Source organism: Sciurus vulgaris (assembly GCF_902686455.1).
Source record: "Sciurus vulgaris genome assembly, chromosome: 8".
NCBI lineage: Eukaryota > Metazoa > Chordata > Mammalia > Rodentia > Sciuridae > Sciurus > Sciurus vulgaris.
In genome coordinates this window covers 81,999,166-82,143,344 of record NC_136468.1, presented here as the reverse complement: position 1 = coordinate 82,143,344, position 144,179 = coordinate 81,999,166, and the positions used below count along the sequence as shown (strand labels likewise).

Below are 144,179 nucleotides of genomic sequence, written 5' to 3'. Positions count from 1 at the left end.
GGACGGTAGAACTAGTCCTCACCCATTGCTGCAAATTATTTTTAAATTTTTAAAAAATTTTTACAGACTGCATTTTGATTTGTTGTACACAAATGGGGTACATCTTTTTGTTTCTATGGTTGTGCATGATGTCAATTCACACCATTCATGTAATCATACATGTACATAGGGTAATGATATAGAGTTTTTAATATGTTTGGTCATGTTCAACCAAGAGGATTACCTTATATTTACTGTTGTTTTCATGAAAGAACAGCAAGAACATACTTTAAAAACTCTTCATTCTGTTATGATTAACATATAAAAAGTTATATATATTTTGTGTATACAACTGTATGAGTTTGGGGATAAGTGTACAATCATGAGACCATTACCACCATGAAGGCCATAAACATATCTATTACCTCCCAAAGTTTTCTCCTGCCTCCTTTATTATTATTATACAAACATGTTATATAAAATCTACCCTTTTAGCAAATTTTAAGTGTACTATATGCAGTATTGTTAGTTATAGGCACTGTGCTGTGTAGTATATCTCCAGAATTATTTATCTTGCATAACTGTAACCTTATACCCTTTGAACATCATCTTCCCATCTTCCCCTTCCCCAAAGCTCTCAACAAGGAGATTCTATTGCCGACTTCTATGAATTTAACTATTTTAGATTCCACATGTGAGATCATGCCTTGTCTTTCTGTGTCCGGCTTATTTCACTTAGGGCAAGAAGAAATTTTGGACATCATCCCTTAGCAGATTGAAGTGCTTTTTTCTGTTTCAAATAAAAAGGAATAATTATCACTGAAGAAATTTTGCTCAGATTTATCTTTGTGCAGGGGCACTGCTAGGGGGTTTTCCAAATAGCTGAGAAACCACTGTAAACATTTAAATCAAAAAAACTATAGGTATGTAAACTCAGCATTGAAGAGGAGATTGATAATAATGTCAATAAGAATCACAGTAGACAAATAAACGCTGACATTTCTCCTGAAGACTTGTTGGGAAACTGATAGCTCTTTCTTGCTTCCAGAGTTTTCCCTCATTCTCACATCTTATTCTGAGAGAATAGTTAAGGGTAGGGACATTAGGGAGAGCTCCCATATTGTTCATATCAGAAAGATACTAATTATCTTTCTACAATGAAGGGGGCTACAGAATCCACTCTTCTCCCATAACATGGAAAATTAAACTGCTTTAATGTTTGTATTAGAAAGTGTATTTGAGATTTCATCTTAATAACATGGAGGCATCTGCAAATATAAGGTACTTGATAAATATCTGTCTGCTCTAGGAAACTTGAAAAAAATCTGTATTGTCTTGTTTACTTATAATTAATGGAAAGATATCTGGGACAATGATTGCTTAGGGTAATCTGGAGAGGAGTCCACAATCCTATCAGATGCTTGGCAACAACAGCCTTATTAGTAACCTGAAAAAAGTTTATAATAACATAACCTACTTTCATGTATAATGTAGACATTAATGTACTGCTAAAAATTAATGTATTAATCTAATGGTTAAAAAGATTAGTTATTTCTAATTAAATTATGTGTATTCACTCTGAAGCAAGTGTAAAGATGAAACTATATTAAAAAAACAAAATGTGCTTCCACATAGAAAAACACTGTGGATATGATTAAAACAAATACCAGTGTATTATACTTATGACTAAAATGTCATGACAGACATTGACATAAATAATGTGCTTTTCTTGAAAATGTTTTTCTTTTATTTTTAGTAAAGTACTGATATGAACAAAATAGTATCAATTTATGTGGTATTTGCATTTATGGAAAAAAGCATATAATAAAAATTTAAAACTGCCTTATATTTATATGTGAAGTGGATTAGATTCTAAGTTCAGAAAATAACATAAAATTTGAATTAACCTAAATGAGAATAAACATTGATACAAATCACAATGCTTAGTCATTACACATGACTGTCCCATGCATTCCAGGAAAGCTAACATCCCTACCTCCTGCCCACTAAATGCTACTAAATCTCCCAATCTTGGAGACATACAAGAATCACAGCAGCAATAATCCTCTGCCTTCCCCACTTTCTGGTGAGAACCAAAGTTCAGAAGGTTCAGTGCAATGACTTGGAAGTTTCCCTATGTGGTTCTTTTGAACTAGGGAAAATTTTTTCTGCTGATGCTATCATGGGTAGACAACAAAGGTCCTTCCTGAATGGTTAAATCATGACCCATGCTCTACATTGGACACTTCCAAAACTCTTGTTCATTCTCAATGTGTTAAACTTGGGAAGGATTTTAGAGCTTAACTAATGGAAACTGCTTAATAAAAGATGAAGAAACAGATCTGTTACAGTGTAGAAAACAGTTATGAGTACCTATAATGTAGCTTTAGAGCATTAGTTTCTCAGAAAATCTCGGTGATTAAGATATTATTTCTGCTTTGGAAATGAGAAAACTGAGGCATAGCTTATAGGCAGAAGCTCCCAGGTTGGTCTATATCCATACTCTATGCTTTCTCTGTGTCATCTTCCTTGGGCAAAATTTCAAAACTGGTTGGTTACCTCTGAAGGATTTTTCTGAAGCCTGTATATCTATAGGTATCAAGAACTATGATGCTGCATATTGTCTCCTCTATAGTGTCCTCTTCACCTAAGTCTCTGACTGTTTTTGTATTTTAGGTATTGAACAATGGCTCAACATATGCCAAATTCAGACAGTTGACTGTTTTTCTATATAAAGTTTTAATGAAACATATTACTGATGACTACATTCATGGAACAGGACAGAGCTGAGGAGTTACTATAGGTGTCACATGGCTCCAAAGTCTAAAATATTTATTATTTGTTCATTTACAGAAAATGTCCCCTGACTCTGCTCTGTTATAAGAAATTCTTCTCTTCTGTTGTCAGCATACACTTTGTCTCTGAGAGCACATTAATAACTTAATTACTTTGTTATTCTTTTTAGAATTACATCTGTATTTCTTTTAAAAAGCCTTCTAAGAATAGCTAATTAATCCAAGAAAGAATTCTATAGATGGAAATTTATTAGAAAAGGAGTGGAAGCAATAGTAAGTCTGGGAAAGATGGACCTATGTTTTCTCACCACATAACTGTGTACAGCTCCCATCTCTGGGTACCATTAGCCTTCCAAACTCCTCATCCTCAAAATTAGAATTCAAAGGGTATCTGAAGATTTTCCAGGATCATTTACAGTTCATTTTAAATAAATAACTTATGCAGCAATGTCAGATGGACACTAACAAGAAGTATGTTTTCCTGGTAGTGCAGATATCTGTCCAGCTTGAAAACTGAGGCATTTTGACAAATATACATGGGAAAGTACAAAAGTCATCATCTGAATGCTGATTCAGATAATATATTTTTAACCTAGTTCTCAGGAAAATATTTCCCGTGTGTGTGTGTGTGTGTGTGTGTGTGTATGTGTGTGTGTGTGTGTGTGTCCAGTGGTATATATGTTAGAAAAATACTTTTCAGAACATAAAAGCCTTAATTCAATTGATAGATAGGTTTGCTAGTTATCAATGTATTAACTCTCAGCTCTGCTCCATCCACTTTTCCTGCTCTGTGATAACAAAGATAGACCTTGCGAAGCATTGTCAGTGGAGGGACACTGGGGTATAGGGCTTTTCCTTCCCGGTTTGGTTATGCTCTTAGTGCTGGTCTAGTACAGAATGCATGACATCTACAGCAAGTGGCACTTCCCCAGTACAATCCTCACGTTGTTCAGTTTCCAACAAGTCCAGTGGTTTTCCTGAGGATAGCTAATAAGTTCCAAGGTGTACCATTCTTTCTTCTCAGTGAATCAACCAGTAACCCCCTTTCTCCCCCTGCCTCTTCCAGGTGGCTTCCCCATGAGTTCGGCTGCTGCCTTAGCAGGCTTTCCAGAAATCAACAGCAACCTAAGCAGGCAGCTTTCATTAAATTTCAGCAGTATCCCAGCAGGCAGCTCTCAGTTGCCTGAAAACTAGGTTCTGTCTCTGGCCCTGAACAACTCTGAAAATTTCCACCATTCAGTGGACTTCAGCTCTCTCCAGTGAGGTCTGAATTCCATCTTTGGGGAGGATTCTCTTCCTCCAGGTTGTTCCTTCCTTGAAAACTCCCCTCAGCAGTTCTTCAGTTATCATTTAGAGTTTTTTCCTTTCAGCCACTTTTACTTAATTTCCTATGATTCCAGTTCCCAGTTGATATTTCTTTATATTAAACTTTTCTTGTTCAAATTATTATGTGATTGGAACATAAGTAAAACATCTGAGAGATAAGAACAGACCAGAGTTGTTCTTAAAACATTTCATCTGGTAAGCAAATTAAATTTTCACAAGTATAAAGAGCTCGGGGATTGAATAAGACTTAAAATGAAATTACTGAATTACTTTCTACTTTTGAATATGTTCCCTTTGGTGTGAGACTACCTCTGGGAATTGCTGTTAGCAATAACAATGGAGCAGAGAAAATTCCGAATTCATAGTTCTCTCAACCTCCTAGAAAAAACAAGAGCAGGAAAGGAAAACTTCCTAGTTTGGGTCTTCTATTTTGAATATCTTGAGTTCTGTTTATATCTTAGTTCTTTTACATATTAACCAGATTTATCCATATCATTTCATGAGAATATTGTGACTCCTTCCTTCCTCTCCTGATCTAACTCCATGTAGAAAAGCAGATGGTTCTGCAGCTGGGAAAGAATGCTTCCCACAGCTCCATCTCCAGTCCAACCCCAAAGACGCAATGTCAGTCCAAGGGACAGTTGTTAAGACTGAGATTTTCTTGACTTCCCAGAAAATTTCTTGACTTCTTCTTTTTTAAGCTGTCTTCTTCTAGATTCTTCACTTCATTCACTGTAGACCCTCTCTGAAAACACTTCAGAGACTCTATCTCTGTAGCACCTCTTCTAGATTAGCAGATAATCGATCCTCCTTGAAGCCTCAGCTTAAGGTTTCCTTGAATGTTGTCAGCATACAAGGTATCAAAATGTGGATTCCTGAATTCCAGTCGCAAATGAGTGATGGGATCCAGAAACCTGCATTTCTGACCATTTTTCTTCCATCAGGTCAATTTATAGTGGTATTCTCGGATACATGCTTGCATTTTAATATGGGAATGTAAGTCCTAGAAGTCATTTTCCATTGATTATAGCACAGACTAGATCAGAATCTGATCCTGGACATTCACACCTTTGTTGTGAAGAATCTCAGAGTCCTTGAGGGAAAGTAAGTTCATTACCTTAAGCTGGAGGCTCAAGTCTGTAGGCTCAGAGAGTGGTGTCTCTGAGCTGCACAGGGGCCTGCAGGAAGGAAAAGGTATGTGTTGTTCATTTCCATTTCCTGGGACAGACAGTTATACCTATCAGTGAAGCAATAATGGAGGTGGTGCTGAGGGGAATCGGAAGCTATGAGGCTAATGTGCTGATTGGTTGTCTATGAGAGCTGAAGACTTCTAAAGTGGACATGGATAAGGAAATGAGCAGGAGCATTTGAGACAGGAGTCCTTGTATTCAGTCACACCTGGTTGAGATGTAGGAGTAGATGAATGTTAATGAGTCCCTAACTCCCAAAGACTCTAAAAATGTCATGATAATGGAGGAATTCTTTATCAAAAAGAAACTATTTGAAAACTTTCCTTTTATGAGTATTATATTGTGGAACCCAGGGGTTGCTGGACACAGTTGCATATTGGGTTTGTGTGTGTGTGTGTGTGTGTGTGTGTGTGTGTGTGTGTGTGTGTTAATTTTCATCTTGTATGGTTTTTGCAATGCTGGGGCTCAAACCTGTCTCATACATGCCAGGCAAGCACTCAACCATTGAACTATATCCTCAGCCCTAGATGCACATCAGAATCATCCAAAGTCCTGGTTAAAAAGTATGGATGTTTGGATTCCACTCCAAATTTACTGAATGAGAGTCTGGAGGGGTGAAGTTCTAGAACAAATATCTATCTCTCTATCTTTTAAAGTTTCATTTTGAAATGATTATAGGTTTATAGTTCACCCAATTTCTCACAGTGATAACATTTTATATAACCATAGTGCAATATCAAAATGTGAAATATCTATTTTTAAAAGTTCTCCAGATGACAATTATTTAGTTAGGGGAAAATTGAGTGACTAAGTGAGTAATTATTCAAGGAAATGATTTAACTTGGCTACTTGTAATACTGGAATATTTAGCAATCTATGATCATCTTTTATAGATTACACAGTTCACACATTGCTATGGTTAAAGAAATCATTCATGATTCATTGAAATTATTTAATTAGTCATTTCTTTCCCTTATTTTTGAGGATAACTCACAGAGACATATTGAGTTTTTCAAGTTTCTCTTAAAACATTTCTTACCAATGTTTTGTAGATAAAAAGAGTAGGACAAATAGGAAAAGTGGTACTCTTTTGACTTTCTTCATTTGTCAGCTTGCTGTTGCTGTTGACAAAATACCTGAGAAAATAAACATAAAGGAGGAAAGGTTTATCTTGGCTCATGGTTTCAGAGATTTTAGTCCATGGTCTGTGGCTCCATTGTTCCTTGGCCTGAGGCAGAGCATCATGATAGAAGGATATAGCAGAGCAAAGCTACTTACCTCATTATAGCTGGGAAATAGAGAGAAAGACAGGAGCAGGCCCAGAGATAAGATATAATCCTCAAGGACATGCCTCCAGTGTCCTACTTCCTCCACCTAGGCCCCACTTACTAACATTTCCACCATCTTCTCTTAGTACCACCAGCTGGGAATGAAGTTTTCAACATGCGAACTTTTGGGAACCATTCCAGATCCAAACCATAACACTAGTTCTGTACAGATAGTTGCTTAAACCTGTCTTTCCATTGAAATTCTCTCATTTACCTACATTTTCATTTCCTCTCTGTTACAATTTTTATTCTTAATAGTGTCACTAAATTAGAATGGCTTTTTCCTCTGTGGCAAATCATTCAGTTACTCACTTATTCAGTTATTATCAACTCAGTATGATTTTGAACATTAGTAGATATAGATGCTATTCTCTGTTCTGCAGCTTTACTGCTTTCCTGACCTTGACCAACAAACTTAACATATTTGACTTAACATTATCATAATGAGAATAAAATGAATTCTTACTTCCCCATTAAAAACAGATTTATTTTGCTGTGTAAACAAAATAAACTAAGCATTAGAGATAATGACTATGAGAATAACAGTAATGGTTAGGATTTCCCTGTAGATATCTATTTTGCTTCTTTTTCAGAAGTAGTTGTATTGTGGTTTTTGAAGGGGTTATATGTTTGTTGGCTTGTTTCTTTGGTTTCTTCCATTTTTCTTCATTCTTATGTATCATTTTCCTTTTCTTTCCTTTCCTTTCTTTTTTTTTTTAAAAAAATTACCACTAGAAGATCTTTTAAGTTTTATGCTATACAATTTTAAGATAGAGTTTAACATTCTGCTCAAATTATATAAGTACTGACTTTCTTTCCTATGTCATGTAAAACAACAACAACAACAAAAAAAAAAAACAAACAAACAAAAAAAAACAAAAAAACACATGCTTAGGCATCCCTTTCCTCTTGAATACAGATATTAGTATTCAATAGACTAACTCTCTTTACTGGAATTGAAAGTGTCCCAGGAAAGACAGAAGGTGGAAAGCCCTTATGACTCAAAACCTTCGTAGTCTAGGGAATCATGTGAGAAAGCTTTCAATCAAGAGAGCAATCCATGGTAACCACTTATGAAAAAGTTGGTTCCTCCTGTTCCTTTAAATAGATGCCCTGCTTCCTCTCTAGCACCTGTGAGTCCCAGGCACACTGAGCATGTAACTGCTTTCCTGGTCAATATTCTCAGCAGCATCGTTCCATGGAAACAGTAATGTCTAAGGAAAAAGAGCATAAGTGGTGTGAAATGTGGTTAAACAGCTAAATTCTCTGTTGACTGCATCTTCCGTGCCTTTCAGTTCTATACGTATGAGTCAGGGTTCTCTAGAAAGACAAAAGCAGCAGGATATGTCTACAGATGTAGGAGAGGGACTTTAATAGGGGCACCCGCAGCTGAGAAGTCCCATGACAGGTCTTCTGTCAACTGGAGACACATGGGGATGAAGGAATCAGGGCAAAGTACAAGTTCCAAGGCCTGGAAACCAGGGGCACTAATGGTGTCAGTCTGCAATCAAGCTGAAAGCCCCAGTACCCAGCAAGAAGCTCTTGGAGTCCAAAGAGCAGCAAGATTGGCGTCCTGAAGTCAAGGCAGGAGATGAACATGAACCCGCTCAAATAAGTTCTTTAAATTTTTAATGGGCCAAAGTTTCTCTTCTAACACCACTGGAGAAACCACAGCCAGCTGAGTCACAGCTCCTTCAGCAAGGCTCCCTCTGCCCCATTTGTGTTGGAGGCGCTTCCTCTGAGCTGTGTTCTCCCCCTGCATTGTGGCATTTTATTTAGTTTTGTGTTTCCTTGCCTGCCTCCTCTTTAATAGAGAGTTCTATTGGGACAGGAAATTTTCTGTAATTTTTGTCTTCCTGTTTTTGACACAGTGCCTGATTTAATAGTTGCACTTTCTGTTTGCAGAGGAATATAATCCAATTAATGAGAGCAAGGGGGCATGGAATAGACCAAATAATAAACAGAGAGATGGGGTGGGAGAAGGGATAGAGTTGAAAATGATCATTGACAGAAATGGCAATGCCAACCAAGAAGTAGCCAGCTCACTCATACTACAGACGTATGTTTATCTAGTTGCTTAATTTTATATTATAAGTAAAAGAGAGCTGGTAAGGTTTAATGGAATGTTTTTCCAAAACGTGTTTTGCTAATATATGCAGATAATTAACTAGACAAACAAAAAGTACTAGATGAAATGATGCTGAGTTGAAGAGTTTGTTGATGTCATTTGTTAGAGGATTTCACAGAATGTTGACACTTAAAGCACATTTTGTATGGATGATTACACAAATATACTTAACTAAGAAACTCTTTTCCCAGAGAACTTATTTCTTGGATCCCCTGGGTACCTGGGTATTTCTTTGAGAAATGCTGGTTTGGTGTACTTTACCCTGGACAGAGACCTAAGTCATATATATATATATATATATACACACACACGCATACATACATTTCTGTATGTTCTATTTGTTTCTAGTATGACATTTAACACCTACCTGAGCTTTTTTCTCCTTCCAGCCTGTAAATGAAAATATTAAAACCTGACCTCTCTCAACCTCTGAGGGGATATTATTAAGTTCAATAAAATAAAGAGCAAAACATGAAAAGCGGTATTATCTCGGCTCCCTGTTGGATCTTCAAGAATAACAGGGCACAGAGCAGCCTTTTCCCTGTGCCATCTTTTAAATCACTTTAAAACACAAAAATCAAATAGAACTTGAAAAATCTTCTCAAACTACCAAAGCATATTTAACATGAACTTTAGCAAAGCAGGAGACAGAGGAGCACAACTCCTTGTGAAAGGGAAAGAAAGGACAAAGGGAGATAAAATACCACTGTGTGTCACTTTTTTGGCTAGTTCTTTCTGCTTCTCCTTTTGCTTTCAATTTCAGTTCCTTTCAGAGGCACCTGAGGACTGAGGAGAGGGGTCACCTTAGTCAGTGTTCTCTGAAAGGGGAGCACTCTGCCCCCCAGTGCCTACACACTGTGAGGATCCTTCTCTGAAGAGGCAGATTTTCTGTTGTAAGCCTGTCTATTCACCAGTCAGTGGACTGAAGTACCAGTTGACTTGAACAGGAGTCACACACTACTGAATTTCCAGTAATGGGAACTAAATGCTGAGTTTAAAGAAAATCTTTAGAGGGCTGGAGCCAGGGTTCAGTGGTAGAGAGCTTACCTACCTTGTGTGAGGCCTTAGGTTCAATCCCTGGAACCATACCGAAAAGCAAGCAAGCCCGCGCACCAGTAGACATGAGAGTATAGTTCTTCTTGGCACTGTGTCATGAGGTAGAGAAAAGGTTTCTAATTTCTCACTCTACTCAGGAAATTTATGAACCAATTCTATGAACTCACTTCAATCAACTTGGAAGACATTTTCATGTCAGCAATGAGGCCCATCATAGCTCTGGTGGTGACTGGAGATCTTCATCTCCTGACCTTTAAAAATGAAGCTAATAATGCCCACTTTTCAGGATTATTATGAGCACTAAATGGAGTATGAAGATTAAACCCATACCTGAACACATACCAAACTCTGAAGGGCATTTAGCAGGCATTCAGTAAATGGCGTGTTCCTTTTAGATTCCATAGAGTTTATCAGAAAGCCCATTTTAGCCCTAACCCTTGGGGCAGCGATGAAATTAATTGCTCTTTAGCCATAAAAAAGTGAAATCCCAATCCTTTTAGAGTTTTCCTAATAATATACAGTAATTCTTTCCAGAACAGTGTATTTTCTTTTCCCATAAATAATTACTACTGTATAGAGGGAAAAGAGGGGTGGGAGGGGTGGGGGGAAGGGAAAAAATAACAGAATGAATCAAACAACGTTACTCTATGTAAATTTATGATTACACAAATGGTATGCCTTTACGCCATGTACAAACAGAGAAACAACATGTATCCCATTTGTTTACAATAAAAATAAAAATAAAAAAAAAGACTTTAATCTCACATACTTCTTATTCAAATACGAGTTTATTTTCATTTTAGTCTATGTATAGCAGAATAACCCTTCTATATTTGTGTTTTCATTAATATGTATTCATTATATATTAATTTTTTACTGTGAAATTGCTCAATTACCAAATTGCCTCATTACTAAGCTGTGCTCTTATAATAAACAAGGCCACATGCATTTGGTGGGACAAGAACTCTAACCTCAGCCTTCATAATCCTGCCAATCACTCACTGTGTGGAAGAATCTTAGATGGATGGGGTGTAATTCTTTGCCCTTGCCCTGATGGCTGAGTATGTCCAGAGATTGTAATTACATGGTAGGATATATGTGCTACAGAGAAGTAACTGGAAGACTAGGAGAAATTACAGAGACACTAATTTTGTGGGCAGGGATTATAGAAATACTAATTTCGAAACGACGAATTAATGTGTCTTAGTTTCACCCCCCTCAGTTTCTAGTTCTCCAAACCACTGCATCAAAAGCATGCACTGCTTCATGAAATAAGCAGAGTCCTGCTATAAGCTGGGAATCATTGGCTTTGAATTTAAAAGTAGATTCTTTTTCTTTATTGTGAAAGCAAGCACTTTTGAACATTGAAAATGCCTGCCTTAGTTGAGAAGGGGATCATTTTCTTAGAACTCCCTAAACACACATTCTACTTGAAGAGAATAAAGCAATTAAAACTGTGGTGCCATGGAAATAGGGAAAAAACATGCAGGGCAAGGAAATGTCTTGGTTGTCCTCTGTGATTGAATTCCAAAAAAAGAATGAATTTCATCTAGGTAGGTTTGAAGATACCAAGACCACAGGGCTAATGCTTTGCTTTCCCGGTTATAGCATATGAAACGGAAAGCTTCACAAAGAAGTCCCATGACTCTGACATGCCAGGCAAATGTGGGATGCTCGTGACTAGAGGCTACAACAAAGTTCATGTATATCAACAATGGTAGCAGAAAGCACTACAAAGACCAACTGAAACATTAGCCAACCAATCTCAAGGATCCTCACTGGCCACATGGCTGTCCCATTACAGAAGTGACCATGACCAAAAAGACCAAGCATGATGTGGCATATCATCTAGAGGCTTGTGTATTCCACCCCCACATGTGAGGACATTACAGCTTCATTCTGCACCCAGATGCTTTAACCTTGAGGAGAACAGGAAGTTTAAACAATGAAAGAATTAGAACATCCTAAATGTACAATTAAAAAATGTATATTCCATCTTTCATGGAAAAGGGGATTCTAGAATAGAGGAAACAAGATATTAGTTGTGAAATGGAATTGTTTTCTGACATCTGAATATATGCTTGTTAAAATTCATACCTCTCACACAAACAAGCGATCTATAAAGTTGGGCTACCTCTTTTAGGACAAGAAAAAGGAATTTCATTTCAAAATACAGAACAGCATTCTTTTTACAACTGATTTTTCTACAACTGATTTCCTTTGTTTCTTCCTTGGAATTTTAAATGTGCTCTTCGTGACGTGTTAGCTGAGACCCAGATTTTAAAAGGGGGTGTAGCATCTTCCTACAGCTTGGAGTGGAGATCAAAATGAGGTAATGCTGATGCCTTCTTAATACTTGTGGAAGCACCTTAGGAAGACCTCCACCCATGAATTCCCATGAACTCTCTCCACCCAGTTGTGAAAGGACTTGCATGCTGCTTACTAATGGAAGTATTTCCATGACTATGATGGATGGTGTTCTTTGGTGTCCTTTCTAGCCAACACACCATGGCCTTCCAGGTGAGTGGAAAGGGGAATAAGCTAAGAGTGCTTATTAGTGTTGGCCACAGGAATGGTTAAATAGGAGGAGCCTGTACTTAAGCCTAGTTAGACCTAGATAGAACAAACTTGAGTGGGCAGATAGAGCAAAGCTCAGCAAGCCCTGGTAAGACACGGAGAAACAGTCAAGCATTAGGGATATCCAGCCTTCAGTAGATTCAACTCTAGGTGAGAGTTCTAGACAGTGAACATAGACTCAAAATCAATACAAATTAAAGATGGCGGGAGGAAGTGAACTCCAATTTGCTTTTGACTCAGCTTTAGAGAGAAGTTGAGTATGGACCTAAGAAAAAGAGACCAGAAATGAGGCATAAAAAGTGAAGCATGCTGTGAACATGGCAAATGACTTCTTATCTGATCCCAATGATGCACATCTGAAGGCATGCACAGCTGCATTTCACCTGTCTCACTTCACACTCCTCATGGCTGTGTTCATTTGCCTTTCAGTTGAAGACAAACCACACCAATCTTCAGACCAACGTGATCCATCCACTGCCCAGATAAATGCAGGCAACTCTGACACTCATATACTCTGGTTGTTGACTGGTTCCTGGCCTGTGGCCCAGTCCTACTGCTGATTGATAGACTCCTACTTGTTTGCTCTCCCTGAGGTCCCTTACCAATAGATGCTTACCCCAGCTATCTTGTAGAACCAGGATTCTATTTTGTTCTTGCTCAAAATTCTGTCTGGAAAATTTAGTTTGATGCTATTTTTGATATGGGTGCTATGGTGACATGCCCCATTGCCTAATGTTTTCAAACTCACTGACTATGACATTCAAATCAGATTTTACATGAAAGAAAGAGAATAGTAACTAATTATATAAATTTGTTAATTGTTATATCATGGTAACAGATTAAAAGTAACATTTAGTTTTTGTTTTTTTTTTAAATTCTGTGACAGTAAGCTTGTAAAAAACCTGAGGACTCAAGTGGTAAACATTTAGGGTCACCAAATAAATCAGACTTGAATGGCAATCTGTTTAAACTCTTAACGTTTCAGAGTTTTAAGCCATCTCTGTTTTTCAGAAAGACACTTTTCCTAAAGTAAATGTCAATTGGCCACTCAACCCTCTTTATTAATTGTCAAAGAAAATCCCACAGGAAGTCGCAGAACTCAGTGCTTCTCCCTGTGCCAACTCTCTGGGACCACACAGAAGCAAAAACTGGATGATTTGGCAGAACTGTCAGATGGGAGGAGAAATCTGACCCTGGGATGAGGGTAGGGAAAATCAACTGGGCTGTCACTAAGTCAGAGCAGAAGAGCATTGCAGGCAGTGCTAGTGAATTGCCCACAAGCTCTAGGTAGCAAATGGGTAGAGAATTTGACCCAGTGAGGAAAGAGAAAATATTGGTCTACTTAATATTGGGATAAGACAGAAGTTGGAAGTTTAGAAGTTATTTAGAGCACAAATATTGCTCGTAGACAGACAACAACTAGTGCAGATAGAATGCTTATGACCTATTATAGGCTATTTGGGTATTCAATACTGCTACTTTCTAGGATCAAGGTTATGTAATAAATCTGCTTGCATTGTCTGAACCAAGCCCCAATTTAAAAATAAAACAAAACTTTAACAAAAGAGTACAAAGATACTTCCACAGTAATGCTTCTCTAATAGTTATGACCCACTTACTTTGAATAGATGTATCAATTTTTAAAAATTATTATGAAGAACTTTCCTGTGTTGGGTGAGATAATTCCCTTAAGTGCATAGCATTATTATTATTATGCCCCTTAGAAATAAAACTAATATTTTAAAAATCTATAACCCTCTATATGAATTAGCAAAGATAATTTTACTTAATGTTTACACTTTATATGATGTAGGCATCATGCTTATTGCTTTATGGTTATCTTCTCTTCAGAGTTAAAAAAAAAAAAAAAAAACCTGAGCAAGGAGGTATTATTTTTGTCAGGACTTAACCAAGGTTAAAATCAAGGCATAGAGAAACTAAGACAACTCGTTCATGGTTGTTCATACAAACAGGAGGTACCAGATCTGGGGTTTAGAGTCAAGTGTGACTAGTGTCAATTCTTGTAACTAAGATTCTCAGTTGCTAATTTAGTCCTCTCCAGAGAGAAACTGCTTACCTAATGCATGTTAACATCACAATGATTAATCACTACACATTAACTAAAATGACTAAAATTAAAAAAAAAAAATCGATAGTACCAAATATGATTAGAATATGAAACAACCAAAGCTGTCAGATACTGTTTGTCTAGTAGGAAAGGACACAAACTATTTGGAAAACATTTTGACAGTTCATATACAATTAGCATATACATATCCAAACCTAAAATTCAATTCCTAGGCATTTACCAAAAGAATTGAAAATGTACTTGCATATGAATGTTCATATCCTCTTTATTTTTCAGATTCAAAAACTAGAAATGATCCAAACCTTTATCAATAAACTAGTCCTAGTAAATCCACAATGAAATATTACTCAGAAATTACCAGGAATAAACTAGTGATGCTTTTAATAATGAAGCTAGGTCAAAAAGTGCACACAATTTATGATTTTGTATATGAAGTTCAAGAATAGGTAAAACTTATCTATAGTGGCATAATGCAGATGAGTGGTTGCCTAGTGCCAAAAGATTAGGAATAACTGCTGAGTGGGAGTTACAAGGGAAATTTTGGACCACATAAATGTTTCATATCTTGGTCATATGGTCATTACACGTTTATATGTTTGTCGAAATGCATTGACCAATACACTTAAAATGGGGGCATTATAAAATTTACACATGAATGAAGTTAATTTTAAAACATACTGTTTCCTGTGTTTAAGTCCCTACTATATAGGGAGTACCAGACTTTATTTATCTATTTATTTATTTATTTAGCTCTTTCATTGTATATATGTGTATGCATATGTGTATATATAAATTATACATTTATATTGGAATGTTACTTTATTTAAGAGAATATAATCTTAACTATTTATAGCTTTACTGCACAAAATTGAATTACATATATTTTATTTATATTTTATTGTTTAATGTTTTCTTATGTTTGTCTGTTTCGTCTTCTTTTTCTGACTGAATCATTTATATCACTCTTTGTAATCTGTAAAAAACTATGCCCTGTTGGGGTCCTCTCTGCCACATCCCGTGTAGAGGGATTATAGTATAAATATTGGCTTATTTTGAGGATGAGATTAGTTTTATATATGGAGTTATATGTGGCACAGAGTTTAGGACTCCCTAAACACTGATTTTAGATTCAGTTTTTATTGAAACTCTCACAACTAGAATATGAACAAAAGAGTTCCATTTACCAACTATACCTAAAGATTGATGTTTGCATGAGCTTGAATTGAAAAAATTGGAAACAGTGAAATCATATTCTGAACTTTTCTCATTTTGCCAATATTTTGACATCTGAAAGATAGCTAAATAACTGAACAGATAATCTAGAATTTATTTTATGATTTTATACCCCAAATGCTTGCTTGTATCTTTCGTTGGTTGAATTTCTATGAAAGTCTAGAAGGTAGGAAACAGAAAGCAGTGTGTCTAAGAATAGAACCACACTTATCAATTCTTCTGACAGCACAACTATTTCATTGTAATTTGATTATTAAGCAGTTGAATTAAGCAGATGTCAAAATAAACTTGAAGCTCCAGGGACTCCAACTCTATAAATATTCAAAATGCAAATTAAAATGACATCATGCATGATGGAAATAACTACTTACTCCTTCACTGAGAATGATTTTTTTGGATATTTATTAGCACAGATAGTAAAGATGTATTTAAAATCACAGATAATAATTAAATAGCAAAATAAATGAACACATAATAAGCAGATAATAAATCTTGTTTTAAAATAAGCAAGTAAACTCTAAGAAAATAAAGCATAATCATAAAGTCATATATCCCACCCCCAGAGTGAACATGGACATATTAACACATTTTCCTGTGGAAATGCAAGTAGCAGCACATCTTTCAATCCTTTGAAAGGGAAAATAATTTGTTATGTGACTTATCTATTTGTGGCTAACATGCAATTGCACAAGGTCAAAAAGTCTCAAAAGAAGGCTTGCATTTATGCAAGAACTTTTCCTGCAAGTATAATTACTCCAATTTGAGCATCAATATATGGTTGGACGCCAAGGTGTGTTGTATAAATACTGCCATTATTTATAACAAATTATATTATTTGTATAAATAACTGTGTTGCATATGAGACGTTTTAATTTACAGGGCCTTAATTTTAACATTTAATTTAGAAAAGATTTTATATAATTTTCCCCCATATCTGGAAAATTAAATTTGTTTCATACAAAATGTATGAAACAAGTGACTTTGAGCACTTGTTTCAGCTTTTTTGTTTTGTTTTGTTTTGTTTTTGTTTAAATTAGTTAAACATGACAGTAGAATGCACTTTGATATATCATATATAATGGAGTATAACCACAGGTATTTAAAATAATATAGGTTGAGTCAATCAAATGTTGTTAAAATAACAAGTGAATTCTCACTCAGTTATTTTTCATTTTTGATGCCAGGGATTGAACCCAGGGTTGCTAAACAACTAAGCCACATCCCAGCCCTTTTTTTATGTTTTATTTTGAGACAGGGTCTCATTAAGTCCTTAGGGCCTCTCTAAGTTGTTGAGGTTGGTCTTGAACCTGTGATCCTCCTGTCTGAGTCACTGGAATTACAGGCTTGCACTACCACACATATCTTATTTTCTAAATGTTACCCACATAACAGTTTTATCTCTTAATTTCTATAATTGCTATCTTAATCTCTCTACATTTTCAAAAAGTTCAATCCACAGGACAATATGTGAGATATTTCAGGGAATTCCATGTTCTAGTTTGGTCATGAATAGGTTACATAATGAAATATTTGTTAAAAAAAAAAGTTAATAAGTAATAAAGAGAAGTAAACTAATCAGAACAAAATAAGTAACAACAAAGGAACATTAGCTAGCAAGGCAATTTCATGTGAAAAACAGAATTATAAATACATGTAGAGAAAAATGTTTGTTAAGTTTCTTTAAGTTTTGCAACTACTTTCCACATGACATCCTTTTTGACTATTGGGTAATTTTTAAAGAACTATTACTTGCCTGGGATTGCATGGCTTTAATATGTAAGGTTTTTTACTAAAACTGAAAAATATTCTGACTTTGTGTTTACTATTCTTTTTATTATGTAAGATAAAGTGAAAATGACATAGACTCATAATTGCTTATGTAACCAAAGGCTTATTCATGTTTTAAAAGAGAAAATTTGAGCACTTGTCTGGAATGAGTGAGGTCCTGGGTTTCAAAGCACCACAAAATAAAAAAAAAAAAAAGAAAAAAAGAAAACAGTAAAAGAGAAAATATTATTTATGTTCCTTCAGTAATTATTTTTTTGGTTCAAAGTTACGATCTAGCTGGTAACTTACTGCTTATAATCATGAACATTCAAACTCACTATATCTGCCTGTTGTTATTTTTGTGTCTAAAATGAGATTGATCTTTGCCACTGTTAATATTTAAATAATGGATTTATGTAAGTTAATTGATACAATCAAGTATCACACAAAGGTGTGGAAGGCTTAACTGCTTGTATTTTTGTTCATTTCAATCATAAGTTTTATGAACCACACCATCTTGAGGTTTTTTTTATCTACTCAGGTTTGAAAACAACAGATTCTTAGTAGTATTTAAACAAAAAGATGATGAATTTTCTGTGAACAATTCAAACTTACTCCAATAGCTCTGACATCTGACTCCTTCCACAGGAATGCAGACCATGAACCTAGCAGACCACCACTGTGTTCTCCTATCCAGTCTCCTTGCTTCTCCTTGGGTAAACAGCACCTGACTTACCTCCAGGGAACTACCATCCTATATTTAGTCCAAGCTCTAGCAGTGGTTGCTCCACGCTTGGTCAATCAAACTCCTTTAGGTGCTATTAGGAAAGAAGGGTTCCTCTCCTACTGGACTTGGTAAGATGGCAGAAACTGAGTCTGAAGCTGTGGGCCTCCTTGTTGCTCCATGGAGAGCCCGTTAGTCAATAAAGTCAGCACAGGAAAAGAAAAGCTAAAACTGCAGTGATATATTTTTCTAGTGGTATTTGTTGACATCAACTATAGCCAAATTTATTTTCAGCCTTTGTTAAAGCAAGTCTATATAGCCCCATTTTTATTTTACTAATCTGTTTTTTTTTTGCATGCACCTTTCTAACGTGGGTTTCTGATACTTGTCACTGAAAAATTATTTATTAATACAATAGGTGGATCTGATGACTTCATTATCTCCATATTCAAAGTTAACAATCCTGAAAATTTCATGATGTTGAGCATCAAGGATACACAAAAGGCCTTAAATATATTTCTGTGTTTACACCAGTTGACTCTTTATATTCAACTATGTCCACTTTTAACCAGATCTATCAATACTTATGCCAATGTCCCAGTGACATAAAGAAAAGCAGAATAACATTCTTGTAAGTAGGTCAAGGTCTCCATTTTGTACCAAATAGTACAAAAGAAACATATTCCTCCAAACAGGTCCAAATTTATTTTTTGAAAATTTTATTGGTTTCTTTAAGGCAGCTAGTGTTAGACATTTGCTCCTCCGAAAGTGACAGGCTTATATTCAATTCAATGTCCAACCTCCTCTTTTTTTTTTTCCTTTCTGCTCTTCCTCCATAAATATTCCTGATTGTCCATTCCATGCAACACACCAGGCTAGGTGCAAGAGATTCCAGAGTGAATAGGTCTGATGTGGCTCTCTTTCTTGTAGAAACTTCAAAATTTTATCATTAAGCTATTATGCAAAGGGTAGATAGGTATACCAGAATCTTCCAAAATTCTGGATGCTTCCTTTCTCCATAAAAGACCATATTGCAATTATTTTCTTCTTGACAATGAGGTAAAAAAAATACAAAACATTGTGTGTATTATGTCAGGCTGAGAAATAGATCCTCAGGGAGCCTCTTTTTAAATAAAAATAGGGATTTCATTCATATTTTATTTCCTATCAAATTTAGCAGCAAGTGAACACCTGGCACAAAGGCTGCCCTTTGCCCAATAAATTTCTCCCTAAACGTCTGAAAAGTCCTGAACCCTGAAAGGTGGCACGGTTCACTTGGAAGTGGCGATTGATGACAGGCTTGCCTATGGTGTCCTGAAAACACAGACAGGCAAGCTTACCAAGAAAGGAGAGGCATCCCGACTACTTTTATAACTTCTCTGGGAAGAAATTTTGAACTTGATGGCAACAAATCACTAGCTCCTTTTCACGAATATGTGGATAGCCATAAACAAATTGCCTCCTACTAATATAAGGTAACTCAAAAGGCAAACAAATTAGTATAACTCTCAAGCAAAAACAAAACAAAACAAAAACAAAACACACACACACACACACACACACACACACACACACACACACACAAAACTTACTTGTGTAAGAGATTTGTAGTTGCACTGTGCTTTCTTCCACAGTAGAGATGTATGCTATTTCTCGGAAGGGTCATAGCTCCTGATATACATTGTATACTGATATACATAGATAGAAATTGTGGTTGTGAATTTCTTTAGTTTCATTGCTGGATAAATTACTCTTTATATGATAAATTAGTCTTTGTAATTTATGGATAAATTAGCCTTTATATGATAGTGTACAGGGGTTAAATTCTTTGTCAAGCATGTTATCAAGAATTTCCCTTGAATATAACAAACTCATGGAATCAATCCCAAACTCACTGAGCAGAGATTCTGCCTCTTGATTAAATTCTTGCCAGTTAACCCACATCTAATCCTGGGGAAAACAGTGTTTGACGATTGCTCTGCTTTCTTCGGGATTTCTTAGAATATTAAACATGCTAATACAATTAACCAGTATGCAATAGGGACAGGAGATTGCTTTCTTAAAATAATTTGATCACTTATTCTCTTATTCTTTTTTTTTTTTTATTCCCATGGAGTACTTTTAAAAATTATACTTCTGAACACTAGTTTTCTGCAGGACAGATACTGTGAGGTTTGTTACATCCTACAATGAGCATTTTCTTTGTGAAAGTCAATCGTGATCTCTACTTCAAACCGTAGTGTCAGGAGTATTGCTATGTTTAGTATAAAATTTAATGGAATCTGTATGAAAGTAATGACTACAAGTTCTTAAACACAGTAGATTTAAATAATTGTTTAATAAGACGAAGAATAAGGGTAGTAAGCAATATCTGTGTCTTTGGCTCTTCTTCCAACCTGCCTTTGTGATACGCATCAAGGATCCTCCAGCTGATACTTCACTATGACCATTGACACAGCCACATAAAACAAGAGTGGGACTTCAGAAGTTTTAGGTTCTGTCCCAATTTTTGGTAAGAAAAAGAAAGAAAGAATGAAAGGAAGGAAGGAAGGAAGGAAGGAAGGAAGGAAGGAAGGAAGGAAGGAAGGAAGGAAGGAAGGAAGGAAGGAAGGAAGGAAGGAAGGAAGGGAAAAATAATTTCTGCTCCATCAGGTTTTGGTAATCTGTCCAAGATTTCTCAGCTAATGAGTGGCAGATCTGGATTAAAGTGGAGATCTATCTGCCTCCCAGGCATTTGTCTTCCTCTGTGCTGAGAAGCAACTCCTCCTCCACCACACACTCACCTAAATGTGCAGTTATTAAAATCTAGTCTTGAAAGTATTGCATGGTACAGACTGACAGTCTTCATTAGGGAAAGAGTCACATGAAAAGTAAATTATTCTAAATCCTTCTACTGAAGTGTGACAAAAGTTGGCACCACATGTGGTATTTCTACTGGAGGCAGGCTTTGGCCCAGGATTTCTCACGTGGTGGAACAATAGTAATACCTAAGATCCAGCCATGTGGAATGAATATGTCACGGGTGAACTGCACAAATATGTCCTCCCTGGTCTAACAAAGCTACTCCATAAAACACATCTAAACAGAGACTGCCCCAATTATGTTAGCAGGAATGAACTTTGTTCCCAATAATGAAAGGAATTACATTTTACATCTTTTCACTTGAGTATTTTAACTGAATTTCCATTGCATGTTACAGTTTGTAGCATATTTATGCTACAGGACAATGGATCTTTCAGACTGAGCTGCAATGATGAATTATGCAAGCGTTTCTGAGTGTTTTTTCTTCTTAATTATTTTGATGTTCGACTTTCAGATTATAGTAGAATTAAACTGTTGCAGCTGAGAGGAAGAAAAGAGAATCTGATAATAGTTCTTACAGCTGTACAGAATGTTTTTATATCCTTGTCAATAGTTTTCACAGCTGTACAGAATGTATTTTATATGCTCATCAGTGAGAGTTTGTGATTCAGATATCTCAGGTTGAACACATAATCCATTCATTATAAATGTTCACCCCTTTTAATAGATTTACTGTGTGAAGATTTGATTGCTAAATTTTTCTACTTAAAGCAAGGTTTCAATCACATGGTGTTTAAAAAGTAATTGATATGACATTTTTTTAACTGGGAGATTTATCATTAAACTCCATATTCTGACTTCTCTTGAAAAATCAGGTTATCTGGATCTGTTGCTCATCTAACATGAAATCTTCAAGTGGGGTAGCTGTGTCTCACAAGTATCTCTAGTCACCACACCACGATTTTGCCCCCAAACTGTGTGCCTCTAAACTGTTAGCTTTTTTATCATTGTTAGCTTTTTGTCACTGTGCCCAAAGTATCTGACAAGAACAACTTAGAGGAGGGAAAATTTACTTTGGTTCATGGTTCCAGATGTTCAGTCTATGGTGGACCTATTCCACTATTCTGGGCAATGGTGAGACAGAACAGCATTGCAAAAGAGTGTGCCAGAGGGAAGCCACTCAGGGCATGGCATTCTGGAAGCTGAGAGAGAGGGGTGCGGAAGAGGCCACAGGAAAGATGAGCCATTCCAGGGCATGCCCCCAATGACCCACCTCCTCCAGTCACACCCCACCTGCTTATAAGTTACTACTCAGTCCACCCTACAATTAGGCTACCGCTCTCACAATCAAATCATTTCACCTCCAAACATTCCTTCATTAACACAGGAATTGGGGGGGGGGCACTGTTATGGGGTGCAACTTAAGAACAGACTGATCACCACTGAGAAGTACAAATTTGAAAGTCTTTATTAAGCCGACTGACTGACTGTCTCACACAATGCCCCCAAAAATGGCTATTGGAGAACAGCCCCACCACAGGGTTGTAGGGGTTCTTATGCCAAAAATCACATCAATCATAAGTGTCTATTGCTATGATTCAAAATTACAAACTAACATCATGAGATCATCAATAGAGGAGGAAGTGGGTAAAAACGATGCTTACCTAAGTACAAACTAAAGAATGGCTGCTAACATCCACACAATCACCGTTCACATGGTACAGGAATCAAAAGAGAGCATTTTTTTATTACATAAGAATTGTCAGTTTATATTGCTAAACATGTCATGCTAAGTAACTGATGATGGGTACAGAGGTGGGGTGTTTTCATGGAAGAAGCTAAGCAATTGTTGATGGGTACAGAGGTGGGGTGTTCCCATGGGAGAAGCTTATTTCCTACATAACATGGAGTCTTAGAGCAAAATGGAATCTGTTTATTCATTTCCCTTATAGTCTGGCCTATAACATTCTCATGGAGCCAGATCTGTCAGCCCATCACAAACACCTCATATCCAAACTATAACATTATTTCTACTTGTATAAGTAATGATAACTTTGTCAATTAAGCAAATATGTCCCAATAAAATCTATTTTTAAGATCGGCTAGCTATTGACTTTTTTTTTAATTAAATTTTATTTTTAATTTTCAAAAGTAAAAAAGTTATAACACTTCATATAAACTGCTAACAAAACAGTTATTAAGTTAATCTCATACATTAATGTTTTCCTTTTCTTGAAAATAAATATATTTATATCACATCCTTTAAAAACCACACTAAAGGATACTTGTGCTTACTTTCTCTAACAAAATTCTAATACATCAATGTTTCTCATGACAATTGAAATATTGTTGTACGTCAATTTAACCTTTTAGAAACATCACTTTTCACAATGAGAAAGTAGAAAAAATATATATAATCAAAAGGAGCAAGCCTAAATCATTTATTCTGTCAATAGATAACATATATAAGTGTGGGGATCAACATAACCACAGAGACCCATTACTTCTGTTTCTAACCTTTACCTCTGGCTCAGGAAAAAATAAATGATAATGCATAATCTACTGATGAATATGAATTCACAACCAAATTCTTCCCCATCTTATAAGGAAAGAAATTAAGTTTAATGTTTAAGAGAGAAATCAGTTTAATACAAGTTCATTATTATCACAATTTAAGAAATGTCCACAGGAATCTCTTAGAAAACAGGTTATTGTCCGTTCACCCCATTTGGGAGATTAGGCAAAATTTTCCTACATATTTTCCACATAAGGAAAAAACTGAAAACACATTTTGTCCTCACACATATTACTTTTCCTTTGCACAAAGTTCAGATTAAATGTCTTAGCTATTGACTTTTTGAAATCTTCATTAAGTGCTGGAGAGTAGTTTTTAAAACAATAGGGTGATCTCAAGATATGAGTAAGTAAACTTTTGTCAATATTTTTTTGTATATGACTTGATTTAGTGTGTTAAGAGTTTATGTGCTTTCGGAGAGCAAATACCCAAACTGCAAATGCCACCACAGGAATGAGAGCTGCCATATGCCCTGTCTTCCATTCACCATTGCAACCAATAAAGGCTGTTGTTACTGTTAAAAACAAAAAAAGAGTTTATGTAACATCTATGAAGTCCTATGGATGCAGCCATCTGCTCTCCAGGAACTTACAGACTTTCTCTGCCTCGTAACAATCAACTGTCAACAATCCAGAAATGGAACTATGGGATTGGGGTAAAGAAGGCTACAACCAGTTAAGTAGAACAGTTAGAAGAACAAAACTTTTTTTTTTTTTTAACCTATTTAGGATTGTTTTAGTTCATAAAGAAAGATCTCAGTCTTTTCATCATGATTAGAGGATACATAAATCCTTAATTATATTCTTTATTTTTGAAAAATAAGTGTCCTCTGAGTAAACACTTTATTTCTTAGGAAAGAAACATCTTTGAAAAGCAAGGTTCACTTGTTCTCTCTCTCTGAGAGCATAGTTACAGAAAGTAGGTCATTGCTTTTCTCAACAAATTAACTAAATATGTTAGCCCTTGAACTTTAAAAAAAAAAAAATCACATTTTAATGCTAGAACGGCCATGGTGTTCTTCTGGTTTAGTTGGGAAACAGCTGTTTACGTGTTCTTTGCTCTGCTTTATGGCTTTAGAATGCTGCAGTGTTTCATCTCTTCTTTCAAGACAACACACAGGGATTGGCCCGTTCCTGGCACCAACGCTCTGGCTATGGTCAACAGCATTTTAGAATCTGGATTTTCTCATTAGTTTGATCTAAGCTTCTATGGTCGTGGCAACACATGGAATGGATGCAGAATCATAAATGAAGTTATAAATAAGCTATCAGACCTGAAGTTCATTGATTCTTTATTCTCCCTCAAAAAATAAAAAAGTTTCTCAATTTACTTTAAAAAAATCTCCTTAACATTAATACCTCCATCCTATAAGTGTTACTGGTCTTATAGGTGGTGGAAAGTTTATACTTACTGCTATTTCCCTTCATTCATGCTGACTTTGTTAGAGTTTCTAACCAAGTTTACACTCACAGATGAATATTTTTGTTCCTGTGGTTGCTTATAAATGGAATCCTTGTACCTTTTCTCTAAGTATTGACCCACCTCTTCTCTCATAATCCCACCAACACACCAGCCTTAGCTGAGGACTCTGAAGAGCTGCCCGTTGCCAAATTCAGCTGGTCCCCCTCAGTCTTTGTGTTACTTGATCTTTCTGTAGTGTCTGACCTTCTCCTTGAAATATCTATTATCTTGTGTGACACTACTATCTCCTGATTTTTTGTCCTTCCCACTCTTTTTACTCAGTTTCTTTAATTGCATTCTCATCCCCCACCTTTCCTTAAATAAAATAAAACACGTCTTGTGTGCTTCCCCTCTTCCCTGAGTGATCTACAACTTTACTTCTGAAGACACTCTGAAAGTTGTATCTTCAGTCTAGAACCTTTTTCTTGCCCTACATGCTTATGCTCAATCCTCAGATTCATGTTTTTCTTTAGGTGGACTATAAGTATTTAAAATTTAACTCAAAATTTGCATCCAAGACTGATCTTACTCTTTTATACCTTATCAGGTGAAGAATACCTTGATATGTGTAAAAATCCCAAATAAAGCCTGAGACTGTAATTCTGATCTTCTTCTTAATCTTGAGTCTAGTGATTTATTCTTGAAAAGTAAGGAAGAGTTTTAAAGAACACTGAATTTAGGTTTCAGTAGTCAGTTCTTCATTTTACCTGTGGTCCTCCAGGGAATTCATCCCTCTCCAACCCCGGGCAATCTAATTAATCTTAGAATCTGATCTTGGGCTCCTCTCATCTGCAGTAAAAATCTAGGCACTGAATCCCTAAAATATCAATGCATTCTTATTATTTTCAATTTAAAAGCTTTCTCAGGCTCATTAACATATCTCAGTGTTCCCCTTCCTACCTACACCCTGTCCTCACACCTGCATTTACTCCTACTTTTAAGCACCAAGTCTTTATGTTCATGCATGCATGTTTTGCATATACCTTTATTTTATATATACACTGACTCAGGTTGTATTGGGATTATTCTCTTCCATTCAACCTTGAACTCTTTGAAGACAAGCATTCTATTTATCTGTGTATTCCCAGCCTCTAGAAAAATGCTTTAATCAAATTCAACATTTGACACCTTTTACACTGATTTTAGTGAATGCTCCTTTTTCTAGATTTGTTACTTAGAACATCCAATGTGTCTGCCGTATTGAAATCAGTATCATCTCATGAGAGATACTTTCATGATGGAAAAGCTTGATTACAATACATTTTCTGTCTAAAAGTTCTATGATGTCTTATTTTCATTAAGGCAACTGTGAAAAGACTTTGCATGTATTACTTATGCGTATGAATGAAGGGCTTTTATCCATTTTGGTGGGGTGTTTTATGTAGTTTCAGGTCATTAGACTGGGAATTAAGAAGTAACTGTTATTGTTATTTCCATAGAAGTCCTGAGGTGATTATTTCAAATAAAATAAAACTCCCTCTGACTGAAATAGCTCATGCTGTCAAACAAAAGTCATTTGTTGCTTGAAATATTCAAAATTTTATGTAATGGGCATGGAAAACACTTGGCTTTTCCTAGACCATTTTGTATTTTAGCAAAGGAAAAGGGGAAACTAATGTTTATTGAATATCAATTATGCACCAGGATGGTGCCACATGCTTTCTTTCAATATACACCAAAATAGAGGTAGTATTTTTTTTTTTTTTTTTTTTTTTTTTTGGTACTGAGGATTGAACTCAGGAACACTCAACCACTGAGTCACATCCCCGGCCCAGTTTTGTATTTTATTTAGAGATAGGATCTCACTGAGTTGCTTAGCACCTCACCATTGCTGAGACTGACTTTGAACTCTCCATCCTCCTGTCTCAGTCTCCTGAGCCGCTGGGATTACAGGCATGCACCCCTGCAAGAAAAAATGGATCTTAAGGGAAGTGAAATAATTAGTCCCTGATTCCTGACCAGAAATTGGCAGTTTGTTTTGAAACTCAAAACTCCAGTGTCCATCAAGTCTTTCTAATTCACAATGCTGCCTCTCCTGCAATTGCATGAGGCCAGTGACATGATGGATATCCACAAGAAAATGAACTAAAACTGCCCATCTTCTGCATGGTACTACTGTAGGCCAGACCTCAGTCTTATATGTCCCTGTGGCATGTCGTATGTATTTACAACTGTGATTCACCTTCCACTATGAATACCTCATTTCTAGCTCTCTCCTAAGATTGGGAAGCTTGTTAAAGACAAGTATTCATGGGGTGATTTACACAATATACAGGACTACTCCTAGCAATCACATTTGAAAAATTATTTTGGCTGGCAGTGTTATCAAACATATGCTTTTCTTTTGTACAAAATAAAATACAGAGGGAACACTCCCTTTTATGCCCTGTTTGCCCCCAAAATGATATTATCTTTTACTTTATTTTCTTTTAAATCATTATGTGTTTTGCAATTACTAAGGCTTTTATAAATCTCATATTGTTTTCTGCTGACCCAGTACAGCATTGTGTAGTTCATGTGTATTATGGGAAGAGATTATGAGACTGCTGCAAGGAAGAATAGATATATTTATGCCAGGAATTGTGAAGTTCGATATTTCTTTATTGAATCAGGAATTTAATATTATAATTTTACTTCAAAGAACTAAAATGCATTGCAATTGACATTTTGGCAGTGGAATCCTGTATAAAAACTTTAAAAAGATGAATCTACTATTGGATGCCCATTATTTCTCTACAGATCAGAATCAATGATGTTGAATTTCCAAATACTTAGGCAACAACTAAATATAATTCATTAACACTTAGTCACAAACTTGCCATAAGGGCACAATATATTATGGGAGTAAGATGGTTCAAATCTTTTCTTGGGCAAGCAAAATGTATGAAAATTGTAGCTTGTGAGTTTTTGAGTAAAAGAAACCCATTATTAAAACAAATTGCAATCTGAGTCAATAAAATGATGAATGGGAATCATTGGGTCTATATTTGCATATGCTTAATGTTATGTTTCAATATTCTTTTATAAAGGCTAAATTCATGACATTTCTAATTAGAAATTGATAACTGTTTTTAAATACTTGCACTGTAAACAACTTCATTATTTTCTACAATTTTGGTTAGATTCTGCTTTGAGTTACTACCAGTTTTATTTTGCAAAACAGAGATTCCAAGGAAGAAATTCATTTTTCGGTAAGAGGTAAGAAAATAATAAAATTATTTTGTTCTCCTTTTATCCTCTTCCCTGTTTATCACTAATAACTCCTTGGGTGTAAAAATTCATTTAAAGATATCTACTGTCTTTTGCCCCTTCTCATCTCCTTCTCATTTCCCATATTCCTCATTATAAAACAAACAATCCATGTCTGATAATAGGCAATAAGCAAGGTACTAATTTTAGTGAACTGAATCAAGACTATCAGAGAAAAGTCATTTTAAATTTGGAGGCTTAGTTCTTTCACATTTGGAGGCATAGTTCTTCAAGCTAACATTTATGTACAATCTTTTGTTGCTTATACTGAGTGTAGCAATTAATTCCTCTAGAATCTATGCTAGGCACATAAATATATGTTGCCTCAGCATTTCTACAGAATTTAAGGAATATTTATTCTTTCCAAATATTTTTTAAGAACCTACTCTGTGGTGGGGATATTGCTATAAATGAGATAGACAAATTCTTTGTCTTCATGTTTCTTGTAAGGGTGTCAAGTAATAACACCATATAATATGGTAATAGAAATGAGTGTAAGGATATAGTATATTTTGTATAGTAACTTCATGAATTTGTTGTTTGATTATATTAGTTTCTCAAGTAAAGATGAGATGAAGACATTTTCAGTGATATAACATTTTCTATTCTGTTTTCTTCTATATTGTTCTATATTCTGTTTTCTCAGGAAAGAGTAATGATGATTCACAAATAACTGAGATCATGTGATATTTTCTTTCTGTGATCTGGCTTATTTCACTTAACACAATGTCTTCTAGATGCTTCCATGTTTTGACAAATGGCAGGATATTATTCTTTTTAAAGACTAAATACTATGCAGTTGTAATTATATTACATTGTAATTATATACTATTATACATACATACAATTGTGTGTATGTGTATGTGTATATATATACACTATATATCACTATATATATATAATACACACACAAATAACATATATATGTATACTATATTTTCTTTATACAGTCATAAAATTTCTTTTTTATAAAAGAAGACCTAAAATACATAGAGTTAGTAAAACAGGGATTACCATGAGTTTCATGGGTAGGGTGGTTGGTTAGAAAGGAAATGAGGAGATATAGGTAAAAGAATATAAGAGATTTGTATAATGTAGATCAAAGAATATAAGAGCAGAAGTGTAAGAGGAACACATCTAAAGATGTACATGATAAGGGATTAGATTTAATAAAATTATATTCTTAGGGATTTTTGTTAAATAGGCAAATATTAGCATCTCTTAAATGATAGACATGTTAATCTGCTTTACTATAGAAATCATCGTACTGTCTGTATGTATCCCATTTTGTCACATGGCAAAACTTACTTTTTAAATTAAATAAAATTACTTTTTAAATAAAGAGTAATCATGGTATTTGTGGTTCCTGCATAGCTTTGAGGAACAAGCTTTTTCTTGCCTATTACCTCCTCTGCCTTTTGTTTCAAATACTTCAGGGTTTCCCTCTACAATTGAAAAGCAATTACGAAGTTGGTAATAATAATAACTATAATACCCAGCTAATATCAAGTCTTTACTCTGTCAGAGATACTTGGCTCAGTATTCTACATGAAATTAATTTAATGACATAAACCCCTTGTTAACTATCATTATGTTCAGGTTATATGTAGGAAGTCCTAAAGAGGTTAATGTCTTGATCATGGTTTTACAAATGCCTTGAAAGAGTGAGGTATAGGCCCTAGCAATTGAATCCAGGGCCTCAACTCTTAAACACAAGTCATCTATGTGAGATAAATAAATTGTACAGCAGGTTCAAAGTGAAAAGTGGAAAAAAATAAACTGCTTGTCCTGAAGCATGGACTTTCCTGGTGTGATCACTGATCATGATCAGTACAAAAGAAGTCCAGTGTGATGAAAAGACCCTGGGTTTTCTAAGTATCTGTCTGTTCTTCCTGAGGGTGATCCCCAGGAGAGCAACAGAAAAGTTGCTGAACTTAATAGCATGGACAGATACAAATAAAAACCCTAGAGAAAATTATATATTTTTTTTCTTTTAAATGGTTCTGGAGGCTAAGGTTGGGGTGTTGCATCTGGTGATGGCCTCCCTGACAGAGTCCTGAGGCAGTGCAGGGCCTCAGAGGGCAAGAGAAGGGAGTGTGCATGGGTGTGTGCAGTGGCCTCCCTTCTCTTGACACCGTTGTTCCATCATGGGGGCTCCACCTTGATGATTTTATCTAATCCTAATCACCTCCCCAAAGCCCACCATGGTTGGATTAAGCTTCCATTCTCTTAATACCTTACAATCAGGATTGAACTTCAGTTTCAGAGGGGACAAATCACGTTTGAACCATAGCTGTTGGGAAATAGAGATATTAAAGAGTTAATTACTATCTTAAAAGAGCTTTCTTTGTTCATATAATCATTTACACATATTATGACAGTAAATTCTATGTAATATGCTGATCTTTGGCTGACAAGCAAAAACAAGGGAGACTGTCTCCCAGGACTTATGCACTAAGCACTCTAAGGAGACAGTTGAGATGGAATGATGAGAGTAGACCTAATGGAGGAAGAGAGGTGAAAAAAATGGGAGGGTTACCATGCAAAGTGAGTGGAATAAGAGATGAATTTTGCTATTTAATACAGATTTTTTTTTAAAGGTAAAATTTGTGGAGTCAGGAATGAACCAGGTTTTTAGAAACTTGTTCTGATGATTTCCATTATGATTTCCTGTTTCCAAGATGGTGAGAGGAACATGAAGTGGAGCAAAGATCCATGAAGAAGTAAGGAAAGTATTGTACTCAAATTTTAGCCAGTCTTCCAGATTCTAAGGGATAAATTGTATTTTCATAGAATTAATAACTCTTCATAGAGCAAATAATATATCAAGATTAAATCTTAGCATGCACAACTTATACTTCTAAAAAAATGTTATTTTCCAACAGTATATTGAGACAGTGGGAGTGTTAGATTTTTTTCTGAAGTATTTGGAAATTTAAATTAAAAGGCTTTATTGAAAATGTTTGTGATGATAATATTCCTCTTTATGTTTCAGGAAAATAACTGCTGAGGTCAATAGCTATGGAAAAAAAATGACATAATTTTTTTGTCAGGTCAAAATTGCAGAAATAAATTCTCACTAATGAAAATTCACTTCCTTATTTTAACAAGGTACTTTTTACCAATGTCATTCTCAGGTGCTGATACTGCATTACTTGGCAAATTTATATGGCTTTTAGATCTCTGAGTTATAGAAAGAACACACTGTAAATCCCTAATCCACTTAGTTTCACTATTTATATGACTGATTAAAAATTAAATCACGAGGGAACCACTAACAATGTGACTGAAACTCTGTGGTTGGCTGCAAGGTCATCAAAAGAACCCAGCACACACACATACATACACAAACACACAAGCACACACGTACACAAATGCACTCATACACACACACACACACACACACACACACACACACACGAAAGTCATGTTCTCATTAAGACTAGAATAGCAGAGCAACTTCCAGACACTCATTCAGGTTCTATGTCACATGAAGTGAGAGCTGTATGACCACAGCTGTCACTTCAGCACTTCAGCAGCTTTGTGGGTATGGGAAGGAAGAAGGTAAGCTCAGCATTTCTGCTTCCTTCTCATGCTAGATGAGTCCTTGGTCAGAATAGTCTTCTAGTACTCTTCACAGAATGTCGTGAGGTCCTCATATGACTCCACAATGCTGCTTTGCATCTCTGTGCTAGGGAAATGGCTTGTCACAGGAAGCCAGAGAGGAGCACAGTCCAGGGATTGTTATTTTCATCTCATCTTTCTTTGCCATAGCTTCAATCTCATTCTTCCTTTGATGCTTAATTCTCTATATTCTTGCTTCTCAAGGGGAGGTCCTGAACCAGCAGAGTTTCTGTGAAGCTTGCTTATAAATGCAGATTTGCAAGGCCCACCCCTAGACCTGCTGAATCTTAGTCTACATTTAAACCAGAAGCACACCTTGCATTTTAAAGCTTAACTCTCTCTTCCATATTCAGACATGTGTGAGGTTTCTCTTATTTGTAAAGAAATCATCAGATCATATTCAGGTTTCTCAGATGTATTTATATTTTTCTTTTCTTTTTGAGACCAAACTTATACATGCTGCTTTATATATTCCAATTCACTTTTGTCCCAACATCCCCCATATCACCCAACATGCTGGCTTCATTCCGGTCACAGTGCAAATGTTAAGAGTCACTACCCCTCAGCATCCTTTCCTCTTATTCTGTCTAGAGTTGACTTTTTCTCCCTTCTCAAACCATGGGTTTACACTGTTTTATGCAAGATTCTTCACTACGCAGGATGAGCCGAAGATAAAGAATCACACAACTGCACTCACCATCCTTCACTTACTATTGGTGGCTCAAGAAACATCCTCTATCTCTGCTCTGAAATGTCACCGATCTTCTGAATCGTCACAACTTCCCTCTGTTTTCATTTCCTTTTCACTCTTTCCTTCATTTAGTGCTACTGACTTCCTTAAAATTTAGAATAAGTCATAAGCCAGAGAGCAAACCTAGTCTATTCCCTCCCCTTCACGTCTCCTTCTCATTTTTAGGCCTTTCCAAATAAGAACTGTTACCTCTTCTCCTGTCTTGTCATAGATGTTCTGGTTCAGTCAGGACAGTGCGTTCTGAAATAGTCTCATTCTTCACAAATGCAACCTATCCATAATCATGCAAATGGCCTCCTAACAGGAAACTAACTACATTCTTTCTTAATTATCAGTGGTTCCTCTCCACCTATAGAAAACAGATCATCCTTAGTGGGGCACAGTGGCCTGGTCCTGTAATCCCAGTGGCTCCAGAGGCTTAAGCAGGAGGATTGTGTGTTCAAAGCCAGCCTCAGCCTTAGCAAGGCCCTAAGCAACTTAGCAAGACCCTGTCTCTAAATAAAATATAAAAAAAAAGGACTGGAGATATGACTCAGAGGTTGAGCATCCCTGGGTTCAATTCCTGGTACCAAACAAAAGAAAACAGACCATTCTTATCAGAGTTTGGAAATCCCTTCATACCTTGTCCCTATTTGCAGGTTCAGATTTCTTTATTCATTCATCAAATATTGATTGAGTGCCTACTTTAAGTCAGGAGAATTATAGGTAGTGGGGATACTCTGGCCACAAAAGATAGGGTACTGTTTCCAAAGAACTCTTGGAAAGACACAGTAAACAAATAAACAGACAAGCCAGTAAAAGAAATTGAAAAAAAAAAAAAAAAAAAAAAAAAAAAACCACTAGTAAGTGCTATCTATTCACAGCTTGAAAATAGGGTAATGACCAAAGAAGGTATTAGAAACTAAAGTTGTGTGATCTGAGGTTTTCTACACAAGTGACATTTGAATAACTAGAAGCAGACTTAGGAAGCACAGCAGAGTGAACCTTCTGGACAGGATCACTGATGGTACCAAGGCCCTAAAGGAGAGCGGCCTCCCACTCTTTGATCCACATGGTATGCTTCCTCTCCACATTTGCAGTTCCCCAAGCACTGTTTTAAGCCTCTGTGGCTTTGTACATCCTTGGATCTCTCCTTCATTTGTGCATTTCCTTCTTCACACATCTCTCCTTCATTCTGCCCATCCAGTTTCTTCTCATTTTTCTAGTTCAATGCCCTGCCTCTTTGTTAAGTCTGGCTTCACAGCCTTCTCTGCCCAAGCAGACTGAGATCCTTCTTCCCCTGTGTATCCCCTTCCCTTGCACATACTCTCACTGTGTATAACTGTCTTGGTATTGAGATTCTCTTAAACAGTATATTTTATCACTTGTTTGACCAGAGCTTTGCATTTGCAGTAGCCCCTCCATATCATGGGGGATTGGTTTCAGGATCCCTTATGGATACAAAACTCAAGTACGCTCAATTCTCTAGCAGAGTATTGGCATATGACCTATGAATATCTTCTATGTACTTTAAATCACCTCAATGTTATTTTGTAGTACCTAATACAATGCAAATGCTATGTGAATAGTTGTTTTACAGTATTGTTTGGGGGATAACAAAAAAGAAAAAGAAAAAAGATCTGTATGTGTTCCATGCAGATGTGATGTTTTTCTGAAGATTTTCCAATCTCAGTTAAATCCACAGATGCAGACCTCTGAGATAAGGAGGGCCAACTATATTACACACTCAGTAAATACTTGCTTATGTGGGTGAAGGAAACCTAAGAATCTCTCATTTGTTAGACTCTTTCATGTCATTCTGTTCTAATGATTTTTTAAATAATTTTCAGAGACATTCTTGATTTTTTTTTCTTTTCAACAGGCTCTTTTTTCTCTTTCTTGTCCTTGTTTAGTCTTTAAGACTTTCTGGGAACTAAGATTTTCATCTTTCTACTTTAGAGATCTCTTAAATTATCAGAACTTCAACAACTATTTCTACATTAATGACTTCAAAAGGTTTATTTTCAGTTAGAAACTGGTGTTTTTCTGTAAAGTCTTTATTTATGCTCAGTTGATTTTCAGTTCCTTGTTTTATTCCTTGTGTGAGGATCTTAAACATTGTTGGGAGAGGGAAAACACAGAGATCAAAGTCAAGTGTGTTATTGTCAAGGAATCCCTGATATCTATTTATGTAGTAATTTTATAATAGTTATGAGTCAAACACCCTATGAACTTTATAAGTATTAGTCATTCAACCTTCACAAGAGTCTTACAAGGTAGATATTTTTTATTATTTCCACCTTCAGATGAGCCAAATGAGGCATAGAGAGATTGGGAATTTGCTTTCAGTTACCACTCAGTCCCAGAACATAGCATTATTTATTAAAAATAAAAACAAATAATAGCAACCAAAAAGTCTTTCTCTTAACACTTTTGCATTTCTTATATAATGGACAAGAATAAGACTCAGCTAATGGCTGGGGAGTTTTACTATGTAATTTTAGGCAGGACAGAAGTCTATGTTGGGGCTTCACGGCAGCCATCCTCTAAGGAGAAAAGGGGATAGCAAATACCTGATCACTATAGTTCCAGACAGAAACACATAAACTGAGTGTAATCCACACTCCTGAGAAAAATGGAAAGATAGTTGTGACTTCAAAAGCAAGTCACTCCATAGACACTCCAAAAATTTGAATCTGAAGAGGGAGTTTTGATCTATTGTCCTCTTTCAATGTGTGAATGAAAATGCAGCTGTACCCTGCAGGGTGAGATCAGAATGTCAGGGTATGTTTGCACAGCAGTGGGTTTGAGGGTGGTTGTGCAGGTCTGTGTTGACACAGGCCTTGCAGAAGAGGTTGCCAGAGTGATTGTGAATTTGTCAAATAAACAAAGAAGCAAACAATGCTCATCATCAACTACAGATCTGGCTTTCTTCTTTGGAAGAATTGTACATGGTTTAGGGACTCTCTTGGGATGCTCTGGAGTTAGGCATTCCAGAGTAAAATATCAATTTCTTGACTTCACTTGAAAAATTTTCCTTGACCACAACATCCAAGGACCTTCCTAACCTGAAATTTATTTTTAAACTTTAGGTAGAAGGGAGCTTTCAAAATTTTGCTAGGGAGGTGATAACGGCCAGTGTGTAAGATTCTAGGGACAAGTAGCCTACTTAGGTGGATGTAGGCAACAATCCACATTGAAAAGACAAGAGCCTCACCTATGAAAAAGGAAGATTTGAAAGTACTAGAGAGTTTTGGAGATAGAATCAAAACATTATCAAAAACTTTAGATATGCATTAAAAGAGAGGAGTGAGTGATCATGTTGAAATGTTCCCTTCCCAGAAGAATGAATTGTTTACCCAGATGGAGGTCAAAGGGAAAGACCCAATTTTGAGGAAGTAGCCGATTTTATAATGATGAAATTAAGTTTTCTAATGAACATCTAGGTACAAAGTTCAAAAAATTGAAAAGAAAAATTCAGACCTAAAGAATTTTACTTGTAGATAAAGTTGTTCACATCTACTACTAATAGATTTCAAAGTTTTTTTGAAAATCACATTTGTAAATACCAATTTATTGTGTAATTGAAGCCTCCATCCTCCCACAAAGACATTATAACATAATGGAAAACTTAATAAGCTTAAATGAGCATAACTACTTAGGTAATGAATAATGGAGAACAAACAGGTTGAGTTGTAAACTCACTGGTTCATGCTAACTTGAACTTCTGGTTACTCTATAGAACACAGGAGCCAGACACAGAGCTCAGAAAAATGACCAATTATTATGTGTTTGAGACCTTTAGGGTCCTTCATGAATAAGCAAAATTGGGACTATTAAGAGTTATTTATAAGTGTAGAAGACAGTCATATTTGGAGAATGAATGAAGTCAAACAGTGGAGAAATACATTAGGAAGAATTTGTAGAATATGCAAATTTATTAAGGAGGCAAGAAAAGCTCACGTTTATATTTCAGTCATGTGGTTCAACTTTTTCATACATAATAATAAGTAACACTTATTAAGAAATTATTATCACATGCCAGATACTGTTGTAGGAACTTTGTGTGTGTCAGTGTTCTCAATTATTGCGAAATCCTAACAGTGTAGGTGTTATTATTACCAGCTCATTTGAGATGAGGGAACTGAGGCATAAGGTCATAGGTCACATGAGTCATGAACCAGGGAATGAGAGAGGCTGTGCTGGGCAGGGCCCTGTCTCTAATTACTATACCACTTACTTCCTTCACTCTCTAAGAAAAGCAGTTATTCCTTACATTTGCACAGCAATCTATAATCTGATGCATTTATCTCATGTTGACACTCAGCAGACCTACCTGTTGAGGAGGACAACCATTTTTAGGGAAATGAGACTCAGAGAGTCCATGTCCTGTATGATTGCATTGCTTTCTCAGAGTTTCATGACCTGGGCTGCCTCAGAGGGGAAATAATATCAAGGCTACAAAAGCTTCCTTTTAAGTACAGAAAAATGAAAAATCCAAATATGATGTGAACCCTCAGGATAGTGAAGCCAGATATAATCTAGAAAGTGTAATTTTTACTTCCTACATTAGGCAGCAGCCCTAGCAGCTTCCTTAGGGTGTGTTACTTGGAAGTAAGGCCCCTAGTGCCAGAAGTCTCCATTGAATGTAAGTTCTCCTTCCAAAGTTTACCAGGAGAATAAATGCACTGTGTGGGATTGAATCAAGGGAGAAAAGTCTTCAAATTATTTTATACAATGCCCACTAAGACTTGGTGGGCAATCCCTATGCCCCTTGTTGCCTTGTAAAATCTGACCTTCAGCCTGCTCAGAAAATAAGACCATTTTCCTTTATTGATCCTAAAAGATTTTCTTGGTGGTTCTATATGAAAACAAAAGGACATGGCCATCCTTTTTCATAAAGTGGATTTAACTAACATTATATCCTTAATGTTATTTAAGGTGAGATAGTGTCAAACAATTGTGGAAGAACTCAAAAGTTCATTCATTTATTCAATATGTATTTATTTCCAGTAACAGCAGCATTCACGAGAATGGACTCTGGATCCAGATAAGATGCAAATTCTTCCTCTGATATTTACTGCCTATGAGGAGGATTAATGCCACAGTTTCCTTACCTATAAATTGTGGCTTATCATAAACAGTATCTAGATCACAGTGTTGTTATGAAGATAAGATGTCTGACACATAGGTGATATGTCAGTGCCTACTATGTGCCAGTCTCTCTTTTAAGAATTTAGAATAAAATAACAATCAAGGTGGACAAAGCTCCTGATTTTCCATGGCCTATATTCAATCACTAAAATTAGGAAGACAAATAACAAGACTTCAAGTTCAGTATGTCCTATGGTTTTCATCTAACTTGCATAATGTCTGTACATATTCTTATGTTAAATAATGTGGTACTTTACAATAGACTGAAAACTCTATAGTTTAGAATTGCCTGACTCATCTCTTATACTCATTGTAACTAATCATAACCCAACATTTATTAGGCACATATTACTTTGAATTCACTTCCAAATCCTGAAAGGTAAGAAACTGAGACACAGAGACATATAGTAACTTTTTAAATGCTGAAGGTAAAAGCCAAATCTACATTTGTCTCAGTTTGAAATTCATGTCTTTTAACTATTCTACCCTGCCTCACAACCCCAAGATATGATGGGGCAAAGATTACACACACTTCCAGTTGAGGAAAGTGAATTTCAGTTTAAGAATCTTGACTCAAGCTCTTACCACTTAGTAACTGGATGATCTGGAATATGAATTCATAGTTTTTTAAGCTATGCAACATTGCAAAATTCCACAAGCACTTAAAAATAATTGGAAATACTAATTAGACCTTTATACTGCTCAAAATTTACTGTTATTATTCATACTATTCTATGACTTATATGTACTTTAAAAAAATCATATCAACCCTGTATTGGAATTGGAGTTTGTTTTAAGAGGAATGCAGCTTCTGAAAGAAATGATGGACAAAATAGTGGCTAGGGTCTTAGAATAGCTCACAAAATATCCTGAAAATTAGGGTCATGGAAATAAAATGTTCATGGAAGTCACTAGATTCTAATGATTGTTTAGTTCTCTGGATTTACCAAAGGTGATTTTCCTTTCCAGGGAGATCTGAAAGAAAGCAATGGAGCAGTGCCCAGTTGGGAGAGGAAGATTGGAGGCTAATACAGGGAAGACTACCCTGTTACTCTCTGGGTCATTTATTAGTTAGTGGAGATCTGCATTTTCATTCTCTTTGAACAGTTCCATAACAATGTTAGCATAGATGCTTCTAACTCCTGTGTGAGATAATAGCCATATACTCTACAGTTTTAAATTATTAAAGAATAGCATGAATGATAGTATATTCACAGTAATCTGTCAATTCTCTATCCCCAACTCTCCAAAAAGAGATTATGTAGAGTGATTCTTTGGAAATCCCTTTCAAATCTAGTATTTCTCTGAAATCCCTCTGTGATGTTGGAAAAATCTGCCAGGAAAGAGACCAACAGGCAAATCAATATCAACAGCATAAATATGAAAGGAAATTTTGTGGTAATACCACAAACTATCTTTCTAAGGCTCTTCAATTGGCCAGAAATCTCTTCTATTATGTGGTTTACCTTTTGGCGATACAAACAAATGTATCCAAATGAGTCCCAGGGCTCTTTCGTATTTCATAACTTTTACTTTCATCTACTCACTAGTGAAAATGAAAGGGACTTTTCTCAGTTTTAATTTCTTCTTTGGAATCCTAAAGTATTTCCCTAAAGCGTTTTTGATCCTTAAATGCTTTCTTAAATCACTCTTTTTCCTTTTAGTAATTGGTGCCTTTTAACCTCTTACACCAAATATTTATTTTAAAGTATGCAGAATCACTCTTTCCAGACTGTTAGGACATTGATGATTCCAGAAAAGATTATACTAAGTGTCACCATTGTAAAGTGGAAAGAATTTAGGAGTCCAGAACCTCGGGTCGGGTCTAGCACACTGCATCCACTAAAACCATTCTTTAAAGTCCTATGAGTGTCGCTTGTTGTGATATCTGATACATCACTATATGTTGTATATTTCTGGGATCAGTGCAAAATGCCCCAAAGAAAGGCACCTTGATATACTGAGAACTTTGACCTGAAGCTGATTCAGAGAGCCTCAGAAGCAAGGTCTTTCTAACCTTTGACCACCGTCATTTCTCCTCTTCCAGTTCTCCTTCCAGCAGACCATAGAAACTAGAATTTCTCTCCCCCAAAGTGGGTCACAGAAACTTGGAATTCCACTTCTCACAGTACTCTATAAGACCTAGAAAGGTCATTTTCTGACCTTCCACTCTTTTTGTGTGTGAAGCATGGTCATAAGCAATTTCTTTGACCTCCCCTGGCTAAAAGTAGTCATAAGACCCTCACTCTAGAGAGGTCCTACCACATACCTGGCCTGGGAAGGAATACTACACATTTATACATGACTGTTCTTTGTTGAATCTAAACATAAAAGTAGTAAGTATACTCTTAAAGTCTTCTGATAAGATGAGAGGAAAAGGAACATATCCTTTTTATAGATTTAGATACTCTCTCTTTTATAGGTACATAAAATAGGTGCAAATGATTTTCTTATATAGCACCAAATTTCACTAACTACGTGTCTTCAAGAAGTTAATAATGCTTTAAAATGTTAAGGAAAGCTCAAAATAATTTAACCACCCACAGAAATTAATGCAAAGAGTATCTTCTAATTTTAGTTTTAAACATACTTGATATATTTTGTTTTTTCTTACATATACATGCATATATGTGTGTATATATATACACACACACACACATATATATATAATTTTCATCTCATTATAAAACCTTCGATTGTACATGGACTTTGAACATTGATTTTTTTAACCTTAAAATTTTTAAATTGTTACTTCCTATTCTTTTATTGGGAAATAGATACCTCAGTTTTAGAATGGAAATCATGCCCTTTAAGAAAAAATATATATTTGTTAAATAGTATTTTAAATTCTATCAGAGGAAATTTGTAACTTAAAAGACTTAATATAAGTCCAAATCGAGATAAATTATTTCCCTCTTACTGGAAGCATCAGTCCATAATATGACTACATAAAAATAGCAGTTTGGAATTTAGAGTGACACATTATTTCAATCTCTTGTGTGTAGGACTAGTAAATTTCATTTCCCAGAAAGTCAGTAAAATCTTTTAGCCTCTCTGTATTTAGTGTGACTTTATGACTTTGCACTCTGACTTTGGTGATTCATATTTTTTTTTCTGAACTAAGAAGGGAGAATCACTGTACCAATAATCTAGTTAATTGCTCATTTTTAGCAGTGGCCACACACATCTGGAGGTGTCTGTTCACTGCCTTGTGTCATGTAAGAAGAACATCTATAAAACATAAGTGGGAAAAGATGAGAAATTGTGCTTCTATTTTTAGTGAGGTTTTCACTTGCACTCTCATTAGCAAGCACATTTTAGCAAACACCTCATTTGTTCCTAAAAATGTCTATGAATTTCTCTAATGATAAGGAATACACACACACACACACACACACACACACACACACACACACAGTCTCTATTTTTTTGGAGCAAATTGAAGTAAATATATAAATTTTATTTCTACTAAAATCTATTATACAAAATGAATGTAGTACTTTCCTTTCAGTCATGCATTCAAACTATGTTCAGTAAATATCAGTGATACCATGTTAACAACTGGGAAAATAAAAATAAAGAAACACAAATACAGGTCCTGGCTTCATGGAGCTAACTTGAAGAACAAACTTGAATTATTCCCTAAAATTATCATGAGATTAAAAACTTTATATGAATATCTTCAGGAAGCCTTATCTATAAATGGGCAAAATCCAAAAAGGGAATATGTGAAGAGTCTCTGGTGGAAGGGAACTTGAAAAATTCCAGAATTAAATACATCTCCTCTGGAGCAGAGCAAATTGTTAAAAGTGACAGTTTATGAGAGTGGTGGTGTGGTAGGAATGGACTGAAGAGACTCTGGAGGGTCTTAGGAGCCCAATGGGGATTTCAGCTTTACCCAACAGCAAAGGAAAACTGTTCAAGAATTTTAAAGCAAAAGCATTTTGGAAAAAAACATTCCATTTTCAAGGTCAAGGATGAATTGAAAGCATCAACAACGGATAAGAGCCAGTTAATCCTTTTCAGTGTTCCGGGCAAGGGATGTGGGTCATTTGTCGGAGGTCAGTGAGAGTGCACATGAAAAGGGAACACAGGGTGAGATCTACTTAGGAGGTGAATCTGCCAGGAGTTGGTGATGGATTAGACAAGTGAGTGAGACAAACACATACAAGGATGTATCTTGAAATTTTGACTTTCAAAATGAAATGGCTCATGGTGCAACTCCCTGAGACAGGAAGCTTGGCAGAGAAACCATTTGGGGTCAAATTTATAGGTCCAGTTTTAGGTGGAGGTACTCAGGTGGAAATAAGAACTGGGCGTCTGGATTTTGGTTCAGAGGAGGGCTCTGGCATGAATTTAAAATCACCAATGTTGGGAGGTGATACAAGTGGCAAGGTTGAGGTGAGTTTGCCCAGGGAAAGAGATGAGGGGCTAAGGCAAGCTGAGTACAGGATGGAAACTGAGCCTGCAAAGACAGAGGAAAAACAGCCACAGGGAGAGGAGAGGCATCAAGAGTGTGGGGTCAGATGCCAGGGGAGAGTCCTTTCCACAGAGGGATCAGTGAATCTCACTACTGGAATTACAGTCATCCCAAGTTTTGCCAATTCTCTACTTATAGATACAAGGTAATATCTGTGTCCTAGCCCATTGTGGGAAGGTATGAGCATGTATTTGATTTTGCATGAAGGGTTGTGAGCAAAAAGGATGTGTGTTGATTCTGGGAAGAGTTTACAACGTGCCTGGGAGACGTTCACCAGGACTCACCCTCTACAGGGCAACAATGTTCAAAAGGGAGGCCACTCCTAATGTCTGAACCCTTTTGTGATAAGATGAGTCAAGTCCTCCCGCTAACCCTCAGTGGATGGGTAGAGTGAGTGAGAAAGAAACCTTTGTTGACGTGAGCCTGAGGTTTTGAGTTGTTGCTTTTTTTTTTTTTTTAAACTGTAGCATAACTTAAACGTTCTGACTGATACAAGTGTTAAAATCTGCTGACAGATTGAGAAAGATAAAGACTGAAAGAACAAGAATGACAATCCATTAGGTTTAAAAATACTGCTTTAACGAGAGCTTGAGAAAGGAACAGCCCAGATCAGAAAGGACTGAGGTCTGAGAAGAGGAGGGTACTGCAAGTAACTATGGAGAGAGATTCTGTCAAGAAGCCCATCAGTCACAGGGAATGCAGGTAAGGAGCTTGCCTGAGAGGAATGTGAAAGTTTGTTGTTTACTACAAACTGCGAGTGTGTGGAGAGGAGGAATTCTGATGGGACAAGAAGGATAATATACTAAAGGAAGCAAAAGATGATGGGTATTGACCACTTCTTGAAAAGACCAGAGGGATATGCCTGAGAACTGTTAACTGTGCTAGGCAAAATTTTACCAAATATTCCTTGCCTCTTTCCAAAAAAAAAAAAAAAAAAAAAACCCTTATTATAATAAATACATACATAAAAGTTCTGTCACATGTAATCAAAAATGATAGAAACTTTATTTTATTGAATTTGCTTGATTCTTCTTTGTTGGTGCCAATGCCATCTGCAAGCAGAGAGAAGTTCCTGCTTCTTCCCCATCAGAGTGGGACTTTCTACTCTTATAACTGGTGCTGGGCACAACTTTATGTAACCAATTTTTATTTTGGGCTCTATCGGTTAGGCTTTTTCATGTTGCAAGAAATAAAACTATGAGGGTATGTTGAAACAATAAAGGACAAAGTGAGGGCCATAGGAGGTCACCCACAACATTTGTACAATCAGGATTTACCTTTAGTTTAGGATATAACTTAGAACACATCCCCTAGAATATAGGCTCTATGAAGCTGTGGATTTGTGTCTGTTTTCTTCAGTGCAATGTTCTCAGCTCTTAGGACAGTCCCTGGCACACAGAAGGCAGTCTATAAGTATTTGTTGAATATAAGAATGACAGCTCATCTTGTCTTGCCGTTATGCATGGGTGTCTAATTTAATTCCTGACTCTGTGATTCTTCTGTTCCTGAGATTAGCCTGTCTCCCATTCTGCTTCATTCTTCGTTTGCTGCTTCTGCTACCACCAGGCACCTCCTCTATCCTGCTGCTCTCTACTCCCATGGTCTCTGGATATTAATCAAGCTTTTGACTAGCTTGTGGTTTCTGCTTTCCGTCTTGTCAAGGTGTTTATTGTGGTTTTGCAGTGCTCCTGTCTGTATCTCCAATTGAAGTACTTCATGTGTTTGCCAAAAAGAGATGACTTGATTGGTTAGTTAGTTAGTGGGTTACCTCCCAGTGTAAAAATACACTTACAGGGCATAGTGTATTATACGTAAAAATACATAGTAGGGCTTTCATGTTTGACTACCCAATAAGACCACTATCTAGCTGTGTAGCTTTCAGATTTTCCCATAGAAAGGAAATCATGGTATAAGTGGTCCAATGCTCATACACACATACGCGTGTGCGCACGGAGACATACACACACACACAAACACACACACACACACATACACACACAAATACTACCACACACAGGCACAAACATTTACATACTCATTGAAATGAATGACTCATGGAGTAACACTGAATTGTTTTTAGTGCAATGAACACTGATGTAGTCTATTCATTCCATTACATCCATTCAGTTCCATTGTTTCCATTTATTTCATTTTAAAATATGGATAAATCGATTCATGCTCCATACACTGATCAAATATGTAAATAAAATTGAAAAAAAAAACTGATCTAGTTTGAAGTTGGTCAACTTTGGTTGGGCCATCAGTTCACAGTCACTTGACTGTGGTCATTCATGGTTGGTCAGGACAGAAGAGTCATATATTAGAAGACATAAAAAATTTTGTCTGTGGCTAGGTTCTTTCATGTTAAGGAAACTGTGGGTATAAGAGGCAAGCCATGTGGTCCTGTGGTGCAGGAAAACTCCTCTTCCTCCATTTAGTATTCCTCATATTCTCCCCCATCAGTGTTTCTCATAAACTTAACCCCGCTAAAATGTCAACTGAAGAATTTTTGCAGTGGGAAACTCTTTAAGATGTCTTTCCATTTTAATATGGATTTGTTTAACTAGTTCAATTCGATTATTATTGAGAGCAAACCACTTTTGGAACTGAATCCTGAGCCCCATAATGACATAGTTTGTGATGATCCAGAGGCTGGCAGGTGATGTCTTGGAGACCCAGGCCTCCTATTCAATCATACATCTTCAAACCCCAGTCTTGTGTGAAAAAATCGAACCCTCACTCAATCTAAATGAGAAGCCTGTACAGGACCCAACTCCAACCCTATAAAGAGGTATAGAAAATTTCCTGAGAAGGAAACCTGGTGTGGTAGCCAGAATAATAGCCCCTCCAAGATGTCTTTGCCTTAATTCCTGGTATGTGTGAATATATTACCTGACATGGTAAAAGGAACTTAGTATATGTGATTAGAGGTCTGTACTTTGAGATGGGGGATGATCTGGATTATTTGAATGGTCTCAGTTTAATCATGAGTCCTTAAAAGCAGAGAGCTTTCCTGCTGTAGTCAAGTGAGAGGGATGTGATGATAGAAGGATCCGAGAGATGTGAAATGAAAGGACGCAACTGCTCTTGCTGGCTTTGAAGATGGATGAAGTCTGTACCAAGGAATGTGCAGGGACCTTAGAAGATGAGAACAGCAAAGAGAAGGATTTTCCCTCAACACCTCCAGAAGTGAATGTGGCCCTGCTGACACCATTTCTGTGACCCATTGAGACTCATTTCAGCTTCTCTACTTCCAGAACTAAAAGATATTAAATTTGTGTAATTCGATTCACTAAATCTGTAGTGATTTTTAGCACCTGAAAATGAACATAGCAAGAATGAATGTGTAAGCACTAGCACTCTAAAGTCTCCAACTTTCCAGATGGGAGTCCTTGAGGGTACTTAATGAGTGACTATGGTCCTCCTCTTCTTCTCTGTCACAGATACTAGGATTTTGTCTCTTGTAGGTAAAATTGTGTGTGTATCCATGCAATTCAATTCTTCATCTTCAAGTTAGAGGGTAGAGCTCGCTATAGTATAATACTTATTAGGAATATAAAAAATAAGAGTCAGTACTCCAAGGATAGGAAATATACTACTTCTGTCCTCCTTTAAAATTTTGTTTTGTGTCTTCTTGTGCAAAATTTTAAATGTGCAAGAAATATTTTTGTCTCCCTTTACAAATAAATAGCTATGTCTGTACCATAATTCAGTAGTTAGCCCTCCATTACAGTAACATACTGGAAATTATCATCTTACAGAAAAATGCTTATTGTGGCTCACAGGTTTGGAGGTTTTAGTCCACGATCAGTTGGTCTTGTTGCTTTTGGACCTGTGGTGAGGCAGCACATCACGGCAGGAGCTCCTTGAAGAGCAACCTGCTCAACTCGTGACTGGAAACTAAAAAAGAGGCAGGTGAAGGGGCTGGGCGCCACTATTCCCCTCAAGAACTCCCCCGCAATGACCTGAAGACCTCCCAAGAGGCCTATGTCAATTTGACCTAAAGGTTCAACCACCTCCCAAAAGCACTATGCTGGGAGACTAAATCTTTGTCATGTGGGCTTTTGGGGGACTCTTAAAATCAAAAGCATAGCTCATATTGCATAACTGTACTGACATAATTAGGAATATAAGCTACCCCTTATCTTGGTTTTTAGATTGTGAACTATATAAAACACACTTTAAGGTTGATATTCCATTCTCAGCTTACCTTGTGGTATACCAGGGATTTAGAGTAAACTTTTTGCCCCTTACATGAGTGAGGTAGTTGATATACTGCGCAAACACACACACGCGCGCGCACGCACATACGCATACACATTTGTTAATGGAATGCACAAAAATCACTGCCTAGAGGCACAAAACTTTACATCTTCCTAGGGCTTACTGACAAAAGTATGTCTCTGAAATTTTCATTGAAGCTCCAGGGAAATTGACAAAAAGACATATGAAGATCTTTTCCAAAAAATGATCATGGCATGAAAGTAGAAATTGTACCAGGAAAAATAAAGAAGGGTAGACAAACAGAAAATTCTTTATGTAAAAAAAATATGAAGCAAGTAATCCATAGGAAATTTTAGGGAAAACTGCACAGAACACTCTGTTCCTGATTAGTGACAAAGGGCAGCAAGTCTTGGGATCACATGAAAAGTTGACCCCTGTTTCCTTGAAGGATATCATGAAAGCAACAAATGGAAAAAAATAGCAATGACTTTCTAAAATGCTTCTTGGTTGAGGTTAATTTATGGATAATTTATCTTATGGTTGAGTAAAGAATCCAGAAAGATATAATGACTAGAAATATGAAGTGTGGAATATTATATCCAGAAACATATAATGAATGGAAATATGAAATTGTAAGAACAACTTCACTTACTTTCTTAATCTGGAGAAATAAGAGCAATTTGACCTAAAACTCTGGACCTAATATTTCACAAAGTGTTTTGAGTTATTCACTGAAATTAACTGGTAAATGACTCTGGTTAGTGACCATTTTTGGAAAGGTAAAGTATGATCATGACTCAAGGACAAAGTGACCCAGAAATTAAAGTCCCAGCAGACCAGTGTCTGAGAGTTCATGCATACTGAATCAGAACAGAAAAAAAAAAAAAAAAAAAAAAAAAACTCCAAGGGGAACTTTCTTCTGAGCTTGCAATGCCTTTCTCTTTCCAAGACAGGGTGGTGGGAAAAATCTGAGAATGTGGGGAAAGTGCTGTTTCCTATCACATTGGTATATCTGAACTTCAGGTACAAAACATGAGTAACATTTAACATCGGCCAATTAAAACACCAAACCAAACCAAAACAAAACAACAACAACAAAAACCAACCAACCAAACAAACCTCTTTGATTATTAAGTAACAGTAAGCAACACCCTGGGCATGTTCAGATCACTTTTCATGTGTTTGATTTCCCCCGTAGGTGTAGGAAATCACTAGTTCTGCTCCATCCTAGATACAGAGAAGGGGGAAAGTATAATTCTAAACCACTTGCAGCATTAGAAGAAAAAAAAATTACCTCTGCGTTAATAAGGAACTTGATAGTTTCCATGTGGTCAGAGAATTTTTACATGAGAAGGAAGTTTAAGTAAGACTTCCTCATTTAACTGATCCATTCATTTTAAGTCAGCAAATATGTACTATGGCCAAGTACTGTGAGTTTTATCTATTTATAAATAAATAAGATCTAGTCTTTGATCTTCTGCAGTTTAAATAGGGTGGGATGGGCAGAGGTGACATCTGTGAAAATGAGTGAGAGCTGTGTGAGATGTTTGTACCATAACTTTTAGCTTCAAACAACAGTAAATGCCTGTGGCTGACCTAAATGAAAAAGTAACACCAAACTCCAGTTCCAGAATTGCTGGGAGGGTTGGGGAATCAGGCGCACAGCTTAGGGAACCACAGCAGCAGCCAAAACAATGTCACTGAATAGGTTCATTGTTTCTGCTAAGCCTTAGAAACCACAGTTTGCATGACCAGCCAGGGTTGTGAGTCCTGGACCCTATGCTCCATGGCTGCCACAATCACACCCCAGAGGAGGGCGTTGTTTGCACAGCTGCCTCTCTTCACCAGAAGAGTGGTCTCTCTCTTGTCCCTGCTTCTTTTCCAGCCAGTTCCTAATTCTAGGTCCCAGATAGCTCTGTGTTGGATTAGTTATTTATTCTAAATGTTTTGCCTCTCCCTTATCTACAACAGCCAATTTAAATGAGACACTGGAATTTTAGCTTCTATGTTGGTGTTACCATTGGAGTGTAGAGATGGAGGGCAGTAATAGATTTTTAACTTACTATTAAGTGCATCTATCTCTTTTGGCTTAAACATTTTGATGACTTTTTTTTTTTTTTTTTTTTTGATGTTTTTTAATTCTTGGTTTGAGTTTCTCCTCCTCCTCCAGTTTCTTTTCAAGATGGTACCTGAGTGTTTGGTAGAGGAATGGACATAACATTGGGGTGTGAGAACAAAATGGAGTTCTGAAGCCCACGCAATGAAACCAAAGGCATTATTTGCTTTGAGGAGACAGGTTTAATGCTTGGACTAGAGGTCTTTTGGGAGCACTGTAGAGCATCACATTTACTGGTGGGTGAGTCTAATCATTTTTCGTGAATCCTGAAGGGATAGCATAACCGCTTTGTCCTCACCCTTAGCCTGTGCACATCCACTGGCTTTTGTGACACCTTCACACTCTCACTGAAGGTGGTGGAAATAGCTAGTTCTCAATTAGCCCTCTCAACTGGGTTAAGCATATAATGGCTCAAGTTGTGTATTCGATCACAGACACCCTGCTCCTGACACATCTACTCTTTAGTACCTACTAGCATATGTCTATTGAAACCACCTTAAAATTCCCTTCACCTCTTCTTTCTTCTTCCCACATACTGAGGTGGAAAGGTCTGACTTTCTATATGCTTTTACTATTTGTCAAGAAATAATATATGTCCATATCTTACTCTTTTCTTTTTCTTTTCTTGTTTTTTTTTTTTTGGGGGGGGTGGTGTTTACCAGAGATTGAAATCAGGGGCACTCAACCACTGAGCCACAACCCCAGCCCTATTTTCGTATTTTATTTAGAGACAGGGTCTCACCGAGTTGCTTAGCACCTCACTGTTGTTGAGGCTGGCTTTGAACTCGAGATCCTCCTGTCTCAACTTACTGAGCTCCTGGGATTACAGGCTTGCGCCACAGCGCTTGGCTCTTTTTCTTGAGTACAATTCTCATAGCTCCAAATGATCATGATTTCAGACTTCTGTGTGAGGAAGAGAGGTGAAGGAGGGAATTGGTCCTGAGCCACACGAAGAGGATGAACCATGATACAACTTTAGGTCACTTAGATTATGCTCATACAGGCAGGCTAAGGGTCGGGGAGCACACGACATGATTAGAGGAAAGCTGGGAAAGTGAGGTTTGTTTTCACCCATCAAACAACTATTGTCTTTACCAACTGGCTTTTATGTCTGAGCGTTCACAGAAACCTCACTGTGCAATCAGCGTGGTCTCACGCCCTCCATGGGGGCGTTGATGGCTGGAAGACACAGAACATGTGAGGACCAGGAGAAACTCGAAGAAACAGGCGTGTAAGGTGAACAGCTGCTAAGAATTCCCTTCCCTGGGTGAGAGAGATCAGAGACCAAGATCTATTTTAAAGAACTATAAGAACTGAACTTAGTCTGCAGATGAGGGAGATGAGATTACAGGGAAACAGAGCCCAATGCTGGAACTGAAAATCAAAATCACAGACGGAGGCAGGGCCAGGTCTCAAGAAGATAGTCATGGGACAGAGGATTCCAGAGAGGCCAGTCTCTAGGAAGCTGTTAGAAACCAAGAGCACAGCATGAAGGGGAGCTGTGGAGACCATTAGTGCTGATTCAATACAGCCCTCATTTCAGGTACCGTCAGGGCTTGAATTGCTGCATTTAACACCTCACTTTTCAGAAGGTATAGATTGTGAAAGAAGGGACAGGATTCTTTTCCTGATATTTAACGAATTCTTTAAGTGCAAAACTCTGGTATATATATATATATAGTGTTGGTATTAAGTGTTAAAATCCAACTTGGGGTTAATATTACAGATGTTTGAGGCATCCATTATAAGAAGTATCTACATGATAAGGTGGGAGTAAAAATGAAGTCTTGCCTGAAAACAGGAAGGTCAGCTTGCATGTGTACGCCTGCGCTCACATAAAACAATGAAACAAGGTGCAGAGTGTTATGAGAGGAGTAGATAACAATATTATGGAATTGATTAGGAAGGTGAGAATAATTCAGATGGAACAGACTGGGGAGGGCTTTTTGGGGGAGAGTTTTTTCATCATACTTTGAAAGGAAGGAGGGATCTGCATATTCAAAGATGAGGATTTCAAGGAGAAGAAACAGCATGGAGAACAAACCACTAGTCTGGGGGAGAGGAGAGTCTGTCTGTGGAATGAATATAAACAGCATAAGGAAAGTTTGGTTCTAATCAGGAGTTGAGGGACCTGCGACAAGGGGACTACATGGCAAATTTGGATTGTGGGATGACTCAGGGGGAAACTTTGGTGGGACTTGGGTAGCCTAGGGGACTGGGCCAGCACTCTCAGGCAGGTCACATCAGGGAGGCAGAGGCAAGTAGAAAGGAGGGGGAGAGAGTAGGGGAAAGGGAAAGGAAATGCTCCTCCGTCACCGGTCTGGCATCTGTCTACTCTAAACGCATCCTCCTATTGTTTATTTGAGCTCAGATCAAGTCAAGGGTGGCTCTTTCCATTTTCTGGACTGTGTCAAAGAGGAAATAAAAGGCTCAGAGTAAGATGCTCTATGAACAAATGAGGAAAACACATTTCTTAATTTTAGCTTTTGATTTCACTGTCTGTGGCTAATACTGCAAAGAAGTGAAATAATGATTGCATCCTTCATTTTGCTAAGCTTTAAAACAATTCTGCCCTCAATTTTCTCTTTCTTGAATTTTGAACAATTGGAAATAACGCTGGGATAGGCAAGAAGGAACACATGAACCCCAGAAATAGAAAGGAAAGTGGAAGGACATCTTCAGAAAGGCTCGTTCTTGCTCATATTTTAAAAAGCACATTTTAAAATATCAGGATGTATTTGAGAAGATGAGGGGCCAAAGGTCTTCATTATAGGTGTGGCATATCATAGTTTTAAGAGGAACTGAAATTGCCAGGCCTCACCTCAGCAGTTTCCTTCACCTGCTTCCCAGGGCAGCAAGCGCCCTGGCCTCTGAATCACCGAAAGAGAATCTGGTAGGACAGGTTTCACAGCTGCAGGAGAGACAATTTATTTGCATGATTTTTCAGTTCTTGCCAACAGTGAAAAACCCTTTTTACTCCTTGGCAAATACCAAAGCACTTTAATTTCCTTTTATGCAAATAGGACCATATATACTGCTCATTTTTAAATACAACACCAGGGTCCCCCCCCCCCCCACACACACACACTGGTTTTCCCACTTTATTCCTAGAGTGAAACTCTAGCCATTACCCTGTTCTCCTGGTTTCAGGTGAGGAGCCTGAATTGTGGGTATTGTAGTTCTTATGCCTTTCAGGGTTTCTGGTTGGGCAGCATTGGTGTCACTCTGGCAAGACTTTGAGTCCCAGGTGGCTCTGTAAGAAGGAATGCAGTCTCGCCCACATACTGAGCAGGGCACGTTTGAAGAGAGTACCTGGCTTGGATAGAGTGACTTCCATTCACTAAAACAATGCGCCTGACCTGAAGAAGCTGAGGCTTACTTTCACAGATGTAAGTTACTTTTAAAAAAACATTATTCCTTTCACTGCTGGTAGGGACTGTACAATGGCAAATTGTATAATTTCCAGATAAAAATTGAATAGACTAACTGCTTCTTTCTTCCCAAGCCCCGCTTGGGAACTTGAAAGGTAACCAATATCCTGTGGGAAATGAATTAGAGTAACACCTTGAGATATGGTTTAGAATAAAGTGGTTTATTTAATAAAGGAGCAATACACGTAACATTAAAAGTCAAATGTAAGAAAAGAAGTACTCTGACTTGCTTCAAATATGTAGATGTTTGAACTCCTCTGGAAAAAAAATTAAATATTTCAGAAGACATCCTGACATGTTGAAGACTGTGAGCTAAATAAAATTGGATTGGTCCCACTGTTATTGGATATGTAACCTGTAACAAGATGTTTCTCCTTGTAAAGCCTTGGTTTCCTCATCTGTAAAGTGTGTATAGCCTGCCTCACTGGTTTAATAGGATGAAATCAGCAGAGTGCACAGCACTGAATAGATGGCTGATAACCAATGGAAGGTAACTTAGTTTCATTCTAATTAAGTTTTGGTTATGCTTCACAAACAAATGAAAGAAACAAATACTATATGATTCCACTTATACGAGGTACTATATTAGTCAAATTTTTACAAAAACAGAAAATAGAATGGTGGTTGCCAGGTCTGGGAGAAGGAAGAAACGGTAGCTGTTTTGGGGGCATAGAGTTTCAGTTTTGCAAGGTGAAACCATGATAGATTGTCTGCACAATATAAATAAACTTACCACTGTTGAACTGTATACTTATACATGGTGAAGATGGTAATGCTATGTTATGTGTTTTTCACCACAATTATGAAAGTCAGATCAAAGAACCTGTAGTGAAACTTCTGGTACCTTCCACTTATGAAGGTTTTCCACATGGCTTAAAAAGATCTAAATCTGTATTCAGGGGATTTAATCTCAGATTGATATGAAGTCACCTATGTTCCTGTTGGATTTTCACATAGCAATAGTTACGAGGGGATGATGAGGTCCTTCAGTTATATTCTTAAAGTTGCCTCAACTTTCACGGTGATCCTTTAAGCTCTCCTTAACATAATTACATGATTATTTTTAACTTATAATGGTGATTTTTAATGACTTCTTAAGTAGTGTACAGCATATAGAATTTATGAAGTCATAATTATTATTTAAATTTTCTGGAAAGTTGGTTATAACTCATTTATAAAACTAAAGGCATCCACTGTCATGTATAACTAAGAAGAACTATTAACATTAAATTTAAAAAAAAGCTAAAGGTAAATGGATTATTTATTCCAGTTTTCACACTTTCCATGTTGCTGATTTATAAACAGGATATTTTTATCTGTCTGTGTCTTAAAGATAACAGACTATCAAGATGGAGTTCATTAAAAGTCACATTATGTTAAAATGCATTTGTTGAAATTTGAAATTATATTGATTTTAAACTTGAAGCCATATTATTGTTAAAGTTTTAGAGAATCCTTTCTTGAAAGACCACACATCTGACAAGCTGTCTAATAAGATCGGGCATTCTCTCTAGTATCTGGTGAAGGTAACAACCAGTATTTGTGTGCAGTTTTGTATGTGATATGCCATATAAATGTCAGGAACCCTGGCAACAAGAGCAGGATGGCACTGGAATGAAACCCAAGGTGAAGGGCAGCTGCAGAAACTCTTAGGACATACAGCACTTTTCCTAACAGAGCAGCTTTGTTCTTGTTGTCACATGCCATCTAAGGCTATGATTCTCTAGGAAGTGTCATTTATTTGTTTGATGAGGATTTCTAGCAATTCTAAGTGGTTTCCCTTGGGCTGGGTCTGCTTAGAAGGATGATCAGAACCAGCCCTCGAGAGGGGATCTCATCTATACTGAAGATGTGTGTTTCATAAATAGAGGGAGGAAGTGCTAATTCATCAGTCCTTTAGGAGACTCATGGAGTCATCTTCATTAATCCCACTCCACAGAAAGTGCAATGCTCCATTGCCCTAAGGATGTGGTTCAGTGGTAGAGTGCTTGCCTAACGTGCATGAGGCCCTGGGTTCGTTTCCCAACACTGAAAAAACAAAACACACAAACAGAAAAGAAACCTCCATAAATCTTTGAACTATGATCATTGGAGACCAGAAAAAGTAAACTTGAAAATGTGTACATTATCATTAAAAAGCAGGATGGAGTGGCCTCTCCAAACATGGAAGAGAAGCTGAGCTAAGATGCCCAGAGGAAGGGCAGTCACAGTGTGCTAGATTTTAAAAGGACACCGTGGGAAGTGGTGCAACTCTAGCTAGGCCTGGAAGGATGTGCACAGCTGAGATCAGCAGGAAGAAATGATGAGAATATCTCACATACAGCAGCATTTTCCAAAGTTTGCAGATATGAAATTATTGTAGGCACCATATGGACTAGAGAGTCAATAACACTGAAATGACAGGTTGGGAAAGTTATTATTGATTATATTTTTTAACATATGTTTAATTCTTCAAGTATGAATTTTGATCTTGATAAGAACTAAAAATTCTTTTATCACTTATTTAAGCCACTTTTATAACAACAGAGTGAGCAACAGATTTTAGCAGGAAAGGAGTATTCAGTTTAATAACTTTGAAAATTCTATTTTAAGTTTGCAGGTATTACCCATATATTGTAATAGCGACTGTGCTTTTCGCTTATGGTAATGATAAAAATTAACTTTTAAATTTTTAAATCTAAGCTAAACTGAGAGTAAGTTTACAGAAAAAAAATTGTAAGTAAGAAATAGTTCAGATGGTATTTGTTAATGAAAAATTCATGACAAGGTCCCTGAATGCCTGAGTTTGGGAAACACTGAAGTAGGGAGAATGTCAAGCATGAAATTAGGAAGTGAAATTGAATAGGCTATTTTTATGTATATCTGGAAAGAAGGGATACTGGGTTTTCTATGGAGGGTATTCTAGGGGATTTTGGATGATGACACTGGAAAAGGTTTGTTGTGGAAGCCTCAAAGGGATTTGGACTTTGCTTCAAGATAGCAGAGATTCAAAAATGTCCTGACCCAGAGACTGATATGTTGAGAGCATTACATGCTTCAGCAGATTCATCCAGGGAAGAGCATTCAGGTGGGTTGGAGAGCTGGGAATACAAAGGCAGGAAGAACACTTCAGAAACAGTTTTTAAAAATTCGAGCGTGAATTTGAGCAGTGCTAGGAATTAAAATGAGAGAGGAGAGGGCAGTCACACAGTAAAGAAGAACAATGACTAATGGTAAAGACACCCATGAAGCTCTTGAGGTTTTGGGAGTGTGAGAGAATGAGGCAAAAGTTGGGGAGTTAGTTCTTGTGGGGGGAAAGATACTTTGAACCTCAGGCAATTTGAAATTGAGATGAGAATGGATCTTGAATCAAAAAGGGAAACTACTTTGTTTGACTTTAAGTTGACTTAAGTGTCACCAGGGACAGACAGAGACACCAAGGAGAGAGCAAGCACACCCCTATTAATAAAGAAGCCCAGGCATGTGTTTCTGGCCTGCCCCACTCAAGGTGGTAGGGGAGGAAAGCTGGAGAATCTTCGGTAACTAGGATGGAATGGAGAAGGAAAGTCATGTTGATCTTCCTTCCCAATGCTTTATTTTCTCTTGGGGTTTCTCTCTTGATTACTGTGGCCTGTTTCCACCTTTCCCAGAGAGATGAAGCTTCTTTATAGGGATTTTCCTTGGAATGAAAAAAAAAAAAAAAAAAAAAAAAAATCTTCTTCTCTGGCCAAGAGAACAGACACCTGGTTCTATTTCCAAAAATAATAGTTTTGTACACGTTTTCTCTTTTTAATGGGAAAACACTTAATTTAAACATTTCTCTAACGCATACAATACTGAGCTGATAAAATATTAAAGATAAAAAATAAAGCATTCTCTTTAGTCCTATTTCTCTCTCGCCAACCTCAGACATCACTAATATCCTGTGTGTAGATATTATGCAGAGTACATTTTTATTCTTTTGTTTTAAAAATATTTTTATTTCCACCAAGTTGTGTATATATCCATGAACAGCATATAACATTGTTTTGTGTGTCTAAAAATTTTATATAAACAATAAAGTATACATTATTCATCTGCAGCTTGCTAGTATCTCTCCACATTATACTTCTGAGATCAGTCCGTGTTGATTCTTGTAGAACAACTTATTAATTTTCATAGCTGTATGGTATTTTGCTCTCATAAGTAGCACTATAAAATATTCTATTACATTTTACTTTGTATTAAAATGTAAAGATTACTCTAGTGAATATTTCTAGGAATAAGATTGCTGCATTTTTATGAGATATTGAGAACTTGCTTTCCAAATATTTATACCACATTATATCTCCAACAAAAATGAGAGTTCCTTTCTCCCCATTACCAACACACGTTTTTATCTCAAATATTATTGTCAAATGATCTTCCTAGATGTCATGGAAAACCAGACACTTGAGACATTTGAGAGATTCACAGTGCAATCTCTAAAATGCAGTGACTTTTAAAAATTTTTAAATCAAGTTCTTTTGTTTCTCAACTTATGGTGTTAGAGATGGACTGGCTTTTCAATGTAATAGTCATGTTTTTTTAGTATTAATTACATTAATAACAGCACCAATGACAAAGTTAATAACAACTGTTAACATCGGATACATATTATGTTCTAAGGAACTTTTAATTATATCATGTGATTTGATTAATTTTGAGGGGCAAGTAATGTTATAACTGTCTTAGAGATCAAGAAACTGATTCTCAGAAATTATCATATAAGTACTAAGTAGGTACTGTGGATTTTTTATCTAGTTGGTGTCTTCCAATTAGGACAGGTAAGAAAGAATAGATGGGGAAAATACTGGGGAGACATTTAGGTACGGGGGTCCTTAAATTTCAAAAACATAGAATCTGGTTGGCATTTAAATAACATCAGAAGAGCATCATTAATGAGAGGAGTCTAATAAGTGCAATATTGTACTGAAGAGAATTTACTTTTGCTTAGGAAGATAGGAAAATGGTTTTTAAAAATGACCAAACATTATTAAGCTTTGGAGATTTGAGAGAGGAAGTTAAAGAGGGAAAACTTGGAGGGAATGGTTTTTAGAAGATATGAAGAAGTGGCAACTACAGTATATATTTGAAAAAGTTAATTAATTTATGAAATCATTGATTCAACAAATAATTTCTGAACATCTACTCTATGAGAACTGGGATGTTATGGAATACAGCAGAGTAAGAAAGACACCATCCCTTGCCTAAATGGGATTGCTTGCAAAGATGTAATATTTGGGGAGACAGGAGCAAAAATACAAAGGAAAAAGACTGAGAAGATGGTGGCCTGTAGTTGGGAAGGATTTTCAAGTATCTGTGTAAGGGGTGTACACTTTCTTCTCTGCGGGCAGTCAGGACTCAGTAAATGTTTATTCTACAAGCAGTGTGCTTAGCACGGGGGATATAGAAATGAAGGAAATCCACAAGCATTGGAGGTGACAAATACATATAAAAATTTAATTAATATGATGTGAGAGCTAAAGCAGAGGTTTACATGTTGGAAATGTAAAGATATCTAACTTAGGCCAGGAAAGTGGAGTGAGGAAGGGAGAACCAGGTGGTTCCCAAGATGCTTTTTGGGATAAAGGATATTGCTTAAAGAAGTTTGTTTAGTCTTTCCTTTTTTTTTTTTTTTTTTTTTTTCCCTGACGTTACATAATCACTGTAGAAAATTTAAGAATTACCTTCATACTTACTGAGGATGAACATGTTAAAGTTTTGTGTGTGTATCCTGTTAGTCTTTTTATGCCTAAAATAGGTGTTCAGAACACATGATTTATCAAAAATGTTATGTGATTGTTTTAATTTGCTTACCCATGTATTGTACATTTCATGCAATTATACATTCTTCTATAACAACATCTTAGATTGCTTATTTGTATATAGTAGTATAACTTGACAATTCTTTACAGATGAAAATATGTCTTTTTCAACTTTTGCTATTGTTACTAGTGCTGTGGTGTACATCATTGTACAAAAATCTTAAGATATAGCTAATTACTTTTAAAAACAAATTTCTAGGTCTTGAACTATAGATCACAATACTCACAAAACCCCCTGATCATATTATACAAGAGAAGCAAAGTTTTAATAGAGTAACAAAAAAGGTTTAACAAAAGAGTTAAACCTTTAATCAGAAGCAGCAGCAGCAGCCACAATGGAGACTGAAAGGAAATTCCAGAGAAATAGCAAGAAATCCAATGAATCCAGAGCAAGTGAAGACAAAGGAGGACAACATTTCAAGAGGAGAGAGGTTAACAGTGCCTCATGTCACAAAGAGGCCAAATAACAAAAAAGGTATCCTCTGACTTTTACAGGGAGCCTTGTGGGAAGGGTTTTTGGTAGAGTGGCAGAAATAGGTACTGAAATTCCCTGATTGCACCTGTGTTTCAGGAAGAGGACTGGAGAGCTGGAGAGTGGGTAGAATGGCTTAGAGAAGGAAGAGACAAGAAAGCTTGGGGGGGGGGGGCGGGGCTATGAAGTGGAGAGGACAGCAGAAAGGAAATAATAAGAACTAAATCAGTGCAGGTGCCATGGTATCAGTCAGAAAAGCCTGCCAGGATTTGCTGTTTGGGGAAGAGGACAGAGTTCAATAAGGAAACGAAGATTGTGAAACCATCAACAGAAGCAGAACTCTGTTGGAGGAGGTAAGGAAGGGAAGAGACACCACGGTATAGAAGAAGATGCACGCAGATGTGGGCAGCTTTCACACACAGACCTCCTGCAGGTGAATGTTACGGTTCTGCAGCTCAGGGGAGGGATCCAGATCAGACACAAAGATCACTGGGTTTTTCCCACAAAAATTAGATTTGGAATCATAAGTAAGACTGAAACAACAAGATTTGGGGAAATGTTTCAATAAATATGTAAAATCAGAGGAGCCACTGAAGGTAATGAGGACGGGATGATCAAAGTAACAACAGGAACACTGGAGTTTAATCCAGGAAAGCAGAGGAGGAGTAGTTTTAGAAAGCCAAGATCTTGGCTGGATCAGACAAAATCCACAGGTCAAGCAGGAAAGGACCAACAAGGCCCTTTAGGATCTGGGCTTCTTCCAATTCTCACTTTGTTCTGAAAAATACATTTAGAGAATATCTACTGTAATACTGTGATTTGAGTTGTCTCCAAGTTATTTTTTCCCATTTTCATCATTTTTGGTATTGGATTAAAAGCTTAGCCTTTCTTTTTCCTTGCAAATCCAAGAAACAAACAAGCAAAACAAATAAATAAGCAAAAAACTTCTTTATTTCTATAAGATAGCTTTCAATTTTTTTTCTTTTGACTGAAACCACAAGCAATATTTAATGATTAAACTGAAATTCTCAAAAGTAACCTCTGTGACATCACAAAAATTTGACAGGTAAAACTTTGTTTCCCTTTATCATTTTCTTTGGCCATTCTTAGGATATTAATGTCAAAGAAAATATTGATTTGTATGCCAAAACATTGTTTTTAATTTGCTGAAAAATGCTCTTTGATAATCATAGAATAAATTTACTCCTAGATGATCAAACTGGATGCTGGGAGGAACCTCTCTTTTGCTAATTGAAGGATGCTTTCATAAAAAGGAAAAGTCTTTGCTAAGTGAGTCATCCTCTATTTGGATGATTATAATGAAATAGAAAAGCAGTAAAATGTTATTTATTAATATTAAGCATAAAATGTCATTAAGTATAAAAGCTAATTCCTCCATGTTTTCATGTAACTCACAAAGCTACATTATGAATGCAATTTTCACTTTATGCCTATATTTCAACTTACTTTTTTCTGTCAGTTCTTGTAAAAAGAGGGTATGTTTGTTACAGCTCAGCTATTTTTACTGAAAAATACAAATTCCCTTATTCCATCTTCTCTGTTATGTTCAGCTTTCCAAAGACTGGTGTTTATAAACAAGCTGGTTACTTACACAGGAATTGTTCTTCATTTGAACTTGGATTGAGACATGAACGTCAGGATGTTACAGCTGCAATTGGAAATAGTTTCACAATTCTTTATCTCCTTACTGACTTACAGTTGCAGCAAAAAAGCCAAACCAAATCAAAACAAACAAAAAACCAAACCAAACCAAACAAAAACCAAAGCAAGGGAATGAACACAGAATTTTGTGAAAAAGACTTTTGAAAGGCAATCCCAGTGCAAAGGGGTGGAGATGAGCCATGCTACTCTCTTATGTCCTGTACGGAGGAAGTGGCTTCATTGCACATTCCAGGAAAGGTGGGTGTGTCTTCCTGCTAGGAAACCAGATCAGGGAAGCATAGTGAACTGAGGAGTTGGATGCATTACTTTCCTCACAGGCATTGCATCCAAAAGCAGTAGAGGATCCCCTAACAAAGTGCACACAGGAACACACACACACACACACACACACACACACACACACACATCCCACATTAGCAGCAACAGCAGCAATAAACATTAGCCAGGTCCAAAAAGGAGGGTCAAAGCCAGCTTTCAATCATACAAATAGAGTAAAAATGTTCTGTTTTATTTCTACTATTCCCTCCTTATCCTCTCAAACTTTAGAGTCATCTGTAACAGCAACTATAGCAAGCTGGGTGATGGAAGAGGTGAGGTGGTAAAAGAGAAGATGCATGCCAAACCCCTTTTCTAAAGAATTCAGACCCAGATGATGTTAGGGAGGAGGGCTAGCCTCACACTAGCAGATTGGTGTGTTGATGGAAACTGCATTTTGCAACTTCAAGTAACCACAGGATTTTTTTTTTCTTGTAAATCTGAGAGTGGTCAGAAGAGATATGGGACCAACTAGGGACTTTTTTATCAGTACTATTGGAAAAAACTTCCTCCATTGAATACTTTTTTAAAAGTGGTTGGCTAAAGCAAATTCACGTTCTATTTTTATCTCATTGATTATGTTTCAGATGGTAACAGACCTATGTCCAGATGAAAGGAAAAGGGGAAATATTCTTTCTCAAACAAAGGCAATATTGCTCATCTGTGGATATCCAGAACAACAGAAACAGGACTCTAGAATCATATTCTCCCATAAGGCAATTGCTAGTCACATATGTTTTTAAAGTTTTTAATTAGTTAAAATTATCTAAAATGAATAGTCAATTTCTCTGTTGAGTTGGCCATATTTCAAGTGTTCAGTGGGTACATGTAGCTATTGATCACTTGATTAGACAGAGTATGTATAAGGCATTTCCAATTTCAGAGTTTTTGGTCAGTGGAAAAGATAAAATTCTTACTCTACTTAATAGATGCAAATGCTGAAGAGCTAAGTGGTTTAGACTCTTGATCAGATGGCTTAATTCCAGATTTCATGTTCTTCTCTCTAAATCACATAGCTTGACACTCAAGTAGTATAAAATTTACGTCACTCTACTTTCAAAATACACAGGGGAATATTCTGCCATCTAAAAACTCTTAACGGAAAGAGACTGAGCTTATCTCTGTCATTGTTATTGATGGGAAACACAATCTTGTATCCTATTTTGGACACTATCCATTTTACATTGCACAAAATGTATTATCAATGGAGAGCATTTTGGTGAATGGGAAAGGTTTTAGGTGGCAATAGTGAAGTACAAAATAATATCACTTATCTGTATTATCGCTCACTTTGGTATGGTCCTGTAGGAAACTACTCACTGACTTTGATGTGGGAAAATTATTTGGAGACCAGATCTGCTTTCTGTTTTCCTTTGCAAATGAAGATAAACAGAATTCATCATAAAAATATTGCTTCCCATTTATATTAGTGGTGTATAGAGATACTGTTTTATTGGGGAAAAGGAAATACAGAAATCAATTGCAAAAAAAAAAAAAGGAGAAAGAGGTGGAATGGAGGAAGATGAGGGGAAGGAGAAAAGAAGAAAAGAATAATTATCCTTGAATAAGGAATGAAACTCACTTCTTTATAAGAGGCCAGAGTGAGTCTAACTGGTGCCCAGGCAAAGGGGGTTTGCCCTAAGTTTTGGATCCTTAGAAGCCAAAGCTCAAAAGTGGAACCTATGGTGTTCCTCAGTGCAAAATCTCAAAGGGGTGATTCATAAACCTTTGAGACACTGGGAGTGACAGATAAGGGAGGGGGCTCTGTCCACTTCTCTATATTCTCATGCTGTTGCCATTTCTTATTTCTGATTGTGTTCTACCCTTTACTTTCCACCTTCCAAAGTATATATCATAAATTGGAAATTGTCATTCCCTTAAACTCCTCTGCATCTTCTTTCTTGTAGGCTAAAGTTCAAGTTGCTCAGCAGGTGAAATATGTGAAGCCCAGCCCTGCCCGCTTCATCTGCTTGCTTTGGCCCTACCCCACTGCTGTGTCCCAGTCTGAGTTACTTGCTGCTTCATGAATGAACCACAATCACTCTTGTTTCTACACCTTAGTATATCATATTTCTCTTATGAGAAACACTCTTCACCCTTATTCACTCTGTGAATTCCCATGTGAACCTGGCATATGAACACAGCTGGCTCAACTTCCAGAACCCATTTTATAAACAATACACAAGAACACAGGGAGGATACACTGAAATCCTGCCCTTTCATATTGTACAATTCTGGCTACTTTTTTCTTTCCTCTCTTATCATAACTACAGACTGTGCCATCTGTGCTTTGGGTCCAGCTAGCCTTAAGATCTTCCTTATATCTGATTTCCATGAAGGTCTTTATATTGTATTACCAGCTCAGATGATGGAACCACTTCTGTCCCATTATTGTTTAAAGAAAGAAGTATAATAACAGAAATTGATCCTACCAAATAATAGTCAGTCATCTTCAAAGAATTTTAAGAAGGGAGATGAACAACTACCTGGATAGGTGTAGCTGCCTTTTACTTGGAGGAAGAATGATACAAAAATATTCAGGGATGATGTGGCAGGTACACATGATCCATCAGAATGGGTGCTGGCTGGAATATGGTAGTTAGGTGCTCATGCTGAATATCCAAACTGCCTGGAAGCAGAAGATAGGCATGAAAATATTGCCTGGTCCTTGTAAACTTTCAGTACCGGTTAACACCCATGTTTCTAAGCTGGGCTAGCAAGGCATGTTTTAGGAGCCAAAATGTGCATCAGTGGAATTTTTTTTTTTTTTACTCAAACAAAAAGGAAATCAGGTACTGAGCATTGAGTGCATGGCTTTGGCTCCCCTTTTATGTGATTGCATCACTGATTTCTCAAGTCCTGGATTAAATTTGGCTGTTTCCTAAACTAGAAATTTCCCTGTGATTAACCTATGCACTCTTGCCTATTGCAATTTGACAAGGATTTCCTTTCTTTTCCAGGATTTTGAGCAGCAAATCAGTTGAGAAGATTAACATGAAAGGTGTCTCAGTAACCTCTTGTTTCCTTGGATTCATTATGTGTTTCTTCAGTATTTAATTATTTTGTAATATAACAATAATATATGTTAATGGGAGAGATGACTATTCGTAGCCATCAATTGTTGGCTAAAACAATTGTTATCAATAGTAGCTGTAATTTGTTACAATGTTTTAAGAGTATGGTGCATGTGTGTGTGTGAGTGTGTATGGTATAGCCACTTGTTTTTCTTTGTTCTCCATTTTATTCCTTGCAATGCATATACTAACATTTGATCATAAAACTCGGTTTGCAAAAGTCATTTTCATTTAGGAAAGTATGTACAACTCACTACTTTTATTGATTCATTTTTAAGTAAAAATAGGTTTCTTTCAAAACAACAGGACTTTTTTTAAACAATGGAGGAGGTAAGGATTGACAATGAAATCTATATTATTGTTTTTGAATGACAATTTCTGTACTCCTTGTTAAACTTCTGAGTTGCTCTTCATTCATTTTGGTGTTTCTCATGTTAATAAGTGACCTCCTGTCTCTGTGTGTGTCCCATTTAATTTGGGCGATTTTACCTATTCTGTGATTATAATCCTCATCAGAAGTGACTGCTTCCTGATGATTAGTGATGGTGTTTTTGGTATTGTCACAGAACGCGAGTTGGGGAGGTAGTGCTGGAGCAGAGGGTTGGCTTCAGGCCAAGAGGATGCCAAAGCTGCTATTGGGTTGAACAAAGCAAGCAGACCCTTCCCTGGTATCTCCTAAATTGAGTTGCTGCCTCCTACACTCCCCACACTACCCTGAGTCCCTTCTCTGTGTAGTTTCTTTTCTGTTTCAGGTAGCTTTGGCTGGAATGGTGGCTACTTTCTCCATGAGTTTGAACAGGAGAAGGTCAAATCTTGCCCACTATTTATCTGTGGAACACATTTTCACTTTAATAACATTTTTTTCCTTTTACCCCCAGTTTTCTTGCACGAATCTCATATAAATTTCATAATCTTTCTGCATCTCAATCTCTTATCTGCAAATGGAGTTAATAAAATTAGCTACTTTTCTTCTAAGATACTCTGGCAGATTAATACACTGGCATTCCAAAGCGCAAGTGTCTAGACTGAGAGACCCTCTGTAAATTCAAATTACTATTTTAATATCCTTCCTTTATACTGCCATCAGAATAGTAATAATCACTGAGGATCTAGTATTTACAGAGAGCTTTGCACTTTAAAAAGTATTTTATAATGTTTGTTAATTTAAACAAACCTCTTTCTGCATAGTCTTAGCACCATACCTCCATGAATAAAGGATTTGTTAAGCATTCTCAGTAGATATCTCTTTTTCATTTATTCTTCATTGTTTTGCCCATTCAAATTATTGTTATTTTAGTTCTATTGTATCTCTGATTTGAAGAATTTGTCCTATATCAAGTCTATTTGGAGTATATGGGACTTATTTTTTGATTGAATTAATTGGATAATAAGTATATTAATTCAACTTAAAAACTGATTACCCTCATAAAATATTGCATCTTTGGAAGGAGAGTGGAGAGATTTACAAGTGAGGCTGAGGTCTGGAGGGAGAACTTCAGAATGGAGGCTAGAACCAGGGACAGATTTCAGGAGCTTATCAAGACACAATTGAATAATCAAAGGGAGGAGCCTGGACAAAATGTTTACTTATCTGGGAAAGACTGAAATGTTTACACTGGCCAATTGATCCCCTTTCATCCCTCACCCACTAGGAGACCAAGATCCATTAAATTCTGTTCCTTGGCAGTACAGCTCTCTTCATTGTTTACATACTGAGCTAGCATGATATACTTGGCTCTTTATCCCTTTAAGATCTCCCATGCTGCATTTGGACATGATGCCTAATTCTGGTTCAGAAAAGCCCCTGGGACTTTACTCAGGCACAATTTTAATTAGTGCCAGGTTTTCCAAACTCCTGTGAATAAGGATCAGACATTGCTTTGATCAGTATCTCTTAGGCAATGTTTGACTTCTTTTCCTACCACTCTCTTCCATACCTCAGAGATCAGATGTCTCAGGGACCTCCAGATGCACTGGTCTTCTTGAGAAGTCTGATAATATGCAAATCTCAAGCCTTCCTGTTATTCCCTTCTCCACCGGGATTAGTCAGTGAGGTAACTGGGAAGCAGTCTGCCCCCATGACTTTGCTGTTTAAGTGTTTCATTGCTAAAGGAGGTGTTTTCTTCTTGTGATCTTTGAGACTGCTTACATTGAAATGGTTATATTAAATAAATATTCATATAATGAAATAACCAAGTTTCTAGAGGTTAAAATAAGCTTTTATATTGCAAGGAATAAAAATGAAAACAATCATCCAGTAGCTTTGCAAACATCCTCCTAAAAGCCATGATGTTAAGTCTACTATTCAATGCAAAAATTCGGTCAAAACTTTTGTATTAGATCTGAGATTGAGTGTGTAGAATCACAAATTTGAAATTCGAAGCTCCATTATGACTTCTTAAACTTTCCATGACCTATCCTGTTTGTCTGAAAGCTTTGTGCATGGTACATATATAATCGTCTGGAGATATTTATAAAATAAACCATGCTCCCACGTTAGGTCAGTACTGATTTATTGACAATAGGTACACAAGAACATGTTCAAATTTTACTCAATAGAAAAAAGCAAGTTGTCACTAAGATTTGATGATAGTTTTATCTTGGTGAAGCCTATTTAACATACAAATAATACAGGGTCATGTGATTTTCTTTAGATTCATTAGGGATCCCTAGGGAATAAGTAAGAAACAGAACCATAGGAAAACAAGCCTGCAGAGGGGAGCCTCCTGCTACAGGTAGGGCGGGAGGAGGAAAGAAGTGTTGCTGGGTGTGGTAGTATTCAGATGTACCAGATGTACATCATGGGATAGTACTAGGCTGAGAGGTGACTCCAGATCCATCCATGACAGTGATAGGGATGGAAGAAGAGAAAATATTAAGAATAGAAAGAAGATACTTTTTCCTATCCTCAAATTCTGAAAATATATTGTTATACATGATTTTATGTGAAGAGAAATGTTTATCTGAATGGGCAAGATCCTTCATTAGACTTTCACAAAAAAGTACAGACAATTGCCATATATGATCACATCTCATCTTTACCATGAGCAGAAAAACCAAGGAAGCAGTGGTAAGCCATCACTTTAAAAAGACCATTTTGATAGGAGGTTGTAAGTTTGATGCTTTATTTTTTACTTTTAAAACTGTGTTTTGATTGCAGTTGACTCAGGGTTAAAATGAGGCAACTGGTGTGTTCTATATAGAGACTGTTTCTCTCTAGGTACTGGCATGAACTTCAATGGAAATTATGTGGTAGGCAATTTTGAATTCACCTTGTAAGGGTGTGTATAAAAGGGAGCCTTTCCTTACTATTGCTTGAAGGTAGGAAAAAGATGTTTTTGTGTGAAAATGACATGATTTTGCTTAATAGCTTCCCACTGAACCTCAGCCAGATGGGGCCAGAGGTCAAGTTTAACTTCAGGCACACCAGAGTGAATCAGGTGGCTCGAGTGGGAACCTTTAATGGTACAATGGAAGGAGTGAGGTGTTACTTCAGCAAGGCTTTTCGGACCCCTGCTTTGGTGGCAGTCAGAATGCCTCTTCCTGAATTTCCCTCTAATACAAAAAAAAAAAAAAAAAAAAAAAAAAAAAAAAAAGAAAAAAAGAAAGAAAACATGGGAGGAACCAAAACTTTGTTGTATGGTTTTCTACGCTTGAGAAAGAGAAGAAAAGCTGGGTACTCGCCTCCTGACACTACTGAGCTGTACATCAGAACGTGGCTTCCTTTCATTTCTTCTCTATTGCTTAAATCTTACTTCTTTCTATCATTTAAAAAGATTTTTTTCTGAGATTCCGTGATCCAAAATCATAACAGAAACAGAGGTAAAAACCACTCGAGGTCATGTGACTTCACACAGTACCCACTATTTCAATGGGGCTCATTTTATTTGTGAACAAATGGGCTTTGGGGATTCCATGAAGAAGAACCCTCATTTTACAGATGGAGACATGGAGGGTCTCTGCCAGCAAGGAAGTCACTGCCTGTTATAGGACCACTGGTTACTGACCTAGAATTAGACTCCAGATCTGACTATCTTCTGACACTCCATAATACCCATCCCCCCGATTTGCTGTTAAATAGTAAATGCTTTCTTTACACACCTATTTGAAGAAGGGTGTTGTTGTTATTGTGTGTGTGTGTGTGTGTGTGTGTATGCTCATACCTGTTTGTGTGACAGTGATGGGTAAGAGGATGGAGATCAATGTTGGCTCTCTGATTTCTGGCCTCTCTTGGTTTTACTTTGCCACTTGTGAGACAAAAAGGGAATAGAAAGATGCCAAACTTCCCCAAGCATTTGCATTTACCTTCCTAATGACAAGTTTATTTTTCCACATTACATGTTGCAAAGTGGGAAGTAGCTCCCCACAACCAGGCCTGCTTTCCCTAGCTTGGACATTACAGTAATTTTAGTTTAGCTGCATCTTTTACAGGATATCACTTGTAAAACCTCAGAAGTGGATTTTTGAGAGCCTCTGATAACTTTTATTGTCTATAATGGGATGCAAATTAGATGAGAAATGGGAATCAAAAAAAAAACTTAAGAGCAGAGTTGCATCTTATGACCATCATCTGAACATAATCGTTTTCACTTCTCCAAATTTCCTTCCAGTTATGATATGTAATATATACATTTTATACTTATAATCAGTTCATGTAAACTTACAAGATGAACTTTTCCACTTAGACATTTTACAGACAATTTCTCGTCACTAGAGACTTTGTAACTACTTTTCAAAAAGATGACATCATGCCCTAAATTGATATCTTATAATTTATTTGATTATCCATCTATTTTAGAACAATTAGGTAAATTTCAGTTATACTTAATGCTCTGACAAAGACTTTTATAAACATAGCTCTCTATTTCTTTTTGAGTTATTTTCTTGGAGAAAAGGCTAATTACTAAGAATAGCCAAAAGAGTTTTATGATTATAAAAGTCTGTCTTCCAGGGACAGATTATATGTTGTGGAACCTAAAGTTTATTCAACTTGGATAAGGGTGGGGCTCCTTGGGAAAAAGATATAAAATTACAAACATAAACTTTTAGGGAACTTCCCACCTTGAAGGGACTCTTCAGTGAAGAGCTGTAAGCTTCATTTGTATCAGATTTACATTCTCAAAGAGGTTCCCTGGAGTACTATAATAACTTTCTACTCATCAATAAAAGAAAACTTTATCCTTGAAACTTCATGAGTACTGTTTCATGTTTTAATAATTTTAGCTAATTCAGTCAGCATAACCTGGTCAAAATTGAAAATTTGCTTTTGTGCACATTTTTTCGTTTATTAGACTTACTACAATCCATTTTCTATTACTAAGTAACAAATTGCTCCAAAACTTGTGTTTCAACACATCAGCTTTATTATGTTTTGCAATTCAATGACTGAAAGAGTTAGATAGAAATTGACTGGCTGGTTCATCTGCTCTTTATAGAGACTGTGGTTCCCATTTTGCAGGTAGACTGGTCTGGAGGGTACAAGATGGATTCACTTTTATCTTGGCACTTTGGAGGGAGTAAGGAGAAATCAGGTTCTGCTGGCACTGTTGACAAGAGTACCTTTACGTGATGTCTCCAGCATGGTAGCTAGGGACAGTTGAACATATTACAAGGCAGCTGGTTTTCAGGCATTTGAGATAGAAGTTATAAGTTTTTATAATCTAGATTTGGAAATCCTTTAACTTGCTTTTCTTTTCTTGCATTTTATTACACACTATGGCCAATCTAGTTTCAGGAGAAATCTCAATGAGGATAGCAAAGAATTTAGAAGCCATCTGTAATCTATCATAGGCTAATGATTTTTCCCTAATTGTTGATTTCTTACATAAATTATCTGCTCAATAATGTCACATGTTGGAATTTGAACAGAATAACAAATATTTAAGTAGAACATTACCATGGTTTCATAAAAATAAGGAAAGATACATGCAATATCATTTTGTATTTTGCATAAATCTACTAAATATGATTTTATTGAAATAAAAATATTTCTTCAATAGCAGGCTTAAAGTCACTAGTTTATTATATTTTACATTATTACATCCCCCTCTTGTATTTCTACCATCTTATTTATTATTGTATTTAGTAAAATGAGAAAAATAAGACACTGAATTTTCATTAGCAACTCTAAGGATAATCATGCCAAATAAATACTATAGAAAAATTGACACTGAATATAGTTGAAGTAACAGACATTTACCTGTTTATATTTGGCATCCATTTCTTTCCTTCTGTGCTCTTCTACGTATTGTGAGTTTCTGACACCCCACAGATGATTATGCAAGTTTTTATTGCCTTTTGGATTTCAGTTAGATTTGGCTAATGAGTGGTCCTGGAAAGAGACTGAGATACGAAGAAGGGAGAAAGTGCCTAGTTTCCTGTCTCCAGCTTCTGGGCCTTCCTCATGCAGCTGCATGAAGTTATGGACTTCACCATCCTCTGGTAGCTCCAATACTCATAGCACAGAACTCTTCTTTGGTTCCAGCATGATGCCACCTCAGATATCCCAACTTCTGCCTCATGACACTCCTTCCATCTCTTCCAGCACCTGTAAGCAGAGCCCCTTTGGCAGATCCAGCTCTGTTGTGCAGCACTTCCTCAGTGGCCCAACAACAGGCACATAGGACCCAACTGGCTTTCTAGACTGGTGTCAAGCACACCTTATCCTGCTCATCCCAGTACCTACTGCCTGGCACCTCCTTCTTGCTCCCAATACAATCAGGACTGCCCTTCACATTTCCAGGATCTCTTGAGTTATTCCAGAAGGGTTAGTGGGCTACAGAATTCTACCACTTCCTCCTCCCTTTAGTTTTCTTGCCCTGGAGATAGTAGCTGCTCTCTGTAGTCATTAATAGCTGGGTTAGATCACATTCTGATTTTTGCTCTTTTGGTCTTTTAACACTTTTTAAAACTAATCCCCTCTCTCTGAAATATCTCATGTGGTTTCTATTTTCCTTATTGGACTCTAGGTGATATGGTAGATACTTTGTTCCTGCCAGTCTTTTGCACGTAGGAGTAAAATGTTCATTAAGGAAGGATACTCATGTTAGTGTGACAGGTGTGATGAAAAGGCGATTATGTTAGCAAGTCATTCATCAAATATCATTGCATTATTTTCTGTGTTATTAACATTTTCTCTTGGTTATAGACTCTGTGTTCATAGTACCACATGTGTTCTGCAAAGTATGACTATATGTTCAAAGAACAGAAAGCAAATATTCTTGGCAATCATTCTGATTTTTCTTGTCAGTGTCAAATTGAATTTTGAAACTGAAGATGTCACAGGGATATCTCACAGATCATTCTGTCTTTAACCTTTCACAAGCAGACTCTCAAAGCCAAAAAAATAAAAAAACAAAACCTTGAAATGAAAATATTTCCATTTCTCTTGGTTTGACAGGAACCAACAGATTGCAGCTTTGTTGCCATTTTGAAACCTTGAACTTGTCCAGAATTTTTGTGCCTTTGAATTATCTGTGCAAACTTGGGAATGGAAAAAGACACTGCCAATTCCTTTTGAGCAAAATAATCAACAAAGAGGAATTTTTATTATATCTTGGCACTTATATTAATTTTCCAGTTCTGCAAAATATGTTTCTAGAAAAATTTTTAATTTACTAACACGATCTGCTAATAATTTTTTAAATTAATTTGTGGCTTTAAAATATTATGCATATGTTAATTAATAATTAAAATATTAGAATCAAAAATGTTTTGAGTAAAGAAAGAAGAAAGCTTCTCAAAATTAAACATTTACTTTGGCATGATTATGATTATCATTGATACTCAGCAGGTAAAAGTAATATGGCATAATATATTTGAATAAACATACAAAATGGTCCTGATTTTGTTTTTACAACCTTTGGTGAGTGGTCCTGTGGCTCTAATGGGCATATTCTTATGTCAGATTTGATAATTATCTTTTTATCTTTAGACTACAATTTATTTATAGTAATTGCATGCTCTAGGTATCCTTCTTTATTATTAAGTAAATTTGAAATTCAAGAGTCTGGCCATTATTATTAAGTAAACTTGAAACACAAGAGTTTGGCCTCAGTCAAACTTAAGGTTTATCCACTAAAGCCAGTTGGGACAGATACAGAATGCTGCTTCATGTGACTGTCTGCCTCTGTGAGTTTGGCGGTGAAATGCTTAAAATTGATATCCAAGCGAGGTCATGAGTGAACTACTCAAACCTCGAGAATGAGGTTTCAGGAAGGACATAAAGACTACAAGGAATCTAGAACAACATTAACTATATCAGACGGATGAAACTCAAGATAATCTAGAAGACAGAAAAATTTGTGCTTGTCTAGTCTCCTCACTTACAATGAGGCGCTTCAGCCCTCTAATATAGCATTGTTCCAACTGGAGCTAAAGAGTACAGTTTTGGGAGCTATGCACTCTCTATGAGAATTCATAAAGTTTTTTGTTGTTATTTTGGTGCAATGGCATCCTGCTTATCCTTGATGACCATCTTTTTGAGAATATGCAGATGTGTATGACTATGTGTGACTAATAAGTGCTATTCTAATTATATAAGAGCAACAAAATAAGGTCAAGTAATATAAAAATAATTCATGTAAATGTTAAATAATGTCAATTCATTGTGAAAGGGACAGATTGGCAGAGGCTTTACTACGAGAATAGGTGGAAAAATTGAATCATATGGCATTTGTTAAGGAATAACACTGGATTCAAAGGACTCTGAGCTGTATTGACACCCTATTTATGTTCTAGTGGCAATTTCATTCAGCAAAGTTATATCATTCATGAAATTATATTACTGTTGTTATTTTGGGAATTATTTAGTATTTGAAAAAATTAATGTTTCAATTGCATATTACAATTATAAGCATGAAATTTATGACAACTTTAAGGCAATAGTACGTTAAATATTTTAAAAAGTTGAGGCCATTATCTTATTTTCTTTCAATAAATCTATGTATACCATTAAAGATTGAGAAACACTATTTTATTAAATTGACTATTCCTTGCATAACCAAAGTTTGTGGAATAAGAGTTGTTTCCCTGTTTTATGCTGTAGTAAGAAGTTCCCCAAATATCAGTGACTTAAAATATCAAAAGTTCAGTGTTTTCTCATGCTCCATTTCCCTTGCCAGCTTTTATCTGAAGGCTGTGGTGATGGACTTTTCTTTGTTATCTCTAAGAAACCTAGAGTGATAGAATAGCATCTGTGTTAAAAAATGACTCATTACAAAGGAAAATGTTCAAGAACACTGGAAAGGTCTCTCACAGATAGTTACAGGTTCTTTTAGAAACATCATGACTCATTTCCACTCACAGTTCATTGGCTACAGCTAGCCACAGGCCTCACTGACTACAGGAGTGGCCAGCAAGCATAATCCCACAAGTGTCCAGAAAGGCTGAGGTGTATAAGGCAGCAGTGACTATCTCAAAGGTAGTAAAAATGTTTCTCTTGACCACAGAGATTGGAGTGTAGAAGGATACAAATCAAAGATTCTCGAGTACTTTCCTGGATAGCATTTTTTTTTTTTTTTTTTAATTTTAGCACGGGGGATATAACCCAGGGCCACATCCCCAGTCCTTTTTATTATTTTATTTACAGACAGGGTCTTGCTGAGTTGCTTAGGGCCCCGCTAAATTGCCGAGGCTGGCTTGGAGCCTGTGATCCTCCTGCCTCATCCTTCTGAGTCCCTGGGAGTACTGTAGTCCACCACCACATCTGGCTCCTGGATAGCTTTCTATTATGAACTAAATGCTTATGATTCCCCCAAATTTATATATTGACACCCTAATCCCAATGTGATGGGATTAGGAGTTGAGGTCTTTGGGAGTAATTAGATCGTGAATGAGGGTGGAGCCCTCATGGGTGGGATTAGTGCCCTGATAGGAGGAGGTCAGAGATAGCTGCCTCTCTTTTTACTATATGAGGACACAAGAAGAAAACTATTCGTAAGCCAGAAAAGGACCCTCACAAGGATTCTGATTTGGCTAGCACCTTGATCTTAGTTGGCCTTCAAACCTGCAGAACTGTGAGAAAAAATATTTGTTGCTTAAGCCACCCATTTATGGTATTTGTTTATAGTAACCTTAGATTATTAAGGCTGATTAAGTGTGTGTGTGTGTGTGTGTGTGTGTGTGTGTGTGTGTGTGTGTTTATGTATTCCAGCAGTCCTTCTTACTTTGGAGTAGAACTAACAAATGATGGAATTTGAATATAAATTGGCTATGATTTTGAAAACTTTCATGTTGCTTTTGACAATTTTTTTAAGAAGGCCATTTATGTTAACTATGCCATATTGGCAAAAGACTTGCGGAGTACTTAGAAAACCTGCACAGACTTCCATTGATTTGCTGTAAATGACTTTTGATTTGTTAATGTAGCCCATTTCCCTTTCAGTTTTCAAGGGGGAAGTTAAGGGATATTTTGTAATTTATTCAATATTGTTTACATTGTAGGATACTTATACTAATTTACTCTAGATACTAAAATCATGTGGAGATGACTCTGTTTTTGTGCATCTTTTGTTTTAATCATTTTTATATAATCTAGGAATCATTGTAAGTTCATTCTTCCTTTTTCAAACACAAAAATCCAAGTTTCTCATACCAACCCTTTGACATATTGTGCCCTCCCAAAGCTTCCACATAGCATTTTAATAACACTTTCAGTGGATTTAAATATAGGCTGAGCTGCCATATTTAGTATGTTTGACTCCTATTTACCTACTTTATTGTTTCACCTACTCCTTTCAATATGATGCCACACTTTTTATGATGCTCCATCCTGCCCATAGTGTAAATTCACACAGCCTATTATTTTTTTTATAAAAACAATAATTTATTTCTAACTACTTACTATAATTTAGTAAACACTTCATATTTTTGGACCAATTTTCCTGTGAAAGTCTCCTGGACCATTTAGAATGTTGTTAGTGGCAAATGTCTCCTTTTACTTTTATTGAAAAACTCAGAAAATATCCCAGTTAATAGGTCCCTTTCACTTTGTAAGGATCAAAGACGTTCAAATTACGAGAGGTTATGGGAAGGTCAGATGAGGAAGTAAGGAAGAAAAACAACCTGAGAGGCCAACAAGCTAGTCTTCCTTAAACTGGAACAATTCCACTATGGGTTGAACATTGGCTCTGCTGTTGGGTGGTAATTCCTCATTTGGCTCCTCAGAAGAGCCTCACGAGGCTTTCTTAACGAGGGTCCAAGGGCATCCCCCATTTTGTTTAGTCATTGAGAGTGGCCTCAGGAGCAAGATTCTTGGGATTTGGCTGGTACTTGTTTTCCTTCCTAGAGATTATGATGTTAGGTAAGTTCACTAATCTTTGTGAATCTGTTTCTCCAACTCCAGAACTTAGGCAATAATGTCACCTATCCCAAGCATTGCTATGAGGTTTAGAGGTGATGACAAATGCAAAGTATGGAGGACACTGCTTGGCAGAGTACGTACAGAAATTGCTAGCTATTATTAGTTACTGCAGGCTTAAGTTAACCTACTTGGACAATCTCTTTCTTACTTCTGTATATCTTATTTTTATTATCTTTGATTTCTATTATTCATTTTATTAATGATTTTTAAGTGTTAAAGGTAATTTATTTTTTTTATTGTAAACAAATGGGATATATGTTGTTTCTCTATTTGTACATGGAGTAAAGGCATACCATTTGTGTAATCGTAAATTTACATAGGGTAATGTTGTTTGATTCATTCTGTTATTTTTTCCTCCCCCCCACCCCTCTTTTCCCTCTATACAGTCCTTCCTTTCTCCATTCTTACCACCCTCCTTAACCCTAACCCTAAACCTAACCCTAACCCTAACGCTAATCCCTCCACCCCCCCATTATATGTCATCATCAGCCTATCAGCGAGCTCATTCGTCCTTTGGTTTTTTGAGATTGGCCTATCTCACTTAGCATGATATTCTCCAATTTCATCCATTTGCATGCAAATGCCATAATTTTATCATTCTTCATGGCAGAGTAATATTCCATTGTATATATATGCCACAGTTTCTTTATCCATTCATCAATTGAAGGACATCTAGGTTGGTTCTACAATCTGGCTATGGTGAATTGAGCAGCAATGAACATTGATGTGGCTGTATCTCTGTAGTATGCTGATTTTAAGTCCTTTGGGTATAGGCCAAGGAGTGGGATAGCTGGGTCAAATGGTGGTTCCATTCCAAGCATTCTGAGGAATCTCCATACTGCTTTCCAGACTGGCTGCACTAATTTACAACCCCACCAGCAATGTATGAATGTAGTTAAAGGTAATTTTTAAATTTTGTTCTCTATTTTCCTCTTCTTCCCTTTATAATAAAGCAGACCAAATTAGTTTTTATAGATTGAAATATGTGCAAAGGAATGTTTCTTTTTCCTTTTGTAGACTTTGTAAGTTCCATCACATTTTTAGCTAGAACATCTAACTTCATCCTAAGAATCTTCTTTATTCCTTTTTTGTGATTACATGTCATGTTCATTCATTTCATTCAGCTAATATCTCTTTAATTGAATTTAATTGGACTGCTTATTTTAGATACTGTTTAAAATCCAGAAGATGTACTTTGTAAAAATAATTTTTTTTTTTTTTTTTTTTTTTGTGTGGTGCTGGGGATCGAACCCGGGGCCTTGTGTTTGCAAGGCAAGCACTCTACCGACTGAGCTATCTCCCCAGCCCCTAAAATAAATTTTGTAATATGCCTATAAGATTTTTAAAGTTTAAAATGGATAATTGGCTGGAATATTGATTTACTTTAAATGAGTGATTTGTTTCTTATGAGTTCTTATAGCAAGTTGTAGTCCTCTGTACAAATATCCATTTCTTGTTAATTCGGTGTCTGTCTTCCTGCTTTTCATGAAGGCTGTTACTATCCTTCACAATCTTGGCATGAGGTCGAAGAGTAATGTGTGTTCTATATGTCAGACTTCAGGGAGAAAGACTTTATGAATTACCAAAGGGCCTCTCACCTGCTAGTTTCTAAGTTCAAGATGAGGGTTTTCGGGTCCTAAGCCTTGGTGCAGTAATGTTTCAATTACACACCCTTAATATAAAAATGATTATGATTTACCTTTGAAGATTAAGAAATAATATTAAATATTGGCTATTAAAAATATTTTCTCCAGTTTTCTTTGGAAAACATTGAAGTATTGTCTTTCATAAACAAAGTTATTTAAAAGATAATTGCTCCAGGGAAAAATGATGTTATTATTTTAAAATATTTAATCAGTGCTGCTGGAAAATATACTCTTTTTGGAAAGAAAAATCTTCTTAATTAAGACAGTGTTGCTTCAACAGTGAAAATATTTTACCATAAATCACAGACATCTTGTATGTCTCCAACATCTCTAATGTATAAGGAGCTGAATATTTTTCCTTTTCTATAGCTTATTCTTATGAACAGAAACTCAAGACAGACCATGAGCATAATTACACAGATATAGATGCAAGAAGTTTGGCAGACTGGGTTGGAAGCTTATAAGAGTTCTTTTCTGCTTGCTTCTATTTTTTTTTTTTTTTTTCCTTTTTTAGCAAAGTAGATAGCAAGGGCTTTATCCAAGAGAGAAAAAGAACAGATATTGTCAAGTTACGTGAGAGTGAAGGAGACAAGAAAATTGTTGCGGAGAGTGGAAGGGTGGTTAGGTGGAAGGACATAGGATTTGGTATATTCTTCAATGAGCAAAGTTGAGGGTCATGCCATGCTGGTCTCAGCATTAGGGAGCAATGGAGTTGAATGGAGTTTTTCGTATCAATATGATAGAACAAAAGCAGGCTTAGGAGTTGAGAACAGATTATTACAACGCTGAACAATAAAATCTAAGCTGATAAGGAGATACATCATGACATGAGAGGGTGGCAAATAGCACTAGAAGTATTGAAAGCCCTTGTCTTGAATAATTGGTGGCATTGGGATATTACAAGAGGCAGGGAGCAGAATGGGGTAGAAACGGAGGCTAAGATATAAATTGTGGACATTTCTACTCCAGGTGAATTTTAGAATGATTTTGTTGTGTTTGATTTCTCTTTCTACAAAATAAATTTTCACACACTGAGCAACAATCTACTAGTTCAATGTTGCGCAGAAAGCCTGGCACAATAAGGCTGGGTCCTCTGTTAAACGTAACATAAGGTCAAAATCAAGGTGCCAGACAGGCCAAATTCATCTTTGAGAGTTCTGGTGGAAAACGTCCTTCCAAGCTCATTCTTGTTACTGGTAAAAATTAGTTTCTGGCAAATGTAGTATGGAAGTCCTTATTCCCTTCCCAATGGCAGCCAGGGTCCACATTGGGCCCCTGGAAGTTGCTTGCATCCTTCATGAGGCCTCCCACTTCTGTGACCATGTGCAGAAATTTCCAGTATTCAAGAGCCCACCTGGCTGAGTTGAGTTCCCGCAGAAGAATTTCACTTTTGTCACATGATATAACATAATCATGGGTGAGGCATCTTATGATAGAAGATTCAGTTCACAGGAGGGATTAGACATTGTTGAAAATCAGGGGGCATCATCTTAGAACTCGGCCTACTACACGAGTCAAATTCAATTATTTCTTTCTCTTATGCTTAATTTGGAAGAATTGACATCTTCACTAAGTATGTGCTTTATATGACTCAGTTGAGTTTGCTTTCATATAAGATTTGCAACATTAGTTTGCATAGCTGTTCTATTTTATGGGTAATTTCACTCTATTAATGAGACTTTTCCCCCCTTGACATTACCTAATTGATCACTGGCCTTTAGGTATTTATCTTATATTGGCTACTTAGACTTCTCCTTTTAGTAGTCTGTTAGTTCTTCTTTTGGATTTATTAGCACTATCATCATAGTTACATGAAATATTTTTTATCTTTTTAAATGTTTATATTTTAATTTATTTTTCCTGTTCATTCCTTTAGTTATGCACTCTTTGCATTTTTGCAAAATGTAACAGTAGTGTAGAGTGCAGAGTAGAACAGTAGTATGGTAGCTCCACATATTGTGCTTTGTAGATTCAGTATTTCTAATATTTTACCATTAATTGTGATATATAAGGGAGGTTTGTGGCAGATAATTTTTATTAGGTCAAATTTGTTCATCTATTCCTTGATTATTGGCATGTTTTAGCAAAAGATTTTTCATGATGCTGTAAGATGGTCATAATTTTCATTTATTAAATTAATGTCATTATTAAATTAATACATTATCAAATATTTAAATAGGCCTTCATTCCTAAGAAACCTAATTTAGTTAACATGTATTATTGATCTAATACATTCGTATATTTCATTTGTTAATGTTTTACATAGAATGTTGAACCTCTTATTCATTGGGGCTATATTATAATTTTATGCCATCATTATTCTTTCTTTCTATGCTTAAGAAAATTCCATTATAATTTATGACATAGAATAGTTATATAAAGTTTTTATAATTAGAAACTTTGGTAGAACCTGGTATAAATCTTGATTTGCCAGATAAATGTTAAAAACATATTCTTAACATTTCTATTTATTTCCTGCTTATTTGTCCATTGAAACTTTTTACTTCTTGAGCTCATGTTTACTTGTTGAGCTTATGTTGAACACACATGGTACATAGAAAATATTTTTTAGTCTAACCTCCCAAATTTATTAAATTATAATTTGTAATTTTTCAAAATGATTTCTTATTCTTTGAACCTGTAGTTATATTTCTTCCTCTTAATTTTTAATTTTTTTATTCTATAAAAATTTCCTAAGTCTGTAATAATTATTTTGGTCTTCTGAATAAATCATCTTTTGTCATTACTGATCAATTCAATTGCCAGGTGCATATATATATGTATATGTATATATATATATACATATATATATATAGAGAGAGAGAGAGAGAGAGAGTGAGAGAGTGAGAGAGTTGTTGTTGGATTTGGGTGTTTTTAAACTTGGTAAATAAAAGCTCAATTGCTTTATTTTCAATATTTTTGTTTTCATATGCATATTGAAGATCATAAATTTTTGATACATATTTTCTATCACTATCTGGAATGAATTCGTATTTTGTTCTTTCCTAAACAAGATAAAAGTTTTACTTTTTAATCAAAAAATTAAAAAATTTAACAGACTTCTCATCAAGATGATTGATTTGAGGCTTTGGCATTTTCCTTTCTTTCCAAAATCCACTAATACCAATTTATATTAATATAGAAAATCAAAACATCTCTGGTCCCCATAGCAAAGTTGACAGCTCATGGGCAAGATTTAGAGAAATACAGTGTAATAAGGTAGTTGAAGTTTTTTAAAATTTTAACATTTTCATCTTTGTCGAGGTATAATTGTCAAAGTTTTTTTTTTATATTTAAGGTACACATCATGATGTTTCTTATATGCATACATTGCATTGTTCTAAGGGAATAGATATAAGATTTCTTATATGCAAAGAAATCAAATCATAATTTAAAATAAAATAATAGTACTCTCCAGACATTTATAAACTAAAAAATGTGCTCTGTTAATATTTTTTAAAGAAAACATTTACTGTACTTAATAATTTTCTTCCCAGTTTACAAATCACCAGATATTTGATATCTGATTTGATTTCCACACCTGCCCTGAGTGACCACCAGAACATAGAGGCCCAAGAGGTACTTACTCCAGGACTTTGGACAAGTCAGTAGTGGAGTCTGATTCTAACACTAATCTCCTGCTTTCATGTTGTCTCTTTCCTGTGATTTGCAAAGGAAAGGTTTCTATCAGCATTTCAGCTGAATCTTTGATATATTCCAAACAGTTCTAAGGGAATAGATACAAGATTTCTTCAACTTCACCAACAAACTAAATTAGCATTAGATTTTCTCACTGGGGTCAAGAAATATGTTAAAATGCTATTTCTTTGTCCAAAACAAGGGCAAGAAGGAGAAATAAAAGAAAAATCTAATTTCACGATTTAAAATAATGACAGAGTACTGGGATGAGACACTGCAATCCTATCTAAAATTTTTCTTAGGTTTTTACTGATAGAACTATTAAAAAAATCTAATAGGTGAATATAAATATACATGTATCATTTAAAAATCATATACAATGCATGAAGTTAAATGAAAATGGTGATGTTGCAATATATTTGAAAATGTATGAACTTATTTTATTTGTTAGATGCAGGTATCTTTGAAAAAAATTCAAAATAAATGTATTTTGTGTCACATTGCATGAAATTTCTTTTGGAATCTGTTCTTGCCTTCTATAATTTAAAATTGATGGTCCATTGAAAAAAATACAGGGACTATAATTGATTGAATACATGTACAGATTTTGTATACATTCACAGAAACTTATTTTGTACCAGTGGTAACAGATTTCTTTTTAGTGACTGTTGGAGTAATGGGTAATTTGAAAAATAAGACCCTCAGTGCTACATCATACATCAAAATAAAATCTCACTGAATGAAAGAGTTTTAAAAAAGAGAAGTTAAAATCATAAGGAACAAGAACTTCATAAAAGTTAGTACTCATTTGATTGCAGGGTAGATAAGGTCTTTCTAATCATAAACACATAAAAGGAGGTCAAGTCAGAAAAAATTTATAAATTGGTCAACATAAAAAAAATCAGAATATATGCCATAAAATATAATAAAGTAAGAAACTGACAAGATATTGGAAGATTGTATTGGTGATATGTGATATACAAGACACAAAATGTTATCTTTAGTGTTAGAAGTTGTCTTAATTTTTTAAGAGAAAACTGTGAAAATGGAGATAAGGCATTTTTCAAAAGTAATGAAATATATATATTTAAAGCATAATAAGATAGCAGGTTGTTTTCAATATACAAAGTACTAAGAGCTTTGAATGAATATTTATGCCACGGTTATACATGCAATGAATATGAATATGCATTCACATTCAGAAATATACAGTACAAATATTCTTATGCCACATACTTTGTATTTCCTTTTTTGATATTTTTTTGAGTAGATCAGAGGAGTGCTACTTGGAATGATATACATAAAAGATCAAGGGTATCTTTTTTTGGTAAAATTTTATTTTATTCCTGTACTTTTCTACATTACAACACCTATAAGTTATATGTATTTACATATACACAAGGCATATATATTTTAGATCATGCTTTTGCATATATTTTAAGGAATTTCCCATACAATTATATATTTTTATAACCTTGCTTTTGTTGCTGATATGACATTTACTTAACCATTCTAAAATGTCTTTCTCACACCTGAATTCCAGCAGGTAGTTTCATTGTATTTTAACCTCAACATTTTAAAATAATCACCTCATATTTTTTCTCTGAAATATGTTAAGCTCTGGGAGGTGCTGGTAGGGCGAGTCTTTTCAACATGAATTTCACATGTGAGCGGCAATCTTGCTTACCATCAAGTCCTATCTGATTCTCTTTGTCTTTCTACACAGGTTGCATGTGTGCAATATCATTTAGTTTTAATGACCCACCAATTCTACTCAGAACTTACTTTATGAGTCATGCCAAGTGTTGGGGTCCAGAGATGATTCAGGCAATCCCTGCTCTTCACGAAGTCTCACTCCAATGCTGAATGTTGTGTTCACCGTTCATCCAACTGTCAACTTACCCACTTCTTTGAAATCGTAAATAAGCTAGCTTTTTTTAAATGAACATATTAGAATCTACATATGTAAAGGAACATAGTCATCCATAGTATAGAAATATCCGTGTGATGTAACTAGTACTCAACAGAGAATAGAGTTCTCAGCCCCATTTTCAGAGCTACTTTTCCTATTGTAGCTAATAGCATTCATCTCAACTACCCTACGTAGTTCTAAAGCAGTTTTATGGCAGCATGTCTGGAATGAGTGTACTACCTTTAGAGACTCCTGGCCTATTGGGTCAAGATTATATGTGGCTAGGATATAGGATCACATTGTCTATTAGTGTCAAGGTTTGGTGAAGACCATTTGAAGTAAATAATGCCAGGCCCTTGTACATTTTTACGAGTAGCTGAACTCAGTCTCCATCCCCAATGCAATGTGGTAAGCTAGAAAATTCTACCTCAAGCACAGAAAACATTTTGCCTAAGCTACAGGCAGAACAAGGGCTTATGCTAAAGGCATGCTTTATTTTGATTCAATTTCTAGAAGTATTTCAATCTAGATCTAGACATGGACCTCAACAAAGCATAATGAGGGAAAGAGTATTTGTTCCTAAAGCTTAGAGCAGAACTGGTCTTAGCCATAATTCATAGACTGTGCCAGGAGGGGCCATGCCACAGAGAAGAGGAAATTAGTGTTTTCTTTATCAGACTGAAATCTTATGTGTAGCACAATGATCCAATAAGTGCTTGGTTAGTGGAAGATTTGCCTAACAAGGATGGATATCATGAACTGCCATATATTTTATCATGTTTAGTAATATGGTTCAGACAAAACAAAATGAGACATAATATTATTATCACCTGGAAATTATGATTTAGTGATTCTCAATCTTAATTGTGTGTGTGTGTGTGTGTGTGTGTGTGTGTGTGCGCGTGTGTGTGTATTTGTATGTGTGTGTAGTGGAATCTCTGTGAGATTTTTGTAAAACTAATGATGTTTGGATTCTACCACAGACACTTGGGATGGTTTCTGGACATCTGTATTTTCTTTTCTTTTAAGCTCCAAAATTGACTTGGTTACAGAGGAACAGTTGGGAACCAACATTTTATACCAAACTGGTTAGGACAAATGGACAAATGGTGAGGGGGTAGCAGGAACAGGGTAAAGTTCCAGGATATAGCCCAGGACGACCCTGACCTGGCACCAGGTGGTGCTGTGGCCACAATCCTGAGCCACCTTCCAGTTTCCCCAGCTGATCCCAAGGAGCCCACCAGCTATCACAGAGCTGCAGAGGGGCTCAGCACAGAGAAAAGCAACTCCCGACATTGAATATTCCACCTGCTTTAGGTGAAGGGGAGATGGATAGGAAGAACTCCTTCTTGGAAAGATTTGCAATCACTTTGGGCTTTTAAGTGATGGGTTCAGTTTTAAGTTGATTTTATGAAACGAAAAGATGCTGATGGGCAATTCTGCTGATACTGTTCAGGATGGTTCCCTTTGTATTTAATTTGCTATTTCTATTGCAATTAAACAAGTTGAAAGGAGAATAACAAAATAACAAAATGTGATTAATTTAATTATGTAATTGAATTATAATTAATTTGATCATTAAAATCAGTCATTCCTGTACAGATGTGTATGTGCTTGTGTGTGTGGGCACAGGAACACAGTGGATATGAAGAAAATATTTGTCAGAGAGTGTTTTTCTTTGGGTAAAGTAGATTGGGATTCTTTAATTCCTTACACTTAACAGTGGAGCAAGTGTTGGCTGAAAAACATTAAATTTTATTGCAAAAGGACGATAAAAATCTAATTAGAAAATAGTATACTTCTCCAGAGAGATGGAAGGGCTCTTGTCAGATTGAATAATCAATTAAGATAAAATGGCAATTAAACTTGTACAGAGCTTATTCTGTCTTTAATATTTTTTTAAGTATCTGTCAGTAACTTCTCATAACTCTGGCTTAAAGTCATCAGAATTGGCACAGATACGAAAAAAATAAAATAGACAAGAATTACATTTAAGCAGCATTTGGTATTCATTGGGGACTTATGGTATTTAATCTTTTAAAAACTTTATTGAGACCTAATTTACATACTGTCATAACAACTTTTTTAAGTAAATATTATTTTCCTCCTCTTATCAATTAGAAAAATGATGCTCAGATCAGTAAATTTATTTATAAGTGTTGCTTATAAATAACTTATATCTTTTTAATTTCAAAGACCACATTCTTTCTACTCCATTCCTGTGCCTCTGTCTTCATGAAGCCAGACTCTCTCTCTCTCTCTTTAATTTGTTCTAATTTGTTGTACATGAAAGTAGAATGCATTTATACATTTTGATAGATCATACATAAATGGAGCACAATCTCTCATTTTTCTGATTATATGTATTGTAGGATCCCATTGGTCATGCAGTCATAAATGTACATGAGGTAATAATGTCTGTTTTCTCTCTACTATCATGACTACCACCATACCACCATATCCACTCCCCTCTCTTCACTCCCTTCTACCTAATATAAAGTGACTATATTCTTCCCTACCCCACCCCCCTTACTGTGGATTAGCATCCACATATCAGAGAAAACATTTGGCTTTTGTTTTTTTGGTTTGGCTTATTTCACTTAGCATGATATTCTATAACTCCATCCATTTACCAGGAAATGCCAGAATTCATTCTTCTTTAAAACTGAGTAATATTCCATTATATGTGTATACTACATTTTCTTTATCTATTCTTCTGTTGAAGGGTATCTAGGTTGGTGCCACATTTTAGCTATGGTGTGTTGAACTGGTGTAATCATTGATGTGGCTACATCACTAGTATATTGGTTTTAAGTCCTTTGGGTATAAATCTAGGAGTGGGATAACTGGGTCAAATGTTGATTTCATTCCAAGTTTTCTTAATCTCCACACTGCTTTTCATAATGGTTGCACCATTTTGCATTCCTACCAGCAGTGTATGAGTGTATCTTTTTTCATCTCACTCCAATCAGAATGGCAATTATCAAGAATACAAGCAACAATAAATGTTGGCCAGGCTCTCTTTTTGACAGGAGTCATGGCAACGGATGGTAAAGTGTTCTGTAAGTAGTGAAGAATGGGACACAGGATCCCAAGGCAGGTCCGATTAGCAGTTATTTTACTTCTTACGGAGTAGGGGAGTGAGGCTGGGGTCTCCAGCCAGCTGAGCGAGGAGAAGCCTCTGGAGTAGGCCCAGTAGGGAAGGTTTGTTTCTAAACATTACCTCTGACTAATCCAGAGGGTAGGACCAGAGGAAGGGAAAGGGCATCACCTTGTCAGGCAGCTTTTTTACAGTATTTCCTTTGATCCTTAAGAGCATCATGAATGTGGGATTGTTATATACTAATAAGAATACTTTATTTTTTAAGAGATGATAAACAGAGTCCCATAAAGGTTTAGGAAGTTTTCCAAGTTTGTATCCTAAGATCTAAATCAGGATAATTGTCATTCCAAAGTCTTCGTACTTTATCAAAATGCATTCACATATAAGAAAAGAAAAAAGACGCTGGGCCTGGTGGCTCACACTTGTAATCCAAGTGACTTGGGAGGCTGAGGCAGGAGGTTCACAAATTCAAAGCAGCTTCAGCAGTTTAACAAGACCCTAAGCAACTTAGTGAGACCCTGTTTCAAAATAAAATATAAAAGGGCTGGGGATGTAGCTCAGTGGTTACGCGCCCCTGGGTTCAATCTTCAGTACTAAAAAGGAAAAAAAGAAAAAAATATATATGGTCAGGGACAACCAGTGAGAGCTCATGATTTCCTGTTAAGAATTCTTTGAAACAGTAGAATGAAGCACAGAAGAAAACAAATGCAGGATTAGTTTCAGTTCCTTGGAAAGCGAGGGCCTTACAGGTTCAGCTCCATTAGTCATCTGCCTTTGGTCTGCCCCTTCCCAGAATGAGGAGTTGACCTTTGTACCTTTTGTAAAATGCAACCATAAAGCTTCTCTTGCACTGACGGGTGCAGAGGAAAAGTAGTTAAAAATAACAATTATAACACAACAAATGTCATATCTGACAACTCATGTAACAAACTTGTTCAGTTATCAGGAACAGGTTTTGAAGATGATGTAACTCCCAGAATTTGCTAGGGATATTTATTGCTTAGAGTTGACCTTGAGAGTCACATCACTGGGGATGGGGATGCTGTATGGCCACAGTGGGGGTTTGATAACAAACTCATTAAATGTTCTCTATAAAGAAAGTACTAAAACTCTTGGTCTATGACCAACAAAAATTGCTGCCCATATCGTGGCACAAAAGACTGAGAGAGAATGGGCCTCTGCTAGGGCCTGCATTTTGACTACTTGTCTAAATGTTCACAAGAGAATGTGCCTCCCATCTTTAATTTGAGCTGATTGTTTGGGTCTTCGAGAGAAAGAGCTACTCTGGATTTTAGGGTTAGAATGTCCAAGTCAGTGTAGCTTGAAAAGTGAAAACAAATTCAGTTGAGAGGAACTTAGTGTTTCACTGGACCAGGTGGTCTTTCCTATGTTTTAGAAACTCATCTGAAATGTGTCCCCATACTAGGATAGGGAGGCAAATGGCTGCTTAGCTGTATCCCATGGCTCCCCATCTGTCTTGACAGAATTGCTCTTAGATGAGATGACATCAACCACATCAAGACAGAATTCCATGAACAGTATTTTTCTTTGAGCATACTGTAAAGGACACAAGGACACAGCTATGATGTTATTCACAGTAGTGGTAGGTCCTCTCCACTCCTCTTCATTCCTGGTAATACTGTGCTTCTGCTAAGTGATGTATTTGGAACATGTGGTAACTGAAAAGCTTGTAACTAATCGTGTTTTCCTAACTGTGGTCACTTTTAGAAGTTAGAGAGCCAAATTTGTGGTTCATCACTAGTAAGTGTACTGGAACTTACAGCATGTTTGTTCAATTATTTTTATTTTGATCTTCCTACCAACTTCCTGAAAATGTCACTTTAATTTTTTTCACTTACTTGTTTTGTTTTGAACTTTTTAACTGAAGAATAAAATGCACTTGTATAAGCTCATGCATTTGAGTATTGGCAAGTATTTTCAAATTCTTTTTAAATCAAGGAAGGGTGTGTGAATGTATATGCACACACATATGAATTTATTGCACACACATAATATGAACATACTGAACAGAATTCAAATAATAAAGACAAATATCTATTAATAACTATATGCTTAGGTTACTATTAAAAGATTGCTGATTTACAGTAGATATTTATCAGAACTCTATGTTACAGTTTGGATGGGAGATTCAGAGCTCATGTGTGAGATAATGCAAGAAGACTTAGAGGAGAATGATTGGGTTATAGCCTTAAACTAATCAGTGAATTGATCCCTGGGGAGAGGTGGGTGTGGCTGGAGGAAGTGGTTTATTGGGGATATGACTTTGGGGTATATTTTTGTATCTGGCAAGTAGAGACCTATCTCTGCTTCCTGATCACCATGAACTGCTTTCTTCTGCCACACTCTTCTGCCATGATGTTCAGTCTCATCTCCAGCCCTGAGATGTAGTCAGCCTTCTATGGACCAAGACATCTGAAACAATGAGCCCTCGAATAAACTTTTCCTCTTCTGCAATTGTTCTGTTCAGGTCCTTTAGTCACAGAGAGAAAAAGCTGACTACAACACTCTATTATGCTCTTTAAATTTTTTAAAAAATATTTTGATACTAGGGATATAACCTAGGAGTGATTTACCCTGACCCACCTCCCCAGCCCTTTTTATTTTTTATTCTGAGACAGGTTCTCACTACGTTGCTGAGGCTGGCCTCAAATTTATAATCGTCAGGCTTCAGCCTCTCAAGTTGCTGGAATTACAGACTTGTGCCACAAGTTTCATCTTATATTGCTCTTTTAAATATCTCTGTGTTCATGAATTGCTCTCTGAACTTTTGAAAGATGCCTTACCCGTTTTTCAATATCAATTATGGAGCTCCGCTCTGTGACTGGAAGGCAAGATGCTAAATGCATGAGGTAAGGTCAAAGCAAATAGGACTGTCATTGCCAGTGGACTTCACATCCCAAGGACCTTGGTTGTTTGTTAGAAGATGTGATTGCAGGGCAGCACAGACCTGGAGATCACTGTGGTTTACTCTCTTTGGATGCTAGGGTTATTAAATCTTTTGTCATTTTTGTTTTCAAGTCTTAAAATCTAAGACTTTTAAGTCTATGCCATACATAGCACTGGAATGTTAAAGAACCTCATTTTATACTTTATAGAGTTCTTGTAAATGGGTAAAACAATTCTCATATGCTTCTTCTTATGAATTTTAGAATCAGGCAATGACAGTTGAATCCCTAAACCTGCCAGTGATGAACTCAAACCTTAGGCAAATCAAATAACCTCTCTGCAACTTAGTTTCATCATCTGTAAAAAATTCTTTCACTTAAAATAATGCCTTTCTCCCTTCTTCATGGCCACCTGTAATTTCAACCATTCTCTGGGTGTGAAATGTTAGGGTTGTCAACCCTGTGAACCAGGATAGCTACATAATTTTCAGGACTTGGTGAACAATGAAAATATGAGACCCCTTGTCACTTCCTCTGGAAGAGACAATCTATCCCATCTACATGGAAACATGGTAGAGTTCTCTAAGATTCAGTGCCCTTAAGTTGAAATATTGGCTTTCCAGTATAGTAGCTTTATATTTTTGGGCACACAAAGTCCCTAAGTTTGTCTTTTGCTCTGTCTTTAAAAAAGTAACAATGATAAAATTGCTGCAAGTAATAAATGTGATTATGTATGCATGGTGCCAAAAGTAGGGAAGCTCTCAAAAATTAGCAGTTCTTTTTTTTTAAATTTTTTCTATTTAGTTATACATGACAGCAGAATGCATTTTGATTCATTGTACACAAATGGAGTACAACTTTTTATTTCTCTGGTTGTACATGATGTAGAGTCACACCATTCACGCAATCATACATGTATATAGGGTAATGATGTCCATCTCATTCCATCATCTTTCCCACCCCTCCCCCCTCCCCTTGCCTCATTCCCCTCTGCCTTAAAAATTAATAGTTCTTATAATTATTATTTTATTATTATTGTTTGGTATTGGGATTAAATCCAAAGGCACTTTACCGCTGAACAACATCCCCAATCCTTTTTTTTTTTTTTTTTTTGAGGCAGGATTTTGCTAAGCTGCTGATTCTATCCTTGAACTTGAGATACTCCTGCCTCAGCATCCCATGTTGCTGAGATTACAGGCATGTGCCACTGCACCTGGCTGTTTTTTTTTTTTTTAATATTTTTAAATATTTTAGATATTTCTTTTGTGTGTCTGTTCCAAGTCTTTTACACTTTTCCTTCCAGGATGAAATTTCTGGGAATGTTTATTGCTACATCAGTAAGCTAGATAATACAGAAATCCCTGACCTATTATTTCTCTGTTCTTGATTTGTGCTCACTATTGTGATGTTATGCTGCACGATGATGGTAATTTTCCTGAACTTTAGTTCTGCTGGTGATGGAAGGTTAATAAAGTATAAAGAAATGATAGACATCTTGACATGGTAATTATTAGCAAGATGATATGTTGATGAAATGTTTTGAGTTACTGGGGTTAGAGTCATCATAAAAATTATTGTGAATTATTAATTCTGCCTAATGCACCAAGCTCCCTGCTGCCCTCCCTCAATAATTGTCTAAAGTCATTTTATTATTTCTTGGGGAAAAGTGACTGCTGAAATTTGCCCTGCCAAGCTGTATGATCTTTGAAATATTTGTTCAGAATGATTAGAGGTAACACACATTCAAACTACTTAATAACTGGTGTTAGGGTATATGCATTACCAATCATACTGCATCACTAGCTCATTAGAAGGTCACCTGGGATAACCCAAAAAGACCACACACCATGGTAAGGTCCCAACAATATTATACCAGATGAATATCATTGCAGATTTAGATTCCTTTATGAACAATTCAGGCTTTCTATAACAGTTGCTTTTACATGTTAAGGGAGCATTTGGGTAGATTTGTCATTTGAGGGTGAAGGAGAAGTCTATTGATTGAACAGCAGCTCTCCTGATATTTTAGACTCTGCTGTCACCTACAAGAGTTGTAGCCAACATGGACATGATTTCATAACACATAGGTCCAGAGTTAAATGCAGCACAGATCCTAGGAAGAGTTAAATATAGTACAGTCCACAGAAATCAGAGCAGTCTGAGGTATTCAAAGACAAGTTGGAAAATATCTTGAACTTGCCAGTGGCTAGCAATAACAATTTTCACTGTATAAAGACTACTAGAAAAACTTCAAAGGAGACATTTTAAAGAAATAATTCTTTTAAAAGATATTGTTTCCCTGCTTATTCTTTCAAAATATCATATCCTTCCTCACCCTCTTCCCCCTTCAAAAATATCTTTTCGGAACTTTTGTTAAGTTGCAGATTTTGTGAATTCCCCCAGTTGCTTAAGGCATAGTTCTAATACTAAAATCAGTGATGGGCAAAATTTTGTTCATTGATTTCTTGAGGAAAAATATAATGCACCATACAATATCATAATAAATAAAAGGCACATCTAAAAGAATGTGTCCCAAATTAAATGGACAGCAGGCTGCTCTTTTCCCATTTACTTATTCCAAACAGATTGACTCATACTTCTTTAGATGATACTCCCTGTATTCACAGAAAAAAAAATCCAGATTTAGGATATGGTACAATGGGTGTGCATGCATGTGTGTGCGTGTGCGCACGCGCGTGCACATGGGTAAAGAAAGATTGGGAGATGGAGAATATGTTGGGGGACGGTGGAAACAGGGAAACTAGTTGGCCAGGGTAAAACATTTCCCACAATGGTTTTCAGAAGGTGGTTCTCAGCATGTGCTCCTGAGATCCACAGCATTGACATCAGTGGCAACTTTGTTAGAAATGCAGATTTTTAGATATGTCCCCAAACTTTTTGGATCAGAAACACCTGATAGGTCCACCTGGCATGCTTGATTAACTCCTTCAGGTGCTTCTCATATAAGTTTAGAAGAACTGCTCTAGAGGACAGTAAAGATCGGCTGAAGAAAAAGGCTGCTCCACAAGGAATGGTAGCCAATGACTACTTTGGGCCTTTGCTTCTGAGACGTAATCACTATTCAGGATCACCTCTGTGTCAGGCACCTGTCCTGGCTTTCCTGTGATTGAGGACTTCTTTTTTTATTTTTCTTTTTTTTTAATTTTGTATTTTATTTAGGACAAGGTCACACTGACTTAGTGCATGACTCTTGCTGAGGCTGACTTTGAACTCTTGATCCTGCTGCCTCAGCTTCCTGAGCTGCTGGGATTACAGGTGTGCGCCACCACACCTGGGGAGGACTTCCCACTTTTCTCCCTAGATTATGACTATTTTTTTGTATCAAGGGTTATCTGCCTCATAGGATTCCTGGGTGTAAATTGTTCATTTTTTGCTCTTTTCCTCACAAGAAATGAAAGAGTTTAGGTAGATTGTGAAATTGGTCTAAAATGTACTTTATCTTTTTGAAAATCCTTTTCTATTTAAACCCTTTTCTTCCCTTTCATCTTAATTTGATTTGCTAAATTTTGCTGAAGGACTTGAGATCAGTTTTCCTACTTAAAGTTTTGACTACCTATGGTAGTACTAAATGCTTACAATTTTGGACACTGTATCTGGTAAAAACCAGCTACAGAATTTTTAAAGAGCTGCCAGGAAACTTGAGGTCTCAATGCAATTTGCATATTGTATAATTTAATTTTTCACTCCATCTTTTGATGTAGTTTCCCATACCAGAAAAACAAAAACAAAAACATATTACTGCCCCATTTGTTTTTTTAAGCATGCCTAACCTTATGAGATAATTTTTGTTTATTTGTCCTGTTTGTAAAACGTGCTCCTCCCCTCCTTTCCTTTTCTTTGTTGTTTCTTCTTCTTTTCCTTTCCTCACCTCCCCTCTCCTCTTTTCTTTCATTTTTAAAAATATATATTATTTTACTTATATACCAGAAAATGCCTTAGGTTTTTTTTTTTTTTTTTAATCAAATAGACTTGTTTAATTTGAAAGTCAAGAATTTGAAAGGAGAATATGACAAAAAAGAAAGCTTGGGTTTAAGGAAGAACCCAGCCCAGGAAGGAGAAAAGAAGCATTCAGCATCTTGGAAATGTGAAATGAAAAGTGGGGTGGCTCTCAGAATGTGCTCTTGGAATGTACCATTGGAAACCCTGAGTCTGGCTTAAGTATATGGCCTGGGTGTGGTAGCTATAATGTAGATAAGTAATTTTTTTCTGGGTCATTAACTTGCTATTTGACCTTGTGGCTTAGTTATGCTGCATGGCTGAGACTTGTTTTTCCACCTGAAAATCAGATGCTAAATACATAGTTTTCCGTGTTGTCATAGGGCTAAAGGAAACCATACATGTATGAAGGTGGAGTCTTAGCAAACGAAAAGCCTGCACCTAGCATGTGTGCATACGTTTAATTGTGATTCATCTGTTGAATAGTACTTAGTTGTATTAAAATACAACAATTTAGGCTGGGGGTGGTGGTGAACGCCAATAATCCCAATGATTGGGGAAGCTGAAGCAGGAGGATTGCGGGTTTGAGGCCAACCTCAACAACACAGACAGGACTTAAGCAACTTAGCAAGAACTGTATCTCAAAATTTAAAAAAATAAAATGGGCTGGGGATGCGGTTCAGTGGTTAGGTATCCTGAATTATTCAATCCCCAATACAAAAAAAGAAAAAACAAAAAACAACAAAAAAAAAAAAAAAAAAGAGAGAAATACCACACTTTACTCATCAGTTCATAAGATAAAGGATGGTTTGGTTCCAGTTTCTTATTAATATAATATAATGAACATTCATGTATATATCTCTTTTTATGCACATGTACAAAATTTAACCAGACTAAGTAACTGAAATCGGAATACTCGGTACTAGATTGCAAATATCTTTCCGAGATAATACCAGATTGTTGTCCAAGTAGTTGTACCTATTAGTACTTCTCCTAGGAATATATAGGGCTTCTCTTTGCTTTATAGTTTTGTTGATAATTGTTGTTGCCAGACTTTAAAAGTTTTGCAAATTTGGTAAGTGGTAATTTTGTTTTAGGTGGTTTTATTTTGCATTTGTCTGATTATCAATTAGATAGGGTATATTTCAATTTATTTAGGGATCATTTATTTTCTTTTTTGAGAAATGCTTATCTAGATCTTTTTTTAGGAATTTCTATAGCATTGTTTTTAGTTTTATATTTTTGAGTCTTTGACATATTTTAGAATACAAATAATTTTTTTCTTTTTTAGTCATGTGCTTTGGAAATCAATTATCCTAGTTTTTGGCTTGTGTTTTTACTTTTGGTAAACAATATCTTTTGACTTACAGGATTTCTCATTTTAATTTTTCTTTTTGCAATTGCCTTTGTGTATGTGCATGTGTGTGTTTGTGTATGGCTTAAAAAATTCTCTACTTTTCAAATTTTAAGAATTTTCTTTTTCACATTTTGGAAACTAAATCAGAATTGATTTATGTGTGTGTGTGTGTGTGTGTGTGTGTGTGTGTGTGTGTGTGTGTGTGCATGAAATGAAGCTGTGATCAATGCAATTTCTTTATAGCATGAAGGATCAACTATAACACCATCATTTAATTAGTAATCCATCACCTCCAAACAACTTTGCATGGCCTCTGACAGGTAACTAGTTTTCATATGAGAGCAGGTCTACTTCTAGAGTCTTCTGTGCCCTGAGTCTACTTCTGTTCTATCTCCACATTGTCTTACAGAATATTTATATCTAATTCTGATATCTGACAGGTAGCACACATTATTTCCATCATGCTCTTTTTCTGGATTTTCTTGAATATTTGCCCTTTGCTTTTCTGTATAAAAAATTAAATAGCTTAAGCGTGCAACAATGCATCAAAACAACATGCTTTAAAATAATATGCTGTACACAACAAATATACATGATCTTGATTTGTTAATTTAAAAATCAAATTTTAAAAATAAGAAAAAAGATGTTACACATGTGCATACAAACATAAGGTGATTTTTCTGAGAATGGCATTGGATAGAGAAGGATTTGAGAATTTTCAGGCTTGTATATTTTGTCTTCTAATCATTATATTGAGAATGTCTATTTATTGAGATTTCAACTTACTATTCTTTTTTGTTGTTCTTAGGATTTCCATCAGTCATTTTTATGGGCTCAATAATGTATTTCCAGGTTTCCTTATTGGTATTAATACATAATCTGAGCATTTTTCAACAGAATGATAATACATATCTAGTCCAGCATTCTACCAGAAATAGAAGACTTATATAAAGTGTTTAAATACTGTTTTCTATTTAAATATCTATTACCATTTTGAGTATGTTTCTTCTGCCAACTTGTATATGTATACTTATAAAAAACACATGTCTATTTACTTTGTAGGTGGGAAAATGGTAATCTGTGAAATAGCCCATTTTTGGTCAGGAGGAACTGCACCAAGTAGAGCTGAAGGAAATTTGATTGACATGGAAGCACAAAAACTCTCAAAAAATTGCAATATTACAGGTACAGAAATTTATGACTATTGTAATTTTTCCATGTAAGTAAATCAGATCCATCAGCAGTAGCTACTGAAGATGTACTTCTAAAATCCACTAACAATAATTACTCAGGGTCTACCTCCTGCCACAAGAGATTAAAATAATTATAAAATTCGCTTGCTATCACAGAAATTGTTATTGTATCATTGAAACATGCAAAAAAGTACAGCTTATAGTCAGATTATAATAAGTTTTATAAAGAGGCAAAATTCATTAATAAATGATTAGTATATGCAGCAAATAGAAGGAATCTGGGATAAAAGAGATCTTTGGAAGTTGGGGTGGTCTAAGAAAACTTCCTGGGACAGAAAGCAATGGAATTGGTCCTAGAAAAAAAATAAATTTTAAGAATTAGGGGTCACCGGATTGAAGAGAAGTGTAGAAATAAAAGAGAAACTACTTTTATTTTCTAATTTTTAATATGTAACACTTTACTGTGTAACAGTTCTACAAATATTAAACCAAAAGTTCAGAAGTTTACTTGAATTCTTTTTTTTTTTTTCTACAGAAACTTGGGTGATTTGCCCATTTTGGCTTTCATTTTCTCCAAAGTAGCAACAGTTTCACAAAGTCCCCAGAATTGTTACTAATATTTTCTGAGAAATAGCCAAGTATGATTCACTCTAAACATTAAAAACAATGTCTTCAACATTGTGGGATATATAGAAATTCTTCATATGAAAATGTGAATATCTTAATGTGTTATAATTCTTAAAACACTCACTTTCCAAGTTCCCATTTCTAGTAGTCAGACTATTCCTTGCCACTGCAAGTTCACAACAAGCTCAACAAATTCCTTCAAGCACTATCCAGCAGTAGTCTATTGTTTCAATGTTCTTTCTCTTTCTCACACACACACACACACAAATTCAATGTTATTAATACAAATTTGTCAGAAAATAATCTAAGAATTTAGTGTTGAATCTTTAATACAGTGGGATTGTTTTATATAATTAGATTCACTGTGAAGGTTCTAATCATGTCTAATGTAGATAATTGAATTCAGTTTGTTCATTTTGGGAAAATGAAACATAAAATAACAAGGCATAAATAAATGAATACCAGTTTAACTCATTTTCAAGGAAATATGTTAAATGAATCACTGTCTGAAGCAATCAATATTTATTTGTTTAGTTTATGTTTATGTTCTCATTACATGAGACTTTGACCAAATTTAACATTAAGTTTGTAGTAGCTAAACTAGAGAGAAAAAAACAAAATGAAAAGTAACGTCTTGAATTTTTAAGATGAGTCTTAGTTATATCTCAAATAGCCGCCTGATTTTTGTTTTGTTTGTTTTTGTTTAAATAATAAGAATGGCAAGACTCAGGCTTACTTTGCAATTGGCCGGATGCTGTCACTCTTCATGATGACAAGGCTTTGAAAGTTACAAATCCATTCTGGAAGGAACTGTCTGCTTCTAACCCATTTTTGGATGACATAACTCAGCTAAGAAATAACCAGAAGAGAGAGAACATTTCCATCTTGAAGGAAGATCCTTTTCTTTTTTTAAGAGAAATTGAAACTGGAAATTCTTTTGATTCCTCCGGTGATGAACTTGATGTGCACCAGTTGCTCAGCAAGTCTTCCTCAAGGAAATCAGGAAGATCTAAAAGCGTTTCAGAACTTCTGGGCATTTTAGATGATACTGCACATACTCATCAGAGTATGCAAGACTGTGACCAGATCCTAGCACAAGACTTAGAATGGCTTCAGAATGATCGAGAGGCTTATAAAATGGCTTGGTTAAGTCAACGTCAACTGGCTCGCTCCTGCCTGGATTTGAATACTATGAATCAGAGTCCTGGATGGGCCCAAACGCAAGTTGCAGAGACCATCACAGTCTGTAAACTTAACCACCAAGGAGGATCGGTACAGTTACCTGAATCAGACATCACTGTCCATGTGCCCCAAGGTCATGTAGCTGTGGGAGAATTCCAAGAGGTATCTCTAAGGGCTTTTCTGGATCCTCCACAAATGCTTAATCATGATCTTTCATGCACTGTAAGCCCTCTGTTGGAAATCATGTTAAGCAACCTTAATACAATGGAAGCTATTTTGTTAGAAATGAAAATTGGGGCTGAAGTAAGAAAGGATCCTTTCAGCCAAGTGATGACAGAAATGGTGTGTTTACACAGCCTGGTCAAAGAAGGTCCCTTCAAAGTATTAAACAACTGCTATGTTTATAAAGACACCATCCAAGTCAAGCTCATGGACTTGAGTCAGGTGATGTATCTAGTGATTGCTGCACAACCTAAAGCTATTCAGTCACCACCTGCCACCATTTGGGATTACATTCACAAAACCACCTCAATTGGAATTTATGGCCCCAAATACATTCATCCCAGTTTCACTGCTATTTTCACAGTTTGTGGACATGGCTATATGCCAGGAAAGCTTACAATCCCTGATATTAAGAAGGGTGGAAAAAATGCATCTCCTGTTGTTTTTCAACTCTGGGGGAGGCATTCATTTTTGCTTGACAAGCCCCAGGATTTAAATATTTCTGTGTTTTCATGTGATCCCGATTTTGAAGTAAAGGTACAAGGGAACGGGAAGCAAATTAAACAAAAGCAGTTGGAAGCAGGTGAGGTAGTTCATCAACAAGTTTTTTTTTCTGTAGTGGACTGCAGAGAGATGCACTTGTTTGTTTTCCGTGTTCAGGTGGAGCCTCCTAATGGTAGACCAGTTGCACAGTTCTTTATCACTTCACCTGATCCAGCTCCCAACCTAAAAAGGCTCTCGAATCTGCCAGGTTATCTGCAGAAGGAGAAAGAGAGCAAGTCCACTCCTTCATTATCAGCAGTGCTTGTTAAATATCCCACATTCCAAGATAAAAAATTGAACTTTACCAACTACGCGGTAACCCTGAAGACAGTGCTCAGACAAAGCAAGATTGACTACTTTTTGGAATATTTCAAAGGGGACACAATAGCTCTTCTTGGAGAAGGTAAGGTAAAAGCCATGGGGCAGTCTAAAGTGAAGGAATGGTATGTGGGAGTCCTCAGAGGTAAGATTGGACTCGTGCACTGCAAAAATGTCAAGGTGATTTCCAAAGAACAAGTCATGTCTGGTTCTGATAGTATCTTTACAACCAGGAATCTACTTGAACAAATTGCCCTGCCCTTTAAAAAACTGACTTATATATACTCAGTTGTATTGACGTTGGTGTTAGAAAAAGTTTATGACTGGAAAGTTTTAGCTGATGTCCTGGGGTACTCTCATCTGGCATTGGAAGATTTTGATCAAATGCAAGTAGACAAAGAATCAGAAAAGGTTTCTTACGTTGTAAAGAAGTTAAAGGAAGATTGCCATGGAGACAGAAATACAAGGAAGTTTCTTTATGAACTTATTGTGGTGAGTATTGCTTAATCATAGTAACTTATTTACCACAGAAAATTTTATTAACTTATAACCAAACATATGAGATAAGAATTTTTTTTTTAGAAAGCAGCTTCAAATAAATTGAAGTCACTTTACAGCAAATATAGAACCTATTGTAAAAGATCATACAATTGGATTTTTAGATTTGAGATTCAGTAATGATTTTCTCAGAAAGTGGGGACCCAAGGATCATCTTTTAAAGGGAGATTAGAGATTCTGTTTGTGTTGGACCTAAAACTTATAAGACATTTTCTTTTCTTCCTCTCTCAAATATTTAGATGGCCCTAAAATATCAGAGCAGTTTCATAACATGAATGTAAATAAAAGCGAACTTAAACAAAACTAACTTGGGCATTGCTGGAGGTCCACTTCATCAAAAATATTGAAGGAGAGGAAAATGTTTGTATAAGTACACATGTTGGAGTGTGCTCTAAATGACATTATACATAACTAGGAAAAATGGTGCCCTTTAGGAGATGAATTAGGAGATTATGCAAGCAGGTTCATACAGAGGAGTAAAGTTTTAATCAAAGTACAAAAGGAGGAAAAAATAATTAGAGATGAAATTTAATCGGTGACATTAACAATAATTTACATATTAAAGGAATAAATATAAAAAACACCTTTTCCTCTCCAATATTTTTTTTGGTTCTACAATGATACCAAGAACAGTTAAAGTTTAAAAATGCCACTTTCCATTTGTTAAGTGGATAGTTTTATTATGGTGGCTGCCTTCTCTCTTCATCTGGGCCATTGGAGACTGATAGAAGCTATGCTACCTGGTGGAAGCTCATGTGAGTTTTGCAATACAAAATGCATTACCTCTCATAGCTCGCATTCAGTATGTATTCACAAAAATTTCAATTGAAATTGTTTTCTTTTTTCTCTTAGTAGACAAAAAAGTTATATTGACCCAATGATCTAAAAGTTTAAGCCTATTTATACCTGTGCATTTTGAGAGTATGATAATTAATAGAGTGCCTTGAATGGCTACATAGAAAATGCTGGTGGAAAGACCGATCATGAAAGTAGGTCCCAAAGGAGCCGTCAAACAAGTACTATCACTCTGCAGGATTCAGCACTTCTAAATGAAAGGCCATCAGTTAGGAAGGTGACTGAGTATGGACCAGGGGTCATTCTTATCTTTTGAAACTTTCTTTGTACAATAAACATACTTTTTGTTCTTGCACTGTATACGAATTTGAAGAACTGGCCAAACTAACAAATTAAAGTGTGGCTGTCCTTATATACCTGACACTCTGTGAAGTCCTTCAGCACCTGATTTAATCTTCATGTTTATTATTGAGTATTGGACAGTGGTGTTAACCATATCCCTTTAAAATCATTATATAGATTGAATGATTCATCTGAAGTCTTATAGTTTGTGGACATGGATTTTAAACTCAGGTTTTATGACTTCAAGTGAAAAGTTTTGTTTTGCTAAAAAAAGCCAAAAAAAAAAAAAGAAAAGAAAGGAAACAAACAAACAAACAAACAACAACAACAAAAAAAACTGGATGCTGAAGCAGTAAAGCCATCCCACATTACTAAAAGTCCTTCAGGGTCCTGCTGGCTAAGAATTGCTTCTCACTGAGGTTGTAACTCCTCAGTAGAAATGCACGGCTCATTCTAGTCTATATAAAAGCCACAGGCAGCCCTTCTAAATGTATATTTACATGGGAATCAACGCTTCTCAAACTTCAATAGTTATCTAATTTGGTTGTTCATTTGCATGTATTATATTGGTTTGTAGATAAAGATTCCAAGTGCCACTAAGTAATGAGGAACTGTTAAACACCTTTCTTTCTTTCTTTCTTTCTTTTTTTTTTTTTTTGCTTATTTGACCAGAGAAGAGAATACATAGATATAATCACATTTTCAAAAATGTATTCAAAGCAGTACAGCAACTTATAGAATTGTTTGAAACATACATGGTGAGTGAAAAAGTTCAGATGCCTAAAAAAGAAAGAAAGAGTTTTCCATTTTGCATGTAGAAGACTGTGTTTTATCTTTCATACCTTATGGTTTTTTTTTTAAGCATATTAAGCAGGTTTTATTTAAAGGTAATAATAGACTTCTATCGTTTTTATTTAACACAATTACATTAGTAAAGGGAGGTATTTGGTTATTTGTAAAATTTATAAACGTCAATAGCTGTGTTCAAAGCTGAAGGAATACCTAATTTATATGTAATAGGCATAATTCTGGGAAATTTTAGACACTGTTGGGAGGGAGAGTGCTGCAGACTGTACTCAGAGCCTCACACACATAAGTATATATGTTGAATGCTAAGTATGTGTGTTGAATTTGCTTAACAGTAAATCGAAAATTTGGGTTTTAGAAAACTTAGATGTGTGGTAAAAAAAAGGACTCCAATTTCTAGAATAAATAATATAAATTTTAATTGAAAGGAAAAAATCAAAATGATTTGCTTTTAATTATGATATACAATTGCTGTCGCAGGCTTTGTTGAAGATGGACTGCCAAGGGTTGGTAGCACATCTTCTCCAAGAGGCTGTTATTCTGACTTCAGCTGTCAAACTTGGAAAAGGCTGGAGGGAACTTGCTGAAAAGCTAGTACGACTCACAAAGCAACAAATGGAGGCATACGAAATTCCTCACCGTGGAAAAACTGGAGATGTTGCTGCCGAGGTGAGATTTTTGTATGTCTAATTCAATAGTGAAAAGTTGCAGAACATATGAAGAAAATGCAATCAAACCCAAACCACATTCATGGATTAATTGGGGACACATCCATGAAGATCCACTGAGGTCAATACCCATGTAACCAATCAAAACTATCTGAAACATGCATTTCTCACTCTTAAGAGGCATTGAGCTCCCTTAGAATACATTGCTGTTTCTCCTATTGAATTTTATATTAACATGACCTTTGGTCAAATAACTTGATCAAATTGGGTCAGTAGGAGAGCTGGTAACAACTTTAAATGTAGAAGAGGTAAATTTTGAAGGGAGGTGATAGGACCAAGAAAGGCAAAGGAGGAGGCTCTAATAGTAAGTATTCATAAGGTTTAGACATTGACTAAGTCAGTTGTCATAAAAAAGGGTATAAAATATTCTGCATCTTTCAAATGAGAATAGGCATTTCAAGATACTGACGTTTAACAAAAATACTCTCATATTAAATGATGACCTGATAGAAGCAGAAGGTATGTTCTCCACCTCCTTTTGGGGCATAGAGTTGGGTATTAATGTTTTAAGATTTTTTTTTTTTAACTGTGAAACAACTATTCTAGCAGGTTGATCAGGAGGACAAAGTAACCTTACCACAAAGAGTGAAGAGCTGGACCGCATCAGTAGGATCCCAGCAGTTGCAGAAAGTTCAGCAGTATGGTTTCTAAGTTCCCGGAGCCTGCATCTCCAGCAGGGACTCCAAATCACTTTAGCCAAGAGCAACTGAGAACTGAGGACTTATCTCCCCTCATAGACTACATTTATCGCTATAAACTGTACAGGGCGTTTCAACCTCTCAGTGAAAATACCATAGCATCAAGTGTTGTGCATGAAATGGACACAAGTGTTTACAGTAAATGAGACAAAAGACTGGAAGTCGTTACAAAGGAAAAAAACAATATTATAAAGAATGTGCCCTTTGGATTTGGACATTTTATTTCACTGATTAAAAGTTGTCTAATTGAAAGCACAACCTTTTTCTCTTAATAATATCCCATTTTTAAAGAGTTTTGTTGAGAGTTATTGGAGAGTTATTTATTCTGTCAGTCTCCTTAAGCATCTGGCTTCTTTCTAATTGTTTATAGTTTGTCTTCCCCTAAGTCTTGATGGGACAAACAGCACACTTTTCCATTATTTACTTTTGCATAACCCAAATCATCAATGACTAAGTCTGTGCTTGGGGCTGATAAATACTCAGAAGCTAAAAGGAAAGCCCCTAATTGTTCTCCTAGGCGCTAGAGTTCAATTTCTTGTGATTAATATTAACAATCTTCACTCTGCACATGTTATTTAATAGTTAGAAAAATCCATGGTGTATGGACTTAAGCCATTCCAAATAACCTATAGGAATTTATACCTGTGAGGCCACTCAGACTAAAGAGGAAATGTATGCTAATTTCTATTTCTCAAACAAAATATAGCTGTATGATTTTTTCCTCTTTGAAAAACATTGTTTCTTAAATATGATTCATTTATAATTCAAGTAGTTAATTACACAACACAGAAGTATTAGTTACTAGTAAGGGATACAGAAGGAAAGAACCAGGATTGGAACAGGAAGAAAGCCAGGTTAGTGGTTCCTGTGATATTCTGTTTCCTTTATTTCACTTCCTAGAGGGAGCATGATCCAGACTTGTCCTCCAGGTGTGTCAGTGCCTTTACCTGAGCTTTTTCACTGATTTTGTCTTCTTTTCAACTTCTCTCTCTTACCTTTGTTCTACCTTTATTGTGTTTAATGGACAATTATCTGTCATTTATCTGTACCAGGCAAGATTCTGGAATTATTTTGAAAGTTCAGTTTTCTTTTTTTTTTTTGAAAGTTCAGTTTTCTTAATATAAACATAAATTTTCAACAACAAGAAGAAAAGCCCTGTTTTTGGAGACATATGAGGATGCCATTTTTTTAAATTAACCATCTCCCAAAATTAACATTAAAAAATGTTACTCAATTTTTCTAATGGCACTATAATTCATACATAAAAACAAAGCTATAAAGCTTAGAATCTGATTATAAGCAAAATACATTTTTAAGACTATTTGAGAAAAATATACTTAATGCTATATAAAATGTAACTATTGCCAATGTTTTTCTGAAAAAGCTAATGCAAATTCACTGAAGTTTTCTTTTGAAGATATTTAGAGATTTTAATATATAGAAGAAAATAAATTAGAAAAATAGACCATTTTTTAAAAAATTGGTACAAGGTAAAGTGCTAGGGATTTGGAGGATTTATATGATAAAATTGTGTGTGTGTGTGTGTGTGTGTGTGTTTGGTACTGGGGATTGAACAAGGGGCACTTAACCACTGAGTCATATCATCAGCCCATTATTTTATCTTTTGAGACAGGGATTTTCTAAGTGGCTTAGGGCCCCACTAAGTTGTTGAGACTAGCTTTGAACTCGTGATCCTCCTATGTCAGCCTCCTTAGCCACTGGGATCACGTGTGAGTCACCATGCCTTGCTTATGCTAAAATATTAAAAGGCCTGAACTGGGTGATCTTCACTTAGCTTTTTTGGGTATAGTATCATATATGACAATAATTTCTCTTTAAAGCCCCCAGCATAACAATAAATTAAATGATCTTTCCATCTTATTCATTAAGAACTCTCATTCACTAAGGACACTAAGGCTCACTACAATTTGAAGTCACCTTAACCCATTAAGCTCCACCTCAACCAAAGACACCAAGATGCCCTCCAGAAGATGATTTATCTGATATACCATAGTGAGCTACCCTCCCTGTGGAAGTCCAGTGAAGCCAACACTCTTAATCATGATATTTTTTCCATCTTAGAAATCACTCACCTGTAGAAAGTTATAATCAGTAAGGTGTATTTTAAGTCTTTTTGCAGTCACCAAGTAATCAATGCAGGCCTAACTCTCTTTTGTATTATTTAGCAGCCTTCTTTGTTCCTTCTCATTTTCTGACTGGCAAGTGGAGTATTCATTGCACTTTTTTCTCTAAGTCTAGTTTAAAGATAAGAAAGTACTTCAAACAGTTAATTTTATTTATTTATTAAGTGAATGAAAGCTTCTATGTGGAACTCTTCCCACTTGTTAAGCATCTTTCCCTTGTATTTTTGTCCTCGGTGTTTTAATCAGCAATACACTTTATGGGTCTATCATTTCTCAGCATTGGTTTAGGAATTACAGAAAGCACCAACGAATGAAAAATAATTTTTTTTCTCTTAAAAGCTAAATTGAATGTTGACTTGGGAATTGGGATAAACTATCAATACTTGAATAACAAGTTTTTTAAAGAAATATATGTTTAGATGAGAATGATTATAGTTGCAATTTATTCAATATTACTGGGTGTCTGTTAATCATTTTGAACATTTTAATTACAACATCTCATTTATATCAACAAACTTTGTGAGGAAAACACTATTATTATTCACATTTATGCCTATACAAATTAAGTGTGAGAGCATTTGTATAATCTACCCAGAGTTACATGGTTATTGAGTGATATAGCTAAAATTCAAATCCAGTTTGTCTTATACAAAGTACTAACTAGTGTGCTAAGTTGATTATGGTGATGATGAATTACTAAGTTAAAAAAAGATTAAAGCAGTCAGGAACAATCAGGGGACCTGTACTAGTCCCAAAGGATGAGGAGCATTTGAATAATTAGAGAGGACTGGGATTTCAGGGCTTCTGGAAAACAGTTAGCTCTAGAGACCAATGAAGAGAAGATGTGAGAATTCACTTTAATAATTGTTGGGAGATGTGGGTGGTGCACATGATGGGATCAATGGAGGAGAGTACTGAATGACTTCCAGATCACAGAGATCAAGCTTCCTGGCATGAATTCCCATTCCAACATGACGGTGTGTTAGCCTAGGACCTTGGGCAAGTGAATTTTGTAGGATTTTTTTTTTTTTTTTTTAGTAAAATGAAATGGATAATATTATCTTACTTATCGAATGGCAAATGTTTTGAGTATCAAATGTTAGTAATAAAAATATTTGTGATAATCACTTTGCATATGATAATCACTAAATACATAGTATCTGTTATTTTGATAAAGAGGAAGAGGTGAATTTTACCACTATATGATATTGAGTGATTACGGAAAAGGAAATAAAATATAGAAACTTTTTACTAATACAATTGAGAAAGAATGCAGGTGAGGAAAAAGTCAGCAATAATTTCAAATGTTCTGAGAAACTGGCAGAATGTTAATGTATGGAAAAAAATGAGAAAATGTCTTGGCTGATTACCTTTTTCTTATGGCTGAACATTTAATTTTCCTTGGAAAATCTCTGTTGCAAAAGGTAATAAGAATGTCCTTGGAATAATATGCTTTTCTGGCTTATGTGCAATTCCTTGGTCTGCTTACAGGGATATTGAATTATCTGGTTCTGCATCTGGACCTGGTTTAGTTCTAGCCTTGGTACTTATGCACTTTGTTTGCTGTTCTTTTACAGTGAGAAACATAGTTATACTTTCTTAAAGAAGGGAAAAGCATTATATGGAAATTCACCTACCAGTGGTAAAATGTATAGAATAATCTCTCAAATCTTAGTTGTTCAAACTAGAGACTAGGCACAATGCTATTAGATTACCATCGTCTTACTTTGTACAATTCTATACTTGTTGCTGCTATCTCCAATTTCAAAAGTATACTTCACTTTTTGGAATGATGGAAGAAAGAAAAAAAGACTGAAATTCTTTGTTAATGCATAGTTTTTCAGTGGCCTTTAATTATATATCATGTCTCATTAACACACTGAAAAAGAATAGAAATAATAACTATATCAGGCTAAATATTTTAAGGATATTTTTAAATGGACTTAAGTATAATACCATTTGATTTTAGGTTTTCCTTATTAAGGTCTATTACTAGAGAATATTAACATAAGGAATTTCAGAAAACCAATATCTAGCTAAGTATCAGACCCATACTTTAGTTTCTTCTCTCTTTTGAAGACAATGGCAACCTAAGCTTCAATAACATTTATATAATTACTAATTGCAAGTGATATAAGACCTACCTGGATATTATAAATGATGTACTAAAGACAGAACACATGTAATAATCATTAAGCAGGCAAGGTTGCCTTAATACTTCTTCAGCTAATGGTACTTAAAATGAAATGTTGCTTCTATAATTTTATGAGGAAGGTAGGTGGATTATTAATCCTCAAATGTGGCAAATGTAATTATCCAAAGGTAGTTAAAATCAATTACATTCTTTATGCTATTCATATTTCATGAGCTAAAAAAAGACATAGAATGCTATGCTCAGATCCGAATTGCTTTTATTCATGCCGCATTTCATCATCTAGTGCATTTATTTAATGAGTTTTATTGGCTTCTGGGAATAAGCACTTTAAATATGGAAAACTTTATTTTTGTCTCTAATCCTGTTTCCTTTCTTTTGACATCCCACATGTTACATTTTCATTGCTCCCTTATCTTTAACTTTGTCCCCAAATATTGAGAAGATTAATTAAAGGAAAGACATTCCTTGGGCACAGAAGTTGAGACTTTGGAAAACTGCTCAGCTTGATAGACTACATTATTACTGATACTGCCCTTTATAGAAGGGATCACAGCACAGAGATGAGAAATGAACAACTCTTCTTTTATCAGCCTCATACTTTCTATTCAAGGGTGCATCCATAACATCATGAGATCAACATCAAAAATCTTAGAGACATAAGAATGCAACTTATGTATCTAATATTTATGTATTTATGATTGAGATGAGACTGCTGAGAGAATTTGTTTTGTGGTTAAGAATAATTCAACAAAAACTCACAAGAGCATACTTTCCTTTTGATTTGTTGGGGAATAAGTACAGAGTTTCTGCATCTTCCCTTAATCATATTAAGCAAGTGTGGAAAAACTTAAAACACTGAATAGATATAACATAAACCTGGAAGAGATCTTGGCTGTTCACAATTCATTTCCAGCTTTTATAGGACTTAAATTGGTCAATCTGGAAAGAATATCATTGATTCTACCCATTTTACTCCTTCAAACATTTCTAGAGATGATAACTTTATTTTCTTTTTAATGTATCACAAAATGTAGAATCCATTGTGACCTTCCTGAATATGTATTTTTGGACAAGATTTCAAAGTTTATAGTTAATATATGAAAGTTACCTCTTGTGTTTTTGTGTTTGATAACATATGTTCATATTAGCAAGAACTCTAGAACAAAATAGGAAAGACTGAGGAAATAAAAGTTTAAATATTTAAGGACTTGAATCCAAATGTTATTTATTCATTCCAGAAAGGACAAAAAAACAGAACAAAACAAAACAAAACAAAAAACCCAAACTGATTAGACTATTGCATTCATGAAAGCTGGACTTTTATTAGGCTTTGTTAAGGCAAAGTTCAACGTTGAAAAAGTTGTATTTTCCATACCTGGCAGATATTTGCTTATTAAGGGAAAGCACAAATAATGAAATTCAATATTTTTATCAGATATTAAGCATATAAATCTTGACATATGCTTTTTCTCCTTCTCAGTTTCTCTTAATACTTGCTCTTCTAATTATCCACCCCAACTTCATAATAATCTTAACTTCTGTTTATGTTTATGCCTAAAGGAAGTTAGCTTTTTTCTTGGGTGTTTTATATGTGTTCCACTTTAATCCTCAATGATCTTAAATTTTCCATCTAGTAGAGTTAGAACTCAAACCAAAATCTCCTTTTTATTTAAAATTTTACTTTTTATAGATTTTTTTCCTTTTAAAAATTCCTCTATTATCTGGTAGAAAATTTTTCTCCTCCTCCTCCTCTTCTTCATCCTCCTCCTGCTTCTTCTTCCTCTCTCTTTTTATCTCATTCTTCTTGAACAATCAAATTTCAAATGTGACTTCTTTATTTGGTGACTTTTATTTCTTTGGCACCTGATCTCTAGTATGCTCTGCACTAACTCTCTTCAAACTGCTTTCTCCAAGATTACCAAAGGTTAGCCAACTGCCCAATCTTGACTTTTCTAAGTTTCTCTTTATATTTCCACATCACTTTACATTATCAGTAGTGAAGGAGGTAACAGACAATGAATATTCTCTGTACTGTGGTGGTAAAATGTTTAATATCCAGCTCTCCAAGGAGGAAAAGCTCTAATTTATAGCATTTGATGATTTCCCTGGTGTAACTACTCCCAGCATGTGTGATTTGGGCCTAACAATGTGATGTCACATGGAGTTGGGGATACGTGAGTGATCAGTCATGGGGAGTTTGTGTGAACTGGCTCTCATAAATCACTGGATACCTTTCTTGGAATGCTACTAGTCACTGGCTTTTGCAACATGAAAGACCTGGCATCATTTTCTATCACTCTGACTCTAGCCTCTCACCATCCTTTTCTTGCTTTCTATGTCTTATGGTATCCACTAATTGTAGACTTGGTTAGGCTTAGATTTTTCATCCCTTTATTCTCTTCTTTAGTGTATTCCTCTGCTTGCACACTACCCCTATAGTATGAATTATGATAAGCCTTTGACTGCTCCATCCAATTTCTTATCAGATTACTCCCCTCTATTACCTCACATTCAATAAGGGTAAAACTAGGCTTCAACAGTTAAGAAGCCCCCACTAAAGCATATCCACTTTCCTCCATATCCTATTAGGTAGCATTAAATGCAAACCACATGTTTTAGTCAGCTTTTTTTGCTGCTGTGACTAAAGGATCTGACCAGGACAATTGTAAGGGAGGAAAAGTTTATTTGAGGGCTCACAGTTTCAGAGGTCTCAGTTCATAGACAGCCAGCTACATTTCTCAGGGCTCAAGGTGAGTCTGAACATCATGGCAGAACAGTGTGGTGGAGGGAAGCAGCTCACATGATGATCAGAGAGCAGAGAGAGAGACTCCACTTGCCAGATACCAAATACATACCCCAGAGGAAAACCTCCAATGCCCACCTTCTCCAGCCATACCCTACCTGCCTTCAGTTACCACTCAGTTAATCCCATCAGGGGATTCATTCACTGATTGGGTTAAGACTCTCATAACCCAACTATTTCTCCTTAGAATGTTCTTGCATTGTCTCACACATGAGTTTTTGGGGGACATCTCACACACAAACCATAACACCATATATCATAAACTTTATGAATTGCCTTCATGAGAACATAAGACATGGGAATTATTATTCGTATTTTGTAGATTTAGTACATTCAAAGCTCAGATAATTTGATTAATTTATTCAATTTGACTCATCCCATAAGCAGTGGAACTCAAATACGGACACAAGCCTGACACAAAACCTGTCTTTATTTCCATTGCAACATCTTGTCTCTCAGCCAATGGGATGATCTTCTTTTTTCTCCCATTGATATTAAAACTATATATATATATATTTTTTTTTTTTTTTAGTTTTTTCTAACCGTTGTTGATTATCCAGTCTTGCCTATCCACCCATTGAGTCAGTGTCTGTGCAAGTATCTACCCCTCTTCTATAATATAAGCTTCTAAAAGCAATAGCAATACTTTCCTTATCATTTTATTCCTTACTGTAACAAGATTCTTTGTACTACTAGAAACTCAATGAATTTTTATTTAATAAGTTAAATAATTAATGAACAGTGGCTCTGAACAATATTTTGAGTATTTTTACTGTATTTGTACTATGAGAGCATTTCTGTGTTATCTGTGTGGACAGCCACCAATGATTTTTATACGTGGGAGATGAGATTTTACACTGAAGAAATATGCAGATTCAATTTGCTGCAGTGAGCAACAAAAATCATATGCAAAATATGCTCATATTTTAGTACGAATCATGAAGTTTACCAATGTCCTGCTGTTTTTATTCCAAAGCTATTGTACCCATTTCTAAACAAATTACAGTTTAGACTCCAGGGGATTTCACATGATTTTAGGGAAATGTCCCTCCTTGCATTTCTAACTAATCCAGGGGACTCTTAGGAAATCTCTTCACAGTTTCAGAAGTATTAATTAGGATTCAGGACTCAGCCATCTATCCAAATGTCTCTGAATTGTAAGAGCTGAGTGCATGTTCTGTGATCAGTACAAATCGGCAAATATGAGGGGTTTATACAGCACTCTGCTTAAGTGCGTAAGTAGATGTATCACTGGATCTCTCCTGAATCTGTAGCTTCTAATTTATGCATCACCTGGGCGTATTTCCTGCCCCCAGCATCACTGAGAAGCTGCTTCATGATTGAGTGTGCCTCAAGGCTTTTCTATACATAGCAATTCATGGTGCTGCAGTAAGAGAAATGATCCAGAGCTTTTCTACCTAGCAAAGTCAGGGGACCATTTTGACCACTTCTAATTACAAGGTACTTGAATTTTCAAAGCAGTGAACAACCTCAAAATTACCCATTTTCAATTGTTCAAAGACATCTGTTTTCTGTGATATTTTATGCTAATCTCCTTTGCCATCACCTTGTTACTGAAATGTTCTCAGTTACAATTTATCATAAATGTTTCCAAATGCATCATTGATTAGGTTTAACAACAAAGGAACTTAGAAAGTCTTAGAAGGCATTAGCTATAAATACCATTATTTTCAACAATACATGACAAATTGAAAAATGATGTACCAGGTAGAGCGTCAGAGGCTTTTAAGTGGAGGCAACATAGAATATAGATTCCAGAGCTTTTACAGGCAGGATAAACCCACTACAGAATAATCCATTTATTTAGCATTTCCTTGCATCTGAGAAGTGACAGTCAAACCCGAATTTAACAAAAAGGTTCCATTAATATGTCTCGATTTGTGTTCCATTGCTGAGCTACAAAAGATGACCTAAACTTTGAGAAATTTGATTTCAAAGTAAGTCTTCAGAAAAATAGAAGAGAGGGCAGACCATTCACAGTCTGTTAGTGGAGAAACATACGATTCTTTATGAATAAGGTGCTGAGGATAAAACTTAACATATAAAAATCTGACATGATTTTTTTTGCTGTATCATAGACCTCAATATGATACAACCTTGATGATTATCTTTCCTTCTCTATTTTGCAGAATTGAGCTTTGTCAAGCGAGGTGGGCATATATATGTGTTCATGACAGCTCTTAACAAATAGCATCAAATTACACTTTGAGACTTTATGTGGATTGAACCAAAATAAAATGGAATGTCTTATTTTGGTTTTTAATTCTTTTCACTTCAATTGTAGATTATATGGTGATATTGGAGGAAAGTGAAAAATTATATTCCAAGTTCCCACTTACTGTGTTATTACTGCTAATGAACACTATTTTAAGAGGGCAATTCTGCATAATATTTAGCTCAGAATCTGTGTTCCTACATTTTTCAAGCGACAGAATCACAACTGAATTAGTTTATTGAGCCCAAATAAGTAGTGGGTAATGAAGTTTGTATTCCAAATATTCCAATTGTAAGTGCATAGTTCATTTTGTCATTTTCCTGTTTTGTCATTACACTGTGTGTGTGTGTGTGTGTGTGTGTGTGTGTGTGTGTGTGTTCATTCTTCCATTTGTCTTATTTGAGCTGCCTTTTTCTCTATTCTCTCTGAGCCCAGTTGCCTTGGATACCATTACATATGCACTTGTATGTGAAGTACTCCTTTGACGTACATTTATTTCTATGGAAACAATGACATCATTGATGTGGGCAGGTGCTTAGAGAAAGCAAAGCAAAGAAGCATTGAATATTGGTCTTTCTTTTGGTCATAAAATGTATCATTGAAGCAATTTTTGAACTAAAGAGCTATTGTTTGCTTTCATTTTGATTCGATCACCAAGCTACATTTTTCTTTGTTAATAGACTTGATGTAATAAAATGAATTATAAGTGTAAAATATGTTATATAAGTCATTATATGTAGTGCATAAAATTTACCACATATACATATAAAAATAAGAGTCATCCCATTAACCTTAAAAAGTTTATCTCAGTAATGTTTGTCATTGTCAAAAAATTGTGGAAGGAGTTTTATCTTAACATCAAAACAAAGAGCAATAAGATGATGCAAGAAAAAAAGAAAAAGACCACACTTATAGACAATTTTAAAAATCTCTAGCTTTAGAAACAGGGATATAACAAGGAACTGATGGCTATTAAAGCTTCTTTCTTAGGACATCAAATAAGCCCATATATAATTGGCATTCCATATTAAGTCTTAAGAGGTTTTTAACTTTTTTAAAAGGCATCTATTTTCCTTTCTGTTTTATTTCCAAGCTACTCAAGTCTATTTTTTTTCCCTTTATAGATGATGTGGAAACCTGCCTATGATTTTCTCTATACTTGGAGCGCTCACTATGGAAATAGCTACAGAGATGTGTTACAAGACCTTCAATCATCTTTGGACAGAATGAAAAATCCTGTGACCAAACAGTGGAGAGACTTAACTGGAGCTTTACTACTAGTAAATTCTTTGGAGATTTTGAGAGCAACCGCATTCTCTACTTCTGAGGATGTATAGGAATAAGGGTGTGGTTTTTGGGAAAGGGAGAATGGTAGAGAGAGAGAGGTGTGTGTGTGTGTGTGTGTGTGTGTGTGTGTGTGTGTGTGTGAGAGAGAGAGAGAGAGAGAGAGAGAGAGAAAATTCTCAGAAAATTACTTATTTTTATGTTTGAAAAACTGCTTTTTACCTGATGAAAGTAAGCCTACCCTCCTATCCTAGGTTGGGTTTTATAATCAAATGTGTTTTTCTGTCTATGTTTCAGAGGCAAACATTAGGCTGCTTTGTTGTTGAGAAAGAAAAGCCTCCTCTCTCTCTTTCAAAGCTATTTCAATTTTTCGAAGTTAAAACAAATGACTGCTAGAATAATTACATCACACTGATATCAGAATAAACTAGAAGCTCAACATAAGCAACTCGAGTTTTGCTGGGAGATAAGGGGAGAGAAGGAGCAAAATGACACTTGGTGTCCAAGCAGAGGACACCTGAGGTCCTTCCGGGATGCATGGCTGATTTCTTATGTTCCTGAGTGGAGTTTGTCAACATTACTCCCTTTTCTGATGTGAGAAACCAAGGACTAAAGAGGATACCCAAAGCCAGTGTGATGTTTTCTGCTTGAAAAACCTGGTCTGGTTTTAAGATGTTCATACCACCTAGCAGAATACTGAAAAAAATAATAATAATTAAAATAAACTGCATATGAAAGCTTATTAGGAAATGATAGTGATTTCAATTTTCATTGACATTTGTTCCTTTTTTTTTTTTTTTAACCATCTCATTGAAAGACTTCCAGAAGGAGAACATGACTTATCATCACATAACTGTGTCTGCAAATGCAGACATAGACCTGGTGTTTTCATCAGCTTCCTTTAGCATCTTGGGCCCTAGCTAATCCTAACTTATCCATTTTCTGCAGGATCCTAACATAAAGTAGTTCTTCAAATCTCAGGGATTTTTAATAACAAGAGTTATTAAAAAGAGCCCCCATCAGAAACCTAATTAATCACTGTTGCATACAGCAGTTTTAACCACCCACAATATTAATAACATTGTACGTGTATTCTCAAAAATGCCTGTGTGCACATGCATGCGAGAGTATGCCAGCATGTTTTTCAGTGCTCCTGGAAAACAAATATAAGAACTTCAGTCTGTGAAAATGCTAATTGCTAGAAGAGTTCACAAAAAGGTGCTTGTGCTTACTTGTATATTCTGTCTTCTGGAGGCAGGCTAGTGTTTGTACTGGGACGGTCATTCACATGTTGTTATGCAGTGTGTACCTATTCTGTGGCAGGCACCTGGATGCTTGAGGTTAGTAATTTGGAGAAAACATGATCCCTGACTTCTGTGCTGGTAAGTGACAGTAACAGACAATAAAAAATGACACCATTAAATGTAAAGTGGCATCTTTAGTGACAGTTGTAATGGAGAGGCTGTGATGCTAAGAGATACAGAGGTCTGGGGTCATCATACCAATGGGGTAGGTACCAGATAATTTTCCCCCAGGAAATAAATGATGGAGGACCAGGCATGGCACCTGATGTTGGGAAGGTGCTAGAGCTCATTAAAGCCCTCAGGCAGGAGAGAGTTCAGGAGTTCAGGGAGCCAGGTGAGAGAGTAAAGTTTGGCAGGGAGAAGTGAAGGGTACAAGTGGGGAGAGGGAAAGGCCACATTAGGCCCATTAAGACTGCTAGCATTTAGGAAGACACACCCATGAAGGTAATGTGGATGAGCTGAATAAGGGTTTTGTTTCAGGATCCTGAATAAAACATGTCCATTTGGCTAAAAAGTGAAAGTAAAAATCTGTATAGAGCTTTTAACCCACCTATCCTAAGGTACTTGGTATGCTGGCAAAGGTAATTTGAATTGGAGTTTCGGAACAGTCTTTAAGACTTTTAATATTTATATCTGATGATAGAGAATGCAGCCTAAACAAGGAGTTATGTATACATACTCAAGGACAGAATTAAACTTAATTGAAAATAAATTGAAGAGAAGGAAAAAAGAATTAATTTGTAAATTTGGAACACAATCTTCCTTAGTGATGAACTTGCTTTCTTTAGAACATTCTTGGAATCTTATTAACATGTCAGCAAACCACAGAATTTCGGGAAGGGATAGAAAGGGATTAATAACTGGGTTTTTCCAGGCTGCAAGATCTGAGAATGCAGAGATCTTGTTAGCTGATTAGTGTAGTACAATTAAATAAACCATTTCAAATGTACACCTCTCATGTTTTGAGATTGTGGTTGGGAATTTTAAGGAGAGTTTTTAAAACTAGAAAAATATCATCTCTGTAATTGGAGGATGAAACAATTATTTAAATATTAATAAATACAAAGATATTTTATGAGCTCTTATTAAATTCTTCCAGGGGAATGTTAAGTCCATGTTCAAACATTGTTAGAAATTAATTCTAAAAGTTTTAGTAAATTATTTCTACTTTTCTGATTTATATTATTCTTACAATCATGGATTTTCATAATCAGAAATGATTAAATTAGTGATCACAAATTGTCTTTGATATTTGGCAGAAAGTCAATGGAATTTATAAGGAACTTACATCCTATTCTTGACATCATTAAAAGCATCAAAAGCTATTAATCCAATACTACTTAGAGCATTTCAAAAGTGGAAAATGATTAAGTGATTCTTTCAGTTCCTCGGGCTTTTGGTCTAATGATGCATGAATTAGGATAAGCTTTTTTATTTCAGTCCCTGGCTTGCAATATGAGTTTTTTTATTTAAGCCATAAATCCTCTGCTTTATTCTGTGAAAGTCTTCACATAAAACAATAAGGTTCATTCGACAGTGTGTCATTAACAGTTCATACTAATAATGGATACACAATACTTTCATGTTCTACATTATAGAGAATACTATGTAAGTTTTGAACATGAGGTAACTAGATTTCTGGAAGGAGCAGAATACTAAATAAAAGGATAGCATTGGGCTGAGAAATGTTAATACTAGTAAACAGCGTGGAATATGTGATGTGAACATACAACAGAGAAAAAAACACAAGATTGGACAATGCCATATGTGGTAGTTTCAAAACTTGAATTTTCATACTTTGCTGCCATAAATGACATTTTTATTAATTTTTAATGCTTAAGGAATATGCTATAAGAGGAGAATAATGAAAAAATAGGTGACAGGATTTCCTCTAATTAATATAGATCTTTTTTCTATGTACAAATACATAACTCTCTCCATTTTTTAATGATACAAGCTATATTTTAAAGAATTTAATCTTTATTTATTTGTTTTTTAATATGGTAATGAGGATCAAACCCAGTGCCTCACCTATGCTAGGCAAGTGCTCTACCACTGAGCTACAATTCCAACGCCCCACTTCTCATTTTACATGATGTTCTCTCCCGTATGTTGCTGTATGGCATAGTGGGAGTAAAGTATAATCATATAACCCAAAGATTAAGTACAACAATCATGTGAGGTAACAGCATCCAAAGACATTTTTCAAAATAAAATAGCATGTTAAGATTACTTTCTTGCATACCTGTTTACCAGTCTGCAGCACAAAATAAAAAGTGACTATTTATAAACAGGAAACTTCAATTTGAACATTCCATATGATATGTAGCTGATATTCAGCATCAATATTTCACCAAATGTTTTGAAATATATATATGGTATATTTTATATTGACTTTCTGTTTATGTATATACAGAAAGTTTTAAGCCTAATAAACACTTTGACAATTTTGGAAAACAGTGTCAACTTATATAGGAGGGAGTAGGGATGGAGAGATTTACACTGGATAAAAATTTGTAATACCAAAGAAAATAATTCCAGAGCCAAGCACTGTTGGACAGCAAAAATTGCAATACATTATTCCAGGAATTTAGATCTGTGGCTTCAAATCTTTGCACAATAGTCCCAATAAGACTTTAGACCAGTCATTTAGCCTCCTGGGCTTCACTTCTCTCATCAGTAAAAAGACGAGTTTGAATGGGGAAACTTCTCAAGTTCCCTTTAACTGTCTATGAATGTGGATATTTATAAGCAGAATACATTGTGGTTTTGCTTATTTATTTCAATAAGAGGGAAGAGAATATGAAGTAAGAGTAATAATTTGTAGAGCAGCTACTCACTTTAAAAGTGTCCTCTATTTGCAAGGTATAGCACAGCACATATGCATAAACTAAGCACTTTACAAATATCTCATTTTTTCACACAATCTTATGAAATTGGTTATGAAATGTGTACTATTTTGAATATTTAGAACCACTGTTTTTAAGACTAGTTTAATACTACACAAAACAGACTACAGCACTAGGTTGGAAGATCAGCAATGGTTGTACCAGGAGCTACTGGAGATACACTGCCAAACATGTTCCAGTCTCATTGCAAAGGCCTTAGACCAATCCTTAAAGGCAGCAGTTCTTCAACTTCAGGAGTAGCAGAATCACCTGAAGGGCTTGTTGGAACAGACTTCTGGGCTACAACACTAACTTTTGACAGGTTGGAGGTCAGTCCTTTGCTTACCCAGTAGTTTCCCTGGTGATGCAGATTCTGCTGGTTCAGGGACCCCACTTTGAGAACCACTACATCAAAGTTGCTTTCATCTATATGGAAACTAAATCAATATTTGTTAAACCAAAAAGTTTATATAAGCAAAATTTTCATGTCATTCTATTAAATAAGCTGTTAAAATTGTAGAAGAAAAGTAAAAATCACTTTAAATAATATCTCTATTTATATAAAATAAACTGTCATGAGTTAATAATAAAAGCATAAAAATAATTTTAGTTATAAAAGGAATTAAGATTTGTGTCTCTGTGGGGGTCCTCTCTGTCTCGCATGGAGGAGAAAAGGGTTAACTATGGAGGAGGATGTTGGTGGTTTTTCTGTCTGTTTCCCCCAAAATTTATCTGCTCAATAAACACACAAGAGCCAATACTCTTTTTATGAGAGGAGGCATGATGCATCTGGCCATACCAGCTCTGGCCTCTTACAACAACATGGAGTCACCCAACTCTCCATTATTTATAATATGCAGGTAAAGGGGGCAAGGACTGGGAGGAGCTTCTTCTGTGATGGACAGGATAAGGTGGAGTTAGGGGAAAATTCCAGAAGGGGACAGGGAACCACTCCCACACAGTGCCACATGCTTCTCGGCAGTTCCTAGAACCCAGGTTTCTCTGTCCCATGGTAACCTAGTCTGATTCTGCTAAATAAGGACAGTTTCCCACATGTCTCATTCAGAATGTAAGTATATTTGAATTAAAATATTTGAGTGATAATTTGGGACATTTACTCAGTGTGTTTAGATAATTTTGAAAAATATATGCAATTGATTCTATAAAATCTCCTTGGGGAAATCTCATCCTTATTGACTGATAATTTCTTGTTAAATTAATTTCCCCTATTGAAAAAATATTTTCAACTAATGGGATGACTACAACCATTTCTATATCCCACTTTTGTTGTAGAACTACAAAATGATTACATGCATTTGTTTATAAGGTATCTAGACTTTCTGTTTTCAACAAGAGTTCCACATTTAAGGGAACAGTGCCTAAGAAGGGGGTAACAAATTGAACTTAGATATAATATATCAAATTTCATTCTCTGCCATCACTTCTTGTTCTTTGGTGACTGACGGAGAAAATCTCTGGCTTCACTTTTTTCTGTTTTGAAAAAGATAATGACTTTCTTTTTGTGCCTGAAAGCAGATTTTTAAAATGCTCCTAATGCTTAAGTCCACTCTTAAACCCTTGGAATATGCTGTTACATTTAATGTATCTATATATGTATGATTGTTAGTTGAAAATCAATGTCAGTTGAGATGGAATTATTTGTTTTACTTAAATGGGTTCTACCAAACTCAGTCTTTTAAGAAGATTTTGGAATTGGCAAGTTTGGTATAATATTGCCCTGGTACATATTGGATTAAATGGTATAACAGAATTAGCTACCACACCCCTACTTACCATACTATAGGGTTCCATTCTGTGGGGGGAAATACCCTCTTTTGCTCCTGGGAAATACACATTTAATGCTTAGAACCCTATATCAGAGTGGAAAATAAGGGTGGTGTGAAGGGGAGGGAGGGGGGTTGATCCAGTTCTTATGACAGGAGCTATTTACGACAGTGGAAGCTGTATCCTGCCTTCTGTTAGTCATTTTAAAAATGGAAAATATCTTTCATATTTTTATCTGATCAATAATAGGAGAGAAATGAGCTGTTGTTTGGTTTTCTCTAGGGTGGACTTAATATTATTTAAGACTGCTTTTTAAAACTACTGAGAAACTTGAGCTAAAGACAGCAGCCCTACACTAAAATCATCATTTAGCAGTCTTTCAGGAGATGTTGTCAGAAAACTTATTACAAACTGGATTTAAGCACAAAGAATTTATAGTTTCTCACAACTTGAAAATTCCAGAGGCAGTTTCAGGCATTCCAGGATCAGAGCTTAAAGAGTGTGACCAATTTGCAACTCCACCAGCAATGTGAAAGTGTGCCTTTCCCCCGACATCCACACTCAATTCACAATACTTAGATTGTGGAACCAACCTAGATGCCCTTCAACAGATGAACAGATAAAGAAACTGTGGTATATATACACAGTGGAATACTATTCAGCCATAAAGAAGAATAAAATTATGGCATTTGCAAATAAATGGATGGAATTGGAGAATATCATACTAAGTGAAATAAACCAATCCCAAAAAAACAAAGACCAAATGTTTTCCCTGATAAGTGAATGGTGGTATATAATGGGAGTCGGGGTGAGGAGTGAGAAAAGAATGGAGGGACTTTAGATTATGTAGAAGGAAATGGGAGGGGGTATGAAAAATAATGGAATAAGACAGATATCATTACCCTATGTACATGTATGATTACATGAATGGTTAAACTAAAGAATGCTTCCCAGAATTTCCTTCAGTGAAGGGTTAGGATTGGTCACAAGAGAAATCTATACAAGATTCAGAAGGCAACAGTGAAGCAGTAGCTATTTCTATTCATGGAAAGTAGATGTAGGCCAGGCCTTATTGCAGCCCCTGACTCAGCTTGTTGGTCAAGGGCAGCTGACTAAGCACCAGTTAGTCTCCCTGGGTTCCTCTTCTTCCAAATCCTGGCCAGATTTGAGTGCCATTCTGTAGCCAGACCATCACTTGTCCTATAGGCTATTCACAGGAGCCAGGGTGGAGTCAGGGAGACCAACATGGGGAAGGGGCAGGTGATGATAAGAGTAGTTTCCAGTTGTTACTGCTCTCCTGAAAATTCTTGCCTACCTTTATTCCTTCAGCCTGACCTGTGACTTCAGAATCATCACCAAAGATAGAACCAAAGAGTCAGACCAAGTCTTCCATCATCATTCACAAATGTATAAAATCCATGTAATAAATCCTCATTGCAGTGGTTCTTGCTTCTCCAAGGCAACCTTGACTGAGAGACAGAGTAAAGAGTAAGACAATGCTTTCTGATAACCCCACAAATAGGTTCACTCTGATTGGAGAATTTAGGCTTAGAGTTTATCCCACAGCCAGTCATTGAGAGTTGTAATCAGTGGTCCTTCAATTGGACGGGCCTGCGTCATGAGCTGATTGGTTGGCACCCCACCTGGGCCTGAGAGTTCAGAACACCTGAGAGTCATTGAACACCAGGTGAAATCTGGATATGCACTTGGAAATGGGAAGAGGTGGATAGGTGAGGCCAACAGCAGTTTTCCCCTAAAAATGGGACATGAGATTTACTATTTCCTGTACTAAGAAACTTTTTTCTCTTAAGTGTAATTCAAGAAGTTAAGTCTTCTCAGTCCTTCACCTCAGACTGGGCAATAGGCCTGTGTCTATGTATTTCTGCACTAAATCAAATGCTAAGTAAATGGAAATTCATAGGCAATGTCTGCCCTCCACATGCCAATTTATAAATTGCTGATGTCATGGTAGAACCATCAAAAACCTCCTCAGGACTATGGGTATACCTGACCCAGGCTTACGGCCAAAGAGGGCCAGTAATTTGGTGGGTGTGCTGTACCTGCTTCAGGAAAGAAGCTAATGGGGAGAGATTGAGAGAGAAGTTTCCAGAATGCCTGATTCAGAATATTGTAAAGTTAGGATCCAATGCCATGACTTGTTGAGAACCATTATGGCAAACTCCTTTGAACATTTCCTGAATGAAATTATGAAACTAGGACAAAGGCAGTTGTATTTCCATCTTTTTCAGCCATCTGACTTTTTACTAGAGTCTCTTATTTCCTTTTCTGAGTAAGCAAAAACCTAAATGTTACCCAAAGGAAAAGTGGAACAGTGGGAAGGATGGAAGTGAATTAGGTGATTCTAAAAGATCATCAAAAAATAGGGCAAAATGGAAGGGATATTACACACAACGGTGCTGTTTGTTCTTTTTGTAAATGCATAACAACTTTGTTAACATAATTCACATTTCATATGATTAACCATATCTGTTCAGTTTGAAGAGCCCATAATTATTTTTTTCTTAAAATGTAGTTCCCATTTACTGATTTTTCAATTGTAGTCATAATTTACTCTGCTTAGAGAAGTGCTCTTGAGGAGGGAATATCACCTTGTTATGTTTTTCAAGGTGGAATAGGCTGCTGTGAGTTCTGGGGAAATAATAGATGAGTGATAAAGGTTGTTGGAGAGAGGACTTGATTTTTCATTTCTAAAGCCATTTTCAAGAGGTTTCACTGAGAGTTAGGAAATAAAAAAACATTAACGACCTTCTTTTTATGCTGGTAGAGAACCTTTGTATTCCTCTCCATTTTGATAACTGAGAAGCTACTGCTTGCTTAAGAATAAGAATTCAAGTTCCACCGAGAGAGCTGCAAACCCACTGCGGTTAATTAGCCCATTTGCCCTGGGCTCCTGCCTAGAGCAAGGTTTTTCAATCCATCTTTCAGGAAAGCTCTGTTTTGACCAGTTAGTAAATCTTGTGAAAATTTACCAGAAAATTGCATTAGATTGCCAGGGCTGTTGTAACAAAGTACCACAGTTTTGTTAACTTGAAAAAAAAAAAAATTGTTTTCTCACAACTTGGCAGGCTAGAAGTAAGAACAAAAAAGTTTAGATAAAATTGGTTCCTTCTGAGGACCACGAGGGGTCCTGGCCTTTCTCCTGAGCCTATAGATAGTGGTCTTCGCCCTGTGGCTTTACACGCCAGGCCTCTGTCATGTCTTTTTAAGGGACACCATTCATCTTGGATTAGGACTCACTCTAGTGTTGACTTAATTATCTCTTTAAAGACCCTGATTCTAAATGTATTCATATTCTTTGGTACTGGGGTACCTAACCTAAGCACTTCAACAAATGAAAGGATGACATAATTCAACTCACAACAAAAATTATTTGGTCCATTTTTATATTTTTACTTACTGAAATCAACTACTTTGGTCAAATGCATTTTAAACAGTCATTAAATAAACCTTTAAATTTTTTCCTCCTTTTTCTATCATCCAAAAATTGTAGAAATCTACAAAATGTGGGTGGTGGGGTGACTCCAGAGTCTCAGGATGATCATAATTGCAGAGGATAGCCAATCTCAATAACTGAAACTCTGTCCAGACATTGTTGTTTAACATTAAATATGGTTGTTTAACCATGGACATACAAACTCCGCTTATTAGAACTAATAGCAATATAGTAGATAATACATACTTTTAGATAATTTTCCATGGATATTTGATATAATGATAGGATCTGGATGCTGCAGAAAAGGAGTACTAACAGATTGGGTGTTGGGGTTGTGGACTGCAACAGGAATCTAGATCCTTTTGAGATACCTATCTATAGCTAGGTATAGAGATATAGATAAAGATGTATAAAATATTGGTGAGCACTGAGTTGCCTGGGAATCAAAACATTGAGCAAAACAAAACAGTGGAAGTCTTAGATCACCCAGAAAGCACAGTTAGCAAAGCTCCTGGGAGACTGTTTTTGAAGTGTGTGGAGGGTGGGAAATAAAGACTGGACGTGCTACACTCCTGAGGAACCCACGGAGATCATCCTGAACCGGGACTGAGAGAAGAGACAGAAAAAATCTCCAACTGAGAACTGTAATTTGAGAGAAAAGGTTAAAAAAAAATCTCTGTCAATGGCCATTTTAAACAGAGTGATTTCAGTGTAATTAGGGTTAACAACCTTTCCCAGTTTGCCCAAGACTGAGGGGTTTCCTGTGACATGGGATTATCAGTGCTAACACCAGAAAAGTCCCAGACAAACCAAGACAGATGGTCACTCTAAGTATAAAATATTGGAAGTCACTGTAAAAAATAAAAAGGACAACTGGAAGGAATAGCACCTTAAATCATCATCAGGCACTTTGCAGCCTAGCTCAAATAAGCACCATAGTACTCCACAGTATTTGTTAGGAAAAGATACTGATAGCAAAACTTGTTTAGAAAATTCTAACTGAGGACCAGGCTCAATATTAGGCTAATATTAGGCTAATGTTGACTGGACTGTCATAATTAAAAGTCAACTCTCCTTTAAATTTATTTGGATATCATTGCTCCACACATGGGGCCTGGTTTGGCATAAATATGGCATTGGCTTTTGCCTAATGTAGTTAAATCCCTGCAAGGACGTTTATGTGTTAGTTACTCAATTACCATTTTATCTGACTACAAAATATTGAATTAATTTAGTAAAAAAAAAATATACACATATCTATCTATCTATCTATCTATATATAAATGCAATTTGTCACTTTTTATAAACCTAACAGGTTATAAAGAGGGTATTTGTCAAAGTGTATTTTGGTTTATGAAAACCAGTACTAGGAATGTTCATCTGCACAATAAATTTTAAAAATGAAGAAAGTATAAAAAACTTGTGTCAAATCTTTCCATCTTCTCAAAAAGTCTTCGCAAATCCTTCTCAGAATTGTCCGATAGTGATTTAACATGGACACAGATTTTGCAATTATCAACCAGCCCATCAGTTAACACTATGGAACATAATTTATGCCAAACCAGGCCCCATGTGTGTGAGCAATGATATCCAAATAAATTTAAAGGAGAGTTGACTTTTAATTATGACAGTCCAGTCAACATTAGTCTCCTTTCTCTGTTTTTATTTTCTTCCTCTTTCCCTTCATTTCTTTTCCCTCTCTTTTTCCTCTTTGTTTTCTCCCCCCTCCGCCACAACAACAGAAAGAGTAGGAGTAAACCTATTATTTTTAGAACAATACATGAACAGTTACTACTCATGAGAAAATAATCTCATTGTAGATCTATCATGTTTTAAACAATGCATGGCATGAGACATGACTGAAAAAAAATTTAGGACATTTTCAATCTAGTGGAGGAGTTAAGTGTGTAAACAAATAATTACAGATGTGACAGAAGAAATAATTGATCAATAGTCATCGAATTTACATGCAGAGAGGCCTTGGATCCATGCTCTTTATCTTAAGGGATTACAAATATTACAATATGAAAAGCAGTGAGATTCGTTATTATCATTTTTATTACGGCTCATTCATTGTTGTCTCCTGGTTTTGTGGCATAACAATAGACATAACTATAATTTGTTCTTTTTCATATTTACATTTATCTAGGTTACAAACTCATTGGACAGTTAACTTCAAGTGTTTCTTTGAAGAAAGAGCAGACTTGAACTCTTCTTCTCTCTGTACTACCTGCTTCTGAAATTTCATTTCCCTATGTCCTGGGAATGCAGAGCAAGCACCATCGATCTGCTATCCTGCCTTCTCATCCCTATTTGTATACTTATAGCTTCTGTATTATTTAGGAACAGAACACACCTTCAAATGGAAAGTTTCTAAAATCCTAGGCAAAATTCCTTATTAAATTTTACAGTGACAACCACATTAATGCACTCCTTGATTCCTTGGGGCCAAAGGGCACTTGAAACACAACATTTAAAGCTCTTGGTAAATTCAGGAATCTATCAGTAAGTCCTGACTCAACAGAATCAGACCCAGTTTACGGGCAGGACTTTTACATTAATAAAAGATTGTGTTTCCAAAACGTTCTATTGTTTAAAAGAGTCTAGAATAACTGCAATGCTGCCTAAACAGTGAACCACAGAAATTATTCTATCACTGAGCACTTCACGCAGGAAAAGACCTTCAGAGAGACCCAACTATGACTAATTGTGAAGATATGACATTGACCGAGTTGCTTCTCTCTTTTTGAAAGAAACAAATATTTCAGTGATTGGGAATTTAAAAAATGTATACATCCTGAATCTTGGATAAAGTAATTGGAAAAAATTCTTGGAGGTTGATATATTTCCCTAAAATTACTTTAATCAACATAACTGTAGAGTATTAAAGTGTAGCCGTGAAAGCAGTATATAAAAATATATATCATGTAGAATTGATCATAAAGGATAGACCATTCTAATCAGTCTATGAACTAAAGTGATTTTTAAATAAAAGCATGTACTATAATAGACTTCTTATGTTTTTGTTTATTTGATAAAAATTATTTTCTATAAAATACAGGCTTTTCATTTTTTGAAGTACTTTATTAAAAGAGTTTAATACAATGCCTACTTTGAATCTTGTTATTATCATTGTGTCTTCCCTTTGGTAGAATGATGGATTGAATTAATCATTGACACTGCTTTTCTGGTGGCCCTTAGATCAATAAATGATTTCCAAGATGATTGAAGAATCTCACTGGTGAAGTAATTTATGTGAACATATGTCACCTTCATATTGGGTATTATTTTCAGAGCCAATCAACCCACAAAATATTTAGTGATTCGTTAGATGTCCAGTACATAATCAGAAAATCTACAATGAAATAAACCTATCCGACGGTCACCTCGATTTATTTTTATAGCCTAAGTTCAGAAAAAGTCACCAACCATAAAGACAGCTTTCTCCATATTGAACATTTTTTCTTTTATGCAGGTGTGCCCGTACTTAAATTCAAATGTCCCTTTGGGAACTCATTCATTCATTCCTCATTTAATAAATAATCAAGTGTCTAATATAAATCATAATTACTGGGGATGAAAGAATAAAAAGACACATACCAGTCCTCTCGGACTTAGTAATCAGTGGGAGGAAACTATTTCCTACAAGCTCTTCCTTCACACATTTGGAGACAGCTATGTTACTCTTAGATTTTAAAAACAGTTCCTCATTAGGTTACACAACCAAAGTGTCCTCCTTTCAGCTAAAGAGTTTTCAGTTCCGTTACCACCTATGCTATTTTCACTGTGGTTTGCCCCTGCTCCTCTAGATATTTACCCAATACAAAACCCAATTTCTTGGTGAGGTCTGTCCAGAGAACACTCATCTACTCAGCCTTCTGTTTAGACACATTATTTGTTCCCTGTTATGTGCTAGTCAAATGTGAATATAACTGTAATTACTGTCTTTGAAAAGTTCACATTCTAAAAGAGTTCCAGAATGAATGAACAAGGCAACTGCTTCTCTAATTGTGGGGAACATAGTTCCATTTTTGATCTGTGTTCTGGAGATAAGAAAATGGATCTTAATAGACTTGTTACTGAACTTCATCATTTATGTTAGTTTAAGGAGTTGTGACCACAGACACAGGCCCAAATTCACTGAGCTAAGCAAATAATCTGGAACCAAAGGCCTCTGAGAAACAATACAGATTGCAAAATAATCAGGTGCTTTTTTGTTTTTTTTTTTTTTTTAAGATAAAGTGGGTTGTGGTAAGTTCTAGCAGATTGGTAGATTTTTGATCAGTACTAGTATGAAAATGTAAGGGAACATGCAAATACTTATGATAGAACCAGGTGCAGTTTTCATGAATTAATTACATTTAATTATGAATTAATTACATTTCCTATTTGCTGCCTCTTTCTCCTCGAGGGAGTGACAGCTTCTGAGTCTGTGACACAGTTCTCTCAGTCATATCTTGGATATAAACATTCCTTCTTGGTCCTTTTAGTCCTTTACATGGGAGGAAGTTTCCTTCCTCCCTTGTTCTCTGTGTGAAGTTTCTATATTTTGAGAGTTGTTCAGACTTGTGCTGCAAAGGGATGAACAAAATAGCTTAGGCACCGGTTTACTCATCTCATTCCATTTATTCATTAATCTTTTAAAATTTAGTGCCTGATCCATGTTCAAAAGTTTGGTAAATTTTGTATAATGAATGAATAAATGGTGAGAATTTGGTCAGTCAATCTCATTTTTTAAAATGTATATTGTTTTTGCAGTACTGGGGACTGAACCTAGGACCTTGTACATGCTAGACAAGCTCTCTGTCACTGAGCTACATTCCCAGCCTTTCTTTAAAATTTTAATTTGAAACAGGGTCTCACTAAGTTGCTCAGACTGAGTTTTGAACTTGCAATCCTCCTGCCTCAGCCTCCCAAGTAGCTGGAATACTGTGTTTCCCTGTAGTTTAGAATATACCTGTACTTAGTAGGCAAAACAAATTCTGGATTTATTGCAGGTGGATGAAATTACAAGTCTGTGGTAGAGAGATGACACCAACAGTATAGGGACATCACAAAGGGTGATGATCTCGTGATGATTTTGAAGGTAATTCATTACAGCTACATAATATTATATGTCAGTATTGCTATTAAATATTTTAAATCTCAGCCCTGCCACTATTGGTTCTGCCTTCAGCTCAGACAACATTTGGGAATGACTCTTCCACGATCCTTCAGTCCTCTCAACAAGAGGGAGCAAAACACTTGTGCTTAGGTTGGTGACAGTATTGCCAAGTTGATAAAGCAAGCAGGTGTCATTTCCAGGATATAAATATGTAGATTGTCAAGGTTTGCAAGTGAAAAACTCTTAATATAGATCTGTTGTTAAATATTGTTCTTGCATATGTTTCAGGGAACTGTGTAGGTACAAATTGAGAAGTAAGGTCCAGGAACAGAGAAGTTATCAACTCCTATAAAAAAAATGACATGGGAAACAGAAACCAACAGAAGAAGAATTCAGGCAGGACTAAAATAGAAGTTTACCTGGTTATCACTAGTGCCTCAGTAAGAAAGAACCAGATGTTGCAGAGAATTTCAGAAACTGGATGAAAATACTTGCAAGGATAAATTTTGTATGTCAAATTTAACTTTTTAACTCAGTGAGGTAGGATATATTTTCTAAACCCTTTCACAATCAATTCCAGAAATTTCACTTCTTCTTGGAATGTGTCCTATATCAAAGTTTAAATAATAAAAGGGAACTGTTTTTATCAATATAAATCACAATGAAGAGTTGATGTTTTATACAATGATACAAGAAGTTCTGATGACAGGAGGTTTCTCTTCAGGGCAATGTCTGATTACCCTTCAGGTGTTGGGCCCTCAGACCAGATGATGTGGAATTTCTTTGTTTTCAGTGCTCAGCACTTAAATCCACCAAGCTGCTATCCATCACCAGAATCCATGGTATAAAGAATGACTGACAAAGGATAATTATTTTGACTGTAAAGTCAAACAAAAGAAGAGGCGGTGTCTTTGTAGAGGAGGACTAAGAACCAAGGCTGAAGGCCTCTCTCTGCTCCAAGTGATCCTTTCTCCTGAATGCAGAGTTGGCTATATATTGAGGCTATGTGCTTCTCCATTGTATTAGTTTGCCAGGGTTGCCATAACAAAATACCACAGACTGAGGGATTTAAGTAGCGGTATTTATTATCTCACAGTTATGGAAGCTGGAAGTCCAAGATCAGGGTGACTGCAGGGTTGGTCTCTTCTGAGGTCTCTCTGCTTAGCTTGCAGAAAGCTGACCTCTTAATATCTCTTCACAGTTCCTGGACCCTCTATGACCACAACCCTGAGGTTTCTTCCTTTTCCTTTAGGGACACAGTCATACTGGATTAAGATCCAACTCTGAGGACCTCATTTTAACTTAATTACTTTTTTATAAATTGTATCTCCAAATGTAGTTATATTATGAAATGCTGAGGTTATAAATTTGGACGGACATGATGAAGCCCCATATCAAGCACTATATATACTTAGTATTAAATGAGAACTTTCTTCTGCTAATAGTATATGTACAAGAATAGGTGACAGAGCATTTATCATGGACCATGCTTCACTCCTATGAGGGACATATAACTGGGGTTATAGAAGCACACACAGAATTTCCAGATGAGAGTACTAGATTATGGCAAACTCACCTATTCTTTTGATATCTTCATGCAGTTCTGAAGTATAAATCTTTCTAGATATCATTACAGATATTTAGGTTGATTGGCCCTAATTTCAATGTTTCATCAAATATCAAGAGCCAATTGGTTCACATCAGATGGTGTGCATGCCCCTGAAAGCACCATCTATCCACAAGGTTTATGTCTCTCGGGGAGTGCTGGGCACTTACCTCACTGATTCAGTATTCTGAAAACAAGCTTCTTTTAGGTACATTATAATGGCTACCGATTGTGAAAAAGAGGCAAATTTAAAAGAACATTAGTCTGCAACTTCAGATGCCGGCATAGTTTTTAACCTCTCCTCATGAAACTCAAATGGGCTAATGTAATGTGGACAAAGTGATTGGTAAAATCATTGAGTGACATGTAAATCATCACTTTGTAGTCCTCTTGGTCCTATTGCTCCTGGTGATCTTCTAGCATTTTGGTGAGTTAGAGATCAGCACTTTTACTGGTCTCTCACTTTTAGACTTTCTTTTTGATCATTTCACTTAATTAAAAAATCAGTACCATTCATTTCACATGGGATGACAATAGAAAACCTGAGAAACACATCACAAGAGAAGCCACTGAACTATTAAAATGAGTTATGATTGCTTATGTTGTTGTCACACAAAACAGATATGGGAAATGAGAAATTTGTGTCAAAAGGAATAATATACCCTGAGAAGTTAGTTTCTTAGACTAAAAGCATGAAAAATGCAACAAATCACATGTGCAAAGTCATTTGTCTTTAAAGGGAGGACTTCTCTAAGAGAGTTCCAGTGGAAGGTGGGGGATTTATAAGGACCCATTGCTGGGTGGCAAGATTTCAAGGCAAAGGAAGGGGAGGAGGCATCATTGACATTTCCTCTGGTCAAAACTCAACTGAACTGAGAGAAGATAAAGAAGCTTTTTAAGCACAGGAGATGAAGTGGGTGGGCACAGGAGTCTTGGCACTGCACAGCAGTGAATGGGCAGTAACCTGGGACTGAACAGGATTGGAATGGGACAACCTTTGGAATTTTTTACCCTTCTCTGGAGGGCTGGCTCCCTTATCCTAGATTTTCATATTTTATAACTTAATTCTCTCCATCTTATACCTGGTATTGTTCACATCTCCACTCCAATTTTATTAGTTCAATTTTTCATCTTTATTTAAAAAGTATACTGCCTGCATTAAGGATGGCAAAATACACGATTTATACATGAAAGTCTTTGCCTCACAGGGTTCTGTTAGTTAAATGTGTGTTTTTCCTTCATAGTCATATCTTCTGCTCACACTTGTCATCTACCTTAGCACCTAAGGATAGAATTAATGTACTCAAAGACAGCACTTCCCAACTAACAACTAAAACAAAAGCATAAAGTTGACCAAAGGAAAGTAAAGTGAAATTGGATTCATGTAATAGGTAACCATGTACATTTTAAGTATTCAAAATTATTGTGGATTATCTATGATTAGACATATATATGTTAATAAATGTATGAAAGACATGCATTGGGGAAATATGTAGCAATTTCAAAAGTGTTGACACTTAAGAGGAGAAACAGATGAATAATGGAGCATTAGTTATTTCCGTAACATTTTAAATTTGTTTTTATAAATGGAACTCTGAGCCATATTCACCAAATGCTAATATATGTTTAGTCATGTTTTTGCACACTGATCCTTGAATTAACAATATATTCTATATTTTTTCTGTGTATTTGAAATGTTTTAGAAATGAAAATAAATTAAAATTTTAATTATATAAGCAAAGTCTAAACCCCATGCTTCTGCTAGGAGCTACCTCACCAACTCACTTGCTACTCTTCCAGAACATTTTCCTTTAGTAGTTGAAAATATTGTTTCATCTAACACAAATGGTTAAGATACTACATTTAAATAATTATTTGTTATTTAATACATAATACCTGTGTATTACTATTTGACAAAGGATCACTTGTATACCATAAATGTGTTAGGCAATAGGTTGAAGATTGAAATTGCCATAGTTTTCCTCTAAAATATTAAAATTGCATATCTCTCCTATGTTTCTATGTAAATACATGACCAGTGTAACTCCACAACATGTACAACCACAAGAATGGGAAGTTATACTGCATGCATGTATAATATGTCAAAATACATTCTACTGTCCTGTATAACTAAAAAGAACAAATAAAAAATTGCACAAAAATTATATGTAGGAATTCTCTGTCATACAGGCTAAAGAACTCTGGGACTACAATCACAAAACTGGATTCTAGCTCAGTTCTGTTAAATATTTAAATAACAGGTAAGTCAGTTAGCCTCTTCAAGTCCTTACCTCTTTGTTTATAAAATGAAGACTTGATATCTTTCCTAACTCTGGGTCCTCTTGACAGGTAGCTAAATAGCAGAGTTAAAGAAGTTGGTTCTGATGTCAGACTGAATATGTAAAAGCAGTAATAATCCCTTTCTTACAAGGTACTTGTATAGACTGGATAAAATAAAAGAAACACAACCCTTAGAACAGTGCCCAGGGAATATAAAAGAGCTCATGCTATTACAAAATACTGTCATCCCCTATGCTCAGATCCATGCTAGCCTTTTGAAAGTTTACAATACCAAGTGCTTTGTTTTGGTTTATTACTTATCAGATACTTCCATAATAATCTATTGCACCCCAGGATTGAAAATACACACACACACACACACACACACACACACACACACACACACACACACACACACACACCCTGGTCTGAGCCTTGGCGACTTAGTAATGTATATGAGAAGAGAAGTACATAGTTACTGATCCCCATAGTTTCAAAGAAGAGCTGAGTGGTGAGGTTCATTCCCAGTTGAGAGGAGGAATTCACTGATGAGACACATTAGTATTGGGGCTGGAGCTGGCTCAAAACAGATTTAATGAATAATGTGGGAACCCAGTGAAGTCTCAGTAGTCATTGTTGTCTCTTCTCAGCCACTGTCAGTGCTAATTGACAGAATGGAATGACAATGTCTTCAGTGATTTCATCACTAACCAAGAGGGCTCTGGGTTATGGGAAGAATTTGACTTAATTATTTACAACCTGAGGCAAGAAGTTTATGTGCCAAAATTTGCATTCCTCTACTTAAAAGTATGAATTCCATTCATTTCTGAAACTCAAATTCTCTTTCCAAGCAAGTCATTTACTTTTTATTCCTCTCTGCAAGGAATTCCTCTACATGCTCCTTACTCAAGTCCTGCTCGCTGAGGCAAGGCACTCGGTCTTGTGATTCTTAGTTTGAACTTAGAGGATATTTCAGCCCTCACCAAAGGAGGAAGTCAGCATTAAGCAGAGTCTTAATATCCAGTGTCTAGAATGATTCTTAGAGAGACAGTCTTTAGATCCTTATAGAAAATTGATGTGGAAGAGTTTTTCCATTCTCTCTGACTGACTGCAATAAACAGAGGTTCACAGGCAGATGAATCTGTGTTGTCTGCTTCATTCTACAAGTTGCAAGATTATTTTGGCAATTTTTTTTCTCTCAGATTATTTACTCATTTGTAAACTAGAAATAAAAGTAGACCTACCTCATTGGGTTATTGTGAGGATTACCAAGATAGCTCACGATACTTAGTAAACTACCCCCAAAAGGGTTAACTATGTGTTATGTGGCACACAGAATTCAATGCATGTATATTAGTTCCCATTTCTTTACCCTTTCTTCATTTTCTATAAAGTAAACCGTAGCATTGCAAATCATGATATTAATTATTTACTTTTATTTTCCAGGAAATATAAGGAGAATATTTGAATCTCCAACATTTGAAATTTGAATTTTTTTTTTTTTTTTTGTGATACCGGGTATTGAACCCAGGGCCTTGTGCTTAGCAAGTGCTCTACCAACCGCAGCCTGAAAAGTTTTTAAAGTTCAAGATTAGTTGGTTAAGAAAGAAAACTGGGATGAGAAGACAGTCATACAGACCTTTCTTCCTGACTAGACCAGCTGTATAACTAGGCGTGGGGATGGTGTGCCCAGCACACTTCACCCACATTTGTTAGCATTTTGTTCTAGGAGCATCACATCATCTCATGCTAATACACTTTAACATGTGCCTCAACAGCTAAGCTTCTGTTTTGCTTTGTTTTGTAGCTTTTCAAATGCCTCCTATGATTTGATGTATGAAGAATTTGAGTAAAGAGAGTTTTCACTGAGCTGAACCAGGTGGTCTCAGAAATCTGACTTAGACTCCAAACTGAGTCTCTATTTTCCTTTTTTGGTTTCATGCCATTTTTTTCCCCCACTTCGCTGGTTCTCTAATCATAATACCAATCAAATCACTGAAACTCTTTTTTGCTGCCTTTCACAAAGAAACAGAAACAAAGAGCACTATTTTTGACTGAAAGGAACTGATAACTGGCTTCTCTCCTCTTACATCATGTCTGTATTATCAGTGTGGTTTTAGTTTCAGAAGATGGCTAGAAAGCAGCTCTTCTGAGAGTGGCCCTGAACCCCTGATAGCTTTCCTATTAGTGATGGTATTTCTGGAACGCAAGTGTTTTCTTCTGTTTTCCTTATTCAGCTTAAAACACACACACACACACACACACACACACACACACACACACACAAAATATCCAGACCTCTTTCTAAAGTGACCCCATGAAACCATACATCGCTAAGAAGGGTAAGGGTATAATCATGTGCTGTCTCATATACTGTTATTAGCTAAATGCAATGAGAATGTCTTTTAGTCAGTTTTTTTTTTTTACCCCCTGCTGTGATTGAAGGACCCAACCAGCACAACTGTAGAGGAGAAAAGATTTAAGGGCTCACAGCTTTAGAGGTCTTAGTCCATAGAAGACTGGCTCCACTCCTGAGACTGGAGGCAAGGCAGAAGTGAGGCAGGACATCATGGTGGACAGTGTGGCAGAGGAAGGGAGCTCACATGGTGATCAGGAAGCAGAGAGAGAGATACTCCACTGACCAGATACATATATATACATACCGCCAAGCCACGTCCCAATTCCCACCTCCCCCAGCCACACCCTACCACTTTGGTTACCACTATTAATCCCTATCAGGGAATAAATTCACTGATTGGTTTAAGACTCTTACAACCCAATCATTTCTCCTCTGAACCTTTTAGCACTGTTCTACACATGAGATTTTGTGGGGAGACACCACATCTAAACCATAACAGAATGAATCCCACGAGGGATTTTCAATTTTTATCCATGCTTCCCAGGCTTTCCTTTCTGATAACCCAGTTACATTAATTATAGAAATAACTCAAGTTTGTTGAACATTAAGTGTATACCAGGCATTTCTACCAAGAACTTTAACATAAGGGAACAATTCATGGTGGACAGGCTTGGAAGGTTAAGTGGTCGACTCTGTATCCAAACTTGAGTCTTTGTACTGTAACTCCAGCAGAATCACACTTGGGGAATGTATTTAAAAGAGGCTATATTTTCTGTTTCTTTCAGATACCATTTGAACAGCATGAATGAGATAATTTGCAAATGGGTACCCCATCCAGATACAGACTCCATTTTGTACAGACTTACCTCAGCTCCAAGTTCTTTAGTCCTAATGAGCAACAAGGCTCCCACTTCTCTTTCTACATCAGACAGACAGTTGCAGGTATTATTAGGAAAGACACAGATGGAATTAGGCTACTGACAGAGGATCCATTATGATCGGATTATTTTGTGGATTTATTTTAAATTTCCCTAAGGAAATGTATCAGATATGTGTGCTATTTTAATGCCCCATTAAAATTGCAATCTTCTACGAAGAGAAATTACAAGTTGTTACAAAAATCATATACTTTTTTCAATACATATATTTCATCATGTACATGATTACAGAAAAAATTGTTTTGATTTTGTGCTGTAAAAGAATTATAAGAAGATCTTAAATCAGAAATATGATGTGTATAAGTAGCTCACAATGGAGAAATGAAAAAAGGAGAGCATGAATCAGACATACTCAGAGGAACCTTAGGTTTTTTACCCTTACTTGGTAACCAAAGTGAAACCAAAGATTTTTCTTGTTATAGCTCAAAGGAAATGAGTAGTGATATCATTCATCCTATAAGGAAATATACAGTTAAGGAAAGAAGGAAAGTACCTTCATTATTGAGACTGTTCTTTCCTTTTCTTGTGGCAGTGTAAAATACTCTGTGGATTTATTTAATTATCTTACAAAAATGTGCATTAGTGAAAACAAATGTTCTTTACCCTGATTTTTCATAGGAACTATGGTGGGGCATGGACAGATCTGGACTCCCATTTCTTTCTTTCAAAATAACTATCAATCATCCTTACAATGGCATGAATTACCAAACACCTGGCAAGACCCTATTTCCTATTTTTCTTGCATTAATAAACTTATGTATATTTTTACATCATAAAAATCTATGATAAGTGTTTTGACAATACTTTAAGCATTGTGATATCATGTGTGGAGATCCACACCTATCACTTTCTTTGAATACAAATAAAAATTAGTGTTGAGGATAAAGACATATACATATTTCCCTTTTATATGAAAAGATATTGTCAGAATTGAATAAGCTGAAGAAAGAAATATGTAATCATTGGTTGTTGAGAATCTCCCTCTAGTACAGATCTACTCTGTTCTTGTGTGTCAAGACTTCCAAGTAAAGAGTAAATAGTACTATATTAGTCTAGACTCATACAATTATTCCTCATTAATTTAATCTGTTTGAATTTTTTAAAGTCTTACTTTTATAAACTATCCTTTTTATGACTTAAACATTTTATCTTGATCTTCCTAGAATGATTTGTAAAATTCCTACTCATGTATACTAAATGTACTCTGTACATTACTGTGAATATAATTATTTCTGAAAATGTAGATTGCTTTATATTGCAACCTTTTACAAAGGTATTAATTTTTTCCCTTTATCTTCCTTTACTGTTATCTGGCATCTCACCTTTTAACTTTTGCTGATAACCATGACTTCTCTATCAAAACACCTTTTTTTGTTGTTGTTTCTCTCACCTATTATAAACATAGAAAGTAGATAATAGTTCTTAAGTTAAAGTTAACAGGTTCTAAGTTAGATTTCTCTTACATTGGTTTTAATGTATTTACCTATTCAAATTGTATACCAGATTCTACTTAATATTCTGGATGGTTGATATCTTCAGAAATATGACATCTGTTAGTTAGGGATGAGAAGAGGTGGAGGAGGGGTCTCTAGACAGTCCAAGCAACATGAATTGGGGCAGGAGTGGACATTGGAAGTGGTACCAACTGAAAGCAGCAAGTCATTTGGCAGGGCTGTAGCTTCGACTACAAGACAAAGAGAAGGGGTGTGGGACATGTCATTAACAGGAAAGGAATGGAGCAATAGGTAGGAGGAAAATAGCAAAAGCTCTTACATTTTATGCTGAGGAGTTTTCCTTTCAACGATGAGGTGTGGCATGCCACTAAAGTGTGTTAGAATGGCAGCATCATGAGCAAACTTGCTCCATTACTTTCACAACCACCTTCAGGGAACATTCTTTGCATAACACATCACTTTTCATGTCACTGTGAAAATGGGGTTGCCTGTGACTGAGGAAAACATGTTTATGTCATGTATAACACTAGGTGCTGGCATATGATTCAAAACTCGAATAGTGAAAGCAGATTGTGTTTAACCCTTCTTTAAAATAGGACTTCATATTTGATCTCTAAAAGGAAGAAAAACAATCTAAAATTCAAATATGATAATGAAGTCTACCTCTTACATAGGACACAGAGAAAAGATCATAATATTCTGAGTGTCTCTTTGAGAGGTTCAGAGTCCTCCAATGTATGTGTTTTTGGCATCTGGCAGCAAATTGTAGAGCTAGGTCCGTAGTGCTTGCCATTATGTAAAGCATATTGATTGAGAAAGAGCGGGAAGGAGGATGTGTGGAAAGTTGAGTGAAATGTGTCACAAATGTCAATCACTGACTTCTAACATTATTCATCATTATTGTCATTAATATAGTAACCATTATCTTAGTTTTTAAGTGACAGACAGTAAAGATTAACAGGTTTTCACATGAAGTTCTATGTAAGTATTTAGTTTTAAGAGTTGATTTATTCCCTTAGTACTGCTCAGAGACTGTAACCCTCAGGGAGCTAAATGATCGGATCTAAGAAACAGAACATGGAACTCTAAGAAATATTCTGCCACATTGCAATGAATATGACAATCAAGAAAAACAGCAACAGAAATGAGAAGGATGACAACCAAGATAACAATGATGGTGATGACATTTTTCTCAATGGCTGTTGTGTATCTTTATTTTCTGGTATTGGAAAATCCTAAGAAATAATGTATAACAAAGTTAAATATAAGAAATTTATTCCAATTTGCCTAGGTGGACATAGTTTCAAAGCCTCCTGTATTGTACACTTTAGAACTCAGTACAGATTTCTCATATATTGACATCCCTTAAAATCAAACAAAAACCTGGCCCTGGGGGACTCAGTCCCTAACTCCATAGGGATAGTGAGGGGAAGTTAGAATGAAGTGGTTCAACATCACTGACATTCATTCCTAGGTCAGTTGGACAGAGAATGTGGTCTTCCACTAAACAACTGTTTCTCCTCTGCCTCTGGAGAAATGAGAAGGCACAATTTAAACAGTCAGGACCTTGCCCTTGCCACCATATCTTCTTGCTTTTGTGTTTTGTTAGATGACTTCAAAGTCAAGCCAGGTATCATTAAATTCAATCAAATGTCATAGAAGTTTGACCACTCCTTCATAATAGTGTCCTGTGGTGATGTTCTAGGCTTAGATATTTGTGAGATTGGTGTCAGTAATCAGAAACAAAAATATCAATTTTTGTCCTTAGGCTCTATTATTTTTATTAGTGTACTCATTTTTAACCCAGAATAGTGCTTTATTTTTGGTTTATAATTAAACTATTCTTGTGCAATCAAATTAGTTTGCTTTATTCTGATAAGCTCACAGTGATTTCTTTGCTTGACTAGGAAAAATCCCCTGAAAATACTAAGATAATTAAATAATATGACTTGTGATCTAAAAATTGCATGAATAGTCAGGATGTGTCTAAGATTTTGCAGAAAATGACTAAGATTAAAAATGTGTAGCCATCCATGTTATTCTTCTGAGAGCAATTATGATAGAAAATGTCCTCTTATCCAAGATAATAGTGTGTTCAATATGGTAAATTATAAAATACAAAAATTTTGCATGTTCTGAATATGAAAGCTTAAAAGATTTTCACAACAAACAGTTTCATGAAATGCATGAATGGTGTGTATAGAATGAGCCTGTCTAGATAAGACCAGGAAAGCTGAATCAGCTTCATTCAAAACTGTCAACATTTGTGACCTTGGAACAAATCAATAGAATCTATTCAGCTTGTCTCTGGGAAATGGAGTTAATTCAACTTCTAATTCAAGTCAATTAATATGTATTGATTCCTCACCATGTACCTGGGTTACAACAAGTGGTTAGCTTTCTTGTCCTCCAGTAGACCACTACCTAGATGGGAGACCAATTTGGATACCTCAAACCTTAATGCAAAGGTGGGCTAAGACTATTATTAACAAATACATTCAAGGGAAACAGAGGATGGCTGAAGGTTGACAGAAACTGGAAAGGATACGAAGTTTAAATTAGGTAACTAAAGAAGAGTTCCGTTTTCCTTTCTTCTTAGGCAATGCTCAAGATTCTATAGAATCACATACTTTTTCTTCCTCACTGATCAATTAATTCTAATTTGCAAATATGTAAACTACTTCTATTGGTAGAGAATTAACTCTTAAAATGTAACCATCATGTCTTGTATTTATTTTTGAAGACTAGAGTTGAAGCTGGGTGTTCTCATTCCTCAAATGGGGAATTTGAGTAAAAAGGATAATTCGGTGAAAAAGCAGAAGAGAATCCTTACTTCTTCATCTTTCTGTCTTGATTAAAAAAATCATCCTGTTTTACCTGGACAATCAAATCTTACTAACTAGGAGAAATAAAAGCTAACATTCCAAAGATTCCTTCACATCATGTACCACTTAATGACAGGGATATGTTCTAAGAAATGTGACAGGCAGTTTTGTTTTTGTGTGAACATCATGAAGTGTACTTACACAAACCAAGATGGATATGACATCACTACACAGTAGAGTCTTGCGAGAACACCTTTGTGTCTGTGGTCCATCATTGACAGAAATGTCATTATGCAACACAGATTGTATTTTTATATGGAAGGGCAGTTGACTGATACTGTTCAGATTCAGATGTCAGAATAGGACCAGTGTTTTTTTGCTTGGGTTTTGGCTTGACAAAGGTAAATTTCTAATAATAAGAGTGGCCAAAAATTTCAAATGAACAAACAGGAAATAATGAGCTACCAGTTTTCATTAGAAGAAAGGTTACCATCCTTCCAAATAAAACTGGGCTCAGGGACCAATTTGGGCAAACATAAATGTTTCCTTAAGAAGCAATTTTGGGTGGACTCAAATATTCAAGGCAAGAAGAGAAGCAAGAGTTCTGCTCCATTGAGTAGGAGTGAGATGACTTTGGCTCAAACATTAAAAATAAAATGAGCAGCTGAGAGGGGGAAAAGGAGCAAAAATACCAATCCTTCATCCTTGAACCATTTGGGAATGTTATATATCCTCAAGATATATAAAAAGACAGGTTGAAAAGAAAACCGACAAATCTTTTTTTTTCCCTGTCCATTATGAATTACGAGCCATCTGTACAGCCAAAATATCTGAACGAAGTATTCTAATATGCAATAGATGAAATGAGATGTCTAAGGAATTAGTTATGGATGTAGTTTTCTTTGTCAAATAATTATAAATTACATTTTGTGTGCATTTTAAAATGTAAAGAAATAGGCATGGGTTAACCTCTTCAGTGTGCTGATTATAATTTTGCTTGGACTCTTAAGACTAACTTATTCCATTTAGAGACAAATGGAGAAGCTGAACTTAAATTCCAGATGGATGGTTCTGAGCATCAGTTTTCAAGCAACGAAAATGCAATGCTGAGTTAGATTTTTCTATTAATAGAGATTGATTTGATATTAGCTAAAGTTGGATGACTTCTAAGTTTCATCCTAGATAGGATGATGCAGGGGAAGGAGGACAATCCTAATATTCTTTAACAGTCAAGGGGAAAAGGGTAACATTTGGAGCATTATCTTTTGGTCCTGTGATGATCCTAGGGATCAAACTCCTTGAATTTCAACACAGAGCTCTGACAGTGTTTACTCCGCTGTCACTCCTTGTCCTTGAGCTTTAGCAATAATAGAGTTGGTGGCAGAAGTAGGGTGAGTTTTATGAGTTTAGACATATTGCAGTTGTAAATACTTGGTTTCAAAGGATACCTGATGGTCCCTAGTACCTTTCCCAAAATGACTCTTTTCTAACTCTTACATTCCCAACTTACTTGGTGAGGGTTGGTAGCGTAATTGCCAGAGTTCCACTCTCATCCACTTATAGTCTTTTTAAATATAAAAATATGTCTTTATCTTTACATGACTCCAGGTAGCAATCATTTTTATATTTTTATCTTCACTATTAAGAATCCTCATTAATTTAACAATGGGTTTGTTTCCTCTTTCTTGCATTGTATGGTACCCTACGCATAGCTATAAAAATGGTTATGCTGATGATCAAGAGGCACCAGGCAATTTTAGTGGAAATTTTGTAAGAAAATTGTTTCATAAAACTGATTTTCTTTTTCGTGGGTCACTACACAGGTCAGTCAGAATATGCTATAAACATAATATATCTGGTTTTAGTGAACTGTCATGTGATATCCTTAAATAAAAATCAAAGAAACTCAACATCAATGATAGTATTATTAAGTATACTTACAGCTGATTTAATAATTAGATTCTCAGTCTCTTGATCAATGACTCAAAGAAGAGTGACTTAATGTGGAACGTGCTGAAATGCCATTCTACAACATTTATTTTTGAATAACATAAGTCAGAACAGTTATTTTACTGAGCTTTTTTTTATCAGCATGACCAAAATACCTTACTAGAAAAACTTAGAAGAAGAAAAGTTAATTTGGGGCTCATGGTTTCAGAGGTCTTTGTCCATAGACTGCTATTGTCATTGCTCTGGGTCCAAGGTGAAGCAGAACATCATGGCAAAGGGCATGGTGGAGGAAAGCTGCTGCCCTCGTGGATGACCAGGAAGAAAAAAAGAGGGGGAAAGGGGTCACAGGAAAGATGCAGACTTCCAGGGTACACCTCCAGAGATTCAACTCTTCTAGCCATGCCCCTCCTGCCTACAGTTAGTCCATTCAAACTTGGATTGACTGAGTAGGTTACAGCTCTCACAATCTAAGCATTTCACCTCTGAATACACCTGCATGAACACGGGAGCTCCTGGGCAACACCTCATATCCAAACCCTGAATAACAGATTTCTAGAGACTTGTTAGAATCAACATTAAAAAGCACACAGTAGGGCTGGGGTCGTGGCTCAGTGGTGGAGTGCTTGCCTAGCATGTGTGAGGGAGTGGGTTTGACTCTCAGCACCACATACAAATAAATGAATAAAGTAAAGGTCTATCAACATCCAAAAATATTTTTTAAAAAAAGCACATAATAATATATACTAGTAAAACATAGAATTCAAATAATGGTTTTTATGTCTTTATTTATTCCAGTGGAATAAAAGGAATCATTTTAAAAGACAGCTTTTCTATAACATAGTATATAGTTTCGCTCTTCTTTGTCACGTTTTGGTCCAGTTTATCTCCTGGTCATTACTGGGAAACATTGGATTCAGTGTTTATTATTTTGTGACACTGATATTGCTAAATGGCATCCCAGGCTCAACTCATGGGTCTTGGTATATAGTGGGGAGGCTAGTGAAATAAGAGACTAGTCAAAAGGAACTAAGATATGCTTTTCTTTCCATTTGTTTCTTCCTTTTTGTCTCATTTTTATCAGACCATACCATACTATTATTGTACTACACTTTAGAATAGCCCATCTGTGTTAAAATTCATCAGGAAGGTAATTAGCTAATTCCTCACAATAGAGATTAAATTTCAACACTTGAACTCTTGGAGGACCCTTAAACTATCTTCAAATCATAGCAAGTCTTAAATGCCATGATGAAGAAACTAGACTGTATTTCTTGTATTTGAGTTAATTTGGGGATTCTACTTTGGGGCACTTAATCTTGAATTCCACTAGAGTAAACTGGTGAATACAGGAGTGGGTTGGGAATCCTCTGGGAAGCTTACTGTGATTTCTATGAAGTTTATCCTTTCATAGCTAGTGCTTCCTGTGCATGGTCAGAATCACTTACCTCCCTTCCACCCCAGACAAGACTGTCCAGGAGATCCCATGATCTTTGGCTTGAAAATTAGCCGTGTCTAAAGAATCAGTGGCTTGGAGGCAAAAATGAGAAGTATTGCAAAGAGATGGCTCCAGGGCAAGTTTCTTGGTACAGGGCAAAGGTAATCCAGAGGTCTGCAGCAGTAATCATCTTTCCGGTAGGATGACTTCTTCACATACTCTTTTGAGAACATAGGTTCAGCTTTTCTAAGGTAAGACAAGTACTTAAGGATTTAATAAAATATTTTTAATGAAAGAAGAGTGAACAATTGCCTTCAAGATGATAAAATTTTTGCAGAAGAATTATTTGTTGTTTTCCTTTTTACTGACAAGATGGTTACAAATGTGTGATCACTCTAAATTGGTATATTGTATTTCCTTACTAAACTATGCTTTCAGTGACAGACATATCAAGTTAACAGTAGTAAATAAGGTGTGTGTGTATTGCGCTAAATGTACACATAATTATAAGCTGCATCCAAATTTCTAAAATACTAAACATCTTATGGATGAACATGTAAAGATCCTCTTTTCCTATCCTTTGTTGAAGACTTGAGGAGAACATTTGTGACATGCTCACCTTTCTTTTACATCTCCAACAACTCCCAGGATCCACTATGGATATCTTCATTCCTGCAGACTTCATGGAAATATCTAGTAGATTAAGATCTGAAGAGAAACAAAGGTCATCACACACTTGCTCTGCAGAATTCTCAGGAAAGAGAATGCAGTCCCAGGTCTTACATCTTTAAAAAAGAACGGATAAAAAGGATAACTACAACTGGGAAAGAAAGACAAACTTGGAAGTCCTCTCCTCTGAGATTTCATTCTTGGCAAGATAATTCTGCGATTGTTGTAATTTGCCTGAATGTTGTATTTTCCTGCACATGCACTTCCAGTAAAACTTCTCAAAGCATAAACAGTGCTGACTTCACCTTACTTGTCCTTATACAGAATTTCCACTGTAAATTTCCCTTTTGTTCTGTAGCCATCCCACCTCATCTTTCTCCCACCTTCTTTAGTGCCTTGACTGTTTAAGAATTAATATTAACATTTACTAGTAACAATACAATATTTTATGATATAAAATTGCAAGACATGAACAAAACTGCTTTAAAACTTTCAAAGTATATTCATACATTATTTTATTTAATGTAGTTAGGGCAGCTATTAATTCTATTTCAAAGATGAATAAACAGATGCACACATTGATTAAACACTTGCACAAGGTCACACAGCTATTAAATACCAGCTGAGGAAGCAGAAGTGAAGTTTAACAAAGTTTCGACGAGAGTTGGGCAAATCCTCCTATTTTATGCTCTTAGCTATTCCTTTCTGTGACTGATTATAACAGGAACCATCTAATTGTACAGGACACATGTATCTGTCTGCCCTTTTAATACTGAATGTCTCATAATACACATTTTCACTGACAATGGGACACTGATGCTTCAATTACCATTTTGTTGTGTCATTTCTCTTACTCATGTTTGAGATGTTGGATGCTGATCTCAAAAGTCCCCTTCAATTCCTTTTCACATACTCTTTGTTTAAACTGCAGTTTCACGATCCATTTCTCAGAGGGGCCTTTTGGAGAAACCCAGCCAACAACTGAATAATGCTTGCTTGAGTACAGAGGCCAGTGATTCACTTTTATGGTTCCCAGTGTTCTCCCACTGATCTGTTTCTCCTGTTTCCTATCGTGGGGAATGGTATCATCCAGTTCCCCAAGTTACAGAGATTTCATTCATAGCTTTCTGTACTCACTCCTCATATACAAGTCATTATGGATGCCAGCCACTTCCTTCTAATCTCATGAATCAGAAAACCTCCCTTCATCTACATAGCACCATCTATCTGCTGAGATGTATGCAGTTGTCTAACCTATTTCCTAATTTCTACTCTTTCCTTCTTCCAATGATTATGTTATTCTTTGCTTGTCCCCATTAAAACTATATTCAGTATTCCTCTTTGTTTCTGAGTTAAAGATCCCTAATGTTCTTGCCTGTCCATGGTTTGGCCCCAGCAGATATCTTTGGAACTGCCCACCCCACTTCTATCTTGTTCTTCACAGTTCAATCTCCTTGGCTTCTTTCAGTTACTCAAACAGGCCTGCTCATTCCCAAGGCACAGACTATTTCCTCTGCCTGGAGCAACCCTTCTGTCACCTAGCTAATTCTTATTCTTCCTTCAGTGCTCAGTTTAATCACCACTTTTTTTTCATACAGACTTCCGACTTCTCTGAAATCTCACTCCTCTCTTCATAGCAGGAAGCACTTTTCCCTTGGGGCACTTGTCCCTGTGATCGGCCCCTGTGTTATTTGGCTAATTATTGGATCGTTACTATGCAGGAGAAGGTTAACAGTAGATCTATAACTCATGTTTTCCTCTTTGGGAACACCTCCGGCTGTTTTTCTTTTAACCCCAACCATCCTCCTTGCAAAGATTGACTACTGAAATTTGCCTAGCTCCCAATCACTGATCTAGGAAAGCTTTTAGCAGAATGTACTCTATCTGTTGAGCCTGCTGTAAGTGTGTCTGTAATTCAAAGATTTATGAGGTGTGCTTGTGCTAATGAATACAAGCTAATCACATATTTAGAAGTGAGCAGTGAGATGATGTATAAATGGAAAACCACGGTACTCAGAGGCCTTCCTATGCTAACTCAAGCCATACAATGGGAGGACCATTCAATCCAGAACCAAAATACTTCATAGGACCAAAAATGGAGCTGCAATTGATAGGTTCAGACAGTGTTGTGGCATGTACTATTGAAGTTCCTTTCTTTCAACTTTTGTTAATCATTTGTAAAGTTTGATGCAGACAATATTTAT

General features: G+C 36.0%; 1 protein-coding gene across 3 annotated transcripts; it reads left to right on the top strand.

Moving 5' to 3' along the window:
* The first annotated feature begins 51,848 nt into the window (after nt 1-51,848).
* Nucleotides 51,849-118,003, top strand: MACC1 (MET transcriptional regulator MACC1). 3 transcript variants are annotated; one of them, XM_079152278.1, is made up of 6 exons: nt 51,849-51,996; nt 94,352-94,474; nt 95,825-97,866; nt 100,357-100,545; nt 111,765-111,920; nt 112,222-118,003. In XM_079152278.1, exons 2-6 carry the CDS (start codon nt 94,360-94,362, stop codon nt 112,318-112,320), a joined length of 2,601 nt encoding a protein of 866 aa, XP_079008404.1. In that variant the 5' UTR covers nt 51,849-51,996; nt 94,352-94,359; the 3' UTR covers nt 112,321-118,003. The 3 variants fall into 3 exon arrangements, with proteins under 3 accessions (XP_079008404.1, XP_079008405.1, XP_079008406.1); XM_079152279.1 differs by lacking the exon at nt 112,222-118,003 and having other exon boundaries at nt 111,765-112,071; XM_079152280.1 differs by lacking the exons at nt 51,849-51,996; nt 112,222-118,003 and adding an exon at nt 79,973-79,994 and having other exon boundaries at nt 111,765-112,071.
* Nucleotides 118,004-144,179: the final 26,176 nt, after the last annotated feature.

Bases quoted from the DNA above. Each gene is read 5' to 3' on its own strand.
- MACC1 (XM_079152278.1), top strand. From the start codon at position 94,360: ATGGTAATCTGTGAAATAGCCCATTTTTGGTCAGGAGGAACTGCACCA. The intron at 100,546-111,764 runs GTGAGATTTTTG...TTCCCTTTATAG, and splicing joins CTGGAGATGTTGCTGCCGAG to ATGATGTGGAAACCTGCCTA. The intron at 111,921-112,221 runs GTAAATTCTTTG...TCTATGTTTCAG, and splicing joins TAACTGGAGCTTTACTACTA to AGGCAAACATTAGGCTGCTT.